A 144,179-nucleotide genomic window follows, 5' to 3' on the forward strand; every position below is an offset into this window, starting at 1 on the left:
TGCCCCATTTGTGAACACAGGTAATAATGTGGCTGACCTCGTGGAGCACAAGGAGGCACCATCGTTCTCTGCAAATGAGCCAGACCTGAGCCAGACAAGGAAGCAGGCATGGAGGGGGTCATCCGCTTAGGTTCCCCCCCATGAAGTCCAGGGTCCTATTTAGCTCAGGCCATGAGAACCCCTCAGACTCATTTGGCTGCCATCTGGCCAGAGTTTGACAATGTTTCCCATAAGCCTGAAGTCTGTAGGATACCCTGTGCTATTTTCACAGAAGCATTCACCGCCTGACCCTTGATTTCCTTACTGGCTTCAAGGAAGCAGCTCTTGACCCCAGAGAAGAACCAAAAAAAACACCAGAACCCCCAGTACCCCTGTGGTTGGGCCGGCTCAAGTGCTCCGAGTTCCCATGGCTTTCTCAGCCCTTGGCATGCAGCCACAGAGCTCTAGATGGGCTTGCTGGGCTCTTCTCAGAGGGTCATCCTAGGACTCATCCAGAAGCACCAGCGAGGCCCAGACCCCCATGCCAGGAGAGCTGGGAGGACACACCCTTGAACACAGATGTCAGGAGCATTACTTGCCACCATGCGTTCCCAAGGGGGCCTGTCCTCCGCTGTTTCTGCCCAACCAACTCCAGTGGAAAATCCACACCCGCATCTGCACCACATTTATTCCTCACTGTCTTGTACTGACTTTGAAGGCTAACTCATTTGACCATCTTTTCTTGGCAGAATCTGTGCAGCTCTGACAGCAAGGAGACTGTCCCCTGGTTTCTGTTTCCTCCAGCTGCTGCCCTTGGATATGAGGTTGCTGCTGGGCCCCGTTCTTGAAGCTCTTCAGCTTCTGGCTACAGGAGCAAAGCTGACACTTGTGAGCAGTTGGAGAACTGAACAAGGCGGTAAATAATTAAGTGCGACTCAATTACATAATTGATTAATTATAATTAATTGCTACTTAAATGAACTGCTTAAGCCCACATTGATCTTCCCTGGCTCGGACCCCACAGGGTGACCATGATCTGGCCCACTCACGCTGGAACTGACATATGATCCAGAACCTTTGTCCCTCGCCGATGAGTCTCTTCTCTTGTGACTGGAGGGGCATCAGGGTCTCTTGGATCCCCGGTTTCCTCATCTCTTGTCTCCTGGAGCACAGTGAGCCTGCTCATAGCATAAAGCTTTTTGTTTCTTGAGCACTCACCGACTAATGTCAAAAATATGGACCAGTGTCCATATAACCAATGTGTCCCAGCTTCTGACGCCTGAGCATAGAGTAGGGCCAAGCAACCCTGACTGATTGTGCTATATCACCTTACCATATCCTTGAGCATGACCTGCCTGTGTCCCTGTTCTTCTACTCTGGTTAAGTCACCAGGGTAGCGTGTCCCTAGCTATGCATCACTGTTCACGTCTCCTGCTGGCATCTGCACTGTGGCCACCACTCTGCTTAAGATGCTTCTATTCCGAGGGTCAGGCGGTAGGTCTGTGGGTTAAGCGCACGTGGCGCAAAGTGCAAGGACTGGCGTAAGGATCCCAGTTCGAGCCTCCAGCTCCCCACCTGCAGGGGCGTTGCTTCACAGGTGGTGAAGCAAGTCTGCAAGTGTCTATCTTTCTCTCCCCCTCTCTGTCTTCCCCTCCTCTCTCCATTTCTCTCTGTCCTATCCAACAACTAATGACGTCAACAACAACAATAATAACCACAACAAGGCTACAACAACAAGGGCAACAAAAGGGGAATAAAATGGCCTCCAGAAGCAGTGGATTCATGGTGCAGGCACTGAGCCCCAGCAATAACCCTGGAAGCAAAAAAAAAAAAAAAGATGTTTCTATTCCTTATAAGCTGTGTGATGGGTGATGGAAAGGAAGGACAAGCCAGGGATCCATTCCAAAATACTGCACACAGGGGGGTGTTAGAGTTGATACTTAAACAACACAGATTATGTGTCCACAGTTGAAAGGCTAGAAGTCAATTTGACATTGGGCTTGACTTTACCCTGAACCCTCTCCGGGGATTACAGACAGCCATCTCCCTCTCTGTGGTCGTCTCTCCAGACCTGTCTGTGACTTGATCTCCTCCTCTCTTACAGTGACTCCAGTCAGCCTGGGTTAGAACCTGCCACCACATGACCTTATTTTCCAATAGTCACACCTTTAAATACAGTCACATCTGGAGCGACTCGGAGTTGGGACCTCAGAGATGAGTTGGAGGGGACAGAATTCAGCTCGTAACAGGACACCCTGTGCACATGTTGGAACAGAAGGTGACTGATAGACAGATGGACAGAAAAATAAAAGGGCTGCTAGACAAGTATTCACTGGCAGAGGGTAAAGTTAGGGAGAAGGGATGAGAGAGTCTCCCAGTCTGAGATCCTTGCTACTAAACGACATAGTTTTTCTTTCTCACTGGAAGGAAAGTGATATTTCTCCATGTGTTTAAGATGTTAACTGACCCCTCTGCTCCCTGCCCAGGACAGAGAAACGTTTTTGGTAAGTAGTGAGAAGCAGGGGTACGGGTGGTAACCCGCACTCACCTCACCTCCAAGGCACTGCCAGCCTCCCCGCCCCCAGGGAAAGCTAAGGCACAGCATGGGCCTGTTGGCCCAGGGGACACTGGAAAATGAACTCAGCACAGAAATGGAGCCTGGGTAAAGAGCCAGCATCTGGAAAAGGGAGCCGATGCCCGGAGTCGGGCCTTTTTCTTTTCATGTTCAGCAGAACCATTGCTGTTGTCCAACAGGAGCTGTGCTCCCAGTGACAGGAGAGGCCTGATAATTACGGCGGGGCTGAGAGAGTGCTCAGGGTCAGCAAAACAAAGAGGAGGAAATTGCCTGCACAGATTGGCTCAAATATCAGGTTCAAAGAAGAAGAAAACACAATTTGTTCATTTGGAAAATGACTCCTGTGACATGAATGGCCTACAAGGGGTTGAGATTCAAGGGGAGACAGGGAAGGGGGTGGGGACTGGGGGAAGGAGTGGGGGGCAGTCCTGGGAGACAAGACACCTCAGCTCCATTCAGACTAGTCATGGCTGTGGGTGGAGCAGCAAGAAGATAGCAGCAGTGCCCTCTTACACACTCACGGTGCTCAGAGGTGCAGCTCCCAGGGCTGCAAGCCCTTTTCTTGGGACAGTGTCTTTGTGGGGATCTGCCCAGCTCTGCATGGAATCCTGGGCCCAGAGGTTTTTGCAGGACAGTTGAGGGGTGCTGCCTAGGGGTTTGTCTCACCAGAAAGGTGAGACTGGGAGGGGGCAGTCATAGGTCACCAGAGCCCACCTGCAAGTCCATCTCCATTTCCTCTCCCGAACACTTCAGCCTGTGGTGGCCCAGTTCACTGGAGACACAGAGAGGCCTGAAGACTGGCCAAGAACAATCACCAAGCTAGGTGGATGCTGGATCAAGGCACGGTCCGCCTAGGACAGACCAGCAGGTTTCCCTGACTGGATACGCAGCTCTCTGAACTCCTGGAGACACCTTCCTCATGCTCCCTTGCCTTTGAGCCATGACACTTCGGAGGAGTCCAGGGAAGATGAGCCACTGGACCAGTGACCTCTTGCTCCACCAAGGAATGGTAGTTAAATGCCGGGCTAGCTTCGTGGGCAGGAGAGAGATGACCAGGGACTCATGGCTGAGCTGGGAACGCAGTTCAATCTTTATTGACGAGCGGGGATGCAGTTCAATAATCTAATCTAATCTTCTTCATTAGAAAGCCCTGTCTTTTTAGATCTCCTGAGGTGGAAGTGTCAGGAAGAGGAAGTACTTAGGATAGGGGGTGGAGCGAAGGAAAAAGTGTGAACCAGTGGGGATTAAACCAATGAAAACAATGATTATGTAAATAGACCACAAAGTTAAGCAATACAAGCGAACCCAATGTGATGATCAAAACAGAAGGTCTTATAAGCAGAATTTAGAAGCATACCAACAGTTAGCGGGGTGTCAAAGATGAGTGTGAGCCTGGGCACATCGCTAGTGGCCATAATGAGCACATTCTGCTGCTGTCTCTGGTCTGTGAGCCAAGTGAGCTTCCCAGCCAGCTTTCCGGAGATGTCTCTCTCCTCATGCCCCTCTGCAACGAAGTTCCTTGGTGGAATGTAATGCAGTCCTGGGGCCAGGGGAAGAGCCCAAAGCTACAGCACAGAGCTTACCTGCCAGAGGTCTCAGGCTCAAGCCCCAGCACTCCGTGTACCAGAGTTGAGCACAGCTCTCTCATAAAAATAAATATATTTTTTAAAGTATAATCCAGGCATGTCATTGCCTTTATATCCTTCCTGGGCTGAGACTTGACAGGTGTGCCTTCAGGCACAGAAAGAGTAACTATTTCCAAGATGTAACGGGGGTTCTGACCTCCCTGAGAGCTGGCAAAGAGCTGCCTGAGGAGAAGGCTCAGGGAACATGGGACCTCAGCTGGAGCTGGAGAAACAGGGAGAAACTGTCTCCTGTGTGAGGGGGACAGCAGGTAAAATGACTTGTGGGAGGCATTGGGGTGGGGATGAGGGGTGTCCAGTGACCACCACTGGGCCACACAAGTCAGGCCTTGACAACCTTCAAGGGGACTGCAGGCCACTCAGACTCCAACCCCGGCTCCCACAGATCCCGCGGTCCACACCACTGAGTTTAACGAACCTGCCTGGCACTTAACTGACTCAAGCGTAATGCTGTTGCTCTTGTGGACAAAGTCTCATTGTCACAAAATAAGTCGCTGAGAACTGAAATGAAGAGCCAAGATAAAGGTGTCTGTGAACATTCTGCAACACAGAATAATTTCCTAGTCTCTAGAAAAATAAATAGATAAATGGGGTGGGGGCTCCCTTGGGGGCCAATGAGTGGGTGAATCAGCTTGTGGAGGCCAGAGAGGCCCAAGCTCTCTCTCCCAGTGTCCTTTGCTTCTTTACATAACAGCACAGTTCCCAGTGCTTTCTCTCTGCATGGGAGCTGCCTATGTGCTCTGGCCTTTAATGTTCCCCTTTCTCTTCTAATTCTAGTTGTGTTCATGAAAAGGAGCTCAATCACAGAAAGGATGAAGTCAGACCACAGGAAGGGTGAAGTCAGACCACCTGGAGAAAGCACTAAACACTGGGTAGTACCTACTTACTACTTTGGAAACAGAAAGAGCAGAAAAGAATTCTCTAAATATCTCATCCGCTATTTAATAGATCAGCAGTAAGTACCAGTGGAATTATACCAACTAACCACACTAGAAGCAGTCAATTGCTGTAGAGGAAACATTCTTATTAATGGGGCGCTCTAATATATAATCATATATATATATATATATATATATATATATATATATATAGAGAGAGAGAGAGAGAGAGACCACAAGAATTTATCACTGACACTTGCTGAATTAGATATTCCTGAGGTTTGCCTATATGGATGACAACATTTATAGCACTTTAAGATCTTTGCAAGAAAAAAAGTGAGAAAATTCAGGACTGCATTGTATTGTGATCATCAGCACTTGGAAAATTGGCTGTGATTGTTACAGTGGTTTGAAAATAAAAGAGACCTAAAGAGAGGAGGAGATTATGTGTGTACTCCATAGCTGAATCTCTATATATGAAATTTAAAACAAAGTATTGTGGTGTTTACATCAAATAAATTGGGCTTTAACCAGTCATTTGCTGTTGTTGCCTCCTTCTCCCCCTGCAGTGTTGAAGTCAAAGTAAAACTTAGTGATGTTGCACCAGTCAGATAAAACCCATCGATGAGCAGCCAGCTAGCCAAGGCATCAGCTTTGACAGGTCCATTCCCAGCCTGTTCAGCCACAGACTCCATCTATAAAATAAGGATAATGATATAGACCTCATACATGCCACCTGCATGATTACAAGGGCTGACTCAGATTACAAGTGGTACCTGGCAGTGGAGTGCTTGGTAACTGTTTAGATTTTCATTTTCTGCTTCCCTTCATTTCCCCCTGAAATGACTGTTACTCACGTGTCAAAGTCTATTTAGAAGTAATAACAAAAGGAAAACATATTCTTGTGAGATAAAATCTCCTAATGTCACTTCCAAAAGACAGCCGATGGAATGAAGCAGAGGTCCTGGACACCAGTTTGAATCTTTCTAGCCGGGTACACACGCACGCATGCACGCACACGTGTTCAGTGGTTTAATGTTGGGCATTAAGCCAGACCCCCCCCCCCCAATCCATCCTGCATTGCTGACACTATGGCCTATTTACCTAATCATTGTTTTGCCTGAAAGATCCCCACCCATCCCATTGATCTATCTTCTTTCTACCTCGAGACCCGCCCTGCCTGCAGGGTAACATTAATGCCACCAGTTAAAACCATCGCAACAGTTGCTAAGGAAGCTTCTACCTTCCCAGCAGTTCTTTTGCCTTTCTCCACCCCCTTTCCTAGCCATTTCCGTTTCCAGCTTGCCACTTTCGGTTTTACCCTATACAAGCATTGGCTCTCTGATCAATAGATCCTTTTGCATTACCACGCTGCCACGAGTTCCTGAGTCATCTATCTCCTGCATTGCTGAGTGAGCAGCAGCCCAGGCTGAGACCGGTTGAGTTCTCTCCAACCCAGAGAGCACGCACCCAGGGAAGAGGTACCCCAAGCTAGCCCAGCAGTTTAAGACCTTATTTTCACTGTCATCAATACCCTGTATCCTAGAGGATAATCATATTAGCATCTAGAAATGGACTGGATTACAAATGTTATTAAACTATTTCACAAAAAATGTGGGGTATTTTTATCGTCAGAAGGACTTCACTACTCTGGATAAACTTTTTCATAGGAAGAAAGACAGACACAGAGAAAGAGAAAGGGAGACAGACAGATGGCAGCACCAAAGCTTCCACCACTGTAATTGGGCATCTGGCTTGAACCTAGATGCACACATGGCAAAGCCTTCCCAAATGAGATCTTCCAGGTCCACTCCTGAATTATTCTTGCATCTTTCCCTCCTTTGGATTCTCCATATTCTACTTTAGGAAAATTCGCAGGATGACCACAAAAGGCTCCAGTCTCTCCCAGCAGCTCAGCAGAGCTTCCCGGTCACCTGTCCCCCAGCCGTTCTCTCTCCCCTCCTCCAATAACCCATCAGCTTATCTTTCTACTAAGCATTTATTAAGACCATGCCACACACCCTTTAAGTGACCAGTAACCTCCAGAATTCAGGAAGAGTCGACTCCAAAGGACTTCTTTCTGCCTTTGTTTCAAATCCTCTATTGTAGCTGTCATAACTCATTCTCATCTAGTGATCTTTGAATGGGGTTTCATTCTTTTTTTCCTTTAATTTTTTTATATTTATTTATTTTCCCTTATGTTGCCCTTGTTTTTATTATTATATTTATTGTTGTTGTTGTTATTGATGTCGTTGTTCGATGGGACAGAGAGAAATGGAGAGAGGAGGAGAAGACAGAGAGGGGGAGAGAAAGATGAGACACCTGCAGACCTGCTTCACCGCCTGTGAAGCGACTCCCCTGCACGTGGGGAGCCGGGGCTTGAACTCTGTGCTTAACCCACTGTGCCACCACCCAGCTCCCATGGAGTTTCATTCTTAATGCAATGCTTTCTGTAGATAGCAAGGAGTGGGGCTGCTGTGGGCCTTAGTATAGGTGTCACACTGGTGCAAGTCAAGTTTCTGTTCTGGAAAACAAAGCTTATCCAGACCACCTCAGCATTAGCCATGACTAGTCCTTCAGGGTGCCAAGTACAAACACAAACCTGAGCAGGATACTGGTAGCTTGTGACAGAGGCCCCATCCACTGACAGAAAAGACAGCCATTAAGAGGGGTCCAGTAGGCATGAGGTCCAGGTTCAAGCCTGGGCCCCCACTATATTGAAGGAAGCTTCAGTGCTGTGGCCTCTTTCACTCTTTCTTTTTCTTTTATCTTTATTTATTTATTAGCTAGAGACAGACAGAAATTGAGAGGGAACGGGGTTAATGTGCATGAGAGAGAGGGAGAGAGAGAGCACACTGCTCCATCATTCACAAAGCTTTTACCCTGCAGGGAAAAAACCCAGGGGCTCAAACCTGGGTCCTTGAGCATTATAACATGTGTGCTCAACCGGGTGTGCCACCACTCAGCCCCCACCTCTTTCACTCCCTCCCTCTCTCTGCCTCTTTTACTCTCAGTCTCATATCAAAAATGGGGGGGGAGCACACTGAAGCCTGGAAGCTGCTTTAAAATTTAAATGAAAACATCAGTCTTGTTCTTGTCTGAAGTCTTTGCCCCCACCCCAGTCACACACGCTATGTATGTTTGTGTATGAATACATGCAAACCATCTGAGATTCCCTGACACTTCATGGACACACAGAACCATTACATACATGAACATGTGAAAACAATAAAGACGCTTTTACTTCACCTAATGTTACAGACATGTGTGCACCGTGACACACGTGGTTAAAGTATCTCCCACCACGGCCTTAGCCATCAGTGCACCATCCAGCAACCACAACAGGCCTGTTGGGTGTGTGGCTCATCAGTTAGTGAGTGCGATGGAGTATGCTTGTCTCCTCACCTCAATTTATGTCTCGCCACCTCCAGAACTTCCTTGATTGTCTTCAGCACCGGGCTCACAATCCGTAAAGCAAAGCACTTCATCCTGGTTTTTCTCCTCTAGGGTATCTGTTTATGTGAGGAGACATTACATGCACAGACCCAGGAAAAACACTAAAATTAGATTTCTGTCATGGCTTTTATAGGTTGAAGGTACATCTGTGCCCTGAGAGGCCAGGCGTGGGCCCTGGCTGTTTACTGGGCAACATGGTAGCTTTGACCTCATCTGTCTTTCCAGCTGTGCTATTGTTCCACCTGACCGTCAGGCATGGAAAATGAGGTTTTCTGCGTGCTTTGGGCACCTGCCCCAGAGTGTACCTTTGTAACTTTCATTTACAAACCAGGCTTTGCAGTTAAAAAAAAAAAAAAAAGAAAAGAAAAAGAAAGAAGAAAAGAAAGGGAGAAAGAAATAAAGGAATTAAGAAAGAAAGAAAGAAAGAAAGAAAGAAAGAAAGAAAGAAAGAAAGAAAGAAAGAAAGAAGAAATAAAGAAAGCACAAGCCTCAGCTCCCTCGCCACACACATGGCTTCTTTTGGACAGTCAGCTCCAAGTGTGGGGGTTGTACTGAAGCCGCATGCAGCCCTCCTTGATGCACGAAGAGAACAAGAGAGCCAAGCATCCCAGTTCTGTTTTCCATGAGTCTCAGACATCATTCCTGGAAATGTCTTTGGAGGTCACTCTGAGTCAACCCTTCATTTTACAAATGAGGGTACCCCAGTATGAATTTAGACATAGGGGGGGAAAAAACATTCCATGGGCCCCATCCCCTGCTGTCATGACACTTCACTGGCACGTCACCCAGTCACCCATTTAACCAATACACACACCAAGTTCAGCTGCAGGCCAGGACTGGCATGCATGAGGGCCTAGGCTCAAGCCCTGGCACCAGGTACATAGCACCAAGCAGCGCTGTGGTTTTCCTTTCTCTGTACCTCTCGCTTTCATAAAAACAAAGCTTAGTATATCAAAGTGATTTTTCAGCAGAGTCTGTTTTCTGCTTTAGTCAACTATCTTTACACCTGCCTTGATGAGCAGACACATGTTTGAATTCTCTGGGGCTGCATCTCCTGCATGAAGGCCTTCGTTAGCTCCTTCAAGACAGGCGACGGCAAAATAAGCATGAGGAACCCTCTACATCACATGACTCTGCTTCTTATAAAACATCTTCTCTGCTGCTACCTCTCCTGATCAAGTACACAAAAGTTTTCTTTGTTGAGGGAGAAATGGAAAGGGGGCTGTGCTGAAGAACAGAAGGGTGCACCAGGTAGCAGGAAAGAAAAAAAAAAAAAGAAACTCAGAAAGATGGGCAGGGTTCAATGCACAATGAGAACATTTTCCTATTTGGAGCAGGGGATGGGGGGAGCTGATGAAAGGCCTCAGGTCACATTCTCATCATGGTATCACTCTCTCCCAGCAGCTTAAGCTGCGAATCTGTCAGAACTAGAAATCACCTGACCCCCAGGTGCTGAGCACACACACTGAGAATTTCCAGTGCTGAAGCTTGCAAACTACGTTCCTAAAATACCCCCCTAGCTCTCCTAGGGAGTCTGGGGGGGGGGGGGGGAAGGTGTATGTTTGGGTAGAGAATCAAGATTCCCACTGCAGAGTCAGGAATCCCGGGAGAGTGTCTGCTTCAGCCAGAATTCAAGTCCAGTCTTTCCTAACCCAGATAAACTGCTCACCTGCTTGGAGGCTGACTGAAGTTCATGATCAGAGGTCAAGGTATCCTTCCATCATTTATGAAGGAAACACACACAGCATGCGGAGAGGCTATGGCATGCCAAAGCCCCACCATCTACTGAGAGCAGCTCTAAGCTCTGTATTTCCCCATGACCTTTGATTTCCCCCTCACTGCACACACACACACACACACACACACACACACCTTTCACAACTGTGAGAAGTATCTTAAATTAAATCCTTTGTCCATGTCAAGTAGTATGGTTTTGTACTTTTCCAGGTGTCTGCATTTCCGTGCCGCTGTGTCCTTGGCTTTTATCATCTTCATCACTTAAAGGGGAGGTTTTATGCTATTCCTAAACTCAAAATCTCTTCTGGGTATAAAATAAGTAAGTATCCTCAGAGAAGAGCTGCGCCAGTCACAGCAGGATGCCAGGGTCTGATCTGTTAGCTGCAGGCTACACTGCTAAAAACCCCTGGCATGACTGAGTGCGAACTCAGAGATCCGAGGCTAGAAAAGCCTGGCTCAGAAGCAGAGCATGTGTCCAGCAACAGGACCTGAGAGAGAAGTCTGGTAACTGGGACATGGACGTCTGCCCACCAGGGAGTTGTTCTCTTCCTTGAGGAGTCCATCAGACTCCGCCAGGACCTACATCTTCCTTTTGGCTTTACTTCACTGAGCAGTTTGGGGGTGATCCCCCATCTTTCCAGAAATTCTATCCTGACAGGGCACTTGCCTGGGTGATGAGTTGACAATTCTAGGCACCACTGGGGAGTGTGTCATAGTATCTGCATGACCTGGGTCCCCTACACATCAGGCTCCAGGGGTCAGGGTGAGTGTCTTCACCTGCAGGGAGGAACCTGCCACCTTGGTCTGTGAGATACCTCAGGACCTAGGGCACACAGAACTGAACAGCTGTGATCACAATGCTCTGTGCCAAGGGCAGGATAGCAACCCTCCAAGACCTGGTGTGTGCCTGTCCCTGTCTTTGTCTCTGTCTCTGTCTGAGTTACCCCTCCTGGAGGAACTAAACTAGGAATATGGTTCCTGTCCCCTGAGGGCTGGTTATCTCACTCTTCTTGTGGAGGAGACTGACACACATTCCATGGTGACTTCGGCTTTGGTATTTTAGAAACTATCAGGGGAGGAGATGGGATACGGAGATCATGTGGTGGGAATTGTGTGGAGTTGTACCCCTCCTATCCTACAGTTTTGTTAATGTCTCCTTTCTAAAAAAAAAAAAAAGAAAGAAAGAAAAGGAAAGGAAAAAGAAAAGAAAAGAAAAGAAACTGTGAAGCTGGCTAGAGATTATATTCCAACACTTCAGGGGCTTTTTGCCCATAGGGCCAAAAACTCCCAGGATGGATTTACTGACAATCAGAGGAATCCAAAAGTGAGAAGTGCTGGTAAATTGTGCAGATGCAGTCACATCTGCCATGTTGCCCCCTCAGGCTACTGCTAGTTCCTGCGAGAATTGGCACATTCTCGGAGTGCCTGTTCCACATGTTGTGCTCTCAGGGCATTGTCTATTTCCCCCGCATATTTGGAGTGCTTTGGTCACTCCTCCCCCCTCCCATTCTCATGAGAGTTATTATCCTATCCTGGAGTGCTATGGTTACTCCTCCCCCTTCCCATTCTCGCAAGAGCTACTCCTATAAAGGCCCTTCTTCTTCCGCAGCACCTCGCTCTCTTGCCAGCGCTTCACCTCAGTGTTCAGACGCAGGAAACTGCATGAGGCGGCCATTTTCGCTACCTCCACGTGGCCCAACCTGCTTCTCTAGCACCCAACTCTGAGATGCCAGCGCAAATAAAGATTTGTGTTCCCTCTTCGCTCCGGACCTCCTCTCTCTCTTCTCCGCGGCACACAACAACAGAGAAGATGGTTCATATTTTTTCACTTAGGTAGATGAATCCTCATACATGGAGACTACCTGGGTTCCATGGGCAATGTCTATGGTTCCATGGCATGGTGCCTGCTTCCCTGCCTGGGGTGTCAGGCAGCTGAATACCCATGTCCTTCTGCCCTGCCCTCAAATAGGCCTGGTCCTAGATCATAAGAATTCTTGAGCTGTTAGTGACCCAAACCAACGCCAACAACCCTCACCTCTTCAAATCTCCATCTCCCACTCAGGCTAAACTTGAATTGTGCATTTGGACCTCCTTTCAGATAACACTGTCTTCTGCAATATGAAATTTTATTGAGGTGAGAGGAATGGTTGCTGGGTTGTCTGAATTTAATCATTAGACTCAGAGTAGAAATGTGAACTCAACTGACTCATTGAAAGTGCTACATGTCATCTAAGAACATAGCAGCATAAAAGGTTCTGAGCACATTTTTATGATGCAAGCTCTTCAACCACTGTGTGATTCAAATTCTCCCAAGTATCCTTTATCTTTTGATAAATTCACAGCTAAGACAACTGGCTGTCCCAAGGACAAACCCATCCTCTTTCATGCCAGTGGTCAGCAGCCTGTGAGCTGCCTGTCAAAGGTGAGCTGTCAGATGGGGATTCAGAAAAGCCGGGAACACACACTGCACTGGTTTTCCTGACTTGATTCTACACATGATGGGAGACTTTGTTTGGACTCTGCATTGGCTCTTTCTTCTCCTGGCTCACTTCCAGAAGAAAAAATACTATCTGAGGAACACAGCTCCTTCCCAAAACTTGAAAGCCTGAGTGTCTGCCTCTGTCCAAGGGAGGGTTTGGGCTAAGAGTGACTCCAATGTAACATCCCCAAAAGGGGAAGTTTCATCTCCACAACTGTACCCACACACAACATACACAAAAAACCAGGCAGGGCACGTGTACATGTGATACCTACACTCCTCCCCCAAATTGGCTGTATTCACCATACTTCTAGTTGCATGAGCCAAAACTTGGACTCCAAGTAGACTCTCACTTCTTCTTTTCCCCACAGCCATAAAATCTAAGTACTACGTATGATAACCTAGTCCTCTACCCCATGGCCAGAGTCCTCATTAACTCGCATCTGAACAGCTTCAATAATAAAAGCTGATCTAGTCAATGGTGAAAGGAAGGAATTCTACATTACCCTAAAAATGCAGGCCACTGAGCAATGAGTGGGCACACATTCTGGGCATAGCAGGAGCACTCATGACCTCAGAGGCTCACAGTCACCTTGACGCGTGATACCTGGCCATAAAAAATTAGAGAGGAGAGAAGCTTGAGGACAACATGGCAACCAAACAGAGAAAGCTCTCCAGAGAAGTTCTTCTTCTTTGGAGGCAGACAAACTGATAGGGCAGAAAGACCTCCTGGAAAGAGGAAGTTCAAGCTAAGCCACCAAGAACTAATAGAACTTGAATCAATGGTGGAGCAAATTCTGGAGTCAGAAGAATCATGGGCTTGCTAGAGACAGAGAGGAGTCGACAACATGGTGAAGATGGTTAGAGAGGGATAAAAAATAGTGAGTCCAAAGAAGGTGTGCTTCTGAACCTGGGTCTTGGGGGTTCCAAAGAGCAGTTAATGGAGGCCCACTAAGTGCCAGGAGAAAAAGGTGAATGGTTGTGGGTACTCCTTAGTGCTTACTTCAGAAAAGGCAAAATGACTGAGAAGAGTAAACCTCGACCTAGAGTCAGAGCTAACACCTCTGGCTAGAGCCACTTCCTGGGCTGTAGGTCAGGGTTCTATTTTTCTGGCTGACAACCTCTCCAATCCACCTGGGTATGTATAGACCAGGCAGAACTTGTTCCCATCAGTGACCAGTTGAGCCCAAGATCCAAGACAGGATCCATTTTGAACAATAAGGCCTAAAACTTCCAGAGTCATGCTTCATTGGTGCCGGGATAGCCTGAGGGTGCTTCTTCTCAAGCAAGTGCTCTCTGAGTTGGAAAGAACTCAGCTGGAGTCAACCTAGGCTGCTGCGTGGGAGAGGGATCAGGAACTTGTGCCAGGCTAGCGTCGCAGGAGAGAGACTCTGGGACTCTCAGAGCCGGATGCCGGGCCAGCTTCATGGGCAGGAGAGAGACAACCAGGGACTCATGGCTGAGCTGGGAACGCAGTTCAATCTTTATTGAGCAGGAATGCAGTTCCACAATCTAATCTCTATTCATTAGAAAATCCTGTCCTTTTATATCTCCTGAAATGGAAGTGTCAGGAAGAGGAAGTACATAGGATAGGGGGTGGGGAGAAGGAAAAAGCATGGGAATCAGTGGGGATTAAACCAGTGAGGGCAAAACAATGATTATGTAAATAGACCACAGCAGCAAGCAATGCAAGAGAAGGTGTTGTATGCTTTACATTGGGTTGTTCTAGTTCTCCCCCCCCAAAGAGAATTGGATCAGTCCAGTTACTTTCGCGGCCCGCTTGGCCCCGCCCCTGGGAACCCCGAGAGAGGGTTTCAGAGTTCCGGAGTTGGAGAGGGACAGAGTAAGAGAGAGTGCTTGCGCTGCCGCAAAGAGGCAGCAGAGTTCTGTTTGGTGATTAGTTTGGTTTAGTTTATGAATCATTCTTGAATAAAGAAATACAGCTTCCCTGCCCAGCCGTATGTCTCTGGTCATCTCTGTTACCCGCCCATGAAGCTAGCCCTATGAATTTTTAACAACAAGAAGGGGTCTCAGAAGCAGACCAACACATTGGTTCATATCAGGAAAGGGCAAGAAGGCTAGTTCCATGAATAACTACAATCAGGAATATAGAAACCTCCAGGATTCTTTCTTTTTCTCCCCCTTCCCCTTTAAATTTATATTTAATTTTAAATTTAATGCCCCATTGGACATACCTGAGATTCACAGTGAGGAGTCAGGAAGGAGCCCCAGCAACCTTGATGCCCCCCCCCCACACACACACAAAACAAAACCTATCAAAAAATCATTAAGAAAGATCATCACCCCATGTAAAAATTAAAACTAGGAAACTTTCAGGAAGAAACACCAGTGACTATGGACTAGGCAAAGGTCTCTTAGAAATGTCCCCAGCATGCACATATTAGAAATGTGAAACTAGATCTCATCAAAAGTGTAAGCTTTCATCCAGGACAAACAGTTTCAAAAATGAAAATAGAAGAATTATACTAAAAAAAAAAAAGGAAGCTGGGGGGGTCACGCGGTAGCACAGCGGGTTAAGTGCATGTGGCCCCAAATGCAAGGACCGGCTCAAGGATCCCGGTTTGAGCCCCTGGTTCCCCACCTGCAGGGGAGTCACTTCACAGGCAGTGAAGCAGGTCTGCAGGTGTCTATCTTTCTCTCCCCCTTTCTGTCTTCCCCTCCTCTCTCCAATTCTCTCTGTCCTATCCAACAATGATGACATCAACAACAATAATAACAACTACAACAACAATTTTTAAAAAGGCAACAAAAAGAGGGAAAGCAATAAAAATGTGAAGCTGGACACAGAGGATAGTTGAGTATGGTTCCACTTGTATAAAGTTCTAAAAAATTAAACCTATAATGGCTGATTGCAGATCAGTGGTTAAGGGGATAGAGGCCAGACATGGGGAAGCAAGAGAGAATGAAAAGACCCCAGATAATTTATAGATGGGTTCAGTTCCTGACTGTTGTGATAGTTTCATGAATATTAACATATGTCAAATAATTATCGAATAATACCTAGTTTTACAGTTCAAATAGTGTATATGTTATGTACAAAACATGCAGTGTGCTGTATGCCATTCTGCATGTTAACTTCACCTCAATAGGACAGTAAAAAAAAAAATCCTATTTCGGGGCCGGGTGGTGGCACACCTAGTTAAGTGCACACATTACAGGGCACAAGGACCCAGGTTTGAGTCCCTGGTCCCCACCTGCAAGGGGAAAGCTTTTCGAGGGTAAAGCAGGACTGCAGGTGTCTCTTGGTCTCTCTCCCTCTCTATACCTGCCCTTCCACCTCAATTTCTGGTGTTCTCTACCCAATACATAAAGATAATACTTTTAAAAAAAAATCATACTTATAAAATATGTTCATATCCATCGTCCTCTCCCTAAATAATACTGGGTATTCCTTTAGTTTAAACATTTTCTCCAAACTGAAAAAGAAAAATAAAACTATCATATCCTCATGCAGATTTATGTTTCCATAGTTACAAATGAGGTGGAAAGTATTTTCTCATTATTCTGTATTTATAATTCGTTTGTGTATGAACTATATGTTTGACATGTTTTGCTCATTTTTTTGCTCATGTGTCTACATTTTTTTCTCTTCTCATTTATTTCTTCCTATGGTTGTCATGCAGATGTTTCTTCTCAGATGTTTTCCATGCGAATACATACAGGGTTTTTAGAAACACCAGTAGGGTCATGCTTTGTATCCCGGCCCATAAGGCCCTTTTCCCACTAACACAACATGACTTATCTCTTCATGTGGATGTGTGTGTGCAGCTAGGTCACTGTGCTAATGGCTGCTGCAGTCCTTAATGCTGCTTCTTAAATTACATTTCAGTTTCAGAAAATGGAATGAGGTTCCCCCTCGCTCCAAAAGGAGTTGAGGGTAACTTTACAAATCACTCTAGTATTTACTACAACAGCGTCTTCTGTCAAAGACAATCAGAAATACTCCTTGCCCTGAAAGGAACTTTCTGAAACTGGTTTTTTGTTCTTTTTTTTTTCTTACCCTCTACCAGTGTCGGTAACGAAAACTGCAGCTAACAGCAGCCCCCTTCCCCTTGACAGATGAGGACAAGAACAATTTGTTCCCATTACTCTCCACTTCATTAACACCAAGGCAAGGTCCACTCTAGTAAATAGTGAATGACCTGTGGCTCAAGTGGCAAGGTCTCTCTTTGTCAAGGTCTTAAGAGGAGTAAATCAGCAGTACTTCCTCAAAGTTCAAAAGGAAATATTTTGATTAAAATTAAAAAGCTGTGCCTCTTAAAGGTCAGACAAAAAAAAAAGTTGGTTATGTCCTGTGAGAGAGAAACGCAATTATTATTCAACGCAATGCATTGCCGTGACACTGGGGTTGAGAATTTGAAAGTGACACAGCTTAGGAATGAGAAGTCATGGTTTACCTAACAATAGTCATCTATCTTCTTCGCAAGTTTCCTTTGAGTGACACTTAATATCCAGACTCTGTCACCCAACAGTCTGGAAACCTTTCTTGAATTGGGGTTTGTGGAATCTTACTTAAAAACCTTCATCCCACTCCCTTTTGGACTGTGTTTCAACCAAGTCAACCATATAAATGAGGAAATACTCCATCGAATGTCAGTTTGACCCACCAACCACAGTGGCTGAGATTTTTATGTTTTGAAACCACTAAACCACTCACTGGTCACAAACAAAGCATTATTTTTGAAAGGAGGAAACCAGAAATGGGTTTGTAGTAACCAGCCTCAGAAACCCAGGCGATTCAAGCAGTCTCCTCGCCGCCCCCCACCCCCCACACACACTTTTTTCCTCTCATGATTGGAAAGCCATTGAGCATTCAGCAAACACTGGGGCCTCCCCTGTGCCCTACATAATTATGGGTGCTGGTTGGAATATGAAATTGAGAACACATGTCTACTTGTCATCAGCTAAGTTGCTAAAGACAGAGCCACGTAGACAACTCACTTCCTGACAAGGTCGATGAGGTTGGGTGTAATCAGAAAGGAGAAAGTTTGCTACACACATGAGAAATCAGTGACAGAGCCTGGCAGGAAGTGGGGGTCTCTACGCAAACAGTGATATTTCCACATGCAAAGGTCAGGAAGCAGGACTATCCAAGCCCACCTAGCCCACTGTCTTTGTATGCACAAAACCAGTGCTGGTAATAACTATCACCAAGTTGACTTTACTCTCCTGATGATCCTTAAAATAACTCAAAAGGGGAAAAGTGTATTTCAAGTAGCGAGGCTAACAAGCACTTTTTCCTTAAAGGTGATAAAAACGATTATACCCTAACAAAAAATGTTCTCGGTTTGTCTGTGGCTATCTCCTCCCCCAATTTAACACTGTCTCAAGCTCCGTACAAATATTAGGTGTTTCCAATAAACTAGAAACTTGTAGCAGGTGGTTTAAAAATAGAAGGAAACTTCTGGATAGCACAAACTAACTATGAGGAAAACTCGGTACCCCTGAGAGCATGTGTCAAGGTCACTGGGCTAGCAGGATAACAAGGACAGAACACTTGACAGGAAGCAGGGTCATCAGGTTGGAACAGGAGATGTGAGCTGATAGACAAAAGGAACAAGGACAGGCCAGTAATTTTGACACCTCCCTCCCCCAATATTTGGGGGTGGTCACTGGATCCAGAAAAGCCACTGGAATCCTCACATCTTGGCGTGGCCTCCGCAAACCCAAGGAAGGGTTTGGGCTTAAGGAGGAAGACCAACAAGGGAAAGGAGGCAGGGTGTTAAAATCAGGTGCTCGGCATAAAGGAGGATGGAGCATGTGGGGACACAGAGCTGAAAGGAAGGATGGAGGTATAGCAAAAACTGGCCAGTCCCACAGTAAAGTCTTTAATGCTGCTGGAGAGCTGGTCTGAGAGCCTGGACAGATTCCCTGGGGGCTGCACCAGAGGTCACTCTGCTGATCTGGTGAGGCCTGGCTGAGTCCTACCCCTCCAGATTGTCTGCAAGGCTCCTATCAAGGGCCCTGGAGCTCACAGCTTGGGGGAGAGAGAGGAGGAGTACTGGCGCCTGTGTACTTAGGAAAAATGCATTAAAACAACTGTGAGATGATAAAACATGCCCCAAGGATGATAATAGAACAAAGGGCCACTGGTATCTCCGAAGTCAAGGCACAAGTGGCACCAAATAAATTAAAGATATAATAGGAAAGAAAGAAAAAACAACTTGCTTAAATGAAGAATTGAATCAATATAATTCAAAGAAAATTCTAAGTAGGCCAGGATGTAGGAAATTTGAGACAAAATGAACACACTACTAAAATCAATCCTTGTAAATTAGTGAACATTAAAAAAACAAAAAAACAACTGCAGAATTCCATAGGCATTTGAAAAGAAGAAAAACACCATTTTACTTGAAAGGCTGGTAACTACGGGGCTAGTCTCTCTCTAGTTCCTTTATGGCAACATTAAAATACAAGGGGAGACAGAATAATGTATGTGAGTTTTAAAATACAAGGGGAGATGGAATAATGTATGTGAGTTTCTGAAGGGAAAACGTGTGATCCAAAACCTGTAGATCCAACAAGGTGTTGTTTGAGTATAAAGGTGTCAGACATGCCTTCACAGACTCACAAGAACACAGGAAATATAGCACCCAGCGGTCCCTTAGGTATGAAAAAAAAATCCTGATAACAAAATTGAGCCAATCAAGAAAAAACGAAGTTGTGGTAAATGGACCTGGCTGGTGTGAGCACTGATCCCAGACATTGAGGTGGAGATTGAACAATGTTCTGTATAAGTATACTTGTGTTTTTATGTCCTTATATATTGGAGGAGTGTGATAAGAGAAATAATGTGAAGTTTGTGGTCTGTGATGTTCTCCCTAAAGGTAGAGGCAATCAAAAGGAGAGAGGGAGAATCTCTTCTCTCTCTCTCTCTCTCTCTCTCTCTCCCTCTCAACCCCTTCCTTTCTGCCTTGCTGTCTCCACCAAATGAAATTAATCATGTCACTGTTTAGATGCGTAGTCAATTTTACTGGAAATGGGTATAACACATGTATTTGTACATTATCTGATAAATTTGAGTCTCCAGTTTCTGTCTATTATAAGTAAGGCAACTATCTAATCCCACTTTATGGTTCCTGTTTATTAACCAATTTAGCCTGCTGTGTTTTTTACTGCATTTCAACCACCAGGTTGCAGATGCTGTTATGATTCTATCCAGACTTCCCTGGGCAGACGACCTCACCAATATGTCCTGGAACCCCACTTCCCCAGAGCCCTGGCCCACTAGGGAAAGATAGAAACAGGCTTGGTTGGGGGGGAGGGTCGAAGGGTAGGAGGGAGAGGTAGGGATCTACCTACCAATGTCCATGTCCAGTAGAGAAGTCATCACAGAAGCCAGACCTTCCACATTCTGCACTCAATAAAGAATTTTGGTCCATACTCCCAGAAAGATAAGTGATAGGGATGTAAGCCAAAGGGCACTGTACCCCTATTCTACCAGAACCCGAAGTGTTTGTCACCAGGAATTTTGTTTTTATTCCACCACAGAAAGGAAAGCCAATCTGGGAAACACCAGACAAAGTAGGTGCTGATTCTCTTATCTGAGAGAGAAAAGGGGAAAAGGAGAGACACCCAAAAGTAGTAATAAGTGTAAGAGTAACTTCGAAAGGAAATGAAGTCAAAACTGTTGGACAAATAGGAAAAAAATGTAAACCTAGATAGACATAGATACATAGAGATAGTTAGAGAACTAGTCCATATGGCTGACCATGGGAGAACTACTGCAGTTTCCAGTAGAGGGAATGGGGACACAGAGCTCTAGTGATGGAAAGTGCATGGAATTATACCCCCTCTTATCTTACAATTTTGTGAGTCAATACTAAATCAATAATAAAAAATAAAAAATTTTTAAACATGGAAAACAATAAGACAGAAAGATACACCCTAAGATCCCTAATCTCATCTGCTCTGTTTCTACTTTTTGGTTTCTGTTCATTAACCATTTTGTCTCACTTTCTTTTTTTCTTTTTCTAATTTTAATTTCTATTTACAAAAAGGCAATACTGACAAAAAAAAACATAGGATAAGGGAGGCACAACTCCACACAATTCCCACCACCAGAACTTCATATCCCATCCTCTCCCCGATAGCTTTCCTATTCTTTATCTCTCTGGGAGTACAGACCCAGGATAATTATGGGATGCAGAAGGTGGAAGGTCTGGCTTCTGTAATTGCTTCCCCACTGAACATGGGTGTTGACAGGTCGATCCATACTCCTAGCCTGTCTCTCTTTCCCTAGTGGGGTGGAGCTTTGGGGAAGCAGGACTTCAGAACACATTGGTGGGGTTGTCTGCCCAGGGAAGTCTGTTTGGCATCATGTTAGCATCTGGAACCAGGTGGCTGAAAAAAGATTAAAAATATAGAGCCAAACAAATTGTTGACTAATCATGAACCTAAAGGCTGAGAATGTGAGCTCAGATCTACAGGGATGTAGAGGTCACATAGGCTGCTAAGCAGAATATGGGCCCCAGATCAGATCAAATTGATGGGGTTTACAGTCAACAATATTAATACACCTTTCCCATGTTTGGGAGTTACTCTCTTCCCTGATCCAGCTTCCTGGTCCTTTTTCCAGCCATGACATCATCTCCCCAGACAATAACTTGGATCCAACTGCATATCAGATGTCAGGGTCAGGAAAAAAAAAACTAGTACAGTCATGGGCCCTTTGGAATATAACTAATATAGGCCTACTAACTGTCTACAAAATGGAGACCCCCCCAACTCTTCATCTGAACTATTCCAGCCTTTAGGTTCATTTATCTCACTTTCTATCTTGTCACCTTCTAGCCACCAAGTTGCAGACCCTACCACGATTCTACCCTGACTTCTCTGGACAGACAACTTCACCAATGTGCCCTGGAACTTCACCTCTCCAGAGCTCTACCTCGATAGGGAAAGATAGAAACAGGCTGGGGTATGGATCCACCTGCCAACACCCATATCCAGTGGAGAAGTGATTACAAAAGCCAGAACTCGCACCTTCTGTACCCCCAAAATAATTTTGATCCATACTCCCAGTAGGGGAGAAGTAATAGGAGGAAGAGGATAAGAGGGCTCTGCAATCCAACTCCATCAGGACCCAGAGAGAGGAGAGGGAAAAGAGAGATTTGGATTTAGTTAATAGAGTTATGTGTACCGTGTAAAGGAAGAAAAGACAGGACCTTGAAAGGGGAGGGAAGTTATATAGAAATACAGATAGTTATAGGAATAAGAGTTGACCCATATCTATAACCTTAGGAAAACTGCTGTAGCTTACAAAGAGAGGGACTGGGGAGTCAGAACTCTGGTGGTGGGAATGGTATGGAATTATACCCCTCTTGACAAGTAATTTTGTAAATCAATATTAAATCACTAATTTTTTTAAAAAAAACAGAATGAAGAAAAGCTAAAAAAAAATACAAAAATAAGTCAGTTGTATGCATTCTTGTATGTTGGCACGCCTCTTAAATGACCACCTCATAGTGGATTAGTTGAGTTATATCATTACTGTCTTTATCATTTTCAAAGTGGTCTTATCACTTCCCTACAGAGCACCAGAACTGGTTCTATAGAAAGTGTGCAGAATATGGGCTGAGTGGTGGCACCTCTGGTTGAGAGCATATGTAACAATGCCCAAGGAGTACCTGGTCCCCACCTGTAGGGGGAAAGTTTTGTGAATGGTGAAGCAGTGTTGCAAGTCAGTCTCTCTCCCTCTCCCTCTCCCTCTCCCTCTCCCTCTCCCTCTCCCTCTCCCTCTCCCTCTCCCTCTCCCTCTCCCTCTCCCTCTCCCTCTCCCCCCCTTCCCTCTTGATTTATGTCTGTCTCCATCCAATAAATAAAGATAATAATAAACTTTTTTTAAAGTAAGAAAGTATGCAGATTTAGTATCATTTTCCCAGTGACTATTTCTAGGATTTACCATTGAGACCATTTGGAGTTAGATATTATTTGTAGAAATTTCTTTTATCTACCAATTTGACTTATTTTATGAACATAAAAGCTTTCATGTTATCTATTTCCTTTAGAATAAATTTTGGTGTCTGATGAGGAATTTGTTCATTTTATCCAAATGTTCATTTTATCCAAATCCTTGTTTTTTAATCTATTGAAATGATTTCTACTCTGCTCTTATTTTTACTGTTTCCTTTTCCCAACTATGCTTAGTTGGGGTTTTGTACCTTCTTTTTTTTCCAATTCTCTAAGATGGGAGCTTAGATTAAAGAAGAGCAGAAGTTGTTCATTAACAGAAGAAGAATAGTTATTTTCAGTGTTGAGATTCACATTAACTTTGTTGCGATGAATCACCTTTATTGCTGTAGTATGGAAGCGGTCACAATGAATTAGTGTTTCTGTGTTAATTTTACAAAAACAGGAAGCAGATTCAAAATTGCTTACCTGCCATAATTAGACAATTTTCCAATTCCATCATAGATTTGTGGACTTTCATCATCTCTAACGTACTACTATCAAGTTCACCATACTATATTTGGTTTCATACTACACATTTTGAAATATTTTAATTCAGTTTTATACTTATATTATTCAGCTCAAAATACTTGGTAATTTATTTCCCTTTTGACTCAAGGGATAATTTTAAGTATATTATTTGGTTTCTAAATAGTTGAGATTTTTCCAAATGCCTTGCTGTGACTGATTTCTAAAGTCAATGCATTCTGGGCACAGAATATGTTTGGCATGGTATGAATTATTTTAAATATGCTGAAACTTGTTGAATGGCACAGAATATAAACTTGGCGATATTTGTTTTTATGACCCATAAAATAGGTATATATACACTTTTTCTACTCTTATTAAATGGGTTTATACAAATGTCAATTAAGTGAAGCTTATTGATAATGTTACTAATTTTATCTAAATAATTTCAGATTTTATTTCTTCTTTCCTTCCTTCATTCTTTCCTTTTGCTATCAGAATTATTGCTACGGGTGGGGGACCAGGCAGGGCCTACACAACTCCACCATTCTCCATGGCAATATTTTTTACTTTTTCTTTCTTAGGCTGAGAGAGAGGGACACATACCCTGGGAAGCTTCCACCTTTCAGGTGGAGACTAGGGGCTTGAACCCAGATCCTCGTGCATAGTTATGTGTGTGCTCTACCAGGTGCCCTACTACAGACCCCTATGTCTGCATTTTCCATTTGTACTGGGTGTGGAAATATGAGACTATAGAAGAATTATTTTTCTTTTCCATTTTATCAGTTGTGCTTCATGTATTTTGAAACCATTTTTAGGTGCATAACAATCTTTACTGCTACATCCTGTAAGTGTAATGACCACTTTTCCAGCAGGAAATGACCCTCTTTATCCCTGATTCTATTTTTTGCTTATTCTTTTATTTAGTCATACTATATAAAATAGCTTTTTTAAAACTGCTTCAGATAGCATGGACTATCTTTTTTGTTTATTTATTTATTTATTTTTAAAAGGAGACATTAACAAAACCATAGGATAAGAGGAGTAAAACTCCACACAGTTTCCACCACCAGATCTCCATATCCCATCCTTTCCCCTGATAGCTTTCCTATTCTTTATCCCTCTGGGTGTATGGACCCAAGGTCATTGTGGGATGCAGAAGGTGGAAGGTCTGGCTTCTGTAATTGCTTGCTCACTGAACATGGGCGTTGACTAGTCAGTCCATACTCCCAGTCTGCCTCTCTCTTTCCCTAGTAAGGTGGGTCTCTGGGGAAGCAGAGCTCCAGGACTCATTGGTGGGGTTGTCTGTCCAGGAAAGTCTGGTCGGCATCATGCTAGCATCTGGAACCTGGTGACTGAAAAAAAAAGAGTTAACATACAAAGCCAAACAAACTGTTGAACAGTCATGGACCTAGAGGCTGGAATAGTGCAGATGAAGTGTTGTGGGGGTCCTCCAATTTGTAGATATCTAGGAGGCATATTTTAGTTATATTCCAAAAGGCCTGTAGCTATACTAGGTTTTGTTTTGTTTTGTTTTGTTTCCCTGAGCCTGAAATCTGATATGCAGGTGGATCCAAGTTATTGTCTGGGGAGGTGATGTCATGGCTGGAAAAGGGACAGAAAGCTGGATCAGGGAAGAGAGTAGCTCCCTAATATGGGAAAGGATATAAATATTGTTGACTGTAAACCCCATCGATTTGATGTGGTCTGGGGCCCATATTCAGCTTAGGAGCCTATGTGACCTCTGCATCCCTGTAGATCTGAGCTCACATTCTGTGGTCATGAGTAGGAATGTTCCAAGCTGCTCCAATATAGACCCATCTTCCTCAGGTGGAACACAGAGTATGTTGTCCATCCTCCTTTCAGAAATATCAATGTATTGTTGCTAGGCATACAATTCTAAGCTATCTACATGTTATATTTTCTTTCAAGGTTTTGTCACCTGCCATTTGTATTGCATTTCCTAATGAAATATTGGTTATTATTTTTTCTTCTGAATATTATGTGGCACTTTCCTCTAACCACTTTCACAATAGTTTTTCACAATCACTGGTTTTAAGTACTTTGATATTTCTTATATGATTTGGTAGAATTTCATTCATGTTTCTAGTGCATGAGGTTTGTTGAACTTGTTGAAACTATAGCCTTAATCTTTTTTTTTTTTTTTTGTCAAGTACAGATAAAATTAGCCATTATTTCTTTAACTTTTTTTTTACTTCCTCCTTTCTGGGACTCCAATTACATGCATTATGTGTTTATTGATTTTGAAAATTAACATCACATTTTCCTTCATTTCATTGATACACTGGTTCTACTCTTTGTTTTTTTTTTTCCATGTTGGATAGCTTTATCTTCAGGTTTAGTAACCTTCTGTTTTAACAAATCATATTTGCTGTCAATCTCACCCAGTATCTTTTCCCTTTCAAAAACCCTGTTTTTGCAACACTGCAAAAGAAACGTGGACCTTTTAATATTTGCTTGGTCTCAAATTACAGAAATTAGAAAACTTTCCCTTTAAGAGCCAGAGAGTAAATTGTTTGGGCTTTGGAGATCATAAATGTGTTCAGCAACACTTAAAGTACTTTTTAGAGTAGTTAATAATGTAAACAAAAAGAAGGGTGGTGGCTGTAAGCCATTTGCAGAGCTCAAGCAACACAACCAGCCTCCAGGCTGAATCTGGCCTGCAGGTTATTCCTGGAAAACACTTGTTCTTCCTGAAACACATGAAGTGTATTTGCAGTGATTTCCCTTGACTACTACCCCTGTCCCATACGTTGTCTCTGAGTCTCTTTATATTGCTTGAATCCCTCAAGATGGTTGTATTTTCCTGGGACTTCACATATCTGAAACTTGTGTTAGATTATAGAAATGAAAAATATTTTTATTCATGATTTTTTACAGTTCTTTAAGTGTTCTTCAGTACTGCACTGGGACCCAGCTAAAATGTGGAAGGGACATTGATTCCTTTAAGACTTCACTTTCAGTTTTCTTTGTGTTTCTATGAATCATTGGGTCTTCACCACTCCAAAGAAACTTTTTTTAAAAAAAAGTAAAAAATGGCAAACAGAAAGAGGGAGAAGCTTTACAGCACCAAAGCTTCCCTCCCCTAGAGCCATTAGGACAGGATATTCAAGCCTGGATTGTACATTTGCAAAGCAAGCAGCTTCTCAGGTAAACTATCTCACTGGTAAAGCATTCTTTTGAAAATGCTTTTGAGCAGAATGCTTTTGAGCAGGATTGGGTAGCCTTTAATGTGGGGTTAATTCTGACTTACTACTGAGGCTATAACTGAATACTTTATAAGTTGAATACTTTTCCTGATGCCCTGTACCATTACTGCTCTGCGTGGTGGGAATACAGTCTGTGTATGATGCCGAAGCTGGCTGAAAGCCTCAGTTAACAAGGATGGGAGATCAAGTCTAGCACTGTCATTTCAAGACACCTCCTTCCCCTCCAAGATTGTGTGTACTTCAATGCTGGCATTTTGGGTGCAGCTCTTCCTGGAAGATGGAACCTGTTCTGAATAGTTGACAAAGATTTGACAAAGATACTCACTTTTTTTCTTCTTTATTGGAGAATTATTGTTTTACATTCGACAGTAACTACAATACTTTGTACATACATAATATTTTCCAGTTTTCCATATAACAACACAACACCCACTAGGTCCTCTGTCATCATTTTTTGGACCTGTATTCTCCCACCACCCCACCACCACCCCCAGAGATTTTTACTTTGGTGCAACACGCCAATTCCAGTTCAGGTTCCACTAGTGTTTTCTCTTCTGATCTTGTTTTTCAACTGTTCCCTGAGAGTGAGATCATCCTATATTCATCCTTCTGTTCCTGACGTATTTCACATAACATGAATTTTTCAATGTCCATCCAAGATCAGCTGAAAATGGTGAAGTGACAGTTTTTAATAGCTGAGTAGTATTCCATTGTGTATATAGACCACAACTAACTAAGTTACTCATCTGTGGTTGGACACCTGAGTTGCTTCCAGGTTTTGGCTATTACAAATTGTGCTGCCAAGAACATATGTGTACACATCTTTTTGGATGTGTGTGTTGGGTTCCTTGGGATATATCCACAGGAGAGGAATTGCAGGATCATAGTGTGGGTCCATTTCTAGCCTTCTGAGAGTTCTCCAGACTGTTCTCCACAGAGGCTGGACCAACTTACATTCCCACCAGCAGTAAAGGAAGGTTTATTTGACCCCATAACCTCTCCAGCATTTGCTGCTGTTACCTTTTATGATATATGACATTCTCACAGGAGTGAAGTGGGATCTCATTTTGTCTTTATTTGGCCCTATAATACAATTTGAAACCTGGGAGTGTGATGCCTCCAGTTCTATTCTTTCTTCTCAAGATTGTTTTGGTAATTCCATGTCATTTCTTGTTCCAGATAAACATTTGTAGCATTTGTTCTATTCTCCTAAAAAAATGTGGTTGGGATATTGATAGGGATAGCACTAAATTTGTGTATGGCTCTGGGTAGTATATTCATTTTGATGATGTTAATTCTTCCAACCCATGAACATGGAATGTCTTTCTACTTCTCTGTGTCTTTTTCTCTTTCCTTGAATAGTGACTCATAATTTTCAGTATACAAGTCTTTCACTTCTTTTTCTTTATTTTTTTTTATTTAAGAAAGGATTAATTAACAAAACCATAGGGTGGGAGGGGTACAACTCCACACAATTCCCACCACCCAATCTCCATAACCCACCCCCTCCCCTGATAGCTTTCCCATTCTCTGTCCCTCTGGGAGCATGGACCCAGGGTCATTGTGGGTTGCAGAAGGTGGAAGGTCTGGCTTCTGTAATTGCTTCCCCACTGAACATGGGCATTGACTGGTCGGTCCATACTCCCAGTCTGCCTCTCTCTTTCCCTAGTAGGGTGTGTCTCTGGGGAAGCTGAGCTCCAGGACACATTGGTGGGGTCTTCAATCCAGGGAAGCCTGGCCAGCATCCTGGTGGCATCTGGAACCTGGTGATTGAAAAGAGAGTTAACATACGAAGTCAAACAAATTGTTGAGCAATCATGGACCCAAAGCTTGGAATAGTGGAGAGGAAGTGTTAGGGAGGTACTCACTGCAAACTCTAGTGTACTTCTGCTTTCAGGTATATATTTTACAGTAGTTTATGGATACGTGTGAACATAAGCTCTCTCTCACAGAAACTGGTGTATATCTAGGTTTTGGGACTTTGTTAGAAAGTGAACCACCTGAGGTGAAATTAGAGTGTACTATAAAAGAAAAGGTCTCACCAGAGTAATGAAGCTGAAGGGTTGTCATTCCACACGTGAAGTCTCTGGACACAGTCTGAGGTGAAGCATGTTGAGGTGGCAATCGTTGCATTGGTTAGGTTGTGATCAGCGGATGCAATATTATTTGGTATGGATTGGGAGAGGCATACGGGAAAGTGGGCCCTATCCAAGGGTTCCAGGACTGGGGGAAGTAGGGCCTCTATAGTGGAGATGTGAGGTTCCTGCTGTCTTAGGGTTCAAAAAGACAATCGATAGTTAATGTTATCATCACATTATTTGGTAATTGGGTTAACGTTGAAAAGTCCTTTTGTTATGGTTTGCTGTACAGTATCCAGTATCTTGTATATAGCTGTGCTATTGGATGCTTCTAATCTACTTGGTCTAGGCTTATGAGAGAGTCCGCATATCAAATACACAGCCTATATATTAAAAAGATTCACTTTGTGTTTTGAAAAACTTTGAGACATACAATTGATTTTCCCCCTCTCATATTAATTAGCTACTGATTTATATGTCTACATTTTGATAGGAGTGTACATAAACACCATTCCCACCACCAAAAGACTGTAACCCATCCCTCCCACCTACTCCCACCCCCCACTGGCCCAGGAAGCTACATGTCTACCCCTCACCACAGGGTTTTTACTTTGGTGCCCTACTTACAATTTGATCAGGTCCTGATTTTAGTTTCCCTTTCAGATCTTCTTAGTCAACTTCTGTTGATGAGTGGGATCATCCCATATTCATCTTTATCTTTCTGACTTAGCTCACTTAACATAATTCCTTCTAGCTCTGTCCAAGATGGGTCAGAGAAGGTGGGTTCATTGTTCTTGATAGCTGCATAGTATTCCATTGTGTATATATACCACAGCTTTCTCAGCCACTCATCTGTTGTTGGGCACCTGGATTGTTTCCACATTTTAGCTATTATGAATTGTGCTGCTATGAACATAGGAGTACACACCTCTTTTTGGTTGGGTGTTATGGAGTCCTTGGGGTATAACCCCAGGAGAGGAATTACTGGATCATATGGAAGGTCCATGTCTAGCCTTCTGAGAGTTTTCCAGATTGCTCTCCACAGAGGCTGTACCAATTTACATTCCCACCAGCAATGTAAAAGGGTTCCTCTGTCCCCACAACCTCTCCAGCATTTGTTGCTGCTGTCCTTTTCGATGTATGCCATTCTTACAGGAGTGAGGTGGTATCTTAGTGTTGTCTTAATTTGCATTTCTCTGACAATCAGTGACCTAGAGCAGTTTTTCATATGTTTGTTAGCCATTTGGATCTCCTCTGTAGTGAATATTTTTTTCATATCCTCTGCCCATTTTTGGATGGGGTCATTTGCTTTTTTGGTGCTGAGTTTGCTGAGCTCTTTATATATTTTGGTGATTAGTTTCTTGTCTGATGTTTGGGATATGAAGATCTCCCATTCTGTGAGGGGTCTCTCTGTTTGTTTAATAGTTTCTTTGGATGTGCAGAAGCTTTTCAATTTGATGTAGTCCCATTGGTTTGTTTCTGCTTTAGTCTTCCTTGCAATTGGGTTTGATTCATCAAAGATGTCCTTGAGGTGTAGGTGGGAAACTGTTTTACCAATGTTTTCCTCTAAGTATTTGATTGTTTCTGGTCTGACATCTAGGTCTTTGATCCATCTGAAGTTGATTTTTGTTTCTGAGATAAAGTGTTCAATTTCATTCTTCTGCATGTTACAACCCAGTTTTCCCAGCACCATTTATGGAAGAGAGCCTCCTTTTTCCATTTAATCCTTTGGGCCCCCTTATCAAAGATTAGATGCCCATAGGTGTTGGGATTTACTTCTGGGCTTTCAATTCTGTTCCTCTGGTCTGTATGCCTATTTTTGTTCCAGTACCATGCTGTTTTGATGATGATGGATTTATAATATAGTTTGAGGTCTGGGAGTGTGATGCCTCCATTTATGTTTCTTTTCCTCAAGATGGTTTTGGCAATTCTAGGTGCAGGTTCCAGATAAATGATTGTAGTGTTTGCTCTATTCTCTTAAAGAAGCTTGGTGGAACTTTGATGGGTATTGCATTAAATTTGTATATGGCTCTGGGGAGAATATTCATTTTGATGATATTTATTCTTCCAATCCATGAGAATGGGATATCTTTCAATTTCTTGGTATCAGTTTCTATTTCCTTGAATAGCAATTCATAGTTTTCAGCATACAAGTCTTTCACTTCTTTGGTCAACTTTATTCCTAGGTATTTGATTGATTTTGCTGAAAAAGTAAATGGGAGTGATTTCTGGATGTCTTCTTCTTCAGATTTAGTGTTTGCATAAAGAAATGCCACTGATTTTTGTACATTGATTTTGTAGCCTGATACCTTGCCATATTGCCTAATAACTTCCAGTAATTTTCTGCTGGATTCTTTAGGTCTTTCTATGTATACTATCATATCATCTGCAAATAGTGAGAGCATGACTTCTTCCCTTCCAATCTGTATTCCTTTGATTTCTTTCTCTTGCCTGATTGCTATGGCAAGAACTTCCAATACTATGTTGAAGAGTAAAGGTGAAAGTGGACAGCCCTGTCTAGTCCCCAATCTGAGGGGGAATGCTTTCAGCTTCTGTCCATTGAGTATGATGTTGGCTGTAGGTTTGCTATATATAGACTCCACTATCTTGAGGAATTTCCCATCTATTCCCATTTTTTGTAGAGTTTTGAGCATGAATGGGTGTTGGATCTTGTCAAAGGCTTTCTCTGCATCTATTGAGATAATCATGTGGTTTTTGGCTTTGCTTTTATTGATGTGGTGAATGACATTGATTGACTTATGGATGTTGAACCAGCCTTGCATTCCTGGGATGAATCCCACTTGGTCGTGATAAACAATCATTTTGATATGTTGCTGTATCCGATTGGCCAAGATCTTGTTTAATATTTTGGCATCTATGTTCATCAGAGATATTGGTCTGTAGTTTTCCTTTTTTGTTCTGTCCCTATCAGCTTTTGGTATCACGGTGATGTTGGCTTCATAGAAGGTGGAAGGGAGTATTCCTGTTTCGTCAATCTTATGGAATAGCTTAAGAAGTATGGGTATTAACTGTTTCCTGAAAGTTTTGTAGAATTCGTCTGTGAAGCCATCTGGTCCAGGACTTTTGTTGTTGGGGAGATTCTTAACAACGGTTTCAGTTTCTTTGTCTGTGATTGGTGCATTTAGATTTTGTAGTTCTTCTTGGTTCAGTTTTGGAAGGGCATATGTTTCTAGGAATTGTTTCATTTCTTCCAGATTCTCTAGCTTGGTGGCATACAGTTCTTTATAGAACTTTCACAGGATTCTCTGGATTTCTGTGGTGTCAGTTGTGATATCTCCTCCATCGTTTACAATTCTATTAATTTGAGTCTTCTCTCTTTTTTGTTTGGTGGGTCTGGCTAGGGGTTTGTCAATTTTGTTTAATCTTTCAAAGAACCAACATTTGGCTTCATTGATCTTTTGTATAGTTCTTTTATTTTTGATGCGGTTTATTTCTGCTGTAACTTTAGTGATTTCTGTCCTTCGGGTTGCTTTAGGGTTCCTTTGTTACTCTTCCTCTAAGTCCTTGAGGTGTGCAGTAAGGTCATTCATTTGAGCTTCTTCTTGGTGTTTAATATGTGACTGTATGGCTATAAGTTTCCCTCTCAGTACTGCTTTAGCTGTGTCCCAAATATTTTGATAGGTTGTATCTTCATTTTCATTTGTTTCCAGGAACATTTGAATTTCCTGCTTGAGTGAGTCTCTGACCCAGTGGTTCTTAAGGAGTATGTTGTTTAGTTTCCAAATTCTGTGACTTTTAATAATTTTCTGTTTGTTGTTAAATGTTAGTTTTACTCCACTGTGGTCTGAGAAGATACTTGGGATGATTTCAATGCTCTTGAATTTATTGATGCTGTCTTTGTGGCCTAACATGTGGTCTATCCTTGAGCATGTGTTATGTGGATTTGAAAAGAAGGTGTATTCCAGTTTTTTGGGGTGGAGGAGTTGAAAATGTCCAAGAGGTCTAGTCTGTCAATCTCTTCATTCAGTTCTCTTGTATCTTTATTGGTTCTCTGCTTTGTTTATCTGTGTAAGTGTGAGAGTGGGGTACTGAAGTCTCCCACTATTATTGTATTACTATTGATGTATTTTTGAAATTCTTTCAGTAGGTGCTTAATGTATTTAGATGGTCCCTCATTGGGTGCATAGATGTTAATAATTGTTAAGTCTTCTTGGCTGATTGATCCTCTAATCATTATGTAATGTCCTTGCCTATCTTTTATTACTTTATTTAATTTAAAATCTATCGTGTCTGAGATGAGAATGGCTGTTCCTGCCCTTTTTTGTGGTCTGTTAGCCTGTATGATAGTTTTCCATCCTTTCACTTTAAGTCTGTGTTTATCTTGTTGTGACAGATGGGATTCTTGCAAGCAGCATATGGTTGGGTTATGTTTTCTGATCCATCCCCCCACCCTGTGCCTTTTGATGGGTGAGTTTAAGCCATTGACATTTATTGATATTATGGATTTAATGTATTGTAGTGCCATTGTTCAAAAAAAGATTGTTTGCTCTGATATATTGCAAGTATTATAGTGATGTTCTTGTTTATTAGAGGTCTTTTAGAACCTCTTTCAGGGCCGGCTTGGTGATGGTTGCCACCTTTAACTGTTGTTTGTCTAAGAAGGTTTTGATCCCTCCATCTAGTTTGAATGAAAGTCTAGCAGGATATATTATACTTGGTTGAAACCCCTTTTCATTCAGGGCTTGATAGATATCTTGCCATTCCCTTCTGGCTTTTAGAGTTTGAGTGGAGAAGTCTGCAGATAATCTTATGGGTTTTCCCTTGTATGTGACTTTTTGTTTCTCTCTTGCAGCCTTTAGGATCCTTTCTTTATCCTTACTTCTTCTCATTGTGACTATGATGTGTCTTGGTGTCTTCAGGTCTGGGTTGATTCTGTTTGGTACTCTCTGGGCCTCTTGAATCTTGATGTCCTTTCTGTTATTCAGGTCTGGGAAGTTTTCTTCTATTATTTCCTCTAGAATGTTTGCTTCCCCTTCCTCTCTTTCTTCCTCTGGCAGGCCAATTATACGAATGTTACTTCTTTTGAGATCATCCCATATGTCACTGTTGTTGTTTCCAATGTCTCTCAATCTCTTTTTAAGCTCTTTCACCTCTTTCTTCATTTTCTCTAACTCATCCTCTGTCTGACTAATTCTGTTTTCTGCTTCTGTTAGTCTGCTTTCCCTTGCCACAGCTTCTTTCTTCATTACAGCTATTTCAGCTTTCAGTTCTCTAATTGCCTCAAGATAATCAGTATTTTCCTTGGGGGTCGCAACTGTTGTTTCCCTAATACTACTTTTCTTATCTATGGTTACTTCTGGCTGATTTGTAGTTTCTTCTGGGCTCTTGTCTTCATTCATTGGAGTAGCAGTTTTATTTGTTTTTGATCTACCCATTTTTTGATTCATGTGTTTCTTTTTTATGCTCTGTTGTTCCTCTGCTGTTGTGTCTTGAGTACAAGCAACACTGTACTAAATACCTTTATGACAATTGCACTCACCAACCTCCGGAATTACAGTAGCAACTGAAGCAAGTATTGAAGTGTTTAATCGTTACCAGTTAGCCAAACAATTTCTCCAGTCCGTGAAACAATAGTAACCAAATCCCAGTGAAGAAAGAGAAAAGAAAGAAAGGATAGCAAGAATAGACAGTTATGCAAATCTACTATCCACTGTATATTCTGGGGGTAACTAGAGGGGAAAGGGAACTAGAGCAGAGATACACACATAGAGAGTCCACTCTGAGTCCGATTTCTTCCCCAAAATAATTCAAAAATTCAGAAAGGCAAAGAAGAAGCAAGAAGTGTATGACAAGATTAAAAAAAAAAAAAAGAGAGAGAGAGAGAGACAAGAGAGAGAAAAGGGAAAAGATAAGAAAAAGAGCTGTAATTAAAGAGCAGTGAAAGGAAATTCCCAAATGTGTATCAGTGAATTCAAAGAAGCACACTGTTTGGTGGTGTGCGGGCTGGGGCTGTGACTTTGGAAGCTGTAGGATTAAGGAAGAAAGGATGACAAGAATGAGAAAAAGAAAAAGAAAAAAAAGAAAGAGAGAAAGAGAGAAAAAAGATAAGAAAAAGAACAGTCATAAAAGGGCAGTGAAAGGAAAGGGTTTTTTTAATGTATTTATTTTTAATTATTTAATTAGCTATGCGGGGTGAGGTGGGGGGGCTTGGCTACTTAGAAAAAAGGCCAGAGGTTTCAGAAGGGTATAGACTTAGAATTAATGATACTCCCTGGTGGGACAGGAATTTGGTCAAGAAAAGGAGCTCCTAGCAGGGACCTGCTAGGAGCTGGTCCCCAGGGACTGGTTATGTTGGGGGGGGGGCGGGGAAGGAGGTATGCTTGAAAATTAAAAGGAAGAAAAAAAATTTTCCCCTTTTTTCCCTACTCTAATTCTTAACCCAAATTAAGTTATAGTCACCTCCTTGGTGTCACCACTAGGACCCCTTATTGGCTGGCCTGCTAAAGGCAGAAAATCCTACCGTTTCCAGGAGATGTGGTCAGAGCTCAGCCACTAGCAGCTTCTCAGTCTGCCATCTTCCAGGAAACCCTCCCCCCCCCCGAAGCTTTGTTAAAGGATTTCTCAAAAATGAAAACTAGTTCCAAGTCCTTTTGATCCAATGAGAGCTGTACTCAAGATGTCCTCGGATCTGCCCTCAGGGTCGCAGTGGTCCCCGGAGACTCCAAAGAGAAAGCCCCCGAGCTACAGTGCTCCCTCCCAGTCCTCTGCTGGCCGCCCAGCAGCGCTCTGCAACCGCCCAAGGAGCTGCCTTTCCGGGCCGAGGACAGTGCCCGGCGTACCTGCCTTGCCCGCCTACTCCTGGGAAGTCTGGAGCAGCCCGCCCGCTAGTCTGTGCCACCTCTACTCTAATTCTTAACCCAAATTAAGTTATAGTCACCTCCTTGGTGTCACCGCTAGGACCCCTTATTGACTGGCCTACTAAAGGCAGAAAATCCTACCATTTCCAGAAGATGTGATCTGAGCTCAAGCCACTAGCAGCTTCTCAGTCCACCATCTTCCAGGAACCCCCAAGTCTTTCACTTCTTTGCCTAGGTTTATTCCTAGATATTTTATTGTTTTAGTTGCTATAGAAAAAAAGGATTGATTTCTGGATTTCAACTTCTTCTAACTTAGTGTTTGCATAGAGGAATGCCACTGACTTTTGAATCTTAATTTTGTAGCCTGACACCTTACTTAATTGTCTGATTTCCAAAGCCATCTTGCTGGATTCATTAGGTTTTTCTATGTATACTATCATGTTATCTGCAAATAGGGAGAGTTTGACTTCTTCTCATCTAATCTGTATGTCTTTAATTCCTTGCTCCTGCCTGATTGCTATGGCAAGGTATTCCAACACTATGTTGAATAGTAATGGTGATAGTGCTTGATATGAGGGGAAATGCTTCCAGTTTTTCACCATTAAGTATGATGTTGGTTGTAGGTTTGCTATATATATATGCTCCACTATCTTGAGGATTTTTTCATCTATACCCATTTTGTGTAGTGTTTTGATCATATAAAGATGCTGGATTTTGTCAAAGGCTTTCTCTGCATCTTTTGATATGAGCATGTGGTTTTGGTCTTGCTTTCTTCTTTTTCTAGCGTTTGCCCTTCTTCCATAGCCAGTCAACAGCGTCAGGTTGAGCCTGATGTAAAGTTTCGAGACCTCCTTTGAATCTGGAGAGGTAGCAGTCGTTGACTATGTGGGTCATAGTTTGTCTGTAGCCACAGGGGCAGTTCGGGTCGTCTCTGGCTCCCCAGCGATGGAACATAGTGGAGCACCAGCCATGGCCTGTTCGATAGCGATTGAGGAGGGCCCAATCATAACGTGCTAGGTCAAAGCCAGGTTGACGCTTGCAGGGGTCTGTGATGAGGTGTTTGTTCTTTACCTCAGCTGACTGCCAACTCTGTTTCCAAGAGTCTGGAACAGAGAAGTTCAGTGTAGGCATAGGAGACCAGATTGGATGACGAGACGTCAAGCGTTGGACAGGGTGGGCGAAGATATCCGCGTATATTGGCAGGTCCGGTCTTGCTTTTATTCATGTGGTGGGTCATGTTGACTGATTTACATACAGTAAACCAACCTTTCATCCCTGGAATAAACCCCACTTGGTCATGATGAACAATCTTATTAATATACTGCTGTGTCCAGTTAGCTAGAATTTTGTTCAATATTTTCACATCTATGTTCATTAAAGATATTCATCTGTAGTTTTCTTTTTTGGTTGTGTCCCTGTCTGCTTTTGGTATCAAAGTGATGCTGGCTTCATAGAATCTGGAAGGGAGTATTCCAGTGTCTTCAATCTTCTGGAAAACTTCTGAAAGTAGAGGTATCAGTTCTTTGAAGGTTTTGTAGAATTCATTTATAAAACCATCTGGTCCAGGAATTTTATTTTGGGAAAGTTTTGGGAAGGTTTTTGATAACTGTTTCAATTTAATTAGCTGTGATGAAATTGCTCATATTGTCTAGTTTCTCTTTATTTAATTTTTTTAATTATGTAGGTATTTCGGAGATTGTCCATTTCTTCCAGGTTCTTTAGCTTAATGGCATATAGTTCTTCAGAGAAGTCTCGCATGATATGTTGAATTTCTCCGTTGTCTGTTGTGATATCTCCTCTTTCATTTATAATCTGATTTACTTGGGTCTTCTCCCTCTTTTTGTGAGTCTGGCTAAAGGTTTGTGAATTTTGTTCACTCTTTCGCAGAACCAACTTTCACTGATCTTCTGTATGTTTTTTTATTTTCAATGTTATTTATTTCTGCCCTAACTTTAGTTATTTCTGTCCTTCTAGTTGCATTAGAGTTGCTTTGTTCTTCTTCTAGGTCTTTACGATGTGCAATCAGGCTGTTAATTTGTGCTTTTTCTTCTTCAATAATGTGTGCTTGTATGGCTATGAACTTCCCTCTCAGTACTGCCTTAAATGTGTCCCAAATATTTTGATAGCTTGTGTCTTCATTTTCATTGAGCTCTTGAAACATTTTGATTTTTTCCTTGATTTCCTCTTTGGCCTAGTAGTTGTTACGTAGTGTATTGTTGAGTTTCCACATTTTGGGACTATTACTAATCTTTTGTTGATTGTCAAGTGTTAGTTTCATTCCACTGTGGTCTGAGAAGACGCTTGCGATGATTTCAATGCTCCTGAATTTTCTGATGCTATCTTTGTGGCCTAACATATGGTCTATCTTGAGAATGACCCAAGTGGACTTGAGTAGAATGTGTATTCCAATTTCTTGGGGTGAATGACTCTGAAAATGTGCAATAGTTCTATTTTATCTATTTCCTCATTTAGCTCCCTCATGTCTTTATTAATTTTCTAGCTGGGTGATCTGTCAAGTTGAGACAGTGGGGTGTTAAAGTCCCCTACTATTATTGTGTTTCTGTTAACATATTGCTGTAGCTCTTTCAGTAGATGTCTGATGTATTTAGATGGATTCTCATTGGGTGCATAGATATTGATAATTGTTAAGTGCTCTTGATTTATTGATCCTCTGAGCATTAAGTAATGTCCCTCCCTATCTTTTGTAATTTTATTTAGTTTAAAATCTATCAAGTCAGATATGAGAATAGCTGTTCCTTCCCCTTTTTGTGGGCCATTGGCTTATATGATAGTTTTCCATCCTTTCACTTTGAGTCTGTGTTTGTCTTACTGTGTTAGGTGGGTTTCCTGTAGACAGCATACGGTTGGGTTTTCTGATCCATCTTCCTACTCTGTGCCTTTTAATAGGTGAATTCAGGACACGGACATTTATTGATATCATAGATTGAAGATATTTTGATGCCATTCTTGCAGATTTTTAGAGTGTTCTGATATCTGGCATATTTACAGTGGTCTGACTATTTATAGGAGACCTTTCAGAAATTCTTTCAGGGAAGGCTTGGTGATAATTGATTATTTCAACTGTTGCTTGTATGAGAAGGTTTTTATACTTCTATCTAGTCTGAATGGCCATCTAGCAGGATATAGTAGTCTTGGTTGAAAGCCATTCTCATTGAGCTCAAGATATCCCGATAGATATCTTGCCATTCTCGTCTGCCCTGTATTGTTTGTCTAGATAACTCTGCTGCTAATCTTATGGGTTTTCCTCTGTAGGTGATTCTTTGTTTTTCTCTTGCAGTCTTCAGGATCCTTTCTTTATCCTTATTCCTTTCCATTCTAAATATGCTGTGTCTTGATGTCTGTAAGTCTGGGTTAATTCTGTTGGGGAAACCTCTGGGCTTCTTGAACCTGTATGTCTTTGAGGTTGTCTAGACTAGAGAAGTTCTCAGTTATAATTTCCTGAAGAATTATTTCTTCCCCTCCCTCTCTTTCTTCCTCTGGTAAGTCAATAATGCATATATTATTTCTTTTGAAGTCATCCCATAGGTCTCTGTTGTTGTTTTCAGTATCTCTTAATCTTTTTTTGAGATCTCTTACTTCTTTTTTTAGTTGTCTCTACTTAATCCTCGATCTTGCTAATTCTGTCTTCAGCCTCATTTCTTTCATTGTCTTTCCCCTCTGCTGTTTTCTGGAGTTCATCTATTTTGTTACCCTGTTCTGATACTGTTTTAGCTTGTTCAGCTAGTTGTGTTCTTAGCTCAGATATTTCAGCTTTCAGTTCTCTAATAACCTTGAGATAATTTGTGTTTTCTTCCAGAGTCCCATTTCTTGGTTCTGCATTTGTGATGACAATTCTTTCAAACTCTTTACTCATTCCTGTGATTATTTCCTTAACAAGCATTTGGATGTTGAGTTCACTATTTTCTGATTCAACCTTTGGGGGGCTTTTAGCTGGACTCTTGTCCTGGTTTATTTCTCCAATATTTCTTCTTGTTGGTTTAACCATTCTATATAGTATATTAGGAGGTCCCTGTCTCAGTACTTTTCAAATTACTGATCACTCTTGCCTGGATTGACTTGTATCTAAGTAAAGTAATTAAAGGGTTCACAGTTGTGGACACTGACAGTTGTTTCAATAGTATTTTAATACCTAAGTTGGAGCACAGTGGCTTAAATCTTCTTTAGTTCTTTTTCTTCCATTCCTCAGGCTATTGGAGCCTGAGGGCTTTCAAACTATAAGTAGGCTTCTTAGCTTAATCACTGAGTCCTCACCAAGAGATAAAGCAGGGTGGAGTAGAGATAATCCAGTGGTTATGCAAAGAGGCTCTCACAGCCCCACAGTTATGTCAGTGAGGTATAGAACTTCTCCTGAGTTTCCTGGTTAGTTCTCTGTCCCCTGGTGTCAGCACAGGGCCTCCCCCTGCTGCTCCAGCTTCTAAAGGCAGTAGCCATGGAGACTCAAAGTTGCATTTGGTGAGTCTTAGGGGAGTCCTCTTCTCCCTTCAGCCATCTTTTTGTTGGTGAAACATACTGAAGGTGGTGTCTCAACTGGTAAACTGCTGGACTTTTACCAGCCACTTAATCTCTTCCTAGGCTCCTCTCTGTCCATGAGCCACATGTATTTGCACTCACTAGTGATTTGGTGGGTTCCTGAAGTCATTCTAGTCCTGTCTTGTTGCGATCGCAGATGATCTCCTTTGGTATTTCTAGTTGACCCGGGAGAGGAGAGGAAAGAAAGACAGCTGCTGCTGCTCTGTCATAAATTAAACTTTATTGAGAACATAACATAGTAGGGCATCAGATCCTCACCTTTACATTTCCTGTCACCACCACCCTATACACTCAGAAGCTACTGTCTGCAGTTATGAAATAATGCCAGGCATGGAAAGTTTCTCCCCGCTAACCAGGCTTCCATACCCTCCCATCTCTGGGTCTTAGATGTGAAATGATGTAATTTTCCACACTTCTCAAAGAAATTGCAGGTCCAGGTCCCAAAGTCTCCCTTCTCAGTCTCTCTTCTACTATTTTCTCCTATCCAAGCACTGATCTAGTCCATGCCTTCCTAGCTTCCTAGAGCAGAAAAGACCTGGGTGCACTCAGAGTGGGGTGGTAATAGACTCTTCAACCTTTTTAATAGAGGCACTTAATCCCAAATACCCACCACAATCTTCTATTAACCTAAACACAAAATGTTCAGGGTGTTTGGGGTTTTTTCCCAGGAATAGGTAGCTGGAGGAAGGAACCACATTCATTCAGATTCCTGAGAAGCATCCATCAAAATAGGCGTGCAGGGGGCCATGTAAATTGAACCTGCATGCTGGGGGCCCACACCCAGCACTTGGTACTGTACAATGCCACAGCTGACCTGTGTTCTGATATCTCTCTCTCTCTATCTCTTTCTCCTTGTGTGTCTCTCTGTCTCTATGTTTAATCTCTGTGTCTCTCATAAAGCCATTGTAAAAAAATTGAAAAGAACACAGACATGAAGAAATATGAAAGGGGAAGAGGGAGCAGAAGAATGGAAAAAAGGTGGGTCTTTAGATTATGAGACAGCAATGACTTCTCTCAAAGGAGAGAGAAAAGGGAAGGAAGGAAGGAAGGAAGGAAGGAAGGAAGGAAGGAAAGAAGGAAGGAAGGGAGGGGGACTCAGGGGTGGAGAGGGTTGGAGTACAGCGCAGTTTCAAGAAAGATTATGAGAGGCCAACGGAAACAGCCACCCAAGTCCATTGGCTTGTCTGACTTAGCCCCTGAGTCAGCTCGATCCCTGATGGGGAGCAAAAAGTGAGGCCTTCACACAAATGCAGAGGCAGGGTCCCCACAGACACTACAAAGAACTTCCAACTCACACAACATCAGAGTTCCATCACTCGGTGGGTGGGAGAGGATGTGGAGGGAGGAAAAGCAGGTGCCCTCCCTGAAATCACCAAGAAAACAGACCTGACTCCCCTTGCCAGGCACTGAGCTCACCAATTGCCTGGCTCCATGGGCCACTGAGCATCCTTCCACATGCAGACAGGCTTGCCCTCTGGCAACAAAGCCCATCACAACCCTCCAATCTCATTTTGCTTTGTCTAAATCAAATGAAACACAGAAATATACAGCTCCTCTAGTAAGCAACCCGGCATTATGGAAGGCAGGAATGTGTCTGCAGTACCGTGTGCTCTGATAGGCAGCACAGCCACAGGTTCCTTACTGGCTGCCCGCTGCTAAGTTGCAGCAAAACACGTGGAGGTGAGCAGTGCTGGGTGGGCACGAATTCCTTGGCATCCCAGATTGTCAGTCCCTGTTCTGGGTGCCATTATGCCAGGCTGGGCTAGTTTCACAGGCAGTAGAGAGACGACTCATGGCTGAGCTGGGAAGCAGTATCTCTTTATTCATGTGGAACTCAGTGCAATTTAAGCTATCTCTAATCACAATCCTGTCCTTATATATCCTGAGGCGGAAGTGTCAGGTCCGAAGAGGATGTACATAGGATAGGGGGTGGGGAGAAGGAAAAAGTGTGCAAAACAGTGAGGATTAAACCAATACCCTGGAGGCAGGGTGGTGCTTAGTTAACAGTGGTTTATGTAAATAGAATACAGTGTTAAGCAGGGGGGATTAAACCAATGAAACAGAAGGGATCTTAGAAGCAGAATTTAGAAGCAGACCAACACCAGATGGAAACCCAGACCAGATGAGCAGGTGAAAGCAAAGAAGATTCAGCCCAATAGACCATCTGTCTGCACCGAGGATTAGTGAGGCCAGAGTAGCAGAGACTAAACCAGTCAGGAAGCAGGCTCCCTGGCACAAATGCTTCAGAAGCCTTTTTCTTATTCACCACAGCAAAATTAGAGGTTCACAGGCAAAAGGTCACATTAGGTAAACTGAGGCAGGGGATTAGGACCTAAACCCAGAGCCACTCCCTCAACAGCCCCTCACCTTCTTTTGTAAGCAGCCAGCTGTATCCTTTCTCCTCCACAGAGTTCCTCCTGAGGCAGAACCAGTTAGGAGCCAGGTGGTGGCACATCTGGTTAAGTACACACATTATAGTGTGCAAGGACATGGGATCAAGCCCTGGTCCCCACCTGCAGGGGGAAATCTTCACGAGTCCCTGGGTGTTGGTCCTCCACAACAGCCCGGCTTCACCTCAGAGAAGCCCGCCATCACAATCACTCGAAGGCGTGGCCCTGGGGGGGACATCATGGGGGAGCCCCGGGCCCTCTCAGGAGAGGCTCCTGCCAGGGTCCTGCAGAGAATTGTGGGGGTTCCTGTCTTGCCTCTGACTCCACTGGGGACAGACAGACAGAGGCCGTGGGTCCCCAAGGCAGCAAGGGTGCAGGGCCATCCTTCAGGCCTGTTTTGGACTGTCTGTACAAACATCATGGCCGCAGACATTCCTGAGGTAAAGTGTCCTCAGATCATAGAAGCCACTGGCCGTAAGGCAGTTTTGCCATAAGGCGGTTTTGTCCTATGGAAAAGGAACAACCTGGGTGGCCTGGGCTGTCTTCTCAGCCACTCTGGCTGTTGTGCTCCCTCTAGTTTGGGGAGTTTGGGTTTTTGCCATGCAAGCCAGATTTTTGCAAGAGATGTGCTGTTACAATGGTATGAATCTGGCTTTATGCTGGCAGGAGGTTTGATCACAAGAGGGGGGGATAAGTCAATTAATTGGCTATGCCCATTAACACTATTGTCATGAGATTTACCCAGAACAATTCCCAGGGCCCAGATGTGAGGATGGGGCCCTTTAAGCACATGTTACTTGTTTCTCTTGACCAGAGTACTACACAGCTCTGGCTTATAGTGGTGCTGGGCATTGAACCCAGGACCTTTGACATGTGAGTCCCTATGTTATTTCCTGAGCCAGCTGCTCCATTGTTCTGCTGGATGGCACTTAACAAAACACAAAAGTACCAAAATGATGTTGAGAAGAGTTTCAAGTGTGCAACCACTGACCCTTAAGCCACGGGACTGCCCTGAGTGTGGACCTTTCACTCAGGAAACCAGCCCTTAGGTCAGTCGTGGTGTCAAGGGGGAGCTCCCACCCTCTTGCTGTGAAAGGACAGGATGCTCTGGGACCTCTGAGGGAGGTTGGACAGCAGTTATGAAGGCGCAGTGAAGTGTGACCTGTAATTAGCTGCTGGAGGAGAGAGAGGTGGACCAGAGCAAGGTCCAGCAGAAGGAGCAGCAGGTGCCAAGGTCTCGAGGTGAGGCAAGAGAAAGCAGGGAGTCTCTGGGCAGTGCAGCTGCTAGAGTTGAGAGCTGACCTGCCAGACACGTGGAAGTTGTGTTGGACTTGGGCAAGACCAGAGACAGGAGACCACTTAGGATGTTGAGAGAATGTAATATTCCAGGAAAAACATCCTAACATCTGGGCAGCCTGCTCTAGGAAGTGAAGATGGTGAAAGAGGGCGAAGGGGGAGGGAGGGGTGAGGTAGTGGCACACCTGGTAGGGCATATACATTATTGTGCACAGGCACCGTGTTCAAGCCCCTGGTCCCCCGGAGACAGAATCTGTTTGGGTGTGGAGTTGAGTGTTTTCACACATTCTTAGTAAGAACACAGGAGACTGCAGAAAGAGGTCTTTCCAGCCATCCTAATGCCCAGCAGGTTAGCATCATCACTAGTGCTTTCAAGCAGAAACCCAGATCGCAGGGCTGAGGGGAGGCTGGACTGCTGGTTTTCAAAAATTCCTCCAGAGACTCTGCATTATCAGCTTTGTTTTATGCTGGGCTAGCGTGGGGGTGCCTCTTCCTGGGCACATACTCTCTGGGTTGGAGAGAACTCGACCGGAGCCAGCCTGGGCTGCTACTCACTCAGTGATGCAGGAGAGAGAGTCTTGAACTCGTGGTGGAGTGGTAATGCAATGTCTTTATTGATGAGAGACACAACGCTTTTATAAGATAGAACCAGAAATGGCTAGGAAAAGGGGTGGAGAATGGCAAAAACGGGCTGGGAAGGTATAAAATTCCTTAGTAACTGTTGCGATGGATTTAACTGGTGGGATTAATGTTACCCTGCAGGCTGGGCAGCTCTTGAAGAAGATAGATCAAAAGAATGGAATGGGTGGGGATCTTTTAGGCAAAACAGTGATTATGTAAATAGGCCATAGTATCAGCAATGCAGGGTGGAGCAGGAGGAGCTGGCTTAATTCCCATCATCTCCCCCTTTCTTTTTATCTAAAGGCCATAATATCTGGAATGCAGGATGCTTTGTGAGGCAGGCAGTTTGATAGGATGAGGCACACCTTTTGGGGTTACTACTGTCCCTCCTTGCTCAACCTCTCAGTAGAGAGACTAACAGGATAAAGTCACCCCTCAGGTTCAAGCCCTGCCAAGCTCAACCACATCCTCACAATTTCCAGGGAGTTTTACACTCTAATATTTATTTTATTTTCTTCTTTAGTATTTTATTTATTCAGAAAGAGAGAGAGAGAAAGAGAGAGGGCATCCAGAGTACTGCTCAGCTCTGGCTTATGGTGATGCTGGGGATTGAACCTGAAACCTTGGAGTTTCAGGCTTTACAGTCCTCTGCATACCCATTATCTTGTCTCCCCAGACTTATTTTCCTTTTCACAGCAGAAGAAAGTTCAATTTAACTTCAAAATCAGGCACTTGAATGCCAAAACATTAAAATTATATTCCTGTACAAACCTCACCTCCTGATGTCTTCCTCCCTTCTCTTGGCATCCCCTAACTATGGTGGGCCTTTATTCTCATCTTTGTACCCTAGAACCCTGATCTCTCAGGTGTTGCCTCCCTCCCCACTCTGGCCTGCCTGTCCTCTCCCCTGCCTGCCCCAGTAATTCCCATCATATATATCTGTGACTGATGAATGGGAAGTTAATCAGAGTGCAGTCAGCTGTACCTTTGAATCATGGACTCATTTTGAGTTGTCTTAATTGAACCGTCTCTCTGGGAAAGATGAACTGTAGATAACAATCAGGAAGTCTTGTGCAAAGGGTAAAGAGATGAGTCTTCCAAAAGGAGTATGTGTCAAAGTCAGCTGACAAGAACCTTCGGTTCACCTGAATTCATTCCATCAAGTCAGTGATCACTCAGCAGATGTTTACCATGTGCCCTCGCCCAGCCTGGGAGCACCTGGAATTCATTTCCGGTGGTCTCAGATCTCAAACTATTTTCTCTGCCTTTGCTAGAGAAAGCTTGATGGGCTATTCTGGGACAGATGTGCTTATAGGTCAGTCTGCTTCCCTGAGACATCAAAGAAAGAGATAATGTGATGAGAAGATGACCAGGTGTGAAGCCCCTCTGTCTGGACTAGCTTCATCTGAGAGACAGAAGCAAAGGATGTTGCAACAGACACTGTCTGGTTATTCTGCAAACTCGTTATTGCCTCTTGCTAGATGGAGCTGCCAGGCTACATGTCGAGCCTTCCTTTACAGAAGGATGTATGAGAGTTCTGGGCGGAAGTGATGGGTGCCCATGCAAGCCTACCCCAGAGAGCCTCAGGCACCACCCCTCACCTCCCTGCTCCCAGACTGCAAATGTTTTTGCAGTGAAGACACTGATGGGGAAGAGTCCCAGGCTCTTGGGGTTGGTGAAGCCACCAGAAGTAAGGACCCTGGGTTCTGGTAACTGGAGAGAGAAGAGCACAGAGCCTCCAGCCCATGGGAGACAGTATGTTGGATGTGATATGTTAAGACTTTGAGATGGATTGTGCTAGTTCACCTTTCCTAAGTAATGCAGAGTGTGGAAGGCAAGGGAGGACACACTCCACATCTAGAAACCCAGTTTCCTTGGGGCCAAGGAGAATCAGGTCAGCCCTCTCCCACTCAGCACAGAGGATGCTTCAAAAAGCAGTACATCCTTCTCACTGGCAGAATCCATGTCCAGGCAAAAACAGAGGTCTTATCAGTAAATCCTATCCCCAACTATTTGAAAGAGCACAGAAGCCCATCCCACAACCTGGAAATAGGAATGGAAAAAAAAAAAAGCCAAGTCCACAGGGTCACTCATTAGCCTCTCTTGAAGTCCTGTTCAGAAGTCTCTGATTACTCAAATCTGGAAAGGACAGAGGCCAACGTCACACACAACTAAATTCTGGTCAGTACTTGCACTCAGGAAGAATAATTGCAAAGGCAATCAGATTCTGTTTATTCTTCTACAACAAGGGGGAAAAATCACTGGTTACCTTAACAAGCCCATGTATCACCATTCTAGATGTCAGTCCCAGGGAATACTAATTTAGCTTGGATTCCTGGTACAAAGGACAGGCTAGTGGCTAGTGGATATTCAAATATGCATAACCATCACCATTTGTTTATAGTGCCTAATGGCTTTAATCACAGAATAAAATAAATCAATAATTAACCTTAGCAGTACAAGCACAACTTAGATTCAGAAATAATGCATCCACTAATGGTTGCTTGCTGGCATTCATGCACGTGCCTCAGGATAAATATAAAGAAATCTGCCCATTTTCTAGTCATTAATCTAGTCATAAATGATCAGGTTGTGACTCTGGATTTGGACATGGAGAAAATGATACATCTGCCAATTTATTTCCAGATTATTAAAAAAATAAGTTTGCACGTGGAAACCTCTATTCACCACCCTGCACCCATTATACAGCAGGACTATGCCAGGAACATGTGCTGGAGAGCAGCAGAGGGTTCCTCAGTCTTCAGGAGCAATGAGGCAGTGGCTGGGTGGGAAGGAAGAAGTGGAAAGAAGGGGAGGAGGAAGGGAGGGAAGGAGAGAGGGAGGGAGGCTTTAGTGTTGTGGCTTCCCACAGGCAAGTGCACATGGCCTGCTGGCCAAGCCTTAAGCATAGTGTTTATGATGAAGTTGCTGACAGACAGGTCTTAAAAGATGAGTAAAAGTTGCAGGTATACAATGACTGAAAGGATTTAAAAAATGAGGAAAAAAAAAAGAAGAGGAGCATGGTGTCTCTAAGGCCCTGCAAAGATATCCATGTGGCAGCAAAGTCAAGGACTCATGCTGGACCTGAAAACTCACTATAAACTTGAAGGCTCGGGCATCTTACTGAGGCTCTTGTGTAGGGCTGTGCCATGGTGGGGAGAGAAGAGACTAGAGCAGAGAGGGAACACAAATCTTTATTCACGGGGGTACCTCAGAGGGAGAGAGAGCACAGCGGTTTGGGCCACGTGGAGCTAGAAAAATGGCAGCCTCCCACTGTGTGCAACAACCCTTCCCTGCGTCAGGTCACAGAGGTGAAAAGCAGACGAGAGAGAGACAGAGAGGGACAGAAGCAGAAGGGATTTTATGGGAGAAATTCTGGAAGTGACAAGTCGGGACAGGATTGGCTAGGAAACAAGGCACTCCAGGAATAGGGTTTCTTGCGGAAATTGACAATACCCTGAGGGGACAACATGGTGGAACAAGGAACTCTGGGAATAGAATTTCAACTCTTGAAGGAATTGACAATACCCTGAGGGGACAACATAGTGGATGTGACCACAACTGCACAATTTCCTAACACTATTGTGGGTTTTTGTTTGTTTGTTTATCTTTGTTTTGTTTCCTAACAAGCCATGACTGACCTAAAAGTCATTAGAAGTAAAGCAAATGAGTCCTGAGGGTTTGGCTCAAATGCTCCCTGGAGATAGTAGGCAGGTATTATTTGAATGGATGAAATGGATGTTTGTCTAGTTTATCTCTGGTCATAAGCAATTATCCTAAAGGTTCAAATGACTGAGCAGCTCTCAGGACTTGGAAAGAGCTGAGCTGAACATCCTTCATGATCAATGCAGAGATTCCTTTCTTTTTTTAAGAAAAAAAAACTTTTTAAAAAATGTTTTTGCTTATTTATTATTGGATAGAGACAGAGATAAACTGAGAAGGAAGGGGGTAGTGAGGAAGAGAGACAGAGAGACACCTGCAGCCCTGCTTCACCTCTTGTGAAGCTTACACCCAGCAGATGGGGACCAAGGGCTTGAACCAGGTTCTTGAGCACTCTAAAGTGGGCACTTAACCAGGTGTGCCACTGTCTGGTCCCTGAAATTGTTGGTATGCATGAGACCCCTTCTGTTTCATTTGGTTTAAATCCCCCCTGCTTAACACTATTCTATTTACATAACCACTTCATTCTATTTACATAACCACTGTTAACAAGCACTACCCTCCCTCCAGGGCATTGGTTCAATCCCCACTGTTTCATGTTTTTGCTCCACCCTGATCCTCTCTTTGTCACACTCTGATTTTCACCAGTCACTTTTCTCTCCACCCTCTCTATGTCACATCCTGTTTCCACCTTACTTGGCAAGTATATATAAAGACAGCATTGTGAGTTTTACAGTACTTTACCTTGAGTTTAGCCTAGCTCGTCTTAGATTGTGCTGCGTCCTGCATGAATGAAGAGATACTGCCTACAGCTCAACCATGAGTCCCTGGTCATCTATTACCCGCTTGTGAAGCCAGCCCGGCGAAAACAACCTAACCCATCGAAAACAACATGAAATGAAGAGATTTCTACCCAAACTTTTGTGCTTGGAGCATATTTAGTTTTATTTACTTCAGAGGATGATTAGCTTTGGGGATGCTTTTTTTTAACTGAGATTTGAATATTTTGGCAGATTCTCTCCTATTTTTGTGAGGGTTGGTATGACCAACACCTTTGAATGTCTATACAGAGGTCACTTCCCACATAGACTTTCTTTCCATGCTCAGTGAGTCATTATTTTGTCCAAGTGTCCATTCCTCCCTATTGACTCAAGCAAATTCTTATAACAAAAAATCTACTGCATTCTCCTTGCAGGTCACTGGTTTAGACATGGATCTGTCACTAAATTCTGACTAATGATACTCAAGAAAAGATCTGTTGGGTCTTCTAGAGAAAGTTTCCTTTCTAATGAAAAGGAAAATACCCTTATTTGTTCTATCTCAAGAAATAGTAGGAGATTATCAGACATCTTAAAGGGGAGAAGCCTGAAGACAATGCCAGTTTCTAAAGATAGCAAGGCAGAAAGGTGAGAAGAGCCTTCCATTATGCAGGGCAGTTACGGACATAACAGACAAGGACCTACCCTACCTCTAGATCTCCTATCTGAGATCACCAACTCCTTCTTGTTTACATGAGTGACCCAAGTTCATCTTTGCTTCAAGGGGAGCCTACAGTAGTTCTGTGTCAGCCAGAACACTACAAAACCACCATTCTGACTGTTGATCACCAGTGGAGACACTACAACCAATACCATATAAATTCAGTAGATTGATATGAAGGCCCTGTGTTGTGAAATAGTTCCTCATTCCTTGTTCAGGAAACCAGCAGGAATCCCTCAGTATCTGGGCTGAATAACTGCACCTTGTCAAAAAGTGTCAGACCTATACAATTACAAAAGTAAGAAACAACTAAATATGACTTCTTTTATTAACATATAGTGAGCATTATTTTATGCTAATCACTATTCTAGATGCTATGAGAATGGTCAAATAAGTGGAGAAAAAATAACAAAATGGCAATAACAAGTTCTTACTTATCAATAGTATTAAAAGAAAATAGATTAAACTTACCAGAGAATGACTGTGTGGATTTCTTAAATGACAGGTTTTCTAATGGACATATTTCAACTATGAGCAGAGGATGCAAAATGATATTCCATAATTAAAAGAAAGTAGAGACAGTCGTACTTACATTGGAAAAAATAGGACTTTACACTAAAAATGGTCACAAGGTACACAGAAGGTCATTATATTGGGCTTCCAGAAAAGTCATGAGGCATTTTTGCCTTGAAAAACATAAAATAATAATAATAATAATAATAAATCATGGCTTTTCCAACAACCCAGCATAGTAAGGGGGAGGGAAATTCATCAAGAAATGGTAGCAGTTGCAAATATTTATGTTATTATAGCCCACAAAAAAGCAGCTAAATAGAGTAAAAGCTAGCAGAATGAAAGAAGAAAATAATAATATTAGGGAACTTTAAAATCTCATACTCAATAGATAAGAGATTAGGGGACTGGGCAGTGGTACACTTGGTAAAGCACACATATTAGAATGATAAAGGACATGAGTACAAGCCCCTGGTCCTCACTGCAGAGGGAAAGCTTTACAAGTGGTGAAGCAGTGCTGCAGGTGTCTTTCTTCCTCTCTACCTCCTCCTTCTCTATTGATGTTTACCTCTATTCAATAAATAAATAAATAAAGTGAATAAATAAAACTAGTAGTGAGTAAGCCAGGAGGTAGCACACCAGATAGAGTGCGCATATTAGAATGCACAAGGACCCAAGTTCAAGCCCCTGGGTCCCATCTATGAGGGGAAACTTCATTATCAGTGAAGCAGTGTTATAGGTATCTCTTTTTTTCCACATCTGTTTTCTACCTCTATCTTCCCCTTCCCTCTCAATTTCTATCTGTCTCCATCAAATAAATAAATGAAGAAAAAAAACATTAAAGATATACTTTTGAAAAAATTAGTAAGAAATATATATATATATGCCCTTAGACAGGTGGATGGAGGTAAACAGTTCATTTTATCCACAAAGTTTTTTTCAAGAATGGAAGCTACTCACTGCCCTAATCCAACTTTCTAGCCCATTTCTCTACTGTGACACCATCTTATCCAATTTCAGGCTAGCTATCAAACTCAAGTAAAACTACCATAATTGTGTGCCCCCAGGAACATAACTAAAATGGGCTTCCTATCCTTCTTCTACCCTAAAATCCCTAATCTCGTCTACTCTATTCCTACTTTTTGGTTCCTGTTCATTAACCATTTTTTCTCAACTAAACCACAAGACTTCTAGAGACAGAGATACAGAGTAGCAGCAGCTGCATTTCTCTCCTCTCCTCTCCCTGGTCAACTAGGAATATCAAAGAAGATAGCCTGAGACTACAACAAAACAAGACTAAGACTACTTTGGGAACCCACCAAGTCATCTCTGAGTGAAAATGCATGTAACTCATGGACAGATAGGAGCCTAAGGAGAGATTCCTGGGGCTAAAGCCCATATCTACTCCTGAGAAGCTGGTAACAGTCTGGAAGTTTCCCCATTGAGAAGCCACCTCCAGTCTGTTTTACCAACAAAAAGACTATTGAAGGGAGGAGAGGACTCCCCTAAGGCTCACCAAATACAACTGTGAGTCTCCACTGCTACTGCCCTCAGAGACTGGAACAGCAGTGGGGAGGACCTGTGCTGACATCAGGGAGCAGAGAACTGACTGGGGAACTCAGGAGAAGATCTACACCTCGGTGGTCTAGAGGGGGCTGTATAGAGGGAGCCTTTCCACATTGTTCTCCTGATGAGAACATGGTGAATAATTGCCTCAGAACCATTTTGTCTCAACTTTTAACCCACCACCTTCCAGACACCAAGTTACATATGCTACCATGACTCCATCCCTACTTCTCTGGCAGACGACTTCACCAATGTGTCCTGGACCCTCGAATCTCCAGAGCTCTGGTCTACTAGGGAGAGATAGAAACAAGCTGGGGGTATGGATCGACCTGCCCATGCCCATGTACATTGGAGATGCAATTACAGAAGCCAGACCTCCTACCTTCTGCACCCCAAAAACAACCTTGATCCATACTCCCAGCAGAGAGAACTGATAGGAAGAAGAAGATAAGAGGGCTCTGAACTCCAGCTCCATCAGTACCCAGAGAGAGAGAAAGAAAAGGAGAGGGACATATGGGGGTATTAATGTTGTTATGAGTGGCTTGGAAAGAGGGGAAATTATGTATAAATGTGGACAGATAGTTGCAGAGATGATGCTGGCCCATGTCTACAACCTCAGAGAAACTGTGGTGGCCTGCAGTGAGGAGACTGAAGATTCTGAACTCAGGTGGTGGGAATGGTCTAAATTTAAAGCCCTGTCAACATGTAATTTTATAAAATCAAAAAAAAAAAAAAAGAGGGACAGTTGTATATGTTAATACATGTATGTGTGACTTAGAAAGGAAGAAAAGATGAGGCCATTAAAAAAAAAGATGGGGGCAAATACATAGAAATACAGACAGTTGTAGAAATAATAGCTAACTCATATCTGCCACCTTAGGAGAACTACTGTAGCCCCATTGGAGAAAATGGGGTACAGAACTCTGGCAGTGGGAAAGGTGCAGAGTTGTACCCTGGTAACCTTGTAATTTTGTAAATCAGTATTAAATTACTAATAAAAAGAACAGTAGGGAAACTATAGTTGAATAAATGTGACATATATATATATAAAGTCATATATATATATGACTTTATCCAGTGGAAGAATACACATTCTTTTCATGTGCCCACAAAAAACTTCTCCAGGATGGATTATGTCTTTCAGAACACAAAACATGTCTTAAAATATTAGAGAAGATAGAAATCATGTCATGTATCTTTTCCTACCCCCAAGGGTATCAAACAAGAAATCAGTACTGGAGGGAAAAAAAATGGAAAATCACAAGTATCTAACACCTGAACATTCCACAGATAAAAACAACAATTCAAAAAGAAAATGGAAATCTTAAGAAGAACACATGCAAGCACAATGCACATGAATTTGTGGGCCGCAGCAACAGTTGTTATAAAAGGAATCTATAGTTCTCAATACCTACAAGAAGAAAAAATAAAAATCCAGGTGGCATGTTTCATCACAAGGAGTTAGAAGTGAAAGACAAATCCAGCTCAAAGTTAGCACAAGGAAGAAAATAATGAAATTGGAGCAGAAATAAATAACGAACAGGAAAAAAAAAACCAGATAACTAAGTGTTTTAATTGACTACCTTGGACTGGGGAGTTAGCATAGTAGTCATGCAAAGGTTTTCATGCCTGAGACTCTGGAGTTTCAGGTTCAATCCCCAGAAACACCATAAGCCAGAGCTGAGTAATGCTCTGGGAACAAGGGGTGGAGGAGGCCGAGCTTCATAATAACTAAGAAAAATAGAGAACTCAGTAAAGTTGTAAATGACAAATGACAGAGGATACATTACAACTAATACCACAGAAATTCAATGGACCATAAGAAACTACTATGATTATATGTCAAAATAAGTGAACAAGGCTGGAAAAATAATAAGGTATCTGCTCTGCCATGTGGGCAAACCAGGCCAAGCCCTGTTCCCACTGTAATGGGGGAACCTTCAGTGCCATCTTATCTTTGCCTCTCTCCGTCTCTCTATCTTTGTCTTATTTTTTTTTTCTACCAGAGTTATCACTGCAACTTTGTGCCTACAAAATGACCCCACCACTCCTGGTGGCAATTATTATTTCTTTTTTAGTTTATTTTTTAAATAATAAGATAGAGGAGGATAGACAGAGATAGAGAAGGAGAAACGACTGCAACACTGCTCCTCAGATTGTAAAATCCTCCCCAACAGGGTCCTTGAACCCATGTCCTCTGCGTATGGTAACAGGCACTCTAGTGGGTGTGTCTATCTACCTTGAGGCCTCCCTCAACAGGACAAAGTTGGCCCAGAGTGATGAATCCTTGGTGACAGTGAGCAAAGACAGAAGGAAGGAAATTAGGAAGACTATAGGAAATGAAATATATGTATATATATTTAAAGTGTAAATAAAACCTACCAAGACTGAATCATAAAGCTACACAGAATCTGGCCAAAGAACAAAGAGATTTAATCAGTAATGAAAGACTTCTACTAAAATAGAAAACTATAGTAGATATTTGTTTTTATGATCCTTTTATTACTGATTTAATCTCCTTCCTGATTCAGTCTTGGTAAGTCTTAGATTTTATGTTTCTAGGAATTTTTTTGTTTCTTATAGTCTATGCTTATAATTAATTAATTTTTATGAGAGAGAGAACAGAACATTACTCAGCTCTGGTACACAGTGGTAGCTGGTATCTCATGTCTGCTCCAGTGCTAAATATCACCAGCCAAGACCAAATGACTTCTCTGATTAATTCTCTACCATATATTTAAATAATAATAATTAATGGATTCACAAGATATTTATTTATTGGATTGAGACAGAGAGAAATTGAGAGCAGGGGGAGAGACAGATAGGGGGCAAAACATAGACACCAGCCACACCACTGCTTCGCCACTTGAGATGCTTTCCCCCTGCAGGTGGGGACCAGGCACATAAACCGGGGCCCTTGCACACTGAAGCATGTGAACTCAAGCAGGTTCACCACTGCTTCCCCGCCTCCCCCTCAAGACTCAGGTTCCCCTCTGACCTTCATCAGACTGGAGGGAACTTTGATTTCTAGGGTCTCTCTCTCTCTCTCTCTCTGAAATTAAAAATATCCAGCCCCTCATTAAAGAAAGCTTGTTCTGCAATCTTTCTCTCTTTCATATATATATATATATATATATATATATATATATATATATATATACACATATATATATATATATGCAGATCTTAAAGTTATTTTACAAAGATGAAGAGATCCTCACAAGTTTAAGAGTGGGATAAGGTCAGTGTTATCTTAACAAAGTCAGATAGGGACATTACAAAAAAAAGAGAACAGGACTCTGGGAAGTATGGCCATGGAATGAATAGAATCGAATCATCTCTCCTCCCAAAATAACAAATAATTATAAGAGCCCCAAATGAGGTCATAATCTACAGATGAAAGACCTGCAGCCTCAGGCTGGTGCTCACTCTCATGCAGTTGGGGCAGAAAGGGGTGCACAGGTTGAAGAACAGCAGTCAAATCAGCTCAAGGAGGCATGGAGTTGAACCACGCTATTTTGGCAATTTCACTTCAAGCTCAGCAAGCAATAACAGTTGTTCCAAGTATTGTTCACCTATGAAAAGTTTATTCACCTATTAAAAGGCACAGAGTAGGAAGATGGATCAGAAAATACAACCCAATCATATGTTGTCTGCAGGAATCCCACCTAGCTCAACAAGACAAACACAGACTCAAAGTGAAAGGATGGAAAACAAACACAGACTCAAAGTGAAAGGATGGAAACAAACACAGACTCAAAGTGAAAGGATGGAAAACACACAGAGACTCAAAGTGAAAGGATGGAAAACAAACACAGACTCAAAGTGAAAGGATGGAAAACAAGCCCAATGGACCACAGAAAAGGGAGAGGAATAGCTCTTCTCAATCTGATACAATAGACCTTAAAACAAATAAAATTTAAAAAGATAAGGATGGACATTACTTAATGCTCAGAGAATCAGTCAATCAAGAGGACTTAACAATTATTAACATTTATGCACCCAATGAAAGTCCATCTAAATACATCAAACATCTACTGAAAGAGCTATAGCAATATATTAAAAGCAACACAGTAATAGTAGGGGATTTCATCACCCCCTGGGTATTAGACCAGAAACTGTCAAAAACTTAGAGGAAAATATTAGCACAACTCTTTTCCATCTAAATTTTAAAGGCACCTTCAATGAAATGAATCCAACCACACACACACACACACACAAAGTTGAACAATAAACACAAATAATAACTTGGACTGGAGCTGGTGTATTGCACCAAAGTAAAGGACTCTGGAGTGGGGGGTGAGAAGTTCATGTCATGGAGCATGATGGCAGAAGAGTACCTAATAGGGGTGTTGAATCGTTATGTGGAAAACTGAGAAATGTGAACAGGGGTAGATGGCATAATAGTTATGCAGGGGCGTTGGGCAGTAGCACAGCAGGTTAAGCACACATGGCGTGAAGCACAAAGACAAGCAGAAGGATCCTGGTTCCAGCCCCTGGCTCGCCACCTGCCGTGGAGTAGCTTCACAGGCGGTGAAGCAGGTCTGCAGGTGTCTATCTTTCTCTCCTCCTCTCTGTCTCCCTCTCCTCTCTCCATTTCTCTCTGTCCTATCCAACAATGATGACATCAGTAACAACAATCACTCTATTGGACTTACTGGTACACCTCTTGGACGCTTTACACAACTTTACAGCAGCTTCCCTTTATGCTGCTGGGTTTCTCAAAGACTGACTGCAGCAGTCCATGAACTTTGCAGCCAGCTGCCTTGGGACTCTATAGGTCATGCACCCTCACCTGCAGGCCCTGCCCCAGAGTCAGGAAACCCCCACCCCTTACTACGTCCTGCCCACAGAGGCAGGAAATGCTATTTGAGGCATGAAACGCCCCCACAGACAAGAGATGCCACAGGGCAGTCCAAAGCAGATGACCATGGAAGAAATGTCAGAGGATGAAATGTTAAACATCTGTCTCGATGGGGAAGGTCAGCCACTGGAATTCTGCTTTTCTGTAGACAGTGAGCTGAGTCTTTGAATCTGTTTCTTCAGGTCGTGCCAGGTCACATCATTGGTTTGGGGGGGTGTGTTGTAGTCATGCCATCTTGTGGGTGATGTCAGAGAACAGGGGTCCAAATAGATTTCCAAGGATTCCATTTGAGCAGATGCTTTTTCATGTGAAGACTTGACAGCTGTAATTCATTTACTTGTGAAGCAAAACTTGTAGCAGATTAGAAGTTTACTATAATTGATAACTCCATTATAATTGGTTTAAAGAGGGTAGAATTAACCACGTGTCTCCATTCTTGGGGACTGCCAGAGTACTGAAGAATGCTCTTCAAGTTAGAGTAGTCCTTTTCCATGGGAAATATGCAGAGGAAGTCCAGAAAGTCCCAGGGGAAATCTCCGCGCATCTCCCAAGCTCTATGATCACGGTCATAGGAAACCGAAGTGTGGCCTGGAGCAAAATGTAGTCCTTCTCCTTGGGAAACATGGGAAAGGGAGTCCAGAAAGACCCAGGGGAAATCTCCGCACATCTCCCAAGCTCTATGATCACAGTCACAAGGAACCAAAGTTCCCAGTCAGGGAACCAAAGTGTGGCCCAGAGCAAAATGTTCCAGAGACAGAGAAACTGTCTCATGAATAAAGAGTAGATGGTTGGGGGGGGGGGGGCAGGTGGTGGAGCACGTGGTTAAATGCACACATTACAGAACACAAGGACCCGGGTTCAAGCCTCTGGTCCCCACCTGCAGGGGGAAAGCTTCACGAGTGGTGAAGCAGGGCTGCAGGTGTCTGTCTCTGTCCCTCTCTATCTCCTCTCCCATCTCGTTTTCTCTCTGTCTCTATCCAATAATAAATAAATAAAAAGGAAAAAGTTTCAGATGCAATGGGTCAACATGAGAGAGAGAAAGAGAGAGAGAGAGAGGGCACTCACAATAGGCATATATGTTAGACATGCAGCATTTTAGTGACTAAAAGACACAGAAAAGTGGTGTGGTAAGTTTATTGTGCATTTTTTATACTTGATCTTGCTAGTCTCCATTGTGTATGCATAACTAAGGCCTTTTGAATGTGCAATTTCAACATTTATAGACCTTATTTCCATCCAGATAGAGAGAGGGAGAGGCACCACAGAATCAGAGCTCCCTCAGGTACCATAATACCCTGCCACGTGGTGCTAGGGGTCAACCTCTGGGCCTGCGTACATGGAAAGACAGGCACCGTACCTGGTGAGCTAGTTCTCGGACCCTATTTCCACTCAAGATGAGTAGGCTATACTGCATATGTAGTCACAAAGCTCCTTGACAGGCTTACAGATGATGTAGTTTGCATTTTACTCAAACAGTCCTTACAGTAAGTGCAGAGAAGTCTTTAGTGAGGTTAGTCGACACTTTGACAACTGGTTTTATACCACAATCTTCCCCCATCTCTTGTGAAGGTAGCAGCCAGAAGGGTAACTGCAAATACCTCTAGAATGTCCATCAATTGTTTCTCACTACTCTAATCACACACACACACACACACACACACACACACACATACACACACACACAGACACACACACACGGTAGCTCCTTACACAACTTTATGAGACAGGATATTTTTCCTATTTTCCTAATTTAAAAACGAGAGAGAGAGAGAATGAAATAGTGGGCAGTGAAGTTCAGACTCAAGCTCAAGAAGTCTGGCCCAGATGTGAGGGTGATCTGGTTGCAACATCCATCACCCCCTTGATCACCAGGGTTGATTCAGCTGATCTGGCTGGCTAGGTGGGTGTCCCCTTCCCCCCTCACCACTCCATGTGTGTCCCTCCTGAAGCTGCGTGTCCCATCAAAGAGGATGGAAGGCCTTCCCCAAATAGAGATGACCCATCTTCGGTCGAGGATATACGAGTAGCTGTGCTCCTCTGCTAGAACCTCCAAACAAGCTCTCAAGAAGTCTGGCCCAAGGTCTTTATTTTTTATCCCGGAATCCAAGCTCTTAAACCTCCAAATGAATGCTGACTCTGCATAGTCATTGGAATGCTTTCATTTGCAAGTAACAGAAACCAGTTCAAGCCAGATTACATGTTGAAAGGAATATCTTGGGCCCCATAAACGCATTAGGTGTGGCCTCAGGCAAAGCTTACTACAAAAAAAAGCTCAAGGGAGGTGACCACGACCTGAGTTCTCACTCTCAAATTTTCAACTAAAAATTTTACAAACAGATTTAGTCTTATGTAGGCTCCCTGATGGCTACTGGCTGGATAACTTTCCCTGGTTCCTGGACTTACCTCAGGTTCTCATGTAGAGGAACTGTGAGGTCCACATACCTGATGGCTCAAAACCAAGTTTGTGGTTTGACCTCTGCTGACCATTGCTGACCTCTATTAAGCCATGGGCTTCCCATCACATTAATCACTGGGGCTAGCTCCTAAGAGGAGGAGGTGAGCTGAGTGGGAATTACATATTCAGCTAATTGTGGCCATGCCTAGAGCTGGAGACAGAGGTTCCTCTCTAAACTACAGCTGTGAAAAATGAAGGGGGAAAAAATGAAGGGAATAAACCCTGAGGAGGAGATCATTATCTCCACCACCAGTTGAGAGCAAATGCTCAGGGAATGATGGTTACTTGGATGGATGAATGGATGGATGGATGGATGGATGGATGGATGGATGGATGGATGGATGGACAGGCAGAAAACTCATAATTGAGAAAGAAAAGTGGATCTGAACATCAAAGAGAAGGCTGTGAGCTTTGTTGGCAGGGGAAATGGTAGACACAGAATCTCTGTGATGGGGGACATCATGGCAAAGAGACCAGAGACCACCTGGAGGTGTCTGTGTTGCACTGGGGAGGACAGTGTGACAAATAAGAGCTTGATTCCTCAAGTGTAAGAACTTTTCTCCTTGTTGATTTCATCAACCAGTGGTTCCAAGATCTGGGATAGAGAAGAGTGACATCAAAGACACCAGGGAATTAGGGTGGGGAGGAAAAGCTGTTTGATATGAAAGCAGAGGGAGAGGTGTTTACCAGATGGACTATGATGAAGCACTTCTGTGAAATGACTGCTGGCTTTCTAGGTCATTCCTTTCACCACTCACCTTGCATGGGTCAGAGGACTTGAGGACATATTCCTGCAGTCAGGGAGTCTAAGTGCATGCTGAACATGTCTCCAGCCTGTCCCAGGGTACCCTCCCCCTCCTTTCAAGGCCTGTACCTCAAAAGGTTAAGAAGAGTCAAAGTTGATTCCAGAGTGATGAGGTGATTAGGAGGTTGGCTTGCCATTAAGAGAAAGAAGTTGTGAGGGGCTTCGGGAGTGGAACGCACAACAGATTTGTTTCCTATAGCCGGGGGGGGGGGGGTTTGATCCATAGAATTTAAATCTTGTAAAAATGGAAGTATCTCATCCCTGGGAATATGAGGGTGCAAATGATCCCCGAAGGTTGAGAAGAGAGTGAGAAAAGAAACCGGTTAGGATTAGAACTTTGGAAGTCTTTCAACTTGGATGAAAAAAGACCAGTAAATGTTGGTGCTGAGATATTCTCTGGTGATTCTGTAGTGGCAGGTACAAGTCCCTAGGCCTTTGTCAAACCCAGTGGAATATTCCAGACATAGTGTGATCCCTAATGTAAGCTAGAAAATACAGGTAATAATGTTGTGTGTCAGCATGATCCTCATCAACGAGGAAAATGCACCGCAATAATGTGAGTCATTCATGATAGTAAAAAGTTAGGGAGAGGGCTACAGAAATTCTCTGTACTTTCTGCTCAACCATTATGCAAGCCTAAGACTATTTTGTAAATAAATTATCTCTATTGAAAGAAAGAAAGAGATAGAGATAGAGATAGAGAGAGAAAGAAAGAAAGAAAGAAAGAAAGAAAGAAAGAGCCAGGGATTCTCCGACTCAGAGACTTCTCATCAGTGATCATGTGAACCATGGCACCAAAGGGAGGATGGGCTGACTGAAACATGTTCCCTTCCAAAATTCACAGCTTTGCCCACACAGTCTCCTCAGTGATTATAATTCAGCTCTTAGTGTAGGTGGCAATTCTCGACTCTTGAACTTGAGAAAGAAAGATGGGTTTGCGTCTCCTCTGGATTCTTAGTGCATCTAACTCTTCCAGAATTCGCAGATGGTAATGGAAGTCTCCACTGTCTCTTCCCATGAGTGGCTCAGTCCTTGAGTGATCTCACAATGAAACCACTACCTTCTTACGTCAACTTGAAAAGCTCCTAGACCTGGTTTAAGTGTGTTGTAAATTATTCATTCTGGAACCCTCAGAAAGTGAGGGGGAAGGAAAACACACTGATCATTAAAGGAAAATGTCAGTATTTTTTTTCTCATTGCTAACATGGAATATAAATGATTCACTCTTTCTTAACCCCTTTGAATAAATCTAGATCTACCTGTGCAAATCATGCCTAGAAATAATTTAAAACCCCACCAGTGTGGGCTTCACTGTGGCCATGCCTCTTTGATATCCCTCTCCCATGCCCAAGCCCCACCAGCCTTAGTATCCTGGTTTCCAGGGCTTCTTTGAAGCTAATTGGAAGGCAACACTTTTGGATTCAATTGTCAACTTTGGCCCCAGTGTTCCTTGCAAGATCTGCCGTGCCAGATGGACACTTCCACTGGATGCCCCACCCTCAGCCCAGGGGGCCCTAAGATCAGTGTTTTAATTAATTTATTTATTTATTGGATAGAGACAGCCAGAAATCAAGAGGGGAGGAAGAGAGACACCTACACCACTGCTTCACCACTCATAAAGTTTCCCCCTGCAGGCGGGGACAGAGGAACTGAACCTGAGTCATTCATTGCGCATTATAATATGCGCACTCAACTAGGTGTGCCACCACCTGTCCCTGATTTCATTATTTTTAAAGAATTATTATTATTATTTTAATTTCTTTATTGGAGAATAAATGTCTTATATTCTACAGTAAATACAATAGTTTGTATATGCATAACATTTCCCAGTTTCTAAGATCGGTTTATGACAATACAGGAGCCCTAATTTCTGCCTTTTGTCAGGAGACATCAATAAGACAGGAAGAAAGATTCTCACACTCACAGAAAGCCCTCTGGGACTATGCTGTCAATCACCTAACAGTACAGTTGAAGAACCTAAGAGGAAAGAGGGGGAAACAGGTTGTCCAGAGCCGTTTGGGGGATAAAAACAGAACTGAAGTCTCCCAGTCACCAGGTTTATTAGAAAACTTCTTTGGCCTTAGAGGTCTGGTTTTGCACAATGCCAAGTTTCTCGTGACTGTAGAAAAGGAAGTATTCTCCCCCCCTCCCACTTCAATGGTGCAGAAGCTCTGCTCAGCACAGGGAGCTGCTTCTTCCCCTCCCACCCTTACTTCTTTACCTGGTGAATCCAGAGACGTTTCTGGTGCTCAGTCCTTCTGGGAAATGACTTTGCTGCAAGTACATCTTAAGTATAAACCACTGACAGGTTGACTGTTAGCTGCTTCCCCCAAAGCAGAGCTAAGAACATCCAAGCAAATGAGTGAACAAATGAATGGTTTGTGTGTATGTGTGTGTTTTCTAAACTGGGGCTCAACTTCCCATGCAGTCATCTTATCAGTTCTCCCTTGAGTGTCTTTTGTTAGTAAGATGGATGAGGGACAATGAACACTTGCCTACTGAAATGTGGGGTCAGCCTCAGAAAGTCACCAGCTTAATCTCTGCTAACCCTCCCTTAGGGGCATGATGTCTGGCTGTGAGACCCTAGGCCAGTGCTGAACAAAGCCAGCCAGAAGCCCCTTGTTGCTACAAATCACATGTGTTAGTATGTTTCTAATTCTGCTTCTAAAAACCCCTTCTGTTTCATTTGGTTTAATCCCCCCTGCTTAACACTGTATTCTATTTACATAACCACTGTTAACTAAGCACCAGCTTGCCTGCATGGCATTGGTTTGATCCCACTTAAAGTTGTGGTCTATTTACATAAACCACTGTTAACTAAGCACCACCCTCCCTCCAGGGCATTGGTGGTTCAGTGGTAGAATTCTTTTCTGCTCCACCCCCTCTCCTTGTCACACCCTGATTTTCACCAATCTCTTTTTGCCCCACCCTCTCTACATCACATCCTGTTTACACCCTACTTGGCAAGTATATTAATTTAGTTTAGTTTAGCTTAGCTTAGATTGTGCTGCATTCTGTATGAATAAAGAGATACTGCGTACAGCTCATCCATGAGTCTCTGGTTATCTGTCTCCCATCAGTGAAGCTCACCCAGCATAATGGAGCCTGAACAGGGACTGGCACCAATGTGGGACCTAACCCACCCATCCCCCAGATAAGTAAACTTGGCTACCCAACTGCCATGGGTTGCCTTTCTACTTATGAAGAGGTTTGCCAAAGCCTCTACTGTTTCATCATGAGACAGTTTCTCTGTCTCTGGAACATTTTGCTCTAGGCCACACTTTGGTTCCCTAACCAGGAACTTTGGTTTCTTATGACCATGATCATAGAGCTTGGAAGATGCACGGAGATTTTTCCTTGGACTTTCTGGATTCCCTCTCCCATGTTTCCTGAGGAGAAGGACTACATTTTGCTCAGGGCCACAATTTGGTTCTTTATGAAAGTGATCGTAGAGCTTGGGATATGCATGGAGATTTCCCCTGGGACTTTCTGGACTTCTTCTCGCATGTTTCCCGCTGAGAACTACTCTAATTTGAGGAGCATTCTCCAGTACCCTGGAAGTCCCCAAGAATGGAAACACATGGTTAGTTCTACTCTCCTGATTGGATTCTTTCTTCAATGGGAAGAAACTTTTAAAAATGGGTGCCTGCAATCCTGCAGGAACAGTCAGAAGCATCCTAAATGGAATTTCGAGGAGCTTTTTGTACTAGGACACCCTTGAGGGACTCATAATGCTACATGGTGAGATCTGGATAATCTGGTTCAAGTTGCATTTCATAAGAGAGTGATTTGAATGACTGAATTTTTGTATGACATTGACTTTAAAAAAATGCTGGATGCAGCCATGATATCTAGAGACATCCAGAAACAATCCAAAAAATTGTTTTTTCCTCTTTTGATATTTTTTTACGTCTTGGTATTAATGTGAAACATTTAATCCTGAAAACTGTATGAGTTATGGGAGGGGCAGATAGTGAAATGATTATGTTAATGATTCTCGTGCCTGAGGCTTCTAACTGTGGTTCTTCTGTTTACCTTTCCACATTTTATTGAGTTTAAACTGTTTAAACAACCTTAAAATCATACTAGAAAGAACTTCCAATTATAATGGAGTTATCAATTATAGTAAACTTCTAATCTGCTACAAGTTTTTTTTGACAAGTAAGTGAATTTCAGCTGTCAAGTCTTCACATGAAAAAGCATCTGCTCAAATGGAATTCCCGGAAATCCATTTGGACCCCATTCTCTGACATCACCCACAAGATGGCATGACAACAGCGCACCCCCCCAAACCAATTATGTGACCTGGCACTACCTGAAGATACAGATTCACAGACTCCAAAGCTCACTCTCTACAGAAAAGCGGAATTCCAGTGGCTGACCTTCCTTATTGAGACAGACGTGCAGCGTTTCATCCCCTGGCATTTCCTCCATGGTCATCTACTTTCAACTGACACTTCCATCAGACTTACTGGTACACCTCTTGGACACTTTACACAACTTTACAGCAGTTTCCCTTTATGCTGCTGGGTTTCTCAAAGACTGACTGCACCCAGCTGCCTTGGGACTCTATAGGTCATGCCCCCTTGCCTGCAGGCTCTGTTCGCAGAGTCAGGAAACTCCCCCTCCTTACTAGGTCATGCCCACAGTCAGGAAATGCCCTTTGAGGGAAGAGATGCCCACAGTGCCATGAAGCACCCCCAGAGGCAATAGATGCCCTTGAAATGCCCTTTCGCCTGCTAGGCCTTGCCCTTTGAGGCAGGAAACGCCCCCCTCAGGCCTCCCCCTGGCATCACACTGGCTCTTGCTGCTCTCCTATTTTGTTCCTCCATGTCTTGTGCCAGTTCTTTTGAAAATGCCTGTATGTTATAGGTTTCTGTTCACCCCACACTCCTGATATTATGGCCATTAGTTAAAAAGTAAGGAGGAATTGTTGGTATGTTTCTAATTCTGCTTCTAAAAACCCCTTCTGTTTCATTTGGTTTAATCCCCCCTGCTTAACACTGTATTCTATTTACATAACCACTGTTAACTAAGCACCAGCTTGCCTGCATGGCATTGGTTTGATCCCACTTAAAGCTGTGGTCTATTTACATAAACCACTGTTAACTAAGCACCACCCTCCCTCCAGGGCATTGGTGGTTCAGTGGTAGAATTCTCTCCTGCTCCACCCCCTCTCCTTGTCACACCCTGATTTTCACCAATCCCTTTTTGCTCCACCCTCTCTACATCACATCCTGTTTACACCCTACTTGGCAAGTATATTAGTTTAGTTTAGTTTAGCTTAGCTTAGCTTAGCTTGGCTTGGCTTAGATTGTGCTGCGTTCTGTATGAATAAAGAGATACTGCCTACAGCTCAGCCATGAGTCTGGTCATCTGTCTCCCATCAGTGAAGCTCAGCCTGGCAACATGTTCTCCTTTCCCAATGGAGTGTGAGAAAAGAAGTCACTTGTGGTCAATTCTCAGGTAATATCAGGCAATAATAGCCCCTCCCCCACCCTGGAAGTTGGGTGGGAAGGCTATTATAAAGTCAGGGGTCAGCAAGGTCACGTTTGCAGATGAAGCTGGAAGACATTTAATAAGGCCATGCTTAAAAGTCTCCAAGGACAAAAATAACTCAAGAATGTTGCTTTCCGAACTCAGATTTAACTCAGCAAGTGACAGTTCAGTGAGATGAGCTGTGAGCTGGGCAGCCAGACAAGTGCATGAGTTCATGTTCAGCCACCCACAATCTGACCCAACCTGCTGAAGGCCCCTGGAAGTGGAGGCTCCAATTGGGCTTTTTAAAAGGTGGAGAGAAATAGATGTGACCCCAGAGTCCAAAGCAAAGGCTTACTTGGACATCAAAAACAGCTGTTTCTGGATAAGGCCTGGTTTTGACACAGGGAGGTGGTGAGGATGAGGCTCTAAGGACGGATAGCAATGCCATTTGTAAAATCTTCGTATTATGATAAAAATCCAATACAGCTTAGCCAGGTGAGGGCTTGCAATTTCATCAGTCCTATGAACCATCCCCAAAGTGGAGGGGAAGGGGCTAGGTTTTAACATGTCAAGAAGTCAGCATTCAAAGAGCTGCCCTGCAGTCCTGGCAGAGCCATGCTGACATTTCAGCCCCAGACGCATTCCTTTTAAGGGCCAGGATTGTCAAGAATGTGCTTTGCAGCCTCTCCCCCAAGCTCACAGAGGCAAGGGGAGCAGGAGGGGCTGTGTGCACAGGGCACTGTGTTTTTCTCATTAGCTTTAGATGCCTTTCAAGGCTTGTTCATTCACTCCTCCTGGCACTTTTCCCAGACAGAGGGGCTTGATTGGAGGACTGGAGAGGCAAACACTTTGGAAGGAGGGGGTGAAAGGAGGTGTGTTCAGGCCTAGCTGTCCTGAGGACTCACTGACTAGCGTCTCATCTGGTTTCTGGTGAGTCAAGGGAAGAGTGTTGCTTTGCCCCTAAAAACTCACACTTCTGCCCTCCACTGTGTAAAAAATCCTTAAATCTGAATGTTGCTTTAGGTGACCTCGTTCATTCACTTAACAAGCAGCCCTCAAGAACCTTCGCTCTCTTTATCCAAACAGACACAGAGACTATATAGTGTCAGCCTCAGAGCTGTGTCTCCAGTGATCACAGGCAGTCACTTGTAGTGTTTCTGGTTATGGGATGCAAGGCTTTGCTAAGCTCTCCTTTGATCTCTTCCTAGAGTTGAAAAAATAAAATAAAAAAGACTGGGAGGGCCGGGGCATCTAGAAGATGGATGGATGTGGACAATTTCAGCCCATCATACAATAAGTATAAATTGAATATTGCCTATAGGCCCATGGGTCAGAATATATTTCTGTAAATAAACTGGAAATATGGATTTGGTATATGTGATTTCACTTTGCAAGCCTGATGATCAAAAACACCAAAGTCGTTTCAGACCTACTGAACACAATAGAATCTTCAGAATAAGTTTATTGGTGAACATTTATTTTTTTATTGCACAGTTGAAGCTAAACTTTTTTATTATAACAATAGGGGGTCCTTTTTGCCTTAAGATTTACAATATTCAGCCACTGAGATGAAAAAAAATCTCCAAGAAGTTTGACAAGTGATTTCTGCATTGGTACCAAAAGGACATCAAAAACTCAAGTCTAAGAAAGCACTGCAACTAGCTAGAATATCTTAGAAACTCAGATCCTGCCCAGGAGAAGACTTAACAAGGGCAGTGTCCAACCCATATGCATTTTTGTAGTCTCTGAATTATTTCAGAAGTATGATTTGTATCTGATAGTGCTGTAACAGTTGATCTCAATGAAGCAAGCATCCCTATGCAGTCATAGGGCCTTTGAGACAGGAGTATAGTTTTGGTCTTTGTTATGAGGGTATAGGATGCTCAATTACACAAACTATGCTTATGAACACACACATTCACAGATGCATAACAAGTGCCAATTCTTGGCAAGAACTCTAAGATAAGCAGAACTTTTGCAATATTGGAAAAGCTGTACAATGGCCATTGTTTTCAGATAAACCCATACTCAAGTCAGACAGCTTTTTTTTTTTACTTACTGTACTGTGACAATACTGAGTATGGATTCATAATATGTGTGAGGATATCACTGGTGTTTTGCCACAGAAAGTCCATATATATATTTATATAATTTGGCTTGTTGCTTGCTTTTACAGCCAAATCTTTAAGAAGCTTTTAGTATGCTAACTCACGCTGCAAGTCTAAGATGGGGAAGAATGTGCACCCTCTTCTAAGCATAAGGGGCACATGACCCAGCTGCCAAGAAAACATCAGCCTTCTGTGAGAAACACTTCCACCTAGGACCAGGATCTTTGTTTTGGTGAAAAGCCTTTTATGGATAATCTTGGCCCTATGGAATTTTCCTTCTTTGACCCTCCTATTTAGGAGATTCAAAGGAGATGGCTCTCCTCTGTGTCCCCAAAGTATTCTCAGTACACTGAATCCCACACATACCTTATGTCTTCCTATGTCCAAAGTTCCATGTGTGAAAATACACAGAACTGCCTCCTTTTCCGCGGCTAGAGTGTGGTCTCCTTCCACGTGCAAAATATGCATTATTATTCATCTTTCTGTCCTCAGAGCCTTGCCCATGGACATCATATGGATCTGTGAGTGAATGAATGAATGAATGAATGAATGAATGAATGAATGAATGAATCAGTGAATGCTTCTATTTTAAAATAACCTGCTTGCTGCAGCTTAGGGTATATCACACCATCCAGCTGAGTATCCACGTCTGAAATACAGCTGATGCCACACTAGCTGCATTTACTGCTCACCATACACATAGGATTATCTGTAGATACCTCAAACTAGTCTTGGTTGAGGCTCCACACAACTGAGTAGTCTTCTTCCTGGTGGTGTATAAGGGTCTCCAAGGAATGGTACCGGCCTCCCTTTGAGCTCTGAATTAACTCAGCAGCCTCGAGACATGACCTGCCTTCCCCCAAGGTTTCCTGTTCTTTTCTTCTTATCTTCAACCTTTTGACAAACATTCACCCAAGATCTCTGAAGGCCTGAGTACTTCACTGTACACTGGGTTACAAAATGGAAGAGACATGACTGCTGCTCTCAAGGAGGTCGTCACACGAGTCACATAAGCATGTCACACAGCAGGGGACATGCAGTGACAGGGTTCAGGACAAGGAACTGTGCAGGCATATTCAGGGTGCTGAGTGAACCATCTGGAAATGGAAGCTGGGGAAGCTGGAAGAGTCTTCGAATCACTCATCACTAGGGGTGCTGCCATGCTGCTCAACTATAAAACAGAGGCTCCCCATGCTCCCTTCACTTCTCATCTCCATGGGGTAAATGCACAGGGTTTAGTCACTTAGGGTCTCCGTCCTCCTCACTGCCTTATGGCACATGCAGCAGTTTGGATGGGCAATAACTGAGAATGTTAAGTTTCATTTTGTTTGGATTCGGTTCTTTTTTTTTTCCTTCCCTATTTGATTTGATAGGACAGAAAGAAATTGAGAGGGGAGGAGGAAATAGAGAGGAAGAGAGAAAGACGCCTGCAGACTTGATTGAGCACTTGTGGAGTGTCCCCCGGTGCAAGTGTGAGTGGGGGCTCAAAACTGGGTTCTTGTTCATGGTAATGTGTGTACTCAACCAGGTGCACCACTACCTGGCGCCCACCTGATACCGTTCTACAAATAACAATCAAGATGAAGAAAGAAGTAACCAGCTCACCTGGAAAATGTTGGTGGCAGCTTCCAATTACTTTAAAAAAAAAAAAAGTATGGCTATGCCATTGCCCACACAGTCCATCTCCCTCTCTTTCCCCCTCACCCCTATACCTCTCTCTCTCTCTCTCTCTCTCTCTCTCTCTCTGTCTCTCTCTCTCTCTCTCATCAGCCCAATACCTACACTTTTTTTAAAAAATGAGGACAATCCAGCAGCTGCCTTGTAAAATTGGAAGGAGGGATGCTCTGGGTAACAAAGGTAATTTAAAAATAAAATTTAGGCCCAGCTTGGTGGTGTGCCTGATTAAGCACTCACACTACAGTGCTCAAAGACCCAGGTTCAAGCCCCTGGTCCCCACCTGCAGGGGGAAAGCTTCACAAGTGGTGAAGCAGGGTTGCAGGTGTCTCTCTGTCTCTTTCCCTTCTACTTCCCCCTCCCCTCTAAGTTTATGTCTCTATCCATTAACAGATAAATAAATATTAAACATAAAATATAATGAAAGGCCCATGGTGGAGGGGAATGAATCCTGAGTTCTTAACTTCTGTGAATCTCAAGCCAGCACTAGCTCTGGAACTTGTAAAAGGCTTGTCAGGGACTGGAGAGGGGAAACAAAAACCAGACTGATGGTACAGAGCACTGTGAAGAAGTCCTCATAATATTGCCCTTTATGTCACAGAGGGAGGCCTTTCACAAAGAACCACAGATGCCAGCCGTCCTCCATCGTCCAAGCATCTTCCCAACCTGCCTGTCCTATGAGAGCAGCTAGGGAACCCTGTGACCACCTTGGTCTGTGCACCTTCACTGTAATGTGTCTGCATCAGCCTGAAAGCACTCTTTCTGTAAGCATACAATTACAATTCTAGGCTCTAAAGCATTCTGGGCATAATCTAATTGGAAGTCCCTCCCTTTTTTATTTTTTTATCTTTTTGGTTTTTTTCCCCTTGGAGGTAAAATAATGGCGCATCTTAAAATCAATAACGTCTTATCTGCCAGGAGCTAAGGAGGCTACTTGTTTATCCGGTTAACCCGTGGAATCCTAACTGTAATTAAGTTTTCCCTTTATGTGTCGCTCCAGTTGAGTTGAAAGCTTCTCCAGTCCATTAGCCATCCACCTGAACTCCGGAAAAGATGTCAGCGTGTGTTGTGTTCTCTGGAAGGGAACAGCAAAGTGGGGGGAAGACTTTAATATTTAATACCGGCCTGTTATCCTCATTTCTGGTTTCAGGGATGAGAGGAGGATGACTTCATTGCTCGGCGGGTAACTGTATTGATGGAATAGATCTCACTCTGTGCTACAGATGTGCTTCTGCTGAAGACGGGTCTAATTTGGATTTTTTAAAAATTCAATTGTGCTCCCACAGAAAAACAGTTGGCTTAAGACATCACATCACATACATATCCTCTCCTATCTTCTCTCTTGCTGGAGAATTCTACAAATAAGAAATTTGCACGACTAGCTCAGAGCAGAGTCCAGTTCTACTGAACCGTGCAGCCTGACTCGGGGCCCCTGACACCCCCACCCCAACTCCTGGGGGATAATTATCTCTTTAGATGTACAAGCCCAGGAAAAATTGAGAGCTCTTTCTACATTACCTCTTCAACATGGGCAACATGATGTTACTAACAAGTATGGAATTCGCGGACCTGCAAGCCTGCGCTAGCAGCTTTTGTGTCAGGAAATAGGACAGTGAGACCAGATGTTTGCCTCGAGGAGGAGATTGCAACTGGCGGGGTTGAGGGGGTGGGGAGGGAGTGTCAAAAATGGTCCAGGTGTGGGGAGGTGGTGTTCAGTGACAGCAGCCAAAGAGCATTCCGTGGGAGGGCTTTCTCCTCCTGTTGTTCTGGAAATCTTAGAGGGTTTCGATGGATTCACCAAGCCAGGATGCATTGGATCGACCTTCTCGTGGTGCATCCCATGAGTACCCATTTATTGGGGAAACTGACGATCCTTCCTAGCCGACTGAATCCACATGGATCCCAGTCACTTTCAAAGCCAGCAACAAGCAGACATCAGGCTCAACCTGACGCTGTTGACTGGCTACGGAAGAAGGGCAAACGCTAGAAAAAGAACCGAGCCAGGCTGCTGAAAGGGATGTCAAGTCTCTCTGTTTACAGTCATGCATTTGGGGACCAAACCAAAGTATGCCTGGACTACACTGCAGGACTTCTGTCCTTCCTTCCTTTCTTCTTTCTTTCTTTCTTTTAAATCTTTTTATTTATTTATTATAGAACAGAGACAGAGAAAGTGAGAGGGGCGGGGGAGATAGAGAAGGAATGAGACAGACACCTGCAGTCCAGTTTCACCACTTGTGAAGTTTGCCCCCTTGAAGCTGGGTCCTTCCACACTGTAATGTGTGTGCTTAACCAGGTGTGCCACCACCTGGCCCTGGAACTTCTGTGCTTAAATACATACACACACACACACACACACACACACACACACACACACATTCAGTGGGGATGTCTTTGCAAGACTTGCATCTATAATTATCCCCCACAGGGAGCCCACTGATAGGGGGAGGGGGGCAAAAGACTCTCCTGCCTGAGGCTCTGAGGTTCCAGGTTTAGTCACCAATACCACCATAAACCAGAGCTTAGACATGCCCTGTTTTCTTCCTCACTGTATCTATGTCTCTGTATCTCTCTAATTAAAATACACAAGTTTTTCTTAATGATGAGCAGGGAACTTAGTCTAGTCTTGCATCTCAGGAAAAAAGAACCACCTTGGAAGCTTCCCTATTCCAAAGGGTCTGGACTATGGCCCTCATGGGACCACAGTCTGCTTGGGCACAGGGTGGCAGAGAACCGCCCAGGGGCAGGCAGCAGTGGCAGTGCCTCCAGCACCCCCTGCAGGAGTGCAGAAGACCTGCAAGCAGCAGCTGAGGAGGATGCAGAAGACACCACCATGGCAGCTTCCTACAGCCTGGCAGAAAGCTTCTCTCACTTGGACACACAAATTACCCCACCACTCTGGAATCTTCTCGTGGCCACGGGGTCTCTGCTCCACCGGGCAAGGACCAGCAGCAGAGAAGCAGAGGGGCGGGCAGAGGAGATTGTTGCTCTCTAGGATGAGTTGTTATGCGGCTGATACTCCCAGCAAGACCACAGGAAGCACGAAAGTGACATTTGCTCTTGTGGTGGCCGTGAGTACAGTGGACCACCTCAGTATTCAGTTGGGCACTTTCCTTGTGCCTTCCTGCATGCCATTCCAATAGCTGCCCCCCACCCCACCCCTTGTAAAGATTTTGGCCTAAAATAAATGCAAATATCCAAAACTGCCTAAGTAAAATGTATTTAAGAGCCAAAGCAAAGCATGTATTCAAGGTGAGAAGACACAGGAGAGACTTAGGGGACTAGGGATCACATTGTGGGGTAGTGGGAAGGGCAAGACAGTGAGCCGTCTGGCAAGGCTTGGGGACTGTAAGCTCAAGTACCCACCAATCACAAAGAAAAGTCATATTTCATCTTCCCTAGAGCAAGAACGGAACCCATACTAAGCAGCAGTGTGGCCCAGACTCCCATCTTCAAAAAAAAAAAAAAAAAAAAAAAGCAGACATGTATAATACCAAGCACAAAGGTATCTAACACTTCACCTTCACATTCACACATCTTCTTGAATGTGGCTGTGTGGACCATCCAAGGCCACTGTCTCACCTCTCATGAGAAGTATGAGATTGAACGTCAAGCATCCAGTTGGACTGACCCTGCTGAGAGCTCACTTCTGGACTCTCGCTGGACCACACAGGTCTCCAAAGCAGAGACACCACTGTCAATTCAGACAGGGAATGAAGATGGAAATCAACCCCCACACATCCTGAAGTAAAATGCTCTAAGGCTGAGCACCATTAATCCATTCCTTGGTCTGGGGCCCAACATTCAGGCCTTGTTTCCTGCTAACAAGTCAGATTTTTTTTCCATCACAGAATTACTTATTCATGAAGTTATTTAGACCTACCTCCTATTCAAGCTTTTTCCTCCCCTTACCTCTCCTAATAATCTATCTTTGGGATTATGCATTTAATTCCCAGTTATAAGCTGAGATTTACCTCTGGGGTCCTAATATTGTCTTTGAAAATGTAGAGTTGAACTCAAAACAAAGCCAATAAAAGGAGGAAACCAAAAATTCCTTGGCACTGCTGTGCAGTTTGAGTCTTATGTGAAACAACTATTCATTTTAATGACTGTTCAAGTTTATTTTCATAAAAATGTGTTTCACATCAGCCCCAAAGTTTCATATACAATTAATTTCTCTCACAAAGGAACCGTGTTCCAAACCCAGAATGGTCATGCTGGTCTTCATGATCATGGAGCTTGTTTCTTTCAAGTTGTAGTTGGTTTCTTAACACTGTAATTAAGCTTGGGGGGGGGGGATCATAATGCAAACCAAATAAATCCTGCCCTTCACACAATTATGTGTGGTATGTGGTGAAGGGAAGGAAAAAAAAAGAAAAATAACATGATCTGGGCTTTGTTCATCTTTAAATATAGTTGGCAGCCACTTCATTTAATAAGCTCCTTTCTCTTTCAGAGAATAAGGAAGTCCAAGCAGGAAGGGAGGGAATCTAGTGCTTGGAGAAGGGGGTGACGACCAAATCCCTGGCAGAGGTCTGCTCACAGGGGGCTCTGAATGCCACTTTGCTCTGGCTTTTTCTCGAGCATGCATGTGTCTCTCGGCCAGCTGCTCTAGATCATGTTCTCCTTAGAGTTTCTGCCTTCGATGGAACTGAAATATCATCTGATGAGACTAGACCCAGCATGGAGGCCCTTCAAGCCCTACAGCGTTTGTGTTCCTACAGAGCTCTAAGGCATGGGGTCCTAAGCCACCTGTCTGGGTCTTATCTCTCACCTCCCCTACTTCCAGGTAGACCATGAAGGAGATCTGATCTGCAGGAATACCAGGCTAGCTTCATGGGCAGGAGAGACCAGGAACTCGAGGCAGCGTGGTAATACAATCCTTTATTCATGAGGGGGCCCCAGAGTCAGGCGTGAGTGCAGCGAGTTAGACCACATGGAGCCAGCCGCAATGGCCGGCATCTGCCTCCCGGTCTGCTGGCCTGACCTCCTCTAGGTCTGGACGCAGAAGAAGAGGAAGAGAGAAACCAGAAACAGAAGTGACTCTCATAGGATAAAAACGAAGAGGCAAGTCAAAAACGGAAATGACTAGGAAAAGGGAGTGGAGAAAGGAAAAAGGCATGCTGGGAACTTCCTTAGCAACTGTTGCAATGGTTTTAACTGGTGGGATTAATGTTACCCTGCAGGCAGGGCGGGTCTCCAGGTAGAAAAAACATAGATCAGGCAAAACAATGATTATATAAACAGGCCATAGTATCAGCAATGCAGCAGGGGGGGTTGGCTTCATGCCCGACACAGGACCCTACAGTGCTGTCTCTCAGAAGCCTGCACTCCACACCTGTATGCCTCCCCTCTGTCTGCCTGACCGTCCTAGTGAGCAATCAGTGAGTTTGCCCACTGGCTTCGCCCCCTCAAAAATGCACAGGGATGGAGCCCTGTTGTAGAAGTCTCCAGAACCATGGCAACCTCTTGGGTCTCCTTGTCTCCTCTACCATCACTACCACCACTGATGATCAGAACAGAGAGCCCAGACTGTTCCCAAAGTAGCCAACACTCTGTCTTCAAGTTCTGCTCCCTCCAACCCCAAGATCACGGGAATGGGAGCAGCTGTTCTAGAATACCCTTCCTAGGACATCGCACTCCCTGCCTTGCAGCTTTCATTGGTACCTGTGTTGATTAGACTGTGGCCAGACCATGGCACTAACCTGATGCTTGCTTTTGCAAAGTTTGCTTATTTTTATGTTGTTGTTATTGTTGTTACTCTTGTTTTAATGTGGTGCAAAGTGAAAAAAAGTCCAGAGCCCCCCAAATGTGAGTTTATGCAGAGTGGAATTCTGGGTCCAGCTCTTTTTCTTATATATTTCATTTATTAATTAGTGAGAAAGATAGGAGAGAGATAGAAAGAACCAGACATTACTCTGGTACATGTGCTGCCAGGAACTGAACTTGGGACCTCATGCTTGAGAGTCAAATGCTTTATCCACTGTTCCATCTCCTGACCACCTGGATCCAGTTCTTTTTGCTGTTTTATTTAGAGAGAGGAGAGTAGGAGAGAGAAACAGAAAAGAGAGGAGAGACACCACAATTTAACCATCCACAGAGCTCCCCTATGCTGCCCCCAGTGCTCCTAGGCCCATGCCTGGGAATATGCAGGTCTACTGGGAGAGGTACTAAGTTGGTTCTTTCCACAACTTGTTGGGGAACTTTCCACCAGATGTCCTTGAGTTTAGGCATAGTATCTCAGTGTCCGAAAGACTCTGTCTCCAGTGAGCTATGTGAATATTCCTCAATCATAGTTGGGTGTTCAGGCCAAGCCTGAGGGTAGCCAAAGCTCTGGGCATTTCATGTCCTAACCTTTGATGTGGAAGAGGCTATCAATATTCAGGAGTCATATGCTGAGTTTAAAGCTGCTATCTTTAGATTCTGTGACCACACCCTATATTTGAAATATTTTTAATAATTTACCCCATTGTGTGCTCTGCTTCTCACCCAAAACTATGCCCTTTGATTGTTTTTATTATTTTTTTTATTTATAAAAAGGGAACATTGACTAAACCATAGGATAAGAGGGGTACAATGTCACATAATTTCCCACCACCAGATCTCTGTATTACATCCCCTCCCCTGATAGCTTTCCTATTCTTTATCCCTTTGGAGTATGGACCCAAGGTCATTATGGGATGCAGAAGTTGGAAGGTCTGGTTTCCGTAATTGCTTCCCCGCTGAAGATGGGTGTTGACAGGTCAACCCATACTCCCAGTCTGTCTCTCTCTCCTGATGTTTTCTAAACCTTGCTTTCACAAAGACCCTAGAGCTTAAAGAGAGCACCTTTCGGGGACCGGGTGGTGGCGCACCTGGTTGAGCACACATGTTACAGTGCACAAGGACCTGGGTTCGAGCCCCCAGTCCCCACCTGCAGAAGGAAAGCTTTGCAAATGGTGAAGCAGGGTTGCAGGTGTCTCTCTTTCTCTCTCCATCTCTATCTCCCCTACCCTCTCGATTTCTGACTGTCTCTATAATAAATAAAGATAATAAAAAATTCAGAAAAAAAATAAAGAGAGCACCTTTTTGCTGGCCAATGCACACTCCTATAGTACTGTGGGTCAGGGAGGTCACCCTGCCCCTCAGTTAGACACAGAACTCTAGTCTTTCTGAGTAACCTTTTGGGAATCCTGTGTCTCCAGCCCCAACAACATGACAACAGCTCCCTTCTTGTGTTACACAGAAGGCGCACTGTCCACCCCATGGATCCCTGCAAAGATCCATCCCTTGATTTCTCATCTCTGTGTACCCCACGATGCCGTTCTTCCTCTTTGGAAACCCATTAACCTCTCACCCATTCACCGCCCATTCACATACTCACTGTCCAAGATTCAGTACAGGCCCCAGTTCTTCCCCTTAACAAGAAGGAGCCCCCAAAAGTCCTTACTGCAGCTCACTCCCAGCTCTGACTTTGTTCCAGAAGCAAGCGGCAGCACATGGGGTCCAGTGGGCTTGTCTGCTGTCTAAAAGAGAACAAGTTCCCTGGATTCAATCTGGATGCTCCTGGAGGGCAGGGGACCGCTTCCCATTAATCTCTATGTTTCTTCTGCCTGCTGAAGTGGCTTGCCTTTAATAGGCATTAAATATAGATTTGTTGACAGAATAACTGAGTGAAACACTTCCCTAGAGTTTTGTTTTATAAAGAAGACAGTATGGGGGGGGGGGGTGTAAACTCGCCTAATTTGTTCTAGACTATGATCGGCAGCTAGTCTTTAGGTCTCCTTTTCAATGTCACCCCTAGCAGGTGAGGCACGGGCTTCTGTTGTCCCCAAGGTAGGTTACATTCCTTTCTTGTCCAGCACCTCCCCATATCACACACTCATGTGGACAGACACCCTCTGCTGGGTGATCCCCATTCTCAGGTTCCCAGGCACTTTTGCCTGTTCCTGTCCTGTACTTGCTCCTCCTGTCAGCAAGGCTGGGCACAGAGGGGCAGGAGAGGGAAGTCCCTTTCTCAGGGGAATCCACTGGAGCCGCCTTTGGAAGAAGAGAGGGGTGAAAGTGTCCAGGAACAGGGAGGCTGGCAGGGGAGGGGGAGTCAGCTAGGATCTGAGTGTAGGGATGGGTGTGGGTGACTTGCTTTGATACTGAAGTGTTTCCCTCATCTGCTCAGCCCTTGTCCATTCATTTTTCTTCTTGATTCCTCGCTCTTTCATCGATCTTTGTTTTTTCTTGCTCTCCAGTCTCTGTCTCGTGGAACTCCGTCCCTTTTCTTGTAAGGCCGAAGCCCCATGTTCCATCCCTAGAACTGCATGCCAGAGTAGGTCCTGTTCTGGTTTCTCTCTCTTTTGGTAGCTTTTCTCATAAAACAAATGGAATGTTAGGGACCTTGGGGTGGCGCACCTGGTTGAGTGCCCGTGTGACCATGTGCAAGACCCAAGGACTTCAAGTCCTCCGTCTCCACCTGCGGGGGGGGGGGGGGGGGAGGGGGTGTTGCTAGTGGTGAAGCAGGTCTGCAGGTGTCTCTCCTTCTCTCACCTTCTCTATCTCCTTGTACTCTCTCAATTTCTCTCTGTCCTAGCAGAAAGAAGGAAAGAGAGAAGGAATGGAGGAAGGAAGAAAGGAAGGAAGGAAGGAAGGAAGGAAGGGAGGGAGGGAGGGAGGGAGGGAGGAAGGGAGGAAGGAAGGAAAGAAGGAAGAAGGAAAATGGTCACCAGGAGCAGTGGATTTATAGTGCTGGCACTGAGCCCTAGAGATAAACCTGGTAAAAAATAAAAAGAAAGAAAGAAAGAAAGAAAGAAAGAAAGAAAGAAAGAAAGAAAGAAAAAACAACAATAGCAAACCCTTCTCCCTTTTCTGCCTCATTTTCTTTCCTCTTAGCATTATCTCTTTCAAATTTTCCTCAAGTGTTAATAATTAATTACCATTAATAATTAATTATGGTCTTACTAATAAATAAGTAATAATTGGCAAAATACTATTCCTTCTTTAAACTGATCTTTTAACACCCCAGGGATGTGGGCTGGGTGTGAGGCCCTGGGTTCTGTTCTGGGCATGATATATGACTGGGTACTTTTCTGGCTTTTCTCTTTCTATAGATGACAAAATAAATACAATCCCCCTTATTTATGTGTTTGTTTAATTTGGATAGGCAGAGAAAGAAATTGAGATTGAAGGGAAGAAAGAGAGACACCTGCAGACCTGCTTCACCACCTGTGAAGCTTCCTTCCTCTGCAGGTGTGGGCTGGGAGCTCACACCCAAGTCCTTGAGTACTTAAGCAGGTGTACTGGCACCTCATCCCAAATACAAAAAAAAATATTAACCTAAACCTATTGGGGTTTCGTAGTAAATAAACACCCATCACTGCTGGCCTGGGTATCTCCCTGCATGGGGAGAGAAGAGCTTGCATTTACAGAACTGAGGCCTGTACTGGGCCCCTGGTGATCAAGTGAATGATAGGACACATTTGGGACTTTTATTTCTTTGTGTGTTTTTAAATGTTTATTGATTGATTTATTGACTGATGAGAGAGAGAGACACACACACACACACACACAGAGAGAGAGAAACAGGGAGACCAGAGCACCACACGAGCAGAGGTGATAGGATCTGGGCCCCACTAATACAAGTCCTGCTTTCTGTCAGCTGAATCACCTCTCCTGATTGGTGGAATTTTCAGGAGGTCCAGTGATTCAGTGATAGTGCTCTTCTTCCTCACCCAAGGACTGATGTCACTGAAAGCTCAGGGAGGTGTGAAGGTGGAGGGGGTCTAAAGAGCATTAACATGAGCCAGGAAGCTGCCACTGTGGGGCACAGCGTCTACCTGATGTCACTGGGGCTGCCTGACCGGGACCACAGAACCTGCCCAGCCTGCCCCCAGTCCCAGGCTGCAGCCTCTGTCAAGTCCCCTGTGACATTGTGGGAAGCTGCCAGGCCTGGTATGTGATCTCTGGGAACTTGTCTCTGATGGTAAGGAGAGGAGGCCCTAGTTGCTTCTCCCTCTCCTTGACTTGAATGATATAAATGCAGTAGGAGTTGAAGAGGGACAAGGTGGGATACAAGAGATGTGAAGGAGAAGAGACAGGAGTCAGCAAGAGGCTCTCTCTGCCACCTTCACCCTGGACAGACTACCCCACCAACGTGTCCTGGAGCTCCGCTTCCCCAGAGCCCTGCCCCACTAGGGAAAGAGAGAGACAGGCTGGGAATATGGATCCACCTGTCAACGTCCATGTTCAGCAGGGAAGCAATTACAGAACCCAGACCTTCCACCTCCTGCATCCCACAGTGACCCTGGGTCCATACTCCCAGAGGGATAAAGAACAGGAAAGCTATCAGGGGAGGGGAGGGGATACAGAGGTCTGGTGGTGGGAATTGTGTGGAGTTGTGCCCCTCTTATCCTATGGTTTTGTTAATGTCTCCTTTTTAAAATAAAATTTAAAAAAAAAAAAGCAAGCAAGAACAGCTTCCTCTGCTAAAGTTAAAGGCAATGGCAACTCCCACAACTCCCCAGGCCAGTGCTTGCCCCACCCCAACCCTTACTGTTCATTTCCTGTTATCCCTCTGCTTATCGAGTTGAACTGGGGACTTGATCAAAGCTATGGGTTCTGTAACTCAGCCCAACACCTCCCAAGTGGAGACATTTATGACTGTCCCACAATATATATCTTGTGATAGATCTCCTCCTCCTCCTCCTCCTCCTCCTCCTCCTCCTCCTCCTTCTCCTCCTCCTCTTCCTCCTTGAGCCCTCTGGCTGGCCCAGAGTCCAGACACATCTGCCTGCAAAGAATGTCAGGAAGAAGGAAACAGAGCCTGAGAGGTTTCTCCTGCAGGCTCCAGTCCCTTGCTGCCAACCGCTGAAGCACGGGCACGAGCATGTCTCAGGAATCATCCAGGTCAATTAAAACGAACCGTTCAGCATTTATCTGATCTATAGATGAACTGGTATCATGGGAGGCACTTAATACCGATGACTCCCTGGGAGATGTTAAGAAGAAATGCAGTTCTATTGATAAGACGGATTTGGTCTTCTTAATACCTAAGCATGCCATCCAAAAACTGACCTTTATTGCTTATTTGTTTTAATTGCACCATGTTCTTGTGAATACACATTTTCAACACTGATCCTGTCATTCTGTCTATTTTAAATTAAAAAAGAGGCAGGAGAGGCGGCACAGTACTGGAGCTTCCTCTAGAGCTGTGTGGCACTTTTTTATGGTGCCAGGGCTTGAGCCTGGGCTTTGCACTTGGCAAGAAGTATGCCTGACCTGGTAAGTTTTCTCTCCGGTCCCAAACTGGCCTTTCAATGCTTACAGGTGAGATATACATGGACAAGGAATTCTAGCATTATCAGTATTGGTATCATTATCAAAACTTTAACTTTCCCTCTCTGCACTTTGGATAACATGAATGACACCCTCTACTATTTTGCTAGCATTGCCAAACCAAGTCCCACAAGCTTGAAAGACTTAAGTAACAGAAATTAATGTCTTTATGAATTTGTTTGGACTTTGAACTTTGAACTACTTTGACCTTGAACTACTTAAACATATTGGCGCACAGACGTGAAAATGTATTTGTATTTTCCCAAGCCTGTCCCTCAATTTATTTATTTATTTAAATTTTTTAAAGCATCTTTATTTAGTGGGTAGAGACAGCTAGAAATCAGGGGGGGATAGAGAGGGAGAGAAACAGAGAAACACCTGCCGTCCTGCTTCACCACCTGTGAAGATTTCCACTGCTCCTAGTAGCCATGGTTTTCATTTTACTGGATAGGACAGAGAGGAATTGAAAGAGGAGGGGGAGATAGAGAGGCAGAGAGAAAGAGAGGCACCTGCCTTATCACTTGTGAAGCATCCCCCCTGCAGGTTCGTGCAGGGGCACGAACCCTGATCCTTGCACGGGTCCCTGCATACATGTCTTTTGGTAATAAACACTGTCCTGCTCAAACACCTACTATGTGCCAGGCACTGTACCAGGCCTGTGGGGCAACAACCGGGTGAAGTGGCCTGTACAGGGCTGTGTGACAGTAAGCTCATGGAAACTGTGACTTTCCAACCCTGTTGACACCAACAACTTAACTTTCTTCTTTTTAAAAAATTGCCTTTATTTATTTATTATTGGATAGAGACAGAGAGAAATCAAGATGGAAGAGGAAGACAGAGAGGGAGAGAGACAGAGAGATACCTGCAGCCCTGGTTCACCACTTGGGAAGTTTGCCACCTCTGCAGGTGGGGTCCAGGGGCTCGAACCTGGGTCCTTGCACCTAGTAACGTGTGCTCAGAAAGGTGTGCCACCACCTGGCCCCCCAATAACTTAACTTTATTTCTGCTTTTTTCACCAAGCACTAGGCTTATTGCGGTAACTATTTTTCTTTTTTTTTTCTCTTCTTCCTTCTATATTCAATAGAACAAAGAGAAATTGAGAGAAGAGGAGAGAGAGAGAGAGAGAGAGGGAGAGAGAAGGGTGAGCACCTGCAGACCTGCTAAACTGATTGTGAACCTTCCCCTCTGCAGGTGGGGAACAGAGGCTTGAACCCAGGCCCTTGAGCACAGTAATGTGTGCACACAGCCAGGTGCACCACCACCCTGTCCCCCCTCCAACAACTTTCTCAAGAGAGGGGAATGAATGCAAACATCATGTGGAAGGAAGGTCAGATAGTGCAATGCTGACCTAGCAAAAGTGAAAAAAAAAAAAAAAAAACCTCTACAGGCAATAAAATGGAATATATACAAAGGAACTAGCCACCAATCAATCACACATACAAGCTTCCCTGCCCATGAAGCTCAACAACAGTTGAAATAAGTCTCCACTGAGAGATATTAGACCAGTGGTTACTTCCGGGTGAGGGTGGCATGGGAGGGGCCTGTGAGAGCTTCTTGGAGCACTGGGAATACTCCCCTTATATCTGGGTGGCATTCACTGCCATGCATATGTATGGGGGAAATTCATAGATATGTGCAAGTTCTACCTCAATGGAAAAAAAAAATCTTCTTAAACATTTCAAGGAGGACATGTGTAGCTTTTAAAATATATTCAATATTATAATTTCATATTTGGAAACCCCAAAAAAACACTCTATTGCTTTTGAAACACAAACTTTAGAAGAATTTTCAAGATTTTTGTGTTTCCCCAAAGGAGACATATGTTTGCAAGACGAAGACTCGCTGTACGGCACTGTTCACATTCTGCCTCAGTGCCTTGCTTATCTCTGGTCCCCCCCCCACTCCACTCTGATGTCCAGGGGGGAGGGTGCCATCTTGGTGCCTCAGCAGTCAACAATACAGGGCTGCCCATCTCACAGGATAGGTTTAGAAAGGGGTCATCTAGTGACGCCCCCCCCCCAAACTAGCTGCCTGGCCAATCCTCTCCTCCATAATTGCTGAAGAGTCAAAGAATTCAGCTGCTTCTCTCCACACTCTGCCCATCATTCAGTCACAGTTTATCATGCAGAGAGAGAAAAAGAGAGAAAGAAAGGAGAAAATGACTGTTGGGAAGGCCCTGCTCTGAATGGTGGGGTTGGGGGGAGGGCTGGCAGCTCAGCAGGCCTGGCAGGGTGCTGAGACGTGGAGGGGCTGACTCCACCCCGTTAATCATATGAAATTTCCCTCGCCCAGGCCTCTGCCTCCTGTGAACAGTGTGCTCTCCCTGTGACTTTGGGCACACCGGAGCTGCTGGAAGTTGCTCTGGGAGACAACAGCCTTCACTGCTCTTAGAACAAAGCCTTTAATTTGTGTGGCAAGAGGCTTAGTGTATCTCCCGTTGTCATTCTTGTCATGAGCTCCTAGGGAATGACGGGAATGTGAGCTTTCTCAAAGGAGCACCTGGCATGCTGACTACCCAGCGCTGGGCTGAGAAGATGGTGGCCATGTGCAGGTGAGTCCACCCCAGCAACTTTCTCTGCGAATTCACAGAGTTCGGGGTGTTGGAACTATCACTGAACCAAGGCATACAGTTTCCACAAGAATCTATTCTATGCCATGAAGGTCATCAAGAACACAAAGTTAGTCTTAGGTCAAGCCAAGCTGGTTGAAAACTTGAGCCATGCTGAACATCAGGAAGAAAAGATGAGATCACGGTTTTGCCCTTTTTTAATGGGGCCAAATGTCAGTCTGTGGAGCCACCCTGCAGTCCTTACTCCATATCAGATCTTACAAAATTCTGGGAAGTTCATGCCCTGCTGCCAGCTTTGACATACAGATAGAGGACAAGGTATTCTTGGGATCAGTAAGGTCCCAGCCAGGTCAGGTTCTTGCCATTATTGTAAAGATACCTTCCCATCTTTGTCAGCTTCTGGAACAACTGTGGGCTTCCATTCACTGATTTGAACCACACCTTCAGAGAAGTCAGAAAAATTCTAGGAATTAACTACAGGTTCATGAATGTACAGGCTCTTGGTTGTTCTTTAGAACCAGTGGACCAATTCACTGGCTGATCCAAACAGCACAAGTGTGATCCAGTATAGTAAGCAAACACTGGGAGAAGAGGAAGATGGCAGATGAAGAGGTTTAGAGATCTTCAGAGTAGAACACCCCTTAGACATCTTCTAGGATAATGGTTACCACATCCACTCAGAGATCTTAATTAAATTCGGGTATCTCCTCTCTCTTGCAACGAAACCACGGTGATGTTCTCCCATTTAGTTTTCCTTCTACTTCTATGTCTCCCGTGTTTTCAGGATAAATTGTGTAGTCCATCTGTAGATGAGGGCTGGATGAAGAAGCCAGGGTAAGGCCCAGGGCCACCGGCAGGTCCGTGGACGCTGGACAGTGAATGTCGCAACACCATGAGACTGCAGGGCATCCAGCTAGTAGAAAGTCCTTCTAAGTGTTGACAGTGATTTCCATGCTGGTGTAAATGAAACCCCTGTCATGTTCATTCAGGAGCACTGCTTGGCTTTTCTTGTAGGAAAGTTGTGAGGATGTGGTTGAGCTTGGCAGGGCTTGACTTGAGGGGACATCCATCCTGTCAGTCTCTCTCTCTCTCTCTCTCTCTCTCTACTGAGAGGTTGAGCAAGGAGGGACACAATCCCAAAAGGTTTGCCTCGTCTTATCAGACTCCCTGCCTCACAAAGCATCCTGGAATCCTGATGCTATGGCCTGCTCCCTTATTATCTTCATAATCATTGTTTTGCCTGAAAGATCCCCACCCATTCCATTCCTTTGATCTATCTTCTTTCTACCCTCAAGACCCTCCCTGCCTGCAGGAAATTATTAATCCTACCAGTTAAAACCCCTAAGAACAGTTGCTAAGGAAGTTCCTACCTTTCCCAATCCCCTTTTGCCTTTCTCTGCCACTTTCCAAGCCATGTCAAGCCATTTCCGTTTCCAACTTTCCACTTCCAGGTCCGACTTTTAAAAAGCCTTGGCTCTCTGATCAATAGAGAATTGAATTGCCTTGCCACCACCAGCTCTGTTCCTGGGTCCCTTCTCTCACTTCGTTAAGTGAGTAGCAGCCCAGGTTGGCTCCAGTGATGTTCTCTCCAACCCAGAGAGTATGCACCCAAGAGGAGGCACCCCCACGCTAGCCCAGCAATTTCTGGTGTGTGAGGTATTCCCAGGGTCACTGATATAATCACATCTTTATTTAAAAGGGTTTGTTTAATGAGGGGGGTGTGTGTGAGTGTATGTGTGTAGTCTGTGTGTGTGTGTGTGTCTGTGTGTGTGTGGTATGTGTGTGTAGTTTCTGTGTGTGTGTGTGTAGTCTCTGTCTCTGTGTGTGGGGGGGGGTGTACAGGGGCATGTAAGTAACCAGGGACTCAGGCATATGAAATCTCACCACTCTGGGTCACTATTTCATTCGGCTAGAGAAAACAGAGACACACAGACCTCACAGCACTGGAGCTTCCAAGGTTGCTGCAGCATCTCCCAAGGGGTACCTGGGTTTGAACCAGGTCCATGAAGGTTCCCTCCTACTTGGAGGAATCAGTATAGGAAAATCAGAAAACCAGAGATTTCTGTCAGACCTTGGAGAGGAGATAACTAAATAAATGAGAAAATGGGAAGGAACCAGGATGAGAGAGGACATAGAAGCCACACATGGAGAGATAATATAAAGGAAAGTGTGTTCAGCAAACAGATCTACAAACAGTTCATTTTTACTAGTCAGCATGTATGGACAGGAGAAATGGGAAAGACCACTTCTCAGATGAACTACTTCAAGAAGACTCTAAACCTCAGAGGACTCTGAATGCCATTTCAGAAGCATAGACACATTTTCACACACACACAGTGAGGCAGAGCACTGGGAGTGGCTTGGCTGAACTTTGTCTTCAGAAGAAAGATCCTAAGCAAAGGACTCTCAGAAAGGAGAAAAAGGGAGGGGACAGATGGGGGTGGGTGGGATGGAGTGGAGGGCAAGTTTGGGGTCCCAGGGGACCCAGGTTGGGAGTGAAAGGGTTCTGCAGATTCTTATCATGAAAAGTTGAGGAATTGTACCAATATGTAACAGCTGTGTTATAATACACTAGCCTCCCAATAAACTAAAAATAAAATTTTAAATTAAGAAGGAGGAGGAAGATCTAGAATCTTAAGAATTAGAGGTAAAATAATAATAATAATAATAATAATAATACAGAATTCTAATCTCAGGGGAAGAAAAGTTCTGCTTCCTTTCCAAGCTCTCTACCATCTCTGTTCGCCAGATTTTCTTTCTCCCTTAACTTTCTTCTCATTCTTTCTTCACAGGTACAAATTGCCAAGTCCTTCTCTTGTATGAAGAAAACCAGGTGGTCCAGTAGGCGAATCACTTTCTTCCTCTAAACATAAAAATCAGGGAAAAAATAGAACATAAGCCAGAGAAATAAGAAGAAACAATAAGCAAGAAAATGAGCCGACAAGTGCAGAGACCTAAGGCAAATATAAAAAAAAAAGTCATGATTCTTCTGGAGATAATTAAAATAATGGTGGAAGTGAAAAGACTGGACAAAAAATAAATAAAACTGAGAGATGGAAGCTTGTGATTAGTCCTAGCCATTTCTGTATTTTTCAAGAGAGTGGTAGAACTGTGAATCCACTTTGACTAGAAGGTCAAAATCCACATGAAATTGGTTGGTTTGTTTGTTTGTGAGTTTTGTTGTTGCTTTCAGATAGAAACAGAGAAGGCAGAGAGAGAGAAAGAGAGAGGAGGGGAGGGAGGGAGAAAAAGAGAGAGAGGGAGGGAGGGAGAACAGCAGCGAAGCTTCCTTCAACATGGTGGGAGACAGGCTCAAACTTGGGTCAAGCATGTGGCAAAGCAGTGTGATAAATACCCAGATGAACTATTTCACCAGCCCATGAGCTTTTGTTTGGCTGCTTGTTTGTTTACATAATCATCCAAATTGGGGGAGAGGACCTGCGAAGCGGTTCACCTGCCAGAGAGCACAGGTTGCCACGTTCGGCGCCCAGGCTACGGCATGAGAATAAGCACCTCTGGAGGGAGGCAACACAAGAAGTGTCTCTCTTCTGTGTCTTTGCCTCTGTTTCTCTCTCTATGTCTACCTCTCAGCCTCTACGTAAATAAAAAAATGTTTAGTGCTTTAACCAATAGAAGAAAGCAGTGGAGTCATGTAGATGCTGAGTCCCAGGAATAATAAACCTACGACCAAAAAAAGGTGTGTTGGGGGGGGGAAATGGTGAGATGGCTCACTCAGCAGAGCAGACACTTCTCCACCTTACCATGCTCAAGTGCCCAGGTTTGAGGCCTTGGGCAGCATGTGGGAGCACCTGCACGGGGGTAGTTTCATGAGCTGTGGAGTGGTGCTACAGTCTGTCTCTCTTCTCTCTCTCTCTCTCTCTCTCTCTCTCTCTCTCTCCCTCTACTTTAAAAAAATAATAATAATGAGAAAACCCTCCCGGACTAAAGGGATTGTGCAGACATGGAGTCCCAGTGATAGATCTGGTGGGGGGAAAATGGGAAAAGAATGGTTGAAGAGCTGGAGTACATCACAAGACTTACATGCATGAGACCCCAAGTTCCAGCCCCAGCACCTCATCTGCTGGAGCAGAAGGGTGCTCTGGCCCCTCTCTCTTTTCCTCAGAAAATTAATTAATTAATTAATTGTCATGGGAACGAGGACCCACAAGATACATGTGCTATAACTGCAACCTGGATTCAAATCCAGGCACCACAGGGGAGTTCCAAAGCACTGAGAGGAAGTGATGTGGTGTCTGTCCCCTGTTGGTATGCATGAGACCCCTTCTGTTTCATTGGTTTAATACCCCCTGCTTAACACTATATTCTATTTACATAACCACTGCAGGGCATTGGTTCAATCCCCACTGGTTCATGATATGTTTTTGCCCTGCCCCCTCTCCTTGTCACACTCTGATTTTCACCAGTCACTTTTCTCTCCACCCTCTCTATGTCACATCCTGTTTCCACCCTACTTGGCAAGTATATATAAAGACAGCATTGTGAGTTTTACTGTACTTTGAGTTTAACTTAGCTCGTCTTAGATTGTGCTGCGTCCTGCATGAATAAAGAGATACTGCCTACAGCTCAACCATGAGTCCCTGGTCGTCTGTTACCCGCCCGTGAAGCCAGCCCGGGGAAAACAACATAGCCCGGCGAAAACAACAGTCCCCCTCTCCCCATCTCTATCTCTGTCCAGCTCTCTCTAAAATAAAAAGTCATCCAGGAAGAAGTGAAATCATGCATGTGAAAGTCTCTTATGCTAACGAATAAATGAATAAATCATGGAGAAGGAATATTTACTTCATAGCACATAAGGGACATAAGGAAGCCTGAAGAATAATAAAGTGTCACCTAACCCCCCCAAAAAAAAGTCAGAATGGGAATGAAAATAAAATCAAAGCAAAAAGAATAGGTATCAAATAATAATTACAAGAAAACAGATGGACTAAACTCAGCTGTTAAGACCTATACCATCGAATTGGATAAAAACACTTAATGTGTTGTGTGCAATTTTCAAGAGCCATATACAGAATAAAAGATGGCTATTGTATATAGAAAGATATAAAAAAAGATATGTCAGGGGGATACCAAACAAAAAAAGTATGAACAATAACAAAAAACTTAAGAAAAGGAGTTTTAAGGGAAAGGCTTAGCAGACACAAGATAGTTAGTACCCAATAATAGAAGCAGAACTTGGACTGGAGTTGGTGCACTGCACCAAAGTAAAAGACTCAGGGATGGTGGGGAGGGTTTGGTCCTGGAACATGATGGCAGAGGAGGACCTAGTAGGAGTTGCATGTTATGTGGTAATGTTATGTGTTGGGAACATGTGTAAGCCTGATAGAGCTTAGGGAGAACCACCCCCATCCTTGGATGGAGGTCTGAGAAGATAACCTCTTGGTAAGTCTCTCTCAACCGAGGTGAGCATAAGGGGGGAAGCTCAGACTTGCTTCTTTCCTTCTTGACTCTCAGGCCCACAGATACCCCAGTACTTCCCTCCATTAACCACAGGCCACATGGCCACAGATTCACTTATTCAAAGTCACCTTCTGATCACAGAAGAACACACCTTATCACACACTTCATCACACACCTCAGACCCCAGACAAGAGAAATTCCAACCTATATGGCCTTTTGATATCCATCTTCTCTCTGCCTCACCCTACGGGTTTAACCCCTATGCTTCTCTCAAATACCTTTGGATAATTAAGTTGCTTGTGTCATGGAGAATAACTGTCTTGTATCTCATCAATTCCTGTCATACCAGCCCCCTACCTTAGGGGCATGCTGACTGCTAAGAGACCTGTAATTTCTGTCATATTTCAACAATAATTACCTCCATTGCTTTTCTATTTAACTCATGTCCACTTTGCTAATAAACGGGCTCTAGGACTCAGATTCTAGGCACGCTAAGAGTCCCCTGGTGTCTTTTACTTCGTGTCACCCCTGTCGTGAGCAAGAAAGAACCAGCCCGTTACCTTTCCCCTGGAGACCACCCCGCCGGAGAGGGAGAGAGATACCCCGAAAGTTATGCATGTACAAGCTATTGTATTTCACCATCGACTATTAACCATTAATCCCCCAATAAAGAAATTTTAAAAAGTAATAGATTTATTTCCCAGGAAGACACCCCATCTCCAACACTGTTCATAACTAAGAGTGCTAATGCAAAAGGTCTAGAGCAAACATCCACAGAACTGCCTTGGCATATCCACAATGGCAATGTGAAACTTCAATAACCTCCTCAATGATTAGCATGAGAAGGGGAACAAAAGCTAGCCAGGATCAAGACTAGAATGCCATCACCAAAGCTGTGACCCAGTGAGCGTCCCTGAGAGGCCACTCTAGCCAGCCACACCCTCTGCCTCCTCTCCCTCTATTCACATCCACCAAGGGCTTCCAGTCACAGCACAACTGCAAAGATGGCGCCCGACGTTCCTTGCGACCTCCCAATTACCAAATTCTTAGGCTCCTATCTCTAAAAATATGGGCTACTCTCTCCTTGTAACCCTGACAACTATGCTGCTGTGGCCCTGGGCCCCTGTTCCTTCACTCATTCATCTCAATCACTGTTATCTTTATGTATTCGGCTTCATCTGCTGGTCTCCCCCAAGGTTGTTTTCATCTCTTCTCTTTCCATTCCACACAGCCTCCCTGACAACCTTGACTCACACCATGGAGTCAAGAAAACCTGGCTGGAGTCCAGGGTTTAAGATCAGGGGTGGCATGAGTGTAGGTACTGCCCAGACTCCCTTAGTGAGCACCTTGGTGAATGTCAGGGCTTTTGACTCAGAGACCACATGCCCCAAATTTAGAGCAGGGATCTTGTGTGTCTTATGCACCTTTACAACTACCTCAAATGTGTACTGTAGACATTTCAGAAAAGCTTATTGTATGACAGAGCCATACTGTGGATTTCACATGTTCTCTGGAGGCCTGTAGAAATATTGTCTGGTTGGGATGGAAATTTATTAATCATATATATATATATATATATATATTATTTATTATTGGATAGAGATGGGGAAATTGAGAGGGAGATTGGGAGGGAAAGAGACAGAGAGACACCTGCAGCACTGCTTCTCCACTTATGAAGCTTTCTTCATGCAGGTGGGGACCAGGGACTTGAAATTGGGACATTGCACACTATAATGTGTATGTTTAACCAGGTTCACCTCTGCCAGCACACACACACATAGCTCTAAAATTTATTAATCTCTTACCTTCCTTTAGGGCTCTGTCTTCAGCCAGGAACTCCAGCCCAAACAACAGCCAAGACCAAGGTGAAGAGGTCTAGATAAGTCAGCCTCCCAGCAAGGCCACTTCTGGTTGCTGCACTTCGGATCTGTAAAACCAGAGCACTGCCTGGAATCATAAAACACTCCACCCTAGCTTGCTCCTTCCTGCCCCTTTTTGCCCCCGCCCTCCACGAGCTTCCCGCCCTCTACCACCCACGTGTCAGTGGTCCCTGAGAGAAGTGGACATAGGTACCCTTTACAGGGATGACGGAAGAGGAGGGCTTTAAAGCCCAGTCAAGTAGCCGTTTCCACAGATATCTCATAAGCACATAAGCCAAATCCTGAGCTGCTGAAAAATCGGTCTCCTGTCCTTTCCCATTCCTGCAGCAATAGAAGTTCATTTTCTCATCACACACTGTAAATTACAGGCTGAAAAGGTGGGTCATGATCTACCTCTGCTTCCTCCGAGGGGCCATTCTTACCAGTGGCTTAGCTTAATGTATCCCAGCACAGGGGAAAAAAAAAAAAAAGAGCAGGAACTGAAACCAAATCTCCCTCCAGTGAGCCCAGGAGCAGAACCTGGAGTTCCTCCTTCCTCCCAAGCAGAGAAAGACCGTGGCTGGTCGAACACAGGATTTCCTATGAGGAAGCATCTCGGTAAATCCACTTCCAGTCTCTCTTCATCTCTGTGACGCACCCTTTCTGCAAATAGCTCCCAGCACTGCCCCAGCATCTTGTAAAATAAAAATCAAAGCTGAGTAAATAATTAAAGAGTCATGTTTAAACCTTTCCCAGGTCCCTGAATTCATTGTCTCTTAAAGTAGAAATGCCTTTGCCAGAGGCTCCTGCGGGTGGGCAGGCAGGCGGGCAGTCAAGGAGGACAGCTCTCCCCACCCTTCCCAGCCAGGGAGCATTTTGTTGAGCATTGAAGGAGGTCCTCACAGGGCACAGAGAAGGTGGCTTTTAGTCTATCATCAGCAATATTATTCATCGCCAGCTGCAAACTGGACATGAAACCCACACCAAGGTAACTATAAAGCACGAGTTCTGTCCTCAAGGAGCGCAGGGTCTGGTGGGCTACAGGCAGAAGGTTCTGTGAAACAAGAGCACAGAAGGAAATTGGGATGGGAAACATGAGTGGGAGTGGCAGGAAGGTGAGTCGTGCCACAAACTTCCTGGGGGCTGAACGGACAGGCTGCGGAGACACAGAGATTACCACGTGAATTGAAACCCAGAACAAACTGAATGAAGACAAGAGAACAAATTAAGAATCCGGTGTGGGAGAAATGCATAGCCTGACGTGTCACAGAAAGATACCTGGAGGGTGGGGGAGACAGCATAATGGTGATGTGAAAAAACTTAAAGACTCTGGCCTGAGGCTCCAGTGTCCCAGGTTCAATTGCTTGCACCGCCAGAAGCCAGAGTTGTGCCGTGCTCTGGAAGTGAAGAAAGAATGAAAGAGAAAAGGAAAAAGGAAGAGAGAGAGAGAGAGAAAGGAAGAAGGGAGGAAGGGGGAGGAGAAAGAAAGGAAACATGGTAGTGCTGAAGAACCAGATTATTAGACACCAGCCCCCACCAAAAGCCGTGTGCTGTAGTCCGTGCAGTAACACGTCAGGTTGGAGGTGTCAGCAGGAAAGATCTGCAGCTATCAAGGCAAAGTGAGGTTATTTGAATGTTCCTTTTTTTTTTCTTTTCCCTTCCCTTCCCCTTTTTTTTTCTTTCTGATAGAGTCAAGTATTTCTTTTCTGATATTTCTCACCTCAAGAGGGAGAGATGGGGGAAAGACACCTCAGCAGCACTGCTCTGAGGCTTATGAAGCTTCCCCCTCACCTCCCAACTTGAACCCAGGTCCTTGAGCATGTCACCGTGTGCACTCTATTGGGCCTGCCACCGCCTAGCCCCAGAACTGTGAGGGGGAAGAAGACACAGGTGCAGTGTAAAGACCACATGTGGGGAACCACAGAAAACAAGGAAAGTGGCAGCAGGCCTCACCGGCCCTGGTGACCCCCTGACCCCCGGTCTCCAAGCTTCAGAAGTGTGAGAAAAAGGTTTGTGAGAGTTAAGCCAACGCATCTGTGGAGCCTTGTCATGGCAGCCTGAGAGCAAACTAACATGACTTAGTTCTCAGGGGAAGAACTCTCTAAAGGCAGCCAGAGGCCACCCCGAGGGTCCAGACACAAGGCATCTTGACCAGCAACAAAGGACGCACCACATGTAATGGTCAACCTCGGCCACCACAGGAGGCATGCAAGGCGGAGGGCAGAGGCTGCTTCTGAAAACTGAGGGAGACAGACTGCAGGGCAGCAGGTCACCATTTCACTTGCCAGGGGTGTCCTTCTCCACAGCAATGTGGTGCCTTCTCCATACCTGGCCAAACACCCACAGTCTCTGGGCCACAGAAGACAACTGCCTGAGGTCAGGCGGGCTGTCGGAGCAGAGATGTCTCCTGTGGGAAGCAGCCATTAGCAGACCGTGGGAGGCAGAGTCTGTCACTCAGTCCCTGGGCATCCTCGGTCTCTCAGCTGCTCCTTTCTGAGAATCTCAGCTGCACTCTCTGAGGACACCTCCGTTGTCGTTCAGGGAGAAGGGAGTCAAGGTGTGTGAACCATGACTGCCTGAGGGGGGTCCTGTCAAGCGCAGGCTGGTGATAGACAGGCTCACGGTGCAGGCACTGTGTGACTTACAAACCAGGGCATAATCAGTTACCCAGGTCCCCCAGGCATGTGCACACTGTACCCCCAATGCAGGGACATGACACACCCACCAGAAAGGGACAATAGTGCAAAAGAATGGGGCAGCAAACAGTGGGACTCCTGGTTAAGCACACATCACCACGTACAAGGACCCAGGTTCAAGTCACCACTCCACACCTGCAGGGGGACTCTTCCCAAGCAGTGGAGCAGGTCTGCAGGCATCTATCTCTCTCCTCTAAATTTTTCTCTGTCCTGTCAAATACAAAAAAAATTGAAAAGGCAATAATGGTGGCCGGCAGCAGTGGATTCTAGTGCTGGCACAGAGCCCTGGTGATAAACCTTGTGGCAAAAACAAATAAAAGAAAAAAAAGTCCTTGAGTGTTGGTGTGGGTGTGGGTGTGGGTATGGTGTAGGTGTGGGTGTGGTGTGGGTGTGGTGTGGGTGTGGGTGTGGTGTGGCTTTGGTGTGGGTGTGGGTGTGGTGTGGATGTGGTATGGGTGTGGGTGTGGCTGTGGGTGTGGCTGTGGGTGTGGTGTGGTGTGGTGTGGGTGTGGTGGGGGTGTGGGTGTGGTGTGGTGTGGTGTGGCTTTTGTGTGGGTGTAGTGTGGGTGTGGGTGTGGTGTGGGTGTGGGTGTGGTGTGGGTGTAGTGTGGGTGTGGGTGTGGTGTGGTGTGGGTGTGGTGTGGGTGTGGTGTGGGTTGGGTGTGGTGTGGGTGTGGTGTGGTGTGGGTGTGGTGTGGGTGTGGTGTGGGTGTGGGTGTGGTGTGGGTGTGGGTGTGGTGTGGGTGTGGTGTGGGTGTGGTGTGGGTGTGGGTGTGGGTGTGGTGTGGGTGTGGTGTGGGTGTGGGTGTGGGTGTGGGTGTGGTGTGGGTGTGGTGTGGGTGTGGTTTGGGTGTGGGTGTGGTGTGGGTGTGGTGTGGGTGTGGGTGTGGTGTGGGTGTGGTGTGGGTGTGGGTGTGGTGTGGGTGTGGTGTGGGTGTGGTGTGAGTGTGGTGTGGGTGTGGTGTGGGTGTGGGTGTGGTGTGGGTGTGGTGTGGGTGTGGTGTGGGTGTGGGTGTGGTGTGGGTGTGGTGTGAGTGTGGTGTGGGTGTGGTGTGGGTGTGGTGTGAGTGTGGTGTGGGTGTGGGTGTGGTGTGGGTGTGGGTGTGGGTGTGGTGTGGGTGTGGGTGTGGGTGTGGTGTGGGTGTGGTGTGGGTGTGGTGTGGGTGGGGTGTGGTATGGGTGGGGTGTGGGTGTGGGTGGGGTGTGGGTGTGGGTGTGGTGTGGGTGTGGTGTGGGTGTGGTGTGGGTGTGGGTGTGTGTGGGTGTGGTGTGGGTGTGTGGGTGTGGTGTGGGTGTGGGTGTGGAACCCCTACACACTCCCGCCCCACTGCTGGCTGTAGAACTGCTGATAAAAACTGTTTCAGGGGGTGGGCGGTAACACAGCGGGTTAAGCGCACATGGTACAAAGCACAATGACTGGCTTGAAGATCCTGGTTCGAGCCCCCAGCTCCCCACCTGCGGGGGGTTGGAGGGCATTGTTTCACAGCCGGTGAAGCAAGTCTGCAGGTGTCTATCTTTCTCTTTTCCTCTCTGTCTCCCCTTCCTCTCTTGATTTCTCTCTGTCTAATCCAACAACAATGACATCAATAAGAACAACAACAATAAACAACAAGGGCAACAAAAGGGGGAAAAATTTAAAAAATAAAAACTGTTTCATAGTCTCTACACACATTCCTTATGGCCCAGCCAATCCCACCCCTAGGTGTGTGCCCAACAGAAATATGTGCGCACACAAGCACCAAGAGACAAGCCCAGCAGCAGGTTGGCAGGGCAGGCACCCTGCCCAATTAAAGGAGGATGACTGGTGAGGGTTACACATGCAATGTGGAGGAGTCCCACAAGCAAACCAGGAAAAGGGGGCAGCCAGCAAAAGGCTTCCTACTGAATGACTCTCCTCCTGTACAACTGGCAAGCAGGCACGACCAATGAATGGCAGAACAAGAAGTGAGGTCAGGGGTCATCTTGGAGCCGGGGGTAATAACATTCCCACTCCTGCTCTGAAGGCTGGATTTGAGGATTCAGAAGTGCTAGTGGCATTCTGTCTCCCAGACTGGATTCTGGTTTGATGGGTGTGTTCACTCTATGAAAATCCAATCATCCATGTGTTTCTCTTTGGTTTTCTGTATATGCACCTCCATGAATTTTTAAATTTGGAATGTAGGACAGAATGACTGTCTGTATTGAGCAAAATAAGACACAGGGGACATGAGTCACCTTCCCAAAGTCAGGTGGTCAGTACAACTACAGCTGAGACCTGAACTCAAAGCAGCCCGGCTCTTCATCTCGACACAACTCAATGCCCCCTCTTAAAAGAAGAAGATATTGTAGAGCATGTTCTGCTTGGGCTTCTCGTGCAAAACTCGATAGGCCTCTAATCATAGTGCAGGGTAGCCAGGAGGTGTGCCTTCTAAGTCTTGTGTGGATGGTATATGGAGGTGGTTCCTAGTACCAGCATTAACACTCAATGATAAATCACTAGTTAAAATGTTGACAAAAGGGGGCCGGGCGGTGGCACAGTGGGTTAAGCGCATATGGAGTAAAGTGTAAGGACTGGTGCAAGGATCCCGGTTCGAGCTCCCTGCTCCCCACCTGCAGGGAGGTCAATTCACAGGCTGTGAAACTGGTCTGTGTGTGTCTATCTTTCTCTCTGTCTTTCCCGCCTCTCTCGATTTCTCTCTGTCCTATCCAACAACAATGACAGCAATAATAGCAATAATGACAACAATAACAATAAACAAGAAGAGCAACAAAAAGGGAAAAAATAAGCCTCCAGGAGCAGTGAATTCATAATGCAGGCACTGATCCTAGTGATAACCCTAGACAAAGAAAGAAAGAAAGAAAGAAAGAAAGAAAGAAAGAAAGAAAGAAAGAAAGAGAAAGAGAGAAAGGAAGGAAGGAAGGAAGGAAGGAAGAAAGAAAGAAAGAAAGAAAGAAAGAAAGAAAGAAAGAAAGAAAGAAAGAAAGTGTTGACCAAAAAAATAAAAGAACTAGTTGAGGAGGATGGATGATAAAGATTGCCTATATCAGAGGGCTGGGCAGTGACATGTGTTTGAGTGGACACATTACCCTGAGCAAGGACCTAATTCCAGGGTCCTGCTCCCTAATTGTACAGGGGCACTCTATGAGTGGTGACACAGGTCTGCAGGTGTCTTTATCTCTCTACCTATCTCCCCCATCCCTCTCAATTTCTTTCTGTCCTATCAAATAAAACTAGAAAGAAAAATTGGCCAGTGGGGGTGATGGATTCTTCATGCTGGCACTGAGCCTTCCCAATAACTCTTATGGCAATTAAGAAAAAGTAATAATAATAATTTTGAAACAAGTTTTTTTGTTTGTTTTTTTTTTGCCTCCAGGGCTCAGTGCCTGCACTACAGTTCCATTGCTCCTGGAGGCCATTTTTTTTCTATTTTGTTGCCGTTGTTGCTGTTGTTGTTGTTATTGTTGTTGTTGTTGTTGGATAGGGCAGAGAGAAATCATGAGAGGAGGGGAAGACAGACAGGGGGAGAGACAGATAAACACTTGCAGACCTGCTTCACCACTTGTAAAGCCACCCCCGTGCAGATGGGGAGCTGGGGCCTCAAACCAGGATCCATTCACTAGTCCTTGCATTTTGCACCATGTGCACTTAACCCACTGCACTACTGCCGGGCCCTAGTTGAAACTAGTTTTTAATCTGACAGCCATTTCTCCCCCTGTTTTATTCCTCAATCTTGTAGAATGGACCAGCCCCGGCCTGGCATTCTCAGAATTGAATGCTTTGGTCAACCATGGCATTTAGATGAATATTGCCAAGTCTTGAGGACCTGCTCAGGCTAGGAGGTTCCCTAAAGTATTTGAAACATAATTGGAAATGTAAAGGTGGTAGAAATCAACCTGGACCATCTATTTTCCAGAGAAGGGCAGGTAGGTACCTGATTTCAGACATTCATTCTACAAACACATGCTTTATGTTCCAGTAAAGAAAAAACAATAGAAGGGAGTCGGGCAGTAGTGCAATGGGTTGAGCGCACATGGCACAAAGTGCTAGGACCGGCCTAAGGATCCCGGTTTGAGCCCCCGACTCCCCAACTGCAGGGGAGTCACTTCACAGGCGGTGAAGCAGGTCTGCAGGTGTCTGTCTTTCTCTCCCCCTCTCTGTTTTCCCCTCTTCTCTCCATTTCTCTCTGGCCTATCCAACAACGAGGACATCAGTAACAACAACAATAATAACAACAAAATAAAAACCAAGAGCAACAAAAGGGAAAAATGAATAAGTATATATAAAAAAAATTTTTTAAAGAAAAGAAAAAACAATAGGACACATTTCATAAATGCATCAGAGTACCTATGTTATATCCAGAAGTCTCACTTTTAAGAGTGAACCACAGTCTGGTGATAGCTTACACATTACCATGCTTGAAGACATAATTAAAGTTTCCCACATCCAAGAAGCAATATTCCCCTAACTAGCACCATGGTTTTGTTCGACCAAGAGTTGAGGAGGCTGTGGTCAGGCATTATATACTTCATTTAGCAAAATAAAGACACATGTACAGAGACACATGGGCTATTCAAGCAAAATGTCACATTGGCTCAAATGTAGTTCTTTAATGGGCTTTCTATGACCACACCTACCATCTTCCTCTCTAAGCCATGCTTACGTCTATTACTACTTCCCCTGGTGTTCCTCCCTTCTCTTTCCTCTAGGTAAAGGAAATAAAAGGCCTGACTTCCTCCTCAGGTGTTCTCCAAATACTCTTCCGTCCCAGTGATAAGGCCAAAAATAAAGGGCCTAGTCCCAAGAGTTTGAGGACTCAGACATAAGGGGTTCAGGACCCCTAATATGCCCCCTACCAGTTCCAAGGACCATGTATATCTCCTTGATGTCAAAGGTCATGAGGGTATAGCTTGCTTTACAAAACATGAGGGTCTGACCTGTGGACTGCTCCAACCCTTGGGCATCCCAGCTCACCCAACCTTCCCACACACAGATGTGGGGGCAGCCCTTGCCAGTGTGAAGCCCCCCTGCCAAGGATATTCCTTCCCTGCTGACCCAACTCCAGCTTGGAGACCAGGATCAGAACTGGATCGCCATCACCTTGCAGAGTTGGGCTCAATTCACTGCCAAGAAGCTGCTGTGCACCTCTCCCCCCATCACCACCTTTATAACAGAGCCTCCTCCCCAGCTCCATTTCTCTCCTCTACCCCATCTCTTACAGCCCAGTCTTGCTCTTAGGGCTCCCCAAGACCTGTGACAGGGTTCTCAGAAACTTCCCCATGACCCAGCAAGGCTTGACACATGTGCACAGCCCTGAGCATAGGCAGGGCATCTGGGGCCCCTGTCTCCCCACTCCCAATATTCCAGGGGAGGAAAAATAGTACCTGTCAAAAATGTGATAGAACTGTCAGGAGTACATCAAAACAGCCACATACACTATGATCTCCAAGTCTCACTCCCATTTCTTCTGTGACAATGTAAAATGACAAAATTTCCATCAAGATGGAAAATCAAAATGAAGAAACCACTTGGAAGATATATGAAAACAAAGTCTAAACAAAAGCCTCCATTCTCCCTCCAGGAAATCTTGGTGGTAATTTCTGTTCAGCTCCCTCTCTCCTCCTCAGGTTCTTCTTCTCAGTATGCTCCCTTTTGCCCTTTCATTCCATGCCTTCTCTCCTGCCTGAGACTTCTTCCATCCCTGGCAAAGACAGAGAACAGAAGTGTCACCTCTGTCTAAGGACAGGCCTACACAGTGACCCAGAATGGTCCCCAACTCAGACCAGCCAGTGCAAATTCAGAAGATACCAACCCAAGACACTTGGACACCCCACCCCCCAACCAAGAGCATTCACTTCTTCTGGATGAAGATGGGGTTTGGGTGCTCTGCTAGAAGCTGCCAAGAGAACACTCCTCAAGGCTGGGCCTCCATTCTCTGCTCATCTGCTGAGCACTGTGCACCCCTGCCTGTCTATCCTCCAGTGAAGCGTCTAGCTGTACAGAAGCAAGAGACTATGAACCTCAGCCTCTCCATCTACCCCTCCAGCACCACTGCCAGCAGCAGCCAGCCCAATTTCTGCCCCAGAAGAGCAAGGAATCCAGGGATGTGTATTGGATGACTGGGCACATGAATAAAGAGTGGTGTGACTACATCATGTGGGTGGAGGGTGGGGGAAAGGTGGTGGCACAGCCAGTAAAGGGCACAAGTTACCAAGTACAAGGATGTGGGTGCAAGAGCCCAGTCCCCACTTATAGGGGGGAAGTTTCATCAGTGGTGGTCCACCGCTGCAGGTGTCTTTCTTCCTTTCTTTCTTTCTTTTTTCTCCCTCTTTCCCCAGTCTCCCCATTTCTCTCTTTTGTAATTAGAAATAATAGATCACAAGGGTAAATAATTATAAAATTAATTTTTTTTATTTTTTATTGTTGTGTTCTTTGTCATTGCCAAACTCCATCACTCTAGGCTGACATTTTGAGAGAGAGAGAGAGAGAGAGAGAGAGAGAGAGATGCTGAAACTTCACCTAGAGCTGTAGTACTCCTAACCAGTGTAACTGTGACTCAAACTGGGATCGTGTACATGGCAAAGCAGGCCCCCTTGCAGGTGAGCTGTTTCTGGCCTTATGATTCATTTTAAATAATGCTTAGTCATAGCAAAACAATGCATGCATGTGAGTAAAAGGAAATTTGCACCAAACTGCCACTCAAAGAGAGAAATCACCTTTCTCCAGGCACCCCCTCCTGAGCTCAAAAGGGCTCTCTTGTCTCTTTCACCTGTTTCTTCTCAGTGTACCACTCTGCCTGAGGAGAAGAAAGACACTACAAAGCATGATGCTTAAAGAAAGCTCTAGCAACCAAGCCCCCACCCCCAGAACAAGGCAGTGCCCTCTGCAGTAGAGAACACCACCCCCACTCTAAGCCCACTTCCCAGCACGATGAGAGTCCCTGCAGACAAGAACCTCTACTCACGGTAACCAGAAAGCCATGTGGGCAGCAGCCACCACTAACTGGGCTCTGTCCGACTCAGCAAGACATGAGGCCAGGTGGGCCCAGCAGCAAGTGATGTTGACGGCACAGGGCACAGGGCACATGCAGGCTGCAGGAACAGGCGCTCACAGCCGCGGCACCACTGTGACTGCACTGACACCCCTCACCCAGCCCACAGCTCTGACACAGGAGGGGCAGCTCTGTTTACAGAGAAGTCAATTTGAATTAGGTGCCACCCAAAGTGACCTGCCAAGGGAGTGTCACAGCACTTGGGTTCATCCTCAACCAAAAACCACTTCTCTCTGGCTTCATAGACATTCATATGGTAGAAAATGAGGACAGATGCCTGTTTGAAACTGTGGTGAAAGAATAAAATAAACAAGAAAAAAAAAAAGAAGTTATGGAACACATACTCAACAGAGTATTATGCAGTAATAAAAAGGGATAATCTATTATTGTCCCTTTAAGTGCACATGGCACAAAGTGCAAGGGCTGGCGTAAGGATCCCAGTTCCAGCCCCCGGCTCCTTACCTGCAGGGGAGTTGCTTCGCAAATGGTGAAGCAGGTCTGCAGGTGTCTGTCCTTCTCTCCTCCTCTCTGTCTTCCCCTCCTCTCTCCATTTCTCTCTATCCTATCCAACAATAATGACAGCTATGACAAGAATAACAACTACAAGGACAACAAAGTAGGAAAAATAGCTTTCAGGAGTGGAGTAGTGCAGGCACCAAGCCCCAGTGATAATACTAGAGGCAAAAAAAATAAAATAAAAAGGATGATCTTGTGTCCTTTGGGATAACGTGGATAGAACTGAAGATTATGCTTAGTGAAGCCAGTAAGGAGATGAAGGACAAAACTACAGAACGGATTCATTCATATGCAGAATATAGACAACTGAATATACAAATGTGAAAAAAATGTCAACCTAATTTCAAGACTGTGGGAGAGGTACAGTGGTCATCTATGGGGATGGGGATGGGGATGGGGACACAGACCTTGGGTGATGGGAGTGGTGGACAAAAAAACAAATAAGGGAATCGGACGGTAGCACAACGGTTAAGCTCACGTGGCGCAAGGCACAAGGAGTGTAGTAAGGATCCTGGTTCGAGCCCCCACTTCCCCACCTGCAGGGGAATTGCTTCACAAGCGGTGAAGCAGGTCTGCAGGTGTCTGTCTTTCTCTCCCCCTCTGTCTTCCCCTCCTCTCTCCATTTCTCTCTGTCCTTTCCAACAACAACAATATCATTAACAACAGCAACAATTTTTTAAAAAGGGCAACAAAAGGGAAAATAAATAGAAAATAAATAGAAATAAAAAATTCAGAAAACAAATAAATACATAAAAATGGAAAAAAAAGATAGGGAAGATGACTCAGCAGTAATGTACAGGTCTTGTTTGTGTAAGGCCTCAGGCTCGATTCTCAGCAACAACAGTGCATTGGTCTCTCTCTCAGTCTCTCTCTCTCTCTCTCTCTCTCTCTCTCTCTCTCGATTAAAATGTACACGTTGCATCATTTCAAGGATACTGTTCCATGGCATTGAGTACATACACACTACACAGAGTCATCACCATCTGTCTCCAGAACAGTGTTCCTTTGCCAAAGTGAAACTCTGCCAAGCTAGCACTCATTCCTGACTCCCTCCACCCCAGCCCCTAACAGCCCCCATTCTTTCTGTCTCTATGGATGTTACCACTCGAGGTACTTCATTAAAAAAAAAAAAAGAAGAATCTTGCAGTATTGTTCCCTCTGTAACTAGATGATTCCACTTAGAATAATGTTTTCAAGGTCTATTCATGCTATACAGTCTGTGTCAGAAAATGCCTCTTCTATCGTATATTGTGTTCATGTGCCACATTCTGGTCATCCACGTCTCTTCCGTGGGAACTCGGGCTACGTTCACCTTTAACTCTTGCCAGTAGTACTGCCATGGGCATAGATGTACACACACCTGCTCTTGTCCCTGTTTTTAATGGATCTGGACTATAGAACTGTTAGATCAGAGTTTTTTTTTTTTTAATTTAGAGGCACTCTACATCACTCCTCAGAGTGCTGCATCACTTAAAGTCCAAGGAGTTGAGCATAAGGATTCCAATCTCCCCCGCCCCAAGTTCACCAGCACTTTTCTTTTATATGTACAGAATACCCATCACATGTGTGACGGACTTTCTCATTTCATTTTGATCTCCACTTTTCTAATGACCAGTGGTGTGGAGCCTCATCTCATGTGCTTGCTGACTAAATATCCTTTTAGTTACCAGAACTTCTCAAGTTCACAAAAGAATGACCAAAGAGCCACATTCTTTCTTTTTATTTATTTATTTGTTTATTTAAAAAAGTAGACATTAACAAAACCATAGGATAGGAGGGGTACAACTCCACACAGTTCCCACCACCAGATCTCTATATCCCATCCCCTCCCCTGATAGCTTTCCCATGCTCTGTCCCTCTGGAAGTAAGGACCCAAGGACATTGTGGGGAGCTCCATTCTTTCTTCAGCATTCTCATTCTCTGTCCCTCTGGGAGTATGGACTCAAGGTCATCATGGGGATCTTCATTCTTTCTTCAGCATTCTCTATGTAGATAGCTCCCATAGGATCAGCTTGGGACATAAACAAGGATTTCGGGGTGTCTCTCTCCTTCTCGGCAGGGTGTCCTCCAGGGGAAAGGTAACGAGCTGGTTCTTTCTCTCTCATGACAGGGGTGACACGAAGTAAAAGACACCAGGGGACTCAGCGTGAATCTAGAATCTGAGTCCTTGAGTCCCAGAATCCTAGAGTCCGTTTATTAGCAAAGTGGACATGAGTTAAATAGAAAAGCAATGAAGTTAATTATTGTTGAAATATGACAGAAATTACAGGTCTCTTAACAGTCAGCATGCCCCCAAGGTAGGGGGCTGGTATGACAGGAATTGATGAGATACAAGACAGTTATTCTCCATGACACAAGCAAGTTAATTATCCAAATGTATTTGAGAGAAGCATAGGGGTTAAACCCGTAGGGCGAGACAGAGAGAAGATGGACATCAAAAGGCCATATAGTTTGGAATTTCTCTTGTCTGGGGTCTGAGGTGTGTGATGAAGTGTGTGATAAGGTGTGTTCTTCTGTGATCAGAAGGTGACTTTGAATAAGTGAATCTGCAGCCATGTGGCCTGTGGTTAATGGAGGGAAGTACTGGGGTATCTGTGGGCCTGAGAGTCAAGAAGGAAAGAACCAAGTCTGAGCTTCCCCCCTTATGCTCACCTCGGTTGAGAGAGACTAACCAAGAGGTTATCTTCTCAGACCTCCATCCAAGGACGGGGGTGGTTCTCCCTAAGCTTTATCAGGCTTACACATGTTCCCAACACAAGGACATATCTTATGTGTTATCATTGTATAGTATCAAGAAGAAAAAGGTTCTCAGTCACAGGAGAAACACTTGACTGGTGAGTGCTGGCTTCGGTTGTATAATTACTCAAGAATATGTAAGCTCAGCAAAGATGGTCCAACACCTTGAATAGTGTGCAAGATCCCAATGTACACCAAGGAAGCAGAGCAACCTGATGCAGGCGATGTCACCTACAGCTGCCACAGGTAAAGCAATCCCAGCAAGCCTTTATAGCCTGTCTCTACATTCCTCTGGTGTGGAGGCCACCATTTGCAGGCCTACAGTGGTGTCAATATACTAAAAGTCAATTCATCACAACGGGAAGTGGTATCATTTGAAGTAGTGTTCCAAGTGGGGGTGAGTAAAGGTGTGCGTGCCATAGGCTCTTGTGTCTGGATCTAGTCCAGGCAGAATCAGCTCCCTATATTTCTCTCAGAAATTCAGCTTAGAAACTGGGGGTTTTCACCCACTTGACCACACACACTTCATAGCCTATCACTCCCACAGGGCAGGAATTCTAATTCTGACAGGAGTTGTTCTCCTTTCTGTTCCCACAACTTTTTTTTCTCTCTCACTATAACCACAGGGAGAGATATTTACTTAAGGGGCCAGCCGATGGCACACCAGGTTAAGCAAACACAGTAGGAAGCTCAAGGACTGGCTTAAGGATCCCGGTTCGAGCCCCTGGCTTCCCAACTGTGTGTGGGGGGGTCACCTCACAAATGGTGAAGCAGGTCTGCAGATACCTATCTTTCACTCTCCCCCTCTATCTTCCCCTCCCCTCTCAATTTCTCTCTGTTCTATCCCCCACCCCACCCCCCAAAAAAAACTGAAAAAAATGGCCACAGGAGCAGTAGATTTGAGCCCCAGCAATAACCTTGGAGACAATCAATCAATCAATCAATAAAAGAGAGAGAGAAATACCCTTAAAATTTTGAGATAGAAAAGAGCTTAATGATGTCTAATCTCATTTGCCCTTCCTGGACCCACAAGAAGACTACATTTCTCTGTCTTTTTTTTTTCCCATACAGAGAGAGGCCAGGTGATGTGAGTTGTGGGCAGAAATTGTATCTAGGATTTTGAGTCTTGGTTGTAAAGCTCCTTAACATGTGTATACACACACACTCTCACACACACACATACACGCACACACTCACACATATATAAACATACACACATCACACACACAACACTCACACACACATACACACATCACACACACACACATACACACTCACACACACTCACACACACACACTCATACACACATACACACACATCACACAAACACTCACACATATACACTCACACACACTCACACACACACATACACACACACACACTCACACCATACACACACACACCGTCCTTTCCACAGCCACTGTCAGGCCACATATGGAAAACAGTGGGACAACAAGACAGGAGTCGATGCTTCAGAGGCTGCTTGAGGCAGAACTATTCCAACCTTTAGGTACATGATGAGTCAACAAATTTATTTGGCTTTGTATATTAACTCTCTTTTCAGACACCAGGTTCTAGATGCTACCATGATGCCAACAGTACTTCCCTGAACAGACAACCCCACCAATATGTCCTGGAGCTTGGCTTCTCCAGAGCCCCACCCCACTAGGAAAAGAGAGAGACAGGCTGGGAGTATGGATCGACCTGTCACCCATGTTCAGCGGGAAGCAATTACAGAAGCCAGACCTTCCACATTCTGCATCCCACAATGACCCTGGGTCCATGCTCCCAGAGGGATAAAGAATAGGGAAGCTATCAGGGGAGGAGAGGGGATACGGAGTTCTGGTGGTGGGAACTGTGTGAAGTTGTACCCCTTTTATCCTATGGTTTTGTCAATGTTTCCTTTTTATAAATAAAATTTTTTTTAAAAAAAAGCATCCTAATCCACATCTGCCAGCAATAGAGTGGGAAACGTACCATTGTTAGGGCAGCTCACTGAAAGTTGAGGGTGTTCCTTGTCATGGTCAGTTCTCCTTCTCCTAACCAACACACCTTTCTCTGCCTGGCCTGGATAACTCTACCCACTGAGAAATTGCATCTCAGCAGACTTTGGGCTGTTGCTCATAAAACTAAGCAGGACTCTAAGAACATAAAAGCTAAGCTCCACTGAACATCCTACTGTCCTTACTATGAAATGTGAACACGGAAAAGTCGAGCTGATAGAAGTAGGAAATAGATGGAAGGTTAGCAGGAGTTGGGGGGGGGGGAGATATTGGCCAAAGGGTACAGACTTTTAGATGGAAGATGAGTAAGTTTTGGGAACCTAGGAGCTGGGCAGTGGAGCACCCAGCAGAGCACACATGTTACATTGCTCAAGGAGCTGGGTTCAAGGTCCTGGTCCCCACCTGCCGGAAGCAAGTTTCATGAGTGGTGAAGCAGTGCTTCATACAGCTGTTTCTAGCTGCCTCTCTATTTAACTCTATCCAATAAATAAAATATTTTTTAAAAATACCCATAAGTTTTGGTCATCTTATGGATAGCATGCTGACCATAGTTAACAATGCTGTGATGCACATTGGAAAGCTGCTAAGAGAACTGGTCTCAAAAAGTTGTCATCATGGGAGTCGGGTGGTAGTGCAGCAGGTTAAGTGCATGTGGAGCAAAGTGCAAGGACCCTGGTTCGAGTCCCCAGCTCCCCATCTACAGGGGAGTCGCTTCACAGGTGGTGAAGCACATCTGCAGGTGTCTTTCTCTCCCCCTCTCTGTCTTCCCCTCCTCTCTCCATTTCTCTCTGTCCTAACAATGACATCAATAACAACAACAATAAAAAAAAACAAGGGCAACAAAAGGGTAAATAAACAAATATAAAATTAAATGTTAAATAAATAAATAAAAATTAAATATATATATTATTTTTTTAAGTTCTCGTCACAAGAAAGGAAGGCAAGGCAAAAGCTGTGTGGAGAGCTGAGTCTGTTAATAAGCTTGGGTTGTGATTCACAATGTGTACTTCTATCAAAACATCACTTCATATACTTTAAACATATGCAGTTTTTCCCTGAACCCCACCAATGTGTCCTGGAGTTCCGCTTCCCCAGAGACCCACCCTACTAGGGAAAGAGAGAGGCAGACTGGGAGTATGGATTGACCAGTCATCACCCATGTTCAGCGGGGAAGCAATTACAGAAGCCAGACCTTCCACCTTCTGCAACCCACAATGACCCTGGGTCCATGCTCCCAGAGGGACAGAGAATGGGAAAGCTATCAGGGGAGGGGGTGGGATATGGAGATCGGGTGGTGGGAACTGTGTGGAGCTGTACCCCTCGTATCCTACCGTTTTGTTAATGTCTCCTTTCTTATATAAAAAAAGATCATATGCAATTTACCCAGAGGTGGCCCAAAGAAGTGACCGCATATAAACATGCTTTGTTTGAGACATTTTATCTGTTCAACTGGAGATACTCAGTGTATCAGTCACAAGTCACCATGCCACTGGTGTGCTATAGGGCCTGGACAACGTGCAGCATCTGACTTCACTCTAGAACAGGGACTGCAGAAATGTGCTTCTCTGACTGATGGTAACAACAACAACAGCAAAGAGCCAGGCAGTGGCACACCTGGTTAAGCGAACACATTACGGTATTCAAGAACCTGGGTTCAAGCCCCTGGTCCCCACCTGCAGGGGGAAAGCTTCATGAGTGGTGAAGTAGGGCTGCAGGTGTCTTTTTCTCTCTCCATCTCCCCCCTCGATTTCTCTCTGTCTCTAGCCAATAATAAATAAATAAATGTTTTCTAAAATATATAATGTGAGAAAAAAGGTCAGTGTCAGGCAAGCAAATAGCTCACCTGGATAACACGCTTTCTTTTGCTGTCAAGGTTCAAGTGGGCCCCCATCACAATGAAGAAAATGTGGGTACTGTGGTGTCTGTTTTTCCCTCTCTTTGTCTCTTTCTCTCCTTCTAAAAAAAAAAAATGTCAGCCAAGAGCAATGAAACCCTAGTGACAACAACAAAGTTCAATCAGTCCCCATCGCAATTCAACCACTCAGAACCAGGCAGTCATAAGCGGCTCACTTTCAGAGACTGTCTAAGCTCATTGTCAGAGGCAAGAGCTTAGCTGAGAATGTTCATTAATGGCACAGTGTGCAAGCAGCAAATCTACTGAAAAGCTGCCCACTGTTGGTGGCTAATAATTACCTGAAACCCAGCATCACAATGCCCGAAGCACGTGAAAGACACAGACTTGGGTGCAGACAGAGGGATTTTGGGAGGTGGTCCTTGGGAGGGAGTGGTGTAAAGCTGTCAGGTATGGTGCAATATAAAAGACAGGCTTATCTGGGACAGAGTCAGGCAGCAGTACAAGCGGAGAAGCACAGCGGGGGAAGTATAAAGCATGTGTTTTGCCCCTTAGGGCAACTTATGGCAAAGCATAGACACCAGGCTGGGAAGGTGGAGACCAGTGTTAGGTAAGGAACAGCAAGATGCACAACTGAGGCCTGGGAAGCAGACCAGGGGACTATAGCGTTGATGGTTTATATACGTTTGGGGAGAACTAGAATGCTGCTGGAGTGTTGGTTGCTTCTCTCCACAGTCAACAGCAGATAGCAAAGAGCTATGGGTTAAGGGAAAATTTCACTAGCTTGCTAGCAGAAATGAAAGGAGATAGAATTCAGAAATCAAGTCCTGCCAACTATACCCCAAAGAGAAAGGAAAAAAATAAGTAACAAAAAACTGAACGTGCTTGAACCAGGATCCTTATGCCTGTCCATGTGCTTCGCACTATCAGTGCTTATCCTACTGAGCTACCACCCAGCCCCCAGAATCCTTTATTTTTTTTTATTTTCCATTTTCCTTTTTTTATTTCTTTATTGGAGATTAATAATCTACAGTCGACAGCAAAATACAATAGTTTGTATATGTATAACATTTCCACATAACATTACGACCCCCACTAGGTCCTCCTCTGCCATCATGTTCCAGGACCTGAACCCTCCATCCCACCCTACCCCAGAGTCTTTTACTTTGGTGCAGTACACCAGCTCCAGTCCAAGTTCTGCTTAGTGTTTTACCCTCTGATCTTGTTTTTCAACTTCTCTTTTTGAGTAAGATCATCCCATATCATCCTTTTGTTTCTAAGATGGTATCTTCAAGCTCTATCCAAGATGAGGTAAATAAGATGAATTCACCATTTTTAATAGCTGAGTAGTATTCCATTGTGTATATAGATCACAACTTGTTCAGCTACTCATCTGTTGTTGGACACCTGGGTTGCTTCCAGGTTTTGGCTATTACAAATTGTGCTGCTAAGAACATATGTGTACACAGATCTTTTTGGATGGGTATGTAGGGTTCCTTATGATATATCTTCAGGAGATGAATTGCAGGATCATAGGATAGGCCCACTTCTAGCCTTCTGAGAGTAAGAAGAACCCTTAAAAAAAAATAACTAAGGGGGTCAGGTGGCAGCACAGCAGGGTTAAGCACACCTGGCACAAAGCATAAGGACTGGTGCAAGGATCACAGTTCAAGCCCGGGCTACCCACCTGCAGGTAGGGGTCACTTCACAAGTGGTGAAGTGCTGGGCTAGCTTCGCCAGAGAGAGAGACGAGGAACTTGTGGCTGCATGGTAATACAATTCTTTATTGAGGTGGGTGCCCCAGAGTCAGGTGTGAGCACAGCGGGTTTAGACCACATGGAGCTAGCAAAATGGCCACCTCCCGTTATGCATGCCAGCCTTCTCCAGGTCTTCTCCAGGTTGGGATGTGGAAGAGAAAGAGAGTGAAACCAGAAACAGCATCAGGCTTTATAAGGTAAAAACAGAAGTGGCAAGTCAGGAACAGGATTGGCTAGGAAGAAGGGTGGAGAGAGGCAAAAGGCATGCTGGGTAGGTGGAAGCATCTTTAGCAACTGTTGTGATGGTTTTAACTGAATTAGCAATACCCTGAGGGGATAATGAGGTGGGGATCTTTCAGGCAAAACAATGATTATGTAAATAGACTATAGTGTCAGCAATGGAGCATGGAGCAGAGCAGGGGTGGGCTGGCATTAAGGCCTGACAGTGAAGCAGGTCTGCAGATGTCTTTTTCTCCTCCTCTCTGTCTTCCCCTCCTCTCCCCATTTCTCTCTGTCCCATCCAACAACAACAGCATCAGTAACAACAACAATAATAACCACAACAATAAAACAACAAGGGCAACAAAAGGGAAAAAAATAGCCTCCAGGAGCAGTGGATCCATGGTGTAGGCACCGAGCCCCAGCAATATCCCTGGAGGCAAAAAAAAAAAAAAAAAAAAAAAAAAAACCTATAAGTGAAAATAGAATATGGTCAGCATACCATGCAAAGATACTTACCTCCTGGTTTTGAAAACACTAATTCCAGAGAATGTTTGCACCACTGTCTTGGTAGCTGCACGTTGATACTCATCAACACCTGGAATCGATCTACCTGCCCACCCACAGAAGATTGTCACTGCCACACTGTGTGGCAGAGTGCACAGGAGGGGCAGGCTGTGCTTCTCTTGACACATTTGGTTGCTGGATTACAGAGAAATGTTCACATCTGATGTCTCAGTTTCCAGGAATCCCAAAGGAGCATGGACTGGAGAGCCAGGAGGCTCTGAGTGCTAGAATGGAGTGCATAGGGGTATCCTGGTGTGCCCGGGGGCAGACTGGGGCACAACAGCGAGCTCTCCACCCGTTCACATTGTCCCTTCCACCGTGTGGTGCTGGTTCTGGAGCCTGGTTCTCCTGAACCTGCAGGTCCCAGCTTCTCCCCCACACTTTGGTGTGCCCCCAGTCTCCCAAATGACTGTACATGGAAGAGGCATTTCTGTCACTTTCAGGCTGGGTTTGTTTGTTTACTTGCTTGCTTTTACCAATTTCTTGTGGGCTTAATGGTTTCCAGGACAGTTGTTAACACATGGGCACAACTTCTCATCTTCCTGTGATAAAACACTCCCTCCCTGGCCTAGGTCCTTTTCCATCCTCATGCACAAGGACCCTAACACTCCTCTATCCCACCCTTCCCCTGGGCTCCCTCCCCAGAGTCCTTTTTTTTAAATGATTATTATTAACTTTATTTATTGGGTAGAGACAGCCAGAAATCAAGAGGGTGTGTTAGTCATCATTTCTCCTTTGGCTAATTCTGTTTCTAAAGACCCCTTCTGTTTCTATCCGTGTTGGTCATCATGCCAGGTTCCCTTGCATTGCTTGATTCTATGGTCTATTTACATAATCACTGTTTTGCCTGAGACCCGCACTGCCTGCAGGGTATTGGTTTAATCCCCACTGGTTAGAACCTTCTCAACAGCTGCTATGGAAGCTTGTTACCTTCGAGCTCTTTTTTTTGCTCCACTCCCTTTCCTAGCCATTCCTTTTCCCACTTGCCACTCCCGCTTCAGAAGATATACAAGCCATTTTTCTCTGATCAATAAAAGGTTGCATTACATTCCCGCTCAGCCATAAGTTCCTGGTCATCTCTCTCCCACCAGCGAAGCTAGCCCGGCAAGGGTGGAGGGAGAGATAAGAAAGAGAGACACCTGCAGTAATGCTTCACCACTTGCAAAGCTTTCCCCTGAAAGTGGGGACTGGGGGCTTAGACCCATGTGCTTAACCATGTTCACCACCAACTGGCCCTACCCACAGTCCTTTTATTGGTACAATACACCACAGTCAGTCCAGGTTGCATTGTGTTTTTCCTTTCTGTACTTGTTTCTGAAGTTTTGCCCAGGAGATCTTTCTGTATCCCAGTGAGGCAGACCTGGACCTTTAAGAGAGCTGTTAGCATCCTGCTCTCCTCTACCCTCCAGCCAGCTGGAAACAAACAACTCTGAGGGCCTCGGCAATTGAGAAACTAAAGCTGGAAAAAGCTTAGATATCCGAACTATCATTTGGGGAAACATCATCTGCCAACCGTGAGCACCCCAAGTGCACTCTTATGTGAGAGAGAAATAAACGTTCATTGTGGGAGGTTATTGTTAACTAATCTGTCAGCAGACTATCTGGAGCAGAGTTCTCTAATTTTTGTACTTACAGGTATACTTTCAAATCTTAGAATTTAGCTAATGGACTTGAAGGACCTGCAGCCCATGCAAATGGTCACACCACTTCATTTGAGCACTGTGTGGATCAATTCAGCTGCTCTTTTATATGTGAAAGAGGCAGGGTAGGGCCAGCAACATAGTATAACGGTTATCCAAACAGAATTTCATGCCTTAGGCACCAAGGGTCCCAAATTCAGTCTCTAGCCCTGCCATAAACCAGAACTAAACAGTGCTCTGACAAAGGGGAAGAGGACGAGGAGAAGGAGGAGGGAGAGGAGGAAGAGAAGGAGGAGTAGCAGGGGAATAGAAGGGGAGGAGAAGGAGGGAACTGGAAGGGAAAAGGGAAGGAAAAGCCAGAATATTTGCATTTGGTAGTGAAATGCTAAACACAATGGCCCAGTGGAACAGGTGTGTTATGATGCCACTGTTCTTCCAATATCTTCCAATCTCAACACGACCCCAGAACCTGTTCAGCTCAACTTTCCACCCCTGTTCCCACTGGAGTGGGTTGTACAGAAGTTCATTTCAGCCATGACTCACTATTCTAAGTACCTGTAAGGGTTCACACGACCCTCTCTAGTGCATCCAAGCACAAACGGGTGCAAACCAGTGGTTCAGAAGCTCAAAATACACAAGCACAAAACACTTGGGTCCAAGCACACACTTGTGTGTTTCTCCAAGTCCAGGGGCCAGCAGGGTCTCAATGTGCAATTTCAGCTAAGGCGACGCTAGTTTCCAGGAACGCAATTCTGGGAATGTTTGGGGCTTGTCTCTAGGGTGGGGACGGGAGAAGTCACAGTCACGCTGACAGCTAACAGGAACGAAACAGTAGCCTATGCTGCTGTAAGTACAAAGTCAACCTAGCTTCAACCAGTTGCATAAATAACACACAAAGAATCAATTCGTTGCCCACATGTAACTGATTCAACTTTCCCAAGAGACTTATTTTTTTCCACTAGGGTTATTGCTGGGACTCAGTGCCTGCATGACAAACCCATTGCTCTGACTAATCATTTTATCTTTTTTTTTCCTTCTCTTCTCTTGTTCCCTTCTTTTATGTTTTCATAGGACAGAGAGAAATTCAGAAGAGACAGTAAGATAGAGAGGGAGAGAGAAATAGAACTGCACAGTAATGTTTTGCTGCTTTTGAAGCTTCCCCCAGCAGGAGATCCGGGGGCCTGAAGCCAGGTCCTTGTGAATAGTCATGTGGGCTCAGTCAGGTGTGCTGGCTCCTCCTAGGACAGTCTTATTCATCCAGGTAAAAGTTTCTTACACTGGGAGCTTTATGAAAGCCTCTACAATTCTTGAACTCAAAGGAGACAGTAAAATAGCTCACCCGGGGGATGAGTCGCTTTGTGCAATGCAAGACTCGGGTTCAAGTCCGGCCAACTTCACACTGAAGGAAGCTTCTGTGCTGTCGTTGCTGTGTGTGTGTGTGTGTGTGTGTGTGTGTGTGTGTGTGTGTGTGTGAGACTTGGCCTCTCTGCCTCTATTTAAAAAGAAGTAAAAGTAAAAAATAAACAAACAAACAAACAAAAACCCCATCAGATGAAGTTTGTACGGCAAAGATCTTCAGACCCCTCTCCTCAAACCCCTGGCTATGGTCTGCACTACACAAGGCATCCCCAGCATTTCCTGCTAATCACGCTTCTGCATAGAAACCAGACTTGAAATTCTCTGGATTCCAAATACACTCTTCACTGGCGACATGCAGCTAGACTGTCAAGCTGGTGCTCTCTCATCACCGCAAGCAATAAAGTCGACGTCGCTTATCTACAAGTTGTTGTGCTGATATTTTGGGACCCAGCATTTGGCAACCCTTACAAATGTACGTTCTAGCCCTGCTTCTAGAATGAAGTGACTGGGTGTCTCGGGGGCGAGTGTCTTAACCTCTCTGTTTGCTCTCAATGAATCTGAAGACGCTAGATAAACACATCCCCCTAGCTATTTCAGACAAGGTTAAGTGTGATCTGCTGTGGCTTGAGGCAAAACACATAAGGATAACTTGTTCACAACCAGCACTTGCTCGAGGCCAGTCCCTCACTCATCTGAGGATTCCTGTACACGGCATCACAAAACAGGCGAGTGCATCCAGGCAGCAAAGACCACTTAAGCAAAGAAAGAAGCAAAATTAAAAAATAAGTTTGGAGGAAAGGGAAAAATGAATCTGTGCTAGGATGAGAAATCTAGACTGTTAACACTAGAGCAGAAGCAAGCTTTTCAATAGTCTGATAAACCCAGCCATCATTGTCCCTCCCCCCAAGGCCAGCACATTGAAGTTAATGGCAAAAGCATTAATTTATCATGAGATTTTAAAGATCTCACTTGTCAGTAATGAAATAAGCACATGATAGGGCAAGCAGACAGTGACTGTTTATAGGGAGGTTATTAGAATAATTAAGATGAATAGCAATTACTTGTCGTAGTAGTGGATTGTTTCTCCCCCTTGAGAAATCACATAAAATAACTAATTAACACATGCATGTCTGTGCTCACAGCACATGGATTCAGGGGCTCTGCTTGCTCTACTGTGCTCCTGAATCAGGTGACTATGAAGCATCAAGACTAGCTCATGCGTTGAAAGGAGACTTGACAATCAGATGAGTAGCTGGACATGGGCTGGGGTCTAAAGCAGAAACCAGGGTTTCCTCCTCACCTTCCCATGCATGACGAATGTAGATTCCCAGTCTCACTTCCTTTTGGTGAGATTTCTCTGGTGGTGCACAACTACAAAACTCGTGTCATGTATTTCTCATAATAACTTGAATAATGTTATCTTCCGACAGAATGGGGTTTTGAGTCTTCAGTCACAGCACTCTGAGAAAAAAAAAAAAATTTAGAAACCTTCCGTATTAAAACCCTAGGGCTATTTTTATTGAATGCTTTCCAGAGAGGCACAGAAATGGACAGGACGGTTCCCGTACGGGAGAGTGCTGGGGCTCAGTGCCAGGAAGTGAGGGAGGCTGGTGAAGGAATTCACCTCTCACCAGGAGGACAGCTGAAGCCATCACAGTGTCCTCCCCAGGGACACAAAAAAGGGGAGGTCGTCACCCCATCACTTGTCACTGAACAGAAGCAACTATATGTTTGTAAATGAAGAAAAACTTGGACACGTAAGACAGAAGAAGAGCCCTTTCCCACCTGAATTAGCCCTTCCACATCCCCACAGCTGGATGACAGTCTCTGGTCAGAAGGAGGCCCTCGCCCAGGTCAGGAAGGAGCCTGGAGGACAGAGATGACCCTTGTCCAGGGCTCTGCCCCACTCTCCTCTGTTGGTCATTAAATGTGACTTGTGCTCTACTTTTTTATTATCCTTTCTTCCCACACATCAGCGTGCATACACACACACCAACATGAACATATATGAACAGGCACAAACATACATGTGTGTACAGACATACACATGCACACACAGCAAAATGCAGAAACGTACACATTTACACACTAACCCCCACACAGCTCTCAGATAAAAAAGTGAACAGATGTTCTTTTCCTTCTGAGCCTTCCTTTTCTCTCTTCCCCTCTCTTTTTTAATCTTTTTTAAGATAGAGGCAGAGAGGGAATGAAAGAGACTACAGCATCAAACCTTCCTTCCATGTGCTGGGGGTGGGGCTCAAATTTGGGTCAAGCACATGACAAAGCAGTGAGCTATCCCACCAGCTCTGAGCCTTCCTTTTCGAGATATATCCTGTCCTCAGGAAATATGTTTATACAGATGGAATAGGAGAGGATGGAGGGGCTATGAGCAGAAAATAAGGGTTTGGTGTGTACTGAGCCTACTATGAAAGCCTCAGTGCTCAGGCTCTGGGCTCAGTCCCCATATGGAGACACAGGCTCCTGATCTTCAAGAAGCTGTGAGTGACGGCACTGGTGTTGTGAGAACCAAATGTGGGAATTACAGTCAACACTCAGCATATTCCATTGGAGAAAGACCTGGGGAGGGGGCTGGCACAAGGGGTCCACTCTGCCTCCTACTGGACCCTCACTCAGGTTCACACCAGCAGTCCCCAGGCCCTACTGGTGTACCCCAAGTAGCAAGCACTCCCCTTGGCTTCTGGAAGCCCAGTTGAAACAGTTCACAAAGACTGCTGTGTGCTGACACATGGAGAGCTGCAGATTATGGATGAGAAAATGGGAAGCATCACACCATGCAACTCACACCCACCCTGGCCACCTGACTCTCGGGACACAGATGCCCAGAAGCTGTTCAGTCCCGCAGCCTCATACCCACATAGATGAATGCACAGCCCATGTGCAGGTCCCCTTCTTCTGGGTTCCTTGGCCAACAAAGAAGAGCTGGATCCCCACCCTTGAAGCCTGCTTGATCCTTTGAACTCAAAGCTTAGAAATGCCCAACCTGAGGGACACTTCCAAATGTCATTTGCTTTGAGGGTCTAGCTTCATAGAATTATGATGGGCAAGTCTTTCAGTCACCAAGTTGCAGACACTATCATGATTCCATTCTGATGTTCCTGGACAGACAACTCCACCATTGTGTCCTGGAGCCTCATCTCCAGAGCCCTACTGGACTAGGGAGAGATAGAAACAGGCTGGGGGTATGGACCGACCTGCCAATGCCCATGTCCAGTGAAGAAGCAATTACAGAAGCCAGACCTCCCACCTTCTATGCTGCAAAAAGAATTTCAGTCCATACTCCCAGCGGAGGAGAAACAATAGGGGGAAGATGACCAGAGGGCTCTGAACTCCAACTTCATCAGGATCCAGAGAGAGAAGAGGAAAAAGGGAAGGATGTAGTGGATGTAGTGATAGGTGTGACTTTTAAAGGAGAAGAAGATGGGACCATAGGGAGAAAGGGGGGAGCAAATATATACAAACATAGACCGATGTTGTAGAATTCACAGTTAACCCATATCTGCAACCTTAGGAGAACTGCTGTAGCTTCCAATGGAGGGAATGGGGACACAGAACTCTGGTGGTGGGAATGGCGCAGAGTTGTACCCCTGTTATCTTGTAATTTTGTAAATCAATATTGAATCACTAATAAAATCTAAAACACACAAAAATTACAGTGGGCTAAAGGAATCGTCTACATGCAGGGGGAGAAGGGGAGTATCATCTGGGTCTACTGGGGTCCAGGAAGAATTTATCCGGGCAGAGATAAAAGAGAAAGACTGGGTTGGCAGGAGATAGTTCTTCTGGTCAAGTGCACACTTTTCCAGATGCAAGGACCTGGATCTGGCTCCCGAGAAGCACATGGCAGCTCACCGGGAGGCACTGGGAAAGCTGCATGAACACTGGAGCAGTGCTGTGTTGTCTCTCATCTCTGCGGGGGACACAGAGACTTCTGTGGGGAAGAAGTGGAACCTTGCAGACAAGAAGCCCTGGTGAACAAAAGCTAAATGGAGGGGAGAGGGGTAAGGGAGAGACAATGAATGTGAATCTTAGAGGGGTGGTGGCAGGAAGGTAACAGGTGTTACCAAGTTAGAGGATCCAGGAAGAAGAGGAGGTGCAAAGATGAGCATCTTTGAGAAGCACAGGATGGAGTGCTGAGCCTTTCAGGGAAGCTCACGGGTGTGGATCTTGCAGGCCTGTCAGGGGTACCACGCGGGGTAAGATACAAAGGTGGGGACCAAGGGCAGGTGTTCCCATATGATGGCAAATTAATTCTCCTAATGTGCAGTTGTGACCGTGACCTGTTTGCTAGGCTCTCGGCAACCTGGCTCTTGTCAAACCCTAGAGACGCCCTCATCCCATCTCCCTCCCTGCTCCAGCTAAACTTGTGCTTCCTCAGAAGCTGTCCCCACACACAAATCCCACTCACCTTCATTTAAGCCTAGCTGTCCCACCTCCCAAAATGCTTTTCCTTCCTTCTTCCCTTCCTTCCTTCCTTCCTTCCTTGACTTGAGTGCCTAAAGAGAAGCCAGCAAGCATGAGCCCTAAGCCTGCCTTAAAAATTATTCAGTTTGGGGAATCAGAGCTCCAGGACACATTGGCAGGGTCTTCTGTCCAGGGAAGTTTGGCTGGCATCAGGCTGGCATCTGGAACCTGGTGGCTGAAAAGAGGGTTAACATACAAAGCCAAACAAATTGTTGACTAATCGTGAACCTAACGGCTGGGATAGTGCAGATGAAGAGTTGGGTCCATACTCCCAGGGGGTTAAAGAAAAGGAAAGCTGTCAGTGGATGGGATGGGATATGGAATTCTGGTGGTGAGAAATGTGTGGAGTTGTACCCCTCTTATCCTATGGTTTGATGTTTCCTTTTAATAAGTAAAAAAAAAAAAAAAAAAAACCACTCAAACACTGACATGTGTGCCCATTAGACAGGCGTTGGCAGGCAGCCTTCGGCTTAAGCCTCCCCCGCCCCACATCTCTGTGCAGAGACAGAGTGTGACCAGCTGGTGGTCACCAGTCAGGATGAAGACACACACGTGGAGGTAGGGTGGAGGTAGGAGCGCACAGGCCCCAGCATTTGGGAATCTGTGCTTTCAGTCCAGCCCCAGAGCAACGGTCTCCCAGCAGCTGAGAAAGGTCCTGTTGGCTTCTCCCTGGGCCTCCATTGTCTCTGTGGGTCACAGAAGCCTATTTGGCATTTACAGAGAGCTGACTCCTGCTCTCTGGCTCTTGCCTGGAGAAATCAGAGACTCTCCCGCAGAGTGCTTGGAGATCTCCCCAGGCGAGGCCCAGCATCAGAATTAATAATAATAATCAATAACAAAAGGCAAGGATGACGGTGTTGCTCTCGGCTCCGACACTGCCTGAGACTCCTTATCAAACAAACAGGCTTGTGGGAGGCCAGGTCACCGCGGAGCTGCCAGGGCTAACACTCCGGCGTTAATAACTTTACCCGCGTAGATTAATTTTAAATGTCAGCCCGCGTTGCCGGGTAAAGCTAAGGAGCTCGGGAAAATATGTACATTTTCTGACTTCCTGACAACACCAGGCTATTCTGTGTTTGATCACGAGCGGAGGGGGGCGGGGGCAGGAGAGAGGGTGTCTCTTCAACAGTCACTGCCCCTGCAGTGTAGACGTGACAAATGAAAGAGAAAAGAACACTTCAGCCGCCTCGTTTCTCAACCGGAAAATGGCCGAGCCGACAGTTGTGAGGTATCACGCAGCACCACCAGGCTGCCGCATGTGGGCTGAGACCTCAGCCGTGAGGCCGGGCTCCCTCCAGGCACAAAGGGGTGTGTGTGAGCTGGTTGTAAGCACTTGCCATAGAAACCCTGAGGAAGTGCTGGCGAGGCTGCAGACCAGTCCTGGGGCAGAAGCAGAGCCAGGGGGTTCTGCACGGCAGGGCAGGGTGAACAGGGGGTGGGCCCAGTCCCTGAAAAGGCTTGAAAGGCAAGGAGGTGGGAGGCAGAGACAGCAGGAGGAGCATGGGGGAAGGAACAGATGCTGTGCACAAAACCCACCCAGAGCTGCCAGGATTGCAATTAAAAATTCACATATTTTGGACAGAAATTCTCATATTTTAAGAGAACTTGGGCAAAATCCTCCTCCCACCAATATTAGCAATGCAAAACCGGCAGTCAAGACAGACCCAAATTATCATCCATTTTGTGGAAAAGGATGGAAATTGTATAGCACGGAGTCCAAAATTCTTCAGCGAAAACAATCATTAGAGTGCACCTGGCAGTCCTGGGTCCCGCCCCCCTCCTCCCTCCACCACCATCAGGCTCCAGGGACAGACCAGGACAAGGCCGCCACCCTGTCCTGGAAGAGCTTTGATGCACCTGAACTGGGCTGCTGGGGCTTGAGCCAACAAACAGGCTTCCAGAGATTGAGGAGGGAAAACCATTAGCTTCCAGAAGTCACTATCAAGAGTCGGGGTCCAGCACAGGGCAGAGTGCACAGCATCACGAAATCTCTGCAGACAGAGGGCTAAGATCGCAGAGGTTGCCTTCCACAAAGCATCTCAGAGCACCTCCCTTTCCTCACCGCCACGCTCCCTGCTCCAGCCCTCCTCCTCCTCGCTGCCTGCACCCACTCTGGAAGTCAAATGGCTATGCAAGACCCACTTCCTGCTCCATCTAGGATCTCTGCCAAAGAGTCAAAGTCTACACATGCCCCCAGATAATATGAAGAGAGGAAAGGAAACAAGCATGGAAGCAACCCAAGTCTGGGTGCAGGCAAGAGCGAGAAGGCCCCTGAGGGTCAGGTTCCAGGCAGGCTCGTGTGTACAGGTGCAAACAGGATGTTGAATCATATCCAGAGGCTAGCTCCAAGATGAAACCTCTCCACCAAGCCAAAGGCCAGTTGGGATTGAAACTGACCAATCCCAGCCTGACAAACTTTCCACCAATCAGAACTGCACTGGCCACAAACCTCATCTGCATGGATGATCCCGTTTACCTGTCTAGAAAAGCTTCATAAGAGGTGAAGCAGGCCTGTAGGCTGTAGGTGTTTACTTCCTCCTACTCGACCTTCCCTCTCCATTTCTTTTAGTCTTTACCCAATAAATGAATGAGTAAATAAGTCAATAAATAGTTCTATCATTTAAAAATCAGTACTTCCGGGGGCCAGATGGTGGCGCACCTGGTTAAGCGCACACACTGCAGTGCACAAGGACCCAGGTTCAAGCCCTTGGTCCCCATCTGCATGGGGAAGGCTTCATGAGTGGTGAAGCAGGGCTGCAGATATCTCTCTATATCTCTCCCTCTCTATATGCCCCTCCCCTCTCAATTTCTGTCTGTCTCTATCCAATAATGAATTAATTTAAAAAAAGAAAAAAGTCAGTACTTCTAAATACTCTAAGTGGGGCCTGGTGGTAGTGCACCTGGTTGAGCGCACGTTACAGTGCACAAGGACCCAGTCTGACTCCCCGGTCCCCAACGGCAGGGGGAAAGCTTCAGAGTGGTGAAGCAGGGCTGCGGGTGTCTCTCTGTCTCTCCCCCTCTCGATCACTCCCTGCCCTCTCAATTTCTGGCTGTCTCTACCCAATAAATATAGAAAATACCAAGAATTAAAAATAAATAAATCTTGCAATTATTAAAGGGCGATAAATACAAACTGGTTCTGAGTTCCAGCGGCACATGGTGAGGGCCAGATGGAGCTGGGATTGTTTTGTTTTTTTATTACTGTGCCCAAGAGTGGACCTCAGTGAGATCACGGTCCTGGTGCCGAGGGCAGGAGCTGTTGGTGTCGGATCAAGTGTGTCAGCAAGTGTGTTACTCTGTTCCAGGTCAGCCAGGCTCCCAGACAGTGGATGGAGAGACAGAAGAGCAGAAGGCTTTGGAGGGTTGTCCCACTCACACATGCTAGGTTCAAGCCCCTTCTATGGATTCCCAGCCTTAGGAACTCCAGAAAAAGCACTTACGCTCTGTGCCTCAGTTTCCTCACCTTGGCATATCACAGGTCTGTCAGGAGGCTTGATGAGAACATATACACGGTGCATTTAGCCTACTGCCCCCTGATCCATAGATGGTCTTGGTAAGTTCCAGAAGGGATAGACCAAGACCAAAGAGGGGAAACCCTCACCCTGACAGGGTGAGCCGGCAGCAGAGTCTGAGCCATAGCTCCTGTCTCCAGACGCCCATCCTAGCTCCCTGCCTGTGCCAGCCGGCCTCCATTCCTCTGCTGCAGCGCCGCGTGCAGCAGAAGCCTCGCGTCAGGAACCAGCAGACAATAAACCTAATTGGGCCATTAGGACCAGTCGCTTTGCTCTACATCGAACCTGGGGGGATGTTTGGGTGGATCAATACAATAAATAACATTGTATAGTCTGGGGCACCTCTCACAGGAGCATCGTGGGAATCAGCAGGAGAAAGACACTGAGAGCTTCACTGAAGATTCAGACAGGAAGCAGGATCCCGGACCATTTCCAAGTCTCTCCCTGGCCGACGCTGTTTCCTTAACAGGCGGGAGGGCTCGGGGGCTTTGAGCCCAGGTCTTTTGTTCTGGAAGGTGCGACGCCCAGTCATGCCACCGATGTGTACATGTGACTCCCGTTGTCATGGGCCAGTAGTGGTTTTGGTGATCTTGGCTGTGAATAAAGCCTCAATCTGGAGAAAACCTCAAACAGAGGACATTGAAAGTGGCAGTGGGACCCAGGGAAAGCAGTGAAGAAAGACTTCTGTATTTTTGGTAAAATTGTCGGGCATGCCCACAGAGACACTTTTCTCTCTCCAAACTGCTTTTGGTAAAGGCTTATTATTATTTGTTTTTTAGTTAATGAGTGAGAACACTGGAATAACACCATTGCTTTCACTGAGTTCACCGGCTCAGCCACATTCAGAATCAAACAGGAACGTCTGTCTTAGGTGCTTGCTTCTCCAGTTCCCTAGAACAGCTCTGGGCCCAAAGGGTGAACTCTACATTTAAACCCCCATTTTGCACTGCCTGAGAGGTTTGTAGGAGCGAGAACACTCGACTTGAAAGCATGAGGTCCTGAGCTCAAACATAAAACACACGGTGGATATGACTATATACTGTAGTGCGGTTCCAGTGTTCTTGCTCATTCATTTAAAATAATAATAATAATAATAAGCCTTTAACAAAAACAGTTTGGAGAGAGAAAAGTGTCTCTGTGCTAATGCCTGACAATTTTACCAAAAATGTGGAAGTCTTTCTTCATTGCTTTCCCTGGGTCCCACTGCAAGTGTGGCCGTGACTTCAGTGTGCTCAGAAGGATCTGACAAGCTGAGCTCACAGATGCACAGATAACCCCAGTGGATATGCGGTCCAGGTGGCACTGGAAATGAAGCTGTGGAACCATGAGTGTTGCATGCTAATAAAGTTATTCAAGGGTGTACACAGGATCACTGCAATGACCAAGTCTGGCCAGAAAGTAATGTATTTCCATTTGAATATTAACCACTAGCTTAACTGCACAGACTCGTTCATCTCAGGAGCAGAGTCATCAGAAGCCAAGTGTTACATTCTGGAACCAGTGGGAAGAGAAGCCATTGTCCTGTCTGTGTGCTGAGGAGACAATTCCTTTTAAAAAATAATAATAATATATATTTATTTTTTAATATTTATTTATTTTCCATTTTGTTGCCCTTGTTGATTTTTTATTATTGTTGTAGTTATCATTGTTGTTGTTATTGATGTCATCATTGTTGGATAGGACAAAGAGAAATGGAAAGAGGAGGGGAAGACAGAGAGGGGGAGAGAAAGATAGATACCTGCAGACCTGCTTCACCGCCTGTGAAGCGACTCCCCTGCAGGTGGGGAGCCGGGGGCTCAAACTCGGATCCTTAAGCGGTCCTTGCATGTCACACCACATGCACTTAACCCGCTGCGCTACCGCTCAACTCCCATAATATATATATATTAATTAATGAGAGGGATAGGAGGAGAGGGAAAGAACCAGACCTCAGTCTGGTACATGTGTTTCTGGGGACTGAACTCAGGACCTCATGCTTTACAGTTCAGCACTTTATACCATTCCACCACCTCCCGGACCACTTGAGAAGACAACTCCTTGACAACAAAACCACAAAGGATTCATCCTAAGAACCTCTGCACACATACAGAAGCAGGAACACAGAATTTTCTCCAGGTGAAAACCCTGAAATCTAGAACTGACCTGATGAGAACAGCATGGGGCACCCAGCAAAAAGAATGAGGAATTTTAACTAGACCCCTGCAGAGATCACTATCTAAGTGAGAATAAATTATAACAGAAATTAGCAAGGAGGTGGGGAAGGGGCAGGTGGTGGTGCACCTGGTTGAGTGCATACCACCACCTGGTTGTGTGTAAGGATCTGGGTTCAAGATTCCCCACTCCCCACCTGCAGAGGGGACACTTCCCAAGCAGTGAAGCAGATCTGCTGGTTCTCTCTGTCCTAGCCAATAAAACAGAAAGAAAAAAAATGGCCACGAGGAGCCATGGACTAGTAATGGCCAGCACTAGGCCACAGAGATAACCCTGTTGGCAAGGAAAATTAACTATTAATTAATTAACAATAGAGCCAGTATATTCTCGTTTGTTGTATTAACCAGGCTTGTACTGCCTGTCCAGTACTAATCTGTTCAAGATCTCACCCTTTCCTAGCTGGTGTCTACTCACGTCTTCAGCCAGAGTACACTGTGGACTAACACTGAGCTTGAATGAGTGCCGACATCATTCAGGACACTGTTGCCGGCCTACAGGGCCATGACCTCTTGGGAGAAAACCACGTGAGCCTGTTTGGTAGTCCGTCCGAGAGCCCTCCACCACCCACACATCAGGGGCCTGTTCACATAGCCCGAACACACTATGTACGGAGAAAGGCATGCCTCCTCCTGCTCTCACTCCCTGCCCTCCACAGAGTGCCCACCGCCCTGTGACCATGGGACACTGAAGCCTCCATGACAAACCCACCGGAACAAACACAACAGTCTTCTAGGGGGTAGATGAAGGCAGGAAGAAGCAGTTGCACTCAGAGCACTGATTTCCTTTGCCACGCCCCAGAACATGGGTGGATCTGTTGCTTTGAAATAGCATCTCCCAACAGCTTCAGGCAGGGAAGATCTGGAGCGGTTGGTTTCTGGGTCTGGTACCGTCGGTGTCTGTGTTTTTGTGTCTGAGGTTTGAGAGCACGCAGAGTCACTCTGGGATTTATGCATACCCCTGTCTGAACCCCGGTACACACCCTCAGTCTGTGCCCCAACCCATAGTTCTACCAGTCATCTCTCACTCACACATCTGGGTTGCAGTCTGTGGCTGTGGACTAGAACTTTCTATGTAATTTAATTGATTTATTATTGGATAGAGTCAGAGCAAAATAGAGAGGGAGAGAGACAGAGAGACACCTGCAGCTCTACCTCATGAAGCTTTCCCCCTGCGGGTGGGGCCAGTGGCTGGTCCTTGCACGATGTGCTGTGTGTGCTTAACCGGTAGCACCACCGCCTGCCTCCGCTTTTCTTTATGGACTAGAACTTTCCAAGACTGAGCACATTTGTGATCCCGCCTGTGATAGTGCCCCAGCTTCAGAAGTGTGTCTGTGCATAATTACTGCCTGTTCCTAGGACTGTGATTGTTTGATTATACCTCCATCATTTCTGTCCCAGCAAATGCTTCCTGTCATCTTGATTATACCTGTCGATGAGCATGATATGTTGACTCAGCCCCAACCACCAATCAGAGGAGACCGTGTCCCTCGAGCAGCTGGTGTGACCACCCTGGGCATTTCAGCTGGCTCATGCGCTGTTTACCGGGCTGTTTACTGAGCAGTGTCAAAGTGCTGATGCAGAATCATGGGAGGACTTTGCTTTTGGTGCTAGCAGCTGCCTTCAGAAATGCTCTGCCCAGACCTTGGACTGGGACCAGAGAAACAGCTCACTTGGAGAGTGTTCTGCTCTGCCACATGTGCGACTCAGGTTCAAGCCCAGGTCCCCTGCGTTGAAGGAAGCTTCAGTACTGTGTTCTCTTTCACTCCCTTTCCATCTCTTTTTCTTTTCTTTTCTTTTATGCACACTCAGCTGGCTGTGCCTGAGGTGGTGGGATTGGCACCACAGGGGAGAATCATGGCTGACACCAGGGGAGCACCATGAATATTGAAGCAGTGCTGTGGTGTCTCTCTCTCTCCCTCTCTCTTTCTCTCTCCCTCCCCACCTCCTGCTCTCTCTCCTCTCTCTCTCTCTCCTCTCTCTCTCCCTCCCCACCTCCTGCTCTCTCTCCCTCTCTCTCTCTCCCTCCCCACCTCCTGCTCTCTCTCCCTCTCTCTCCTCTCTCTCTCCCTCCCCACCTCCTGCTCTCTCTCCCTCTCTCTCCTCTCTCTCCCTCCCCACCACCTCCCCTCTCTCTCCCTCTCTCTCCCCTCTCTTTCCTCTCTCTCTCCCTCCCCACCTCCTCCTCTCTCTCTCCCTCTTTCTCCCCTCTCTTTCCTCTCTCTCTTTCTCTCTCTCCCTCCTCACCTCCTGCTCTCTCTCCCTCTCTCTCTCCTCTCTTTCCTCTCTCTCTTTCTCTCTCTCCCTCCTCACCTCCTGTTCTATCTCCCCCTCTCTCTCCCTCCCCACCTCCTACTCTCTCTCCTGTCTCTCTCCTCTCTCTCTCTCCCTCCCCACCTCCTACTCTCTCTGCCAGGCTAGCTTTGCAGGCAGGAGAGAGAGGACCAGGGACTCATGGCTGAGCTGGGAACACAGTTCAGTCTTTATTGAGCGGGACTGCAGTTTGATCTAGCTCTAATCACAATCCTGTCCTATATATATCTCCTGAGGCGGAAGTGTCAGGTCAGAAGAGGATGTACGTAGGATAGTGGGTGGGGAGAAGGAAAAAGTGCATGAACCAGTGGGGATTAAACCAGTGCAGGTCTCAAAACAATGATGATGTAAATAAACCACAAAGTTAAGCAATGCAACAGAAGGGGTCTTAGAAGCAGACCAACATCTGTCTCCCCACCTCCTGCTCTCTCTCCCTCTCTCTTCTCCCTCTCTCTCTCCCTCCCCACATCCTGCTGTCTCTTCACTCTTCTCTCTCTCTCTTTCTCTCTCTCTCTCCCTCCCTCCCTCCCTCCCCACCTCCTGGTCTCTCTACTTCCTTACTTCTCTCTTTCTCCTCCCCCTCTCATCACCTCAGAAGTTTACAGAATAGGAATCTGAGCTGGGGCTGCTGCTCAAAGGCACATGCCCAGGGTTGACTCCCCAGTACCACATCAATAAAGGAGAAGAAATTATTTTTGTTACACCATGGGAAGTGGTGGAGTGAATAAAGCACTGGACACTCAAGCATGAGGTCCCAAATTCAAGCCTAACTATTACATGTGTCAGAGTGATGCTCTGGTTCTCTCTCCCTCTCTTACTAATAAATAAATGAATAAATAAATAAAATTTAGAGTTGTACTCCTGTTATCCCATAATTTTTTAATCAATATGGAATCACTAATAAATTTTTTAAATAAATAAATGAAATGGAAAAAAATAACGAAATAGAGTAAGTAGCCCAGGACCCAGGTGCTTTAATAAGCTTTAATTCTAGCACTAACAGAGCTGACTCTGGAAGGAACAGAGGGGGGGATTCATCTGCCCTAGTCTGGGGGTGCTATCCTGTTGAATGATGTGGGAAGTGGGGTGCTTCTGAGGATCTGGTTGTTCTTACACATGTGACATCATGACATTCAAGAACAGCACCATCTACTAACAACACCTATATGTTAGTATCCCCCCCCATCCCCAGGTTCTTCTCTGCTCTGAAGTAATGGTAAAGCATCCGGCTAGACAATCTTCCTCTAGTACTGAAGAGATCAGGTGTACGACTAGTAGGGTCCCTTAGCCATCTCAGATTTGCCAGTAACAGAGACAGACTTGTCCAGGAAAGTTCTGTGGAAGACTGGTATGGATATCCATGACCTTTGCAGGAGATTCACAAGGTTTTTTGAGAATTTCACATGCTTGAAAACACTGCTAGATTAAACTGAAAAGGATAAAGGACAAAATGAAATAAAGACTGTCAGCGGCCTGAAATTTGCACAGGCAGGAACACTGATAAAACCATATAGTTACGGGAGTCGGGCAGTAGCGCAGCAGATTAAACGCATGTGGTGCAAAGCTCAAGGACTGGCATAAGGATCCTGATTCGAGCCCCCGGCACCCCACCTGCAGGGGAGTCGCTCCACAGGCGGTGAAGCAGGTCTGCAGGTGTCTATCTTTCTCTCCCCGTCTCTGTCTTCCCCTCCTCTCTCCATTTCTCTCTGTCCTAACAATTACGACATCAATAACAACAACAATAACTACAACAACAAAAAAAAAATTTTAAAACCATATATTTGCAAGCAAAATAAATTATCTCTTTTAAGAAAACAGAGGAATGACTCCAAGGTCAGAGTCATGTGTTCTGAGTGCAAAGCTATGGTCTTGAAACCTAGTGGAATTATCCTATCTGGATTCTGTGATTACTCTGGACTCATGAATTTCTTCCATCCATTTCCTCCATGTGGAGTGGGAATACCTATCACTGTTCTCTCCTTCCTGTTCCACCATTTGGTTGTGTAAACAGAGGCCTTGTTTTCTAGCCTTATGGATGAACAGATAGCAAAGAATTCTGCCTTGGGCTGAATCCCACCCAGAGGGCTATCCTTGCCTGATTTAAATCATTCACAAAATGACATTTGGGACTTTTGAACTGATGGTATTTAGATGAGACTTGGGATTTGAATTAATGCTATAATGGCTTAAGACTCTGGAGGTACTGGGATGAGATCCATGCAATTTGCACATGGGATGGATGGGAATGTTTAAGACCAGAGAGTAAACTTCATTGGGCCAAATAAAAATACCAAAGATATCAAACCTAATCCTTGGAGCCTATGAGTGTTACCTTATCTAGGGAAATAAGTCTTTGCAGAGATGATTAAACAAAGGCACTTGGGATGCAGATATTATCCTGGATTATCCAGAGAGATTCTTAATACAATTGCATGTGTCCTTATAAGTCAAATCCAGATGGGGATTTGACATATACAAAGGCAACGGTGATATGAGAGACATTTGAAAATGCTGGGCTTGGCAACTAGACTAATGCAGCCATGGTCAGGGAATGCTGGCAGCCAGCAGAAGCTGCAAGAGACAAGTTGCTGATTCTCCTCCAAGAGTTTCTGAAGGGACCGTGCCTTGCCAAGACTCCAGAACACCCATCATCTGATTTTGAACTTTGAGATACCAGAAATGTAAGATGATATATTTATGTTGCTTTTTTTAACCACTGGCTATGTAGTATTTGTTACAGCAGACATGAATAACCGAGTCACCACTCACTACAGATGTTTCTGGGAAAACAATTTGCTCCCTCTCGTCACAGTGATACCTAGGAGATCCATACTGGGGAATGATAGCTTCCCAAATCCTCCTGTCAGAGCTATCCCACAAGTTTTTCTAAGTGGACCTGGTAGGGAAAGTCCTTCTCTTTCTACACTTGTAAAAACTGTTAGGCCCTAATCCTAGAGCTACCTGTATCCTTGGAAAAGAGAGCTTGAGAGGATGAGACTCGCACAGAAAGGAGAAGGGTGAACAGGGACAAAGAAAAAAGATATCTGAGACTGACATGAGTCCTGTGTGATTTCATTATATCCCTTTGAAATTCTAACCCATCACCATTTATGTACAACCTCCCTTTGCCTCCCCTCCCCCCCCCCATGCTTTTAGCTTCTACCTCAGTTCTGTTGCCCATGTCTATGGGTCATTCCTTTTGCTTCATCTTGTCTGTTCGTCGATTTAGTATCTTTATGTCGCACACAGTATAAATTCAATACTTGTCTTCTCCCTTCTGACTTTTCTCACTTTGCATAATCCCTTCAAGTTCCTCCCATTTTTCTGAATGCCAAAATCCATCTTTTTTTTTTGCATCCAGGGCTATCATTGGGACTCAATGGTGACTAGCACTAAGAATCCACCATTCCTGGTGGCTATTTTTTACTTTTTTTTCATTTTATGGGATGGGACAGAAAAACAATTGAGATGGGGAGAAACAGAGGAGAGAGAAAGATAAGACACCTGCACTGCAAGTGGGTAGTAGGGGCTTGAACCCAGATATTTACGTATGTCCTTGAGCTTAGTGTTCTGTGTGCTTAACCGGCTGCACCACCACCTGTCCTGAAATGCATCTGTTTATAACTAAATGGTTTTCCACTGTACAAAGGGATCATGTCTTCCTTAGCCAATCAACTGCTAAAGGGCATTTCAACTGCCTTCACCTATTTAGCTGGCCATTACCAGGTAAATGGCACTTAATAAATACTGGAATGAATAACCTGTGTGCTAATTGTTTCATATTCTCTGGATAGAACCCCAGAGTGGCATGAGTCACCAAGAATGGAAATCTTCTGGTAGACAGAGGCAGGAAGAAAGTTCTCCAGCAGAACAAACTACATATACACAATGGCACAAACAGGAGAACTGTGACCAGAGACCAGTTAGTCTGGGGACCATGGAAGTGATAGGCAGGAGGGGTCAAGAGGCTTTGACTCCCCTAGACCAAGGCTTGAACTCAACTGGGGGGTCAACAAGGAGTTACTGGGGGAGGTTAAACAAGTGAGATAATAAGTTAGATTAGAATCCTCTAAGACAGGCTTCAGACTGATGGAAGCTGGGAGGCCAGGTGAGAGAATGTGTGGTCTGAACCTGAGAAAGGACAAGTGTTCTGAAGGAGAAGCAGAAACCCAGACACTGCACCTCTTCCTATAAGGTGACCTTCCACCCTCTGGGACCAGATAGCCCACCTCTGCATGTTTATGCATGCCCCCTCCCTTCTCTCTTACCTTTATTTAGCCCCCTTCCCCATCTTTCCTGGCTGACTTCAGAAGCAGTCTTCTCTGATTCCATTATCTGACCACCTCTTTTGAACCCAGTTCTTTAGACCGTATTTCCAGCCCCCAAAGATTTCATGTCCAAATCTCCCTTCCTAAGCTAGAATTTCACAACTATTCTATGTGTGGGTACATATGTTTGTATATAGATACACTTGTTTATTGGGGGGGGTGGCTTCTCATGAGTGCTGAGCGGGCAGGGGTCCTGTCAGTGTCCCCTGGGAAGCTATGGTAAATATTCTGTCAATGTGTATCACTATGTGGGGGTCTGAGATGACCTCAATCAAGTCAGGACTTGTGTTGGGGACAACTCAGGCGAACACAGTGGTAGTGACAGTGGTAGGTCACTGGTGCACCCGTGAAGTGTCCAGTCAGGAAGGAGTAAGAGGCAGCAAAGAAAGTACCTCTCCTCCACGTATCTTCACATCTCCAATTGCACAGACCAAATAAAAGGTTTTAGACAAATCGTCTTCATCAGTAGATAGTCTCCTCTTTATTTGTTGCCTTATTTTTTTTAAAGAAAGGTAATAAGGCCTTACCCTTCCTTTAGTTTACAAAGATTTCATTCCTAAGTGAATTATAAATAATTAAACTCCACTGCATTTACTCTATATTGTTGTTAATTGAAAAAATTAAAGATGCATGTGCTGTAGCCTTCAGGGTGGCCCTGGGAGAAGCTGGTGGGTGGCCCTGGGGAGAAGTGCCCAGGCTTGCTGCCAGCGCCACCTCTGAGTGGGCATCTGGTCAACCCTGCTGCAAGCCCTCCCCTTGCCTGTATTTCTCACTCCCCAGCCGGTGTGCTGAGGGTGGAATGGTCTCTAGTTCCTGAATGCACACTTCTCTTTGCCCATATAAAGTCCAGGTGAGTGGGGTATATTTGTTCTTCAAAAAAACATGGGGGAATTGCTGAGAGGGCAGAACACATGCCTCACTGTGTGTGAGGTCCTGCGTTTGATTCCCCAGCACCACAAAGGAGCACCATAGACAGCACTAAGGAGTCCCAGAACCCCTCCTTCAGGCGGCTAGTCAACTCTCTGCTAGCTCCTTGCAGGGTTCTTCACATGGCAGAGATAGAGAAAGGACAGGATGCAGCCTTCCCCACACCATGCTCGCTCTGTGTCCTGCAACTTGTCCCGGTTCCAGTATTGGAAAATATATACAGGGCTTCTTTTGGCATTTGGAGGGGGTGGTATTTAAAATTGGTGGTTTCATTAGGTTACGAAAAACACGGTAAAGGCTTGACTTAAAAACTAAGCAGCTCACAGGCAACATGGCTTACTTTCCGCCATCAGTCCATTCTCCAGCCATCAGCAGATCCCAGAAGAAGAAGGGGCAGCAGTGAGCCATATATCAAGAGAGCAAGTGTGTGTCTGCCAAATTTCCTCTTAAATTAAATTCAGTCCGCACTTTTCTGGTTACTGCATTTATGCTAATGGCGTCTGCTAATCACACCCACATGGCCCCACCTTCCTCTTTGTTTACAGGCTCCAACAAGTCAGGCATTCCCAACACTGCAATCCCTCTTTCCTCCAAGTCTTCTGCATCTCTTCTTTTCTGCAGGATTCTGTAATGACAGATGTGTCCGGGACCCCTAGAACCAACTCCCTCTGTACCACGTTGAGGAGGTTTCTCCAGCAGATTCCATCTGAATAAGCTTCTTTTGACACATAATGAACCCTGGGAGCTGACACAGTCCCAGAGGGTCACAGTGAGAATGACTAGCCGGCACCTTTCCTGGATGGACTTTTCCCAGCCCCCACCAGGAAGGACAGGCTGGGCAAGGAGGCATCAGGGCATCCAAGAGCCATTTCTGAGGCTGGGTGACTCTCTAGAGGGGAGATGCTGGAGGAGAACCCCAGAACCATCGCCCTGCGGAGTTGTGCTTCCCTTTTCCTTGAGTTGCTCCTGAAAGAGGCCTTGAGACTTCACACAGGGAGCAGGAAGAGCCCAGGTCTGTTCTAATGAGCTACTTCCCTCCTTGTAGCCTCCATGCTGTATCTTGTTGTGAATTCTGCTTTCTGCCTGTTGCTCCCCCACCTTTTATGTCCCCTTGATCTAATTTCCTGTGCAATGAATAAATAGATGAAATAAAATGTTTTCATCGCATACAAACCCACTCACCGCAAGAGATCTCAGTGGCACATGAACTATGAAAACTCCGCTCTCTTCCTTAAAGCCATCCATTCTCACTCTCCACCCTTTCTTCTTCCCTGCGCTCTGCCTTGATCAGTAGAACTGAAGCCACTGTCTCCTCTCCCTCGCGAGTTTGCACCCAGAGGTTCAGAGACTCTGGAAGTGTATCTGTGTACCTGGAAGGCCACACAGGCATCTGGAATGCTGAGAGAGAAACAGGCAGACAGAGACAGAAGGGCCAGTGCTCCAGCCTCCCCTTGGAGTGGGGCTTTCTGTGTGTCTCTGCAGCCCAGGACACACCTTCCAGATGTTCCCCAGAGAGTAAGCTGTTAACAACAAGATTCCAAGGCAGAGACCTTCTAATCACTGGAATAGTTTGGACTATAACACCTTGGTTCTCTGCAACTGCTTTTGAGTTTTCTTGAAATTTTTTCATTTTTTTTTAATTGGGAAGTTAGTGGTTTACAGTACAGTTGTTGGCACATGGATACAGTTTCTCATCTCACCAACATAATGTGTCTGTGAGACATTCTCACTCACAGTGGTCTCACAGACCGTCATTGTGTACCAGGACCAGAATGCCCACACTCCCCCAGCCCCATCTCGGACCTCCTTCCCAGAGTCCTTTGCTTTGATGCAATATACCACACCAAGTCCTAATTCTACTTAGTGTTTCCCCTTTCTGTGCTTTTTCTCAACTTCTGTCTGAGTGAAATGATCCCATATTCATCTGGGTGAACTTTAAGAGCCTGCAGCTTGAGGGCAGGGCAGTAGCTCAGTGGGTTAAACGCACATGGCGCAAAGCATGTGGACTGGTGTAAGGCTCCCAGTTCGAGCCCCCAGACCCCCACCTGCAGAGGGGTCACTTCAGAAGCTGTGAAGCAGGTCTTCAGGTGTCCATCTTTCTCTCCCTTCCTGTCTTCCCCTCCTCTCTCAAGTTCTTTCTGTCGTATCCAACAACAACAATAATATAACAAGGGCAACAAAAGGGAAAAAACAGCCTCCAGGAGCCCTGGATTCATAGTGCAGGCACTTCTTCTTCTAGCGTTTGCCCTTCTTCCGTAGCCAGTCAACAGCGTCAGGTTGAGCCTGATGCAAAGTTTCGAGACCTCCTTTGAATCTGGAGAGGTGGCAGTCGTTGACTATGTGGGTCATAGTCTGTCTGTAGCCGCAGGGGCAGTTCGGGTCGTCTCCGGCTCCCCAGCGATGGAACATAGCGGTGCACCGGCCATGGCCTGTTCGATAGCGATTGAGGAGGGCCCAATCATAACGTGCTAGGTCAAAGCCGGGTTGACGCTTGCAGGGGTCTGTGATGAGGTGTTTGTTCTTTACCTCAGCTGACTGCCAACTCTGTTTCCAAGAGACTGGAACAGAGAAGTTCAGTGTAGGTGTAGGGGACCAGATTGGGTGACGAGACGTCAAGCGTTGAACAGGGTGGGCGAAGATATCCGCATATATTGGCAGGTCCGGTCGAGCGTAGACGTGGGAAATGAACTTAGATGATGCCACATCCCGACGAATATCTGGCGGGGCGATGTTGCTAAGAACGGGCAGCACTGAGGCACTGAGCCCCAGCGATAACCCTGGGAGAAAAAAAAAATAGCCTGCATTTCTTCTTTCTCTTATTTTTTTTATTTCCCTCTATTTTTTTCAACAGTGATTTAACAATGGCTTACAAGACTAGAGAAGTACAGGAATATATCTCCACACTTCACGGACCAGGGAATATCGTCGATGCCTGGGAGAATGTGCCCCCTTACTATGCTGAGGTTTGAGTCCCAGCATCAAATGGCGGCACCAAGGGTGACAGTGGGAAGGTTGCACCAGACCACTGTCTGCATATTCAGAGCCTCACTGTGCAAGTACTGTGCTCCACCACTGTGCCAGCTCCCTGCACCTGCTTTTCAAGAGAGCCAGTGTGTCCAGGGATGTGGCCAAGAGCAAATCTCGACCCCAAACCTACTCCTAGCATTAACCTCACTCAGATCCCACTACCTCCCACAGGGGCAGGGGCGATCAAGTCCCAAAACCCTCCCCTGGCCTGTGACAGGAAAGCCTCACCTTACTTCATTCAGAGTCATGGGCAGATGCCACAGCCATGGGAGCAGCATATTTCGGGCTACTGTGGGGTGGGGGGTGGGGGGAGTGTCTCCCATCTTGTTATGGGGGGTGGATGCTTCCTTGGTACCTTTATAGCTCACAGAGAGAAGTGCTATGGGTATAACCACTAGGGACATAACCACTGCCCCATCCAGTGCAAACCCATTGGGCTTGGTTAATTAACATTCAGCCTAAAATATCTGGAAGTGGCATGAAGACAAGGACCGGTATAAGGATCCCCCGGCTCCCCGCCTGCAGGGGAGTCGCTTCACAAGCAGTGAAGCAGGTCTGCAGGTGTCTGTCTTTCTCTCCCCCTCTCTGTCTTCCCCTCCTCTCTCAATTTCTCTCTGTCCTATCCAACACAACGACATCAATAACAACAACAATAATAACTACAACAATAAAAAAACAAGGACAACAAAAGGGAATAAATAAATAAGTAAATCAATAATAATAATAAAAGAAATGAAGCAATGGGGGTGGGGTTCGGGAGGGGGTAGGCAGTGGCGCTCCTGGTTAAGCACACAAATTACAGCACAGAAGGACCCAGGTTCAAATCCCTGGTCCCTGCCTGCAGAGGGAAAACTTCACAAGTGGTGAAGCAGGGTTGCTGGTGTCTCTCTCTTCCCTCCCTATCTCCTCTTCCCTCTCAATTTCTCTCTGTCTCTATGCAATAATAAATTAATTAATTTAGGGAAAAGAAAATGGAGCAACTGCTTTCTTATTGGTTTGAACTGATCCACCACATGCTGATGAGCCCAAGACCCACTCAGGACCCCCAGAACAGCGCGGTGGGGTCAGAGATGAAGCCATGCACCCCGCCACAAGCTGTCTGGTTGAGTGGATCAGACACACACCTGAAAAGTGAGACAACATAAGAGCAATTTAAGGCCAAATGAGACGTTTAAGGGAGGCAGAAAAGTAAAATTATAACAAGAGGTACTATTCCAGGAATGCACGCCCACTCTGTGCCTCAAAGATCTTTCATCTTCACAACAACCTTCTGAAATAGGTATTATTATTAGCCTCGTCTCGCAGTGAGAAAACTCACGCTTAGAGAGGTTAAGTGATTTTCCTGAGGTCACTCAGCCAGTAAATGAGAGAGCTGAAATTTCAACTCCACTCTCTATTGATTCCAAAGCCCATGCTTCCACTCACCATGCTGTCCTAGCAGGAGCATGTCAGGAGGGGGATGACTCTGAGGTCAAACTCAGCTCACAATAAAGAAGCCGTTGCCAATGGCCTGGGTTCCCAGTGATGGGGTAAGAAGGCTGTGTCTCTCTCAGGAGAGAGCCCCTGACCACATAGAGGTTCCAAAGCTGTGGAGGGTTCCCCGAAAGTAAAAGAAGCACCCGGGTCTGAAAAGAGATTGGACAAACACATGCCAGGTGAAAGACACTACAACTGTCAGGTAAGGAGGGTTTGGAACAAGGTAGCATTGAAATAGAAAGTTCTGGAAGGTGGCGACTGTGTCGGCTAGGATGCAGAGCTGAGGAGGTAAGTCTGGGATGGTGAGTGAAGTTGACGGATGAAGCAAAGGCTCTGTGTAGGCCAAGTCTCCTCTGGCGATGGGCAAGGCTTCTCGAGGTTCTAGGGTTGGGTTGAAGGGACTGGCAGACTTGGAGATAGGGAAAAGGCAGAGAGAAGTGACAGCCACGTTCCAGTGCAAATACAGCCAGTGTGCAAATACAGAAGACCTGCATCTCTGCCTTTAAGGGCAAGGAGACAGTTGCATGCATCCACTGATGGGAGTCAGACAATCACAGGGTGAGAAAGCGGGGAGCAAGAGCCAGACTGGGGGCATCCTTAGACATGCTTCTGCTGCCGTGTGTCAGTGGGACAAGTGTCTTTTCTACAGTCAGAAAGGCTAAAGACGCAGGGGAGCAGGACAGTGTTGAGAGCAGTGGGCTCCATTCCACCTGGGGGAGGGGGAAGGGGGGAGGGGGGCTGCCCTCACAGCCACGGGGGACAGGATCCCCACTTAGCACAGTGAAGCCCTCGTGGGAAGCAGGCCCTGAGATCAGAACGCCCGGCTCAGTGCGTGGTGACATGGCACCTGTCCCAGAACATCCATCTGGGCAGAGACCAGGAAAATTGCAGGCTTGAATCTACTCTTTGCCATTTTCTAGAAATGGCTTCACTGGGTCACTTGCAAAAAGGAGGAAAGGAAGGAATATGGGCCAATTCCGAGGGCTAATTGCCTTTGCTCTCGACTACATGCTCTCCTGCCACTGTGCAGCCAGGCCCGCTCTCCGTTTCCAATCAGCCCTGAAAATAGCCCTTGATGGAGATAATAGGAAGAACAAAGAGAAATTTAGAGGCACAGGGGAAGGGGGGGAGAAGGCCTGCCTAACAGGCAGCACAGAAGTTGCTTTTATAAAGAACCCTTCAGCGAAGCCCTGACCTGTCTCCCAACAGCGAGGTGTTAAATCAATCCTAGGAAGCAGACTTGGACTGAGACCAAGGGTTCTTTGACTTTTTTAGGTCATAAACTCCTTGGAGAGTCCAGAATGGCACAGACCCTCTCTTGCCAGTAGCAGGCACATAAACACACATTCTACCTATCAATTCAGGAACTCAGAGACTGCCCCCAGAAGCCCCAACCAAAGACACTACATAAAAACCTGTTACATGAAATCTCTTTAAAAGGTTTTGCTCCCCCCTTCCTCTCTCTCTCTCTGTCCCTCTGTGTATGTGTATGTGTGTGTATGTGTATATGTGTGTGTATGTGTGTGTATCTGTGTATGTGTGTATGTGTATATGTGTTTATGTGTACGTGCATGTGTGTGCATGTGTGTATATGTGTGTGCATATGTGTGTATGTGTGCGTGTGTGTGTGTGTGTGTGTGTGTGTGTGTGTGTGTGTGTGTGTACAGGAAAAGACTGAGCTACATTTCTCTGGTCATATTCCAAGATGTTTTCTCTTTTCATTTGTTCAGTCTGAAATCTTTGGAAGCCTACTATAAGGATGTGAGTACACGGGTCCAAAGTGGGGGGGAAGTTGATGGCTCACCCTCAACAAAGACACTCAATGTCAGAACTCCCGGAGGACCTGGGGTATGTGCTCCCTGCCTAAGAAGCCACAGAAGCAAGCAAGTCCTAAAGGACTCATAGTGAGCTACTGAGGGGACCGCGGGAGCACAGAGCCTCGAACCTGGGAAGAACGCTGCAGGCGGGGCTCCTCGGGTTTTGATCCTCAGGATCCAGAGCACCTGGGTTCTTGTTTAGGTCTGACTCAGTGGGCCTGCAGCAGAGGCAGGGCAGAGAGCCTGCAATCCTAACAAGGCCCCCCGGGGTTGCCAACACTGCTTTGAGTAAGGAGCTTGCAGTCATCTCTCGCTGTGAAGAGGCCTGGAACACACTGTGTGGAAGATGGCACATGGTCCCAACAGCCCAGGCAGAAACATCTCCTGTGTTGCGCGTGGGACTCCAGGAGTCCCCCTGATGAGTCCACCCACATCACAAGGTCTGGGCTAGGGACAGCACCTCCTTCAACTCTGCAGCCACAGCTCAACCAGCCTGGGGCCATGAAACCTGAGACTAGCCAGTTTCTTCTCCTTCTTCTTCTTCTTCTACTTCTTCTTCTTCTTCTTCTTCTTCTTCTTCTTCTTCTTCTTCTTCTTCTTCTTCTTTTTCTTCTAGCATTTGCCCTTCTTCCGTAGCCAGTCAACAGCATCAGGTTGAGCCTGATGTCAAGTTTTGAGACCTCCTTTGAATCTGGAGAGGTGGCAGTCGTTGACTATGTGGGTCATACTCTGTCTGGAGCCACAGGGGCAGTTTGGGTCGTCTCTGGCTCCCTAGCGATGGAACATAGCGGCACACCAGCCATGGCCTGTTCAATAGCGATTGAGGAGGGCCCAATCATAACGTGCTAGCTAGGTCAAAGCCGGGTTGATGCTCACAGGGGTCTGTGATGAGGTGTTTGTTCTTTACCTCAGCTGACTGCCAACTCTGTTTCCAAGAGACTGGAACAGAGAAGTTCAGTGTAGGCATAGGGGACCAGATTGGGTGACGAGACGTCAAGCGTTGAACAGGGTGGGCGAAGATATCCGCGTATATTGGCAGGTCCGGTCGAGCGTAGATGTGGGAAATGAACTTAGATGATGCCGCATCCCGACGAATATCTGGCGGGGCGATGTTGCTAAGAACTGGCAGCCATGGAACTGGGGTGGAACGGATGGTTCCAGAAATTATCCTCGTGGAGGAATATAATTTGGAATCGACCAAGTGGACATGGGGACTACGGAACCATACTGGGGCACAGTATTCTGCAGTGGAATAGCATAATGCCAGAGATGATAATCGTAGTGTGGAAGCGCTCGCACCCCATGAGGAGCTGGCCAGTCTTGCAATGATGTTATTCCTCGCGCCCACCTTTGCTGCAGTTTTTATGAGATGTTTGTGAAATGACAGAGTGCAATTGAGAGTAACGCCAAGATAGACTGGCTGGGCTTCATGCCGGATTCTCGTATCGCCAAGCTGCACATTAAGCTCACGTGAGGCCGAGGCATGGTGTAGATGGAAAACAGATGATACCGTTTTTGCAGTGCTAGGAATTAGTCGCCATTTTTTACAGTAATCAGATATCAGAGACATGTCTTTCGTGAGTGTTTCCTCAAGGATGTCAAACTTGGATGCCTGAGTTGCACAGCAGATGTCATCAGCGTAGATGAACTTCCTTGAAGAAGTTTCTGGGAGGTCATTGATGTAAATATTAAATAGCGTAGGAGCCAGAACGGAGCCCTGGGGGAGGCCACTTGAGAAAAGTCTCCATCTGCTAGACTTGTCACCCAGATGTACCCAGAATCTTCTGTTTTGGAGAAGAAACGACATAGTGTTGGCCACCCATGGAGGCAGGCATCTTGAGATCTTGACCAGGAGACCACGGTGCCAGACCGTGACTAGCCACTAAGTGCCTGCGAAGCCCCAAGTGTGTAATGGCTTCCAGGCTGGGTGCTGGGAGAGGGTCAGGAGAGGATTTAAGGGGCTATGGAATGAGAGGAACTGAGACAGTAAAGTGAAGGAGGCTTTTAGAAATATCTCTCTTTCTCCGTCAGATGGAGCTGGGGTCCCACACATGCCAGATGTTGCCCCTCCCAGGCTAAACTTTTCATTCAGCTAGAAAAAGAGAATGAGCAGGATAGACAGCTTATGCAAATGAGACTCTCATGCCTGAGGCTTTGAAGTCCCAGGTTCAATCTCACACATCACCATGAGCCAGAGCTGAGCTGTGCTCTGTTTCTAAAAAATAGAAAGAAAGAAAGAAGACAGAGAGAGAGAGAGAGATAATATGAGGGAGGCACAGCATAGTACTGCAGCCACCTCTGGACCAGTCCTGTATGGTGTCAGGCCTTCAACCAGGGCCACCAATATGACAGGGCATGTGCCCTACCTAGAGGCCTATTTCCCTAGCTACAGAAAGATTTATTTATTTATTTATTCCCTTTTGCTGCCTTTGTTGTTTTATTGTTGTAGTTATTATTGTTGTCATCGTTGTTGGATAGAACAGAGACAAATGGAGAGAGGAGGGGAAGACAGAGAGGGGGAGAGAAAGATAGACACCTGCAGACCTGCTTCACCGCCTATGAAGCTATTCCCCTACAGGTGGGGAGCAGGGGGCTCGAACAAGGGATCCTTATGCTGGTCCTTGCGCTTTGCACCACCTGCGCTTAACCCGCTGCACTACCACCCGACTCCCTTATTTTTTTTTTCTTTTTTTAAGATAGAGACAGAGAAGGCAGAGGCAGATAGAGAGGCCACAGCACTGAAGCTTCCTTAAGTCCTGTGGGGACCAAACTTGACCCCAGGCCACATGCACAAGCAGCATACTGTCCAATGACCCATTTCACCGGCCTGCAATATTTTTTTCCAGATAGTTTAATTCAGTTTTATGAAAGAGAGAAACAAGAGACTGGGACACTGCTCAGGTCTGGCCCAAAGGCACCACCCAAGATCAGGCCTGGGCTTTCAGGCCCTTTAAGTTCCCTGCTGAAATGTGAGGTGAAAATGCCGTCCCTCTCACTTAAGACTATTTAGTCAGCCAGTCCCGGGGCTTTATGGAGGAGGGTGCTGAGGCCCAGGAAGGCTTGTTTGATTGGTTTGTTTTTATTGGACAGAGGCAAAGAGAAATCAAGAGGGAAGAGGGTGATAGACAGGGAGAAAAAGTGAGACACCTGCAGCCCTGCTTCACTGCTCACAAAGCTTCCGCCCTGCAGGTGGGGACCAGAGGCTTGAACTCAGGTCCTTGTGTATGGTAACAAATGTGCTCAACTGTGGGCACTGCTGCCTGCCCCCTGGAAGCCTTAAGAGCAAGCAGCTGGTGGGCTTGCAGCGCCAAGACTAGCTAGAGCACAGGACTTCTGATCTCTTGCCCATGTGCACTCTATCCTCAATTCTGGCAAAAGTGCACTCAGGGGGTCTAATGAATTTCTCGCAGATTGAGCAAAGGGGACCTAAGGTAATGGGGAGCCCACCTCACTGCTCTGGGGCCCAGGGTCTAATACTTCCCACTCCAGCAGAAGAAGGGCCGCATCCAGAGAACTTGGATGCTCTGGGGATAGGGCAGGAAGGCCTCCCCTAGCCAAAGCCCCCTGCTTGGCATCCGCTGGCAGTCCCCAGCCTCAGTTCTTCCCTCAGGGTGCCCCACAATCCTCCTGGCACAAGCAAAGGATACAGCACTGGCTCGGCCTCTCCACAATTTACAGACTGTCAGCCTTCAGTCAGGCTGGGTCTATGCTGCCAGACAGAGGGGTGGGGGTTGGGAAAGGAGAAGGAAGTAGGCGCTGGGGCTCCCTCAAGTCACCTCCTTTGTTCATGAGGAGAAGGGGTGCTGGGCACCTCTGCGGCCAGCAAGGAGGCCCCTCTTCTGCCTTTCTTGCTCAAAACCCCTCTGGCACCAACTGCGTTGAGGCGCAAGTGCAGATGTTTGGGGCACTAGGATTCTTCAGTCTGGGCAACCCTACCTCAACCTCTCACTGCCGCCCCAGCACCCCAGGGTCTTAGGTCAGAGGTCACAGCCCCTCAGCAAGCTCTACAGGCCCTGTCCCTAGCCCTGCTGAGCCCAGAGCATGCCCACCCAGGTAAAGGCAGCTCAGAGAGAGACACACCATGGCCCAGATGTGGAACAGCTGCAAGCGGCATGTAAAGAGCCCAGGAGAGGCAGACAGGCAGCTCTCAGCAAGTTCTGGGCCCTCCCACAATGGTCAAGCATATACTGTGTGCTGCCCCCACACTCTTTGCAGTCACAGTGCTGGGTCTATCACAGAAAGTGAACCCCAAGTCTTACTGCCTCACGTCCTACTTCTGAAACACACGGAGAGAGTTTGGGAAGATAAGGACCTAGAAGTCATGTGGCTACATTGAAAAATAAGTGGGGCCAGGTGGTAAAGCACCTGATTGAGCACACATGTTAAAATATGCAAGGACCCAGGGTCAAGCATTCAGATTCAAGCCTCCAACCCCCACCTGCAGGAGGAAAGCTTCACAAGTGTTGAAGCAGAGCTGCAGGTGTCTCTCTGACTCTCACCCACTCTATCTTCCTTTTCCTCTCAATTTCTGGCTGTTTATATCCAATAAATAAATAAAGATAATTAAAAAATTACAAAAGAAAAAAATGTTTCCGGAGGAAGGAATACGGAGCAGCAGCAACTGTGTTGCTCTCCTCGCCTCTCCTGGGTCAACTAGGAATACCAAAGGAGATCATCTGGGACTGCAACAACACAGGACAAGAATGACTTCAGAAACCCAACAAATCAATGGTGAGCACAAATGCATGTGACTCCTAGACAGAGAGGAGCCTAGGGAGAAATTAGGTGGCTGGGAACACTCCGCAGTTTACCAGTTGAGGCACGACCTCCAGTCTGTTTCATCAACAAAAATATGGCTGAAGGGAGGAGAGGACTCCCCTGAGACTCACCAAATGCAACTGTGAGTCTCCACTGCTACTGCCCTCAGAATCTGGAGCAGCGGCAGGGAGGCCCTGGGCTGACACCAAGGGACAGAGAACTGACCTGGAAACTAAGGAGAAAATCTATACCTCTGTGGGCTAGTGGTGGGCTGTGAGAGTCTCTTTGAATAACCACTGGATTATATCTGCTCTACCCTGCTTTATCTCTTGGTCAGGAGTCAGTGATTAAGCTAAGAAGCCTACTTATAGTTTAAAAGCCCTCAGCCTTCCATAGCCTAAAGGGAAGAAAAGAACAAAAGAGGCTTTTAAACCACTGAGCTCCAACTCAGGGATTAAAATACTATTGAAACAACTGTCAACTTCCACAACTGTGAACCCTTTAATCACCTTATTTAGACACAAGTCAATCCAGGCAAGAGTTATCAGTAATTTGAAAAGTACTGAGAGAGGGACCTCATAACATACTATATAAAATTATTAAACAAACAAGAAGAAATATTAACCCAGAGGGTTAAATAAATAATAACCCAGAGGGTCCCCAACAGAATTAACCCAGACTTAAAGATTCCAAGACACATCATATTTAGAATGAACAGGAATAAGGATATAGAAAGGATCCTGAAGGCTGCCAGAGAAAAACAAAGAGTCATCTACAGAGGAAACCCATAAGATTAGCAGCAGACTTCTCCACACAAACACTACAGGCCAGAAGAGAATGGCAAGATATCTATCAGGTGCTCAATGAGAAAGGCTTTCAAAAAAGAATACTGTATCCTGCTAGACTGTCATTCAAACTAGATAGAGGCATAAAAACCATCTCAGACAAGCAACAGTTGAAAGAATCAACTATCAGAAAGCCTGCCCTGAAAGAAATTCTGAAAGGTCTCCTATAAACAGTTAGACCAACATAAATAGGCCATATATCAGAACATTCTAAAACTCTACAAGAATGGCATTAAAATATCTTCAATCTTTGATATCAATGAATGTCAGTGGCCTGAATGCACCTAATAAAAGGCATAGAGTAGGAAGATGGATCAGAAAACACAACCCAACAATATGGTGTCTAAAGGAAACCCACCTAACTCAACAAGATAAACACAGACTCAAAGTGAAATGATGGGAAGCTTTCATACTAACCAATGGCCCCAAAAAGGGCAAGAATAGCTATTCATATATCTGACAAGATAGACTTTAAAATAAATAAAATAAAAATATATAGGTATGGACATTACTTAATGCTCAGAGGATCAGAGTCAATCAAAAGGACTTAACAATTACTAACATCTATGCACCCAATGAGAAGCCATCTAACTACATCAAACATCTACTGAAAGAGCTACAGCAATATATTAACAGCAACATAGTCATGGTAGGGGACTTCAACACCCCACTCTCTCAACTTGACAGATCATCCAGACAGAAAATCAGTAAAGACATGAGGGAACTAATTGAGGAGAGGAGATAGATAAACTAGAACTATTGGACATTTTCAGAGTCATTCACCCCAAGGAACTGGAATACATATTCTACTCAAGTCCACATTGGTCATTCTCAAAGACAGACCATATGTTAGGCCACAAAGACAGCATCAGCAAATTCAGGAGCAATGAAATCATCCCAAGCATCTCCTCAGACCACAGTGGAATGAAACTTATACTTAACAATCAACAAAAGATTAGTAATAGTCCCAAAATATGGAAGCTCAATAGTATACTACTTATCAACTATCCAGAGCCATCTACAAATTAAATGCTATCCCCATCAAGATCCCAACCACATTTTTTAGGAGAATAGAACAAATGCTACAAATGTTTGTCTGGAACCAGAAAAGACCTAGAATTGCCAAAACAATCTTGAGAGGAAAGAACAGAACTGGAGGCATCACACTCCCAGGTCTCAAATTGTGTTATAGGGCTGCTGTCATCAAAACTGCTTGATACTGGAACATGAATAGACACACTGAGCAGTGGAATAGATTTGACAGCCCTGAAGTAAGCCCCACACCTATGGACTCTAATCTTTGACAAAGGTGCCCAGACTATTAAATGGGAAAGCAGAGTCTCTTCAATGAATGGTGTTGGAAAAAATGGGTTGAAACATGCACAAGAATGAAATTGAACTACTGTATTTCACCAAATACAAAAGTAAATTCCAAGTGGATCAAGGACTTGGATGTTAGACCAAAAACTATCAGATATTTAAAGGAAAATATTGGCAGAACTCTTTTCCACACAAATTTTAAAGACATCTTCAATGAAATGAATCCAATTACAAAGAAGACTAAAAGGCAAGCATAAACCTGTGGGACTACATTAAATTAAAAAGCTTCTGCACATCAAAAGAAACCACTACCCAAACCAAGGTACCCCTCCCAGAATGAGAGAAGATTTTAACATGCCATACATCAGACAAGAGGCTAATAACAAGAATATATAAAGAGCTTGCCAATCTCAACAACAAGAAAACAAATAACCCCATCCAAAAATGGGGAGAGGACATGGACAGAATATTCACCACAGAAGAGATCCAAAAGGCCAAGAGACACATGAATAAATGTTCCAAGTCTTTGATTGTCAGAGAAATGCAAATAAAGGCAACAATTAGATACCACTTCACTCCTGTGAGAATGTCATACATCATAAAAGGTAACAGCAGCAAATGCTGGAGAGGTTGTGGGGTCAAATGAACCCTCCTGCACTGCCTGTGGGAGTGTCAGTTGGTCCAACCTCTGTGGAGAGCAGTCTGGAGAACTCTCAGAAGGCTAGAAATAGACCTACCCTATGATCCTGCAATTCATCTCCTGGGGATATATCCTAAGGAACCCAACACACCCATCCAAAAAGATCTGTGTACACATGTGTTCTTAGCAGCACAATTTGTAATAGCCAAAACCTGGAAGCAACCCAGGTG

At 45.2% G+C, this 144,179-nt stretch overlaps 1 long non-coding RNA gene across 1 annotated transcript; it reads right to left on the bottom strand.

The window, feature by feature from the left end:
* Positions 1-23,923: 23,923 nt before the first annotated feature.
* On the bottom strand, positions 23,924-90,588 carry LOC132537635 (uncharacterized). The gene is made up of 4 exons (XR_009549097.1): positions 90,367-90,588; positions 89,870-89,991; positions 67,469-67,621; positions 23,924-24,542 (listed from the first exon to the last, which is right to left on the bottom strand). It is a non-coding gene; the product is annotated as an uncharacterized LOC132537635 (long non-coding RNA).
* Positions 90,589-144,179: the final 53,591 nt, after the last annotated feature.

The sequence above is a fragment of the Erinaceus europaeus genome, chromosome 3 (assembly GCF_950295315.1).
Source record: "Erinaceus europaeus chromosome 3, mEriEur2.1, whole genome shotgun sequence".
Lineage (NCBI taxonomy): Eukaryota > Metazoa > Chordata > Mammalia > Eulipotyphla > Erinaceidae > Erinaceus > Erinaceus europaeus.